The 121,896-nt window shown below is 40.2% G+C and overlaps 1 long non-coding RNA gene across 1 annotated transcript; it reads right to left on the reverse strand.

The window, feature by feature from the left end:
- Nucleotides 1-58,635: 58,635 nt before the first annotated feature.
- On the reverse strand, nucleotides 58,636-105,974 carry LOC144930750 (uncharacterized). Its single transcript, XR_013636079.1, has 4 exons — nucleotides 105,933-105,974; nucleotides 70,524-70,641; nucleotides 64,683-64,742; nucleotides 58,636-61,391 (listed from the first exon to the last, which is right to left on the reverse strand). It is a non-coding gene; the product is annotated as an uncharacterized LOC144930750 (long non-coding RNA).
- Between the last annotated feature and the right edge of the window lie 15,922 nt (nucleotides 105,975-121,896).

Genomic DNA, 121,896 nt, shown 5'->3' on the forward strand with positions numbered 1-121,896 from the left:
CTGGTCCATGACTGGGCCTCTTAGATTCTACTGCTGTACAAATTATTAATAATTATAAAACAGTAATCCAACAGTACCAGAGCAGCTCTCTCAAATCTTGTCTGGGAGCACACAGTCTCCTGTCTATTGACTATGGAGCACTCACTACATCAGGGCTTCTGTAGCCTCCTGCAGTTGTTGAATTCTTCTCGGCATATAATAGATGCTGTATAGCTATATAGTGAAAAATCCGGTCACTCCTCCACTTGTACAAACATCCCTGCAAACCTGGGTTCTGTGGTGAAGAAAGTATTAACATCCCAGCCCATTGAAGGCAACTGAGACATTCCCACTGAAACCTGGTTCCCTTTGCAGTGAAAAGAGTGTCTGTCTGTCTGTCTCTTTCCCTCGCTGTTTCAGACTCTCCTATCCAGCTTCCCAAGAGCTAGGATCACAAAGGTTGAACACTAGCTCTGCTGCTGCACCACTCAAAGCCATGATGCAACTCCCATTGTGAAAGCCCCACACCTGCACACAGAGAGTGTGGGGGCATTCTATCCTCAACACAAGCTATAGGACTCTACGCCCTGAGGTCCGATAGGAAGCGATGGTGAAATTATGGGGGTCTCAGCTAGGTTGCTCCATAGAGAGTGTAAAGACTGAGTGTTTGTGGGTAAAATATTTCACCCCATTTCTGTTTAAATCTTCTTGTTCCCTCAGAAGACTCAGCTACAACAGGATTCCTACAGAGTCTAACAGACCAGCGTGGAGTCTGTATAAAGAGGAGCTGGTTATAGAAGTCTTAGAATTAATAGATGTTTTGTATATTCAGTGTTGTCACTTAAATAAATAAATAAAGTACCTTCAACCATTTCAGATGTGCAACATGAGGCTTAGGTTTCAACCTAAGCGAAATTTCAACCTGGGTTTTAGCTAGGGTTCTAGGCTGTTGCATGCCTTAAAAACCTTCTTACAGAATATAATGAGCTTTTGACCAGTTTAGATAAGAGTAGGGTGTGACTGTTTTTTCTGTTAATGCCAACAGTCACTGTTGGATCTATTGATCACAATGCAGTATGCATCCGATGAAGTGAGCTGTAGCTCACGAAAGCTTATGCTCAAATAAATTGGTTAGTCTTTAAGGTGCCACAAGTCCTCCTTTTCTTTTTGCGAATACAGACTAACACGGCTGTTACTCTGAAACCTGACATTATGCAAGGCACTGCATTTAGCCGTATGGAGTGGAAATCTATCAACTGCATGAAAAAACTTGTACAGATACAGACACATCATCTTCCTTTCCAAATGCATACAGATGGACATCGTACCAAAAGGACTGAAGGTAAAAAATCCATTACAATCTACATACCACACAGACTGTGCTGACAGCTTGTGCCACACGCTCTCAAAGAAACTGCGGAATCACCTGATCAACATCCTCTACAGCAAACAGGGAAAGATTAAGAATGAGCTCTCAGAACTGGCAGTATGCATCGATGAAGTGAGCTGTAGCTCACGAAAGCTTATGCTCAAATAAATTGGTTCGTCTCTAAGGTGCCACAAGTACTCCTTTTCTTTTTGCGAATACAGACTAACACGGCTGTTACTCTGAAACCAATGTTTTGATTGATCACCTTGAGAGGTCTTTGGTAATGTGGAAGCTTAAAAACCTTATCTCAGTGAACACTTCTTTCATTGGTTAATTCTGGTACATATCGTTAAGCATAGGTCACAAGTTTTGTCCTTTTTTTGTTATACCATAAGCATCATCTGGGTTTTCAGTACTATTATAGCACACTTAGTAATCTTTCTGATTATAGGTTGCAAAATCATACATTTTTCAAAGAATAAATGTCCTTCCCTCTCTTAACACCTTGTTATTAAAAATGAAAAAAGTAAAAATCCTATTAACTTTTCATCATTGTTACCGGTTTTGCATTTCAACTGATGAATCAGGGTTTCAAGCCATTTTTCCTTTCTCATTTCATACCCTAGCACATTATTACAGTGTTCGAACTGCCAACACTTCAATGGAAAATTGTAAAATCCAACAAAAAACTCTTCTTTGGATTAAAAAAATATATTTCTTAGGAATTGATCCATTTAAAATTACATTATCTGAAGAAATACTTGATATTCAACAAAGAAAATACCGATTACATTAAAAACTAAGCAAAATCATTGCCTTGAATTGCAACTAACAAGCTCATTGCATCAAATTTCTTTATGAAGTTTCATGATGCTCATCTCCATATTTTGAGAGAACTGGGAGTTATTTCAGGTTTGGCAATTTCACAAATCTTTTTCCGTGTGTGTTTCTTATGATGGGTTACATGTAAGTAAGCATTGTATCCTGTCGACCATATAAAATAATTGGTTCAGTGTTGCCTGGTTTGTTGTTAAGTGCAAGGTTTTGACTTGTGCCTTTTGAGACTTCTTTTAATTGTACGTTATGCATAATTTAACCTTGTAAAGTAGACTTCTGACTTGTTGCTTAATTAGTGTCATAATCTACTTTAAAAGGGCACAACTCAGACTGCTTCCCCTCACTATAGTTACAAAATAATCATCTTCTATACGTTTTATATTTCCTGAGACTTGTTTTCTTCCTCTTGCTTTTTCCTGAATGAGGAAGTGATTATAAGATCACCTCTTAAATTACATTTTTAAGGCCTTCCAGACTGTAGTAAAGGAAGAGACAGAGTCAGCACTCGTTTCATCAAGTATCAGTAAAGGAATTAATAGTACCCTGATTTTATTTTTCTCTTAGCAAGGAGCTGAAATGATTCACATAAATTTAGGAGGAGGCATAAATTCATTCTAGAGAACATGGTTGTAAAATGTTAAAATAAGATTAATTAAAGTCAAATGAAATTGTCTGCAGTCCAGAGCAATAGTTTCTACAATAGAGAGAAATATTCTTGTGATTGGAGTGGTCAACTTTTTGGGTACTTTTCATGGAATCTGGCAGCTTTGAAAGTGAATTATTATTATTTTTATCTTAATTTTCATTTTTTTAAAAATACTGTGATGTGATGTACCTGGTCCTTCATGGCCCCCTGCTGGACACCCTGTAGTCCTACTACATGCTGCCCCAGGAAGGAGCAGTGGAGGTGAGCCCTCCAGGCCTGCCTAGAAAGGCCTCATGGAAGCAGCCAATCCGAGCCCAGCAGACTCAGATAAAAGAAGCTGCAAGGGCTTATCAGGGTAGTTCTTAGTTGGAATCAGAGGGGTGAGGAAGGGTGCTTCTGTCTGACCAAAGGTGCTTGACTGGCTGGATTTACTGGATGTGGGAGAGAGAAGAACTGAAAACTTTAACCCTAAGATAATGGCCAAAGGTAAAGGGACCAGGTAGGAAGAGGCCCAGGGAATGCAGTAGCGACAACTTAAAGGAAGCAGTTATGTGGCTGCTGTTTTATAATGGCCCTGGGTTGGAACCTGGAGTAGTTGGGTGGGCTGGGTTCCCCCACCAGCCACTGGGAAAGTGGCCTAAGCCCTGAGAAGGGGACAAGGCTTTTTAAATGCAACTCTTTGCTTTGGCTTCTAAAGGGTGCTGAGACAGGGCTGAAGGCGCTGTTGAGGGCAGACAGTTTGCTGAACTTTGTTACCCTGGAAGGGGTCCATTTTTTACTGCCACTCTGGAGGAGAGTGGAGCCACTAAGGGCCTGCCAAGCAAGGACAGCAACATACAGCCAGGAGTGGGGGGAAAAGATTGCAGTACCACACCCAGCTGCTAGGAGGCACTAGAGATGAGTGCCTCCCATCACATGCATACCAGGAGTGCTCTTCACATACCCTCTTCGTATCCCTTTCAATATTTAAAACTGCATAATAGTTATACTGGAACTGTTACTGACCACCCATATGTACATCATATAATCCTATCATACCACAACTAGGGCTCAACCGTGCAATATGCTGCACACTGTTACTTCATTGCACTATTCTCAAAGTTAAGCAAATGCTTAAGTGCTTTGCAAGATTAAGGATGGAGTATTCCACCTGCCGTAGGACTGACCCTTGAGCAACCTTTGCTCCCACCTCTCCCTTATTCCATCATCTCCCACATATCTGCCTCTTGCAATGTGTCCAGAATATTTAGACATTCAGATTAGGATGGATTGGGGAAGAGGGTGAATACTCGATGTTGAAATATGGCATCTACGATCAAGGAATAAATGTACTATTTAGTATTAATCTTGTGCTAAATACAGGATACACAACAATAAAGACATATTTTAAAACAGATGTTTACAATCACTTGTGATTGTATTACATTGAACAACATAACCACATTATTTATGGCAAGAATAGTATGAGTGACCGAGAATGGCTAGAACTGAGCCTGAGCACTGTGGGGTTACTCTCACTTCTGGAAGTACTCCCTGAAAGGGTTGTATTTTAGGAAATATTCACAGCTTCTCCCTCCAACAGTGCTTATGAGGTGGCAGCATGCAGCAGAAGCAGAAATTATCAGAAACACAGCTGTTTGAAAAGCTCAGGTTTATCAGAAATACCATTCACCTGCACTGGGTGGGGGAACCTGATGGGGTTAGTGGTGAAAGGGGGACAGTGCCAATAGCAAAAGGGAGAGACGTTTGCCAAGGGACAATAAGTAGCTCCTTCTCCTGGGAATTTCTGGCACCCATTGGCCAGCAGGGGGAGAGGGATGCTGATTGGCCAGCATTCCCCAGCTCCCAGTATTTAGCCCACCACAGGGGTCCTGTGGAGTTTCTTTTAGCTTTGTTTCAGCAGCTCACCTGAACTTGGAATGGAAACCCAACCTGACAGATGCTGCAGGTCTAGCTGGTCACCTGTTTAGGAAGTTAGGAAGGATTTTTTTTCTCTCATGGGCCAATTGGACCAGGAAGGTTTTGGTTTTTTGTTTTGTTTTACTTCCTTGCATGCTTTCAAGCCGCAGTGGGTTAAGTAGGAATGTGCTTAGTACCAAACTGGGGCGGGGGGGTCGGGGGTGTTTGTTGCAACTTGTAGCCAGTGCCATTAATTACAGTGCCATTAATAGAGTAAAAAGAATGGTTCCCAGAGGTAAGACCTGGGATTTGAGTGATGGTGCTTAGGCTCATGTGATAGGATCAGACCTTGTAGCCTTTGCAGGCTGAGGTCAGACCTTGTAGCCCTCGTGGGCTGAGGTCTTCATGCTGCTGCACCTTCTGCCCCCCCTGCGAGGATTGGGGGTGTGGGAGAGTGTGCTAGGCTTCAGAGAGAGCTGAGTCCTGGAGGCTAGGTTGAGGAGTGCTTATCCCATTTTATGGGTTATATGGTAAGGAGCCCTGTAATCTCTGCACTGGAACCGTGTAAATACTTGGTGTGTATGTAGGGGTGATGGGTAGGTGGTGCCCGTCCCCCGTGTTAAAGTTTTAAAAAGTTGCGGCCTGCCATTTAATTCCATGCATGTCTGTCCTCCTTTTGCCCCTGTGTCCACCTCAACAGCTAGCCTACCTGCAGACCTATTCCTTCTCTCCTCCCCCACTCACACCTTATTGGAAAAGGTACAGTTGGCCAATCACTAATGTACAGGGTGACCAGATTCCCGATTTTATAAGGACAGTCCCGATTTTTGGGTCTTTCTTATATAGGCTCCTATTACCCCCTCACCCCTGTCCCGATTTTTCACATTTGCTGTCTGGTCACCCTACTAATGATGCCTTCCTTAAAATGTTGAGTCCATTTGTATCACACCAAGAAAATAATATATACTATAGTATATTTGTAGAAACATTGACTTGGTCTGGAAGTTATGCGTGGGTGTAAACAAACTGCTAAAAGTGAAGGCCTGCTCCTAATTTATGCCCCTGTCTGCTTGAACATTCCACACACAATTCTATGGTTAATTCAGTTTCAGGGGGAAAAAGTTGAAGGCTCCCTTCAATTCTAGCTCTGAATCTTACATCATTCTAATTATTGCTGTTGTATTTGCATAGCTCTTTTCAAATCAAGGTTTTAAATTGCTTTAAAAACATTGTACAAATAAACCAGCATGAAACCACTAAAATGTATGCATCTCTGGAGTGGCATGTGATTGCCATTATATACCTTATGACAGCTTCCATTTATTGTTCAGTTTTCTTGTTTGTAATCTAAGAGAGGGATCTCCTAGACTTCATGTAAATATCCTGAGGTTAAAAATCAAAGCCAAATGTAAATGGGGAAACAAGCTTTAATCACCCTTACAATGTGGCTGTGGACACTGATTGTCGAAAGTGACATTCTGATTGGCTAGCAGTGCCTTTGTGAAGACATCACTTGCATTTATCGGCTCCAGTTGGCACACTTGGGTTTATCACTGGAAAAACCAATTCTGACTTCTGTTGTGTTAAATGAATGGTGTTGTCTGGTAAAAGGGATCTGATTTTTTTCTTTCCCACTTTTTCCATTTTATCTCATACTTTCAAAACAAATGACAAGAGATTAGGGTTGGAGCAAAAAAGTGAGCTTCCAGGGCCTTGTAATCCCCACTCCCAAAATGCAAGTTGTGGCAGTTTTGGGAGCTCCAGCCAATTTAAACTCACTTTCTGTTGTACTTAATAGGTCTATCTTGTGAATTGTTCCACCATGTCAGTCCATTGACTCCTGTGTGGATGTGCAAAGCAGATGGGGGGCATACATTGTGAAATATGCCAACTGAATGTTTGCAATGCAAAGGGAATTAAAGATGTGTGTTTGAACATGAACAGCTACTACTGAGATGCCTTTGAGGGCACTGGGGACAGAAGAGAGATTTAGGGGGCCTGAATCTAAAGGGAGACTTACATTTATTCTTTTTTTAATCTGAAACTGAAGGACAAAGGGTTTTGTAATTCCCCTCTCCCACCTGCTATGTTTTATAATATACTTTTCCAAGGAGCTACTTTCCATAGAGGAAGGATACAATAAATAGATGGATCTTTCTTGAGTAGAATAAGTGCCTCAGTAAGTTTTTAAGCCATACTATATATATTGACCCCATGTTTTCATCAGTATGACCCCTGTGACAGGTTTCAATAAAGTCATGCTTTCTCAGTTACAGTATTGAGACCAAGTTTTCAAAATCCTGATTTAAACCTGCCAACATCATGAGATTGACTTACAAATTATAAGATTTTAAATTTGTAAAAACAAAATTTGCCTTTTAGTTTTTGAGGCTTTAAGGTTCATGTTTTCAAGCATTTCCCCACATGAGAGGGGGAAACCAAGGTTTGTATTGTCCTGGTAGTATTTCCTGGTGAGTTAGACACAAAAGTAGTAAACCTTGAGTAATAAGTGGTGACTGGGTACCAGCAGTTACTTCAAACCTTTTCTGTCACCTTCCTGCTGTGAAATTATTTAGGATAAGAAGGCGGGGGGGGGGGGGGGGAGTTGTGATGAAAGATATCAGTAAAACAACTCCTCCTCTCCCCTAACATCACTGCTACTGTTCATGAAATAACTTCTGCATAAAATCACAGTTTGGTATAATGTACAACTGTCCAGACATATGAAGAGGGCTAATGATTGTGGGGCCAATTTTGCTCTCACTTGTTGCACTTTTTAGCCCTAAGATCCAAGAAAATCCACAAAAAGTTGGTTGGCATAAAGAAGGGAAATGCTGTCTCTGCCCCAGCACTCTAATTCCTCTGATTCCACTCCCAATCTGTTTGTTTAGGCTCTGATATTGTGCCCATTACTATGGTATCTGAGCACATCCACTCTTATAGTGTAAGACCATGTTGTAGGTTAGGCCTAGCTTCATAGAGTAGCTTGCCTTCTATAGGGCAGCAACATATTACCACATATGGATGGCAGATTGGATGGGGAGGAAGGAAAACGGTGATCATGTTGAGCATGTGCCTCTTTTGATAGTAGGTTGAAATATGACTATCTTTTTACTTACACTTCCTCAAGAGGAAAGCTAGGGTTTGCTGAGGTATGTTTTAAGGAAGGGGTTACTGTGCTGAAGGATACACAAAAGCTAAAGATACTAGGAGCTTTGGTCTGAACAGTTGTTCATGACTTTCCAATAGTTTCCAAAGTTATATAATCCAAGGCTGTTAAAATGCTTCTGTCTCAGACTTTTTTATCCCCAAATGGAGCAATTTAACCTTATTTATCTTTGTTAATAGATAGGAGATTTTTACTTCAACTGCAAAAAGTAGCTGAGAGACTCTAATGCATTATCTCATTCTACTATACTAGGACCATTTAGTATATTTTAATGTTGCAAATCTTATAAAAGTTTATGGTAGGGAGCCATGTTCTGTGTGTGTATGTACATGCATATCTAGAAAATACGTTTTACCTGTTTGTTTTTCAATTATCTGGGTTAGCAATCAGTTTATCATTCGATCCTATCTAATCATTTCAGTAGGATGTTTGAAAGCTTTAGTTAAAATAACCCAAGTTAAAGCGTGCTTTTGTCACATCTGTGATACAGAAAGCTCTCACTTAAACATTGCCAATAAAGCTCAGCTGTAAAAGGGATGCTGTCAACTACCAAAGGCCTAATTTCTTTTTACATTAAATTGAAACAATTACATAGTATCTAGAAACCAGTCATTGCTGACACACTCAATTCAAGTCCCCACACACCTACAATAGGAAACCTATAGACATCTCAGTTTCTCCAGGCTGCCTAGAACACTATTGAAAAAAATAGCTTTTCTGTCTAATTACAGAATGTGTGATTATATAAAGCATTATATCTATAGGCCCCATTTACAACAATAGCAATTAAAGCCTACTGCTTTAAGTCCTACTGCTAACTTATTCCTCATCTAGTTCTCTATAAAATAGCTAAGATCTAATAAACCATGGTTTTTATGTGCCTTTGTAACCAGTAGGAATTTGTTTTGTGTTCTGCTAAATCATAAAATCTCAGTTTTGCCATTTGTTGTTTCATATTTGATAACAGTAACATGAGAACTTTTTTTCTCTGATTGTTAGAAGTATGCGTACTCATGTAGTGTTCTAGAAGCCTCAACTACACTTTTGCAGCAATATACCTTTTAATTATTTCTATATAATTTTTCAACAAAAGATCCTACCTGTATGGCATTGATGGAGTCATGCATGGGATTGATGGCTTCACATAAGAATAATTCATTTCAGTTGTGGGCATAATTGTTTTGGATTGATGTCAGTAATCATGGCTTCAGTCATGTTGGAATATTTGCTGATAAACAGTCTTTTCATTTCTTTTGAGCCAAACGTTTTGTGTTATGAAGACAGCAACAGGTTTAAAAATGTAACATAAATGAGGCCTTGCTTAGATAACACTCAGGGTTTAAAGTCAAAAGGAGGTGGAGGACAAACAGGCACAGATTGTCCACTGATTCTTATTGGGAGGTAGAAAAGTTCTTCAGCCTAATTTACCCCTTGAGAAATCCCACCTCCCCCCACCACACACCTCTCATGCTTTCAGAGCAATGCATGTGGCTTTAACTGTGTGATTCAGCAGACAGCAACCAAAATCTCTGAGAGAGCTATATATTTAGCAGTCATTAATCCAGTATAACTACCAATGAAGTAAATGAGACTTCTTTGTTCAGTTAAGGAATATAGGATTTGAACTGGATGAGAATTATAGTAAGGATGCTCACAGGGAAACTGATTCTTGAGAGACATACAAAGCTTTTGTTTTTCTGTGGAATGAAAATAGAGTTACAGATGCACGACGCAACATACACTAATACTTAACTGTGCGTAGACTAGCAGCCTTCAGGCTGAGGAGGCATGAGACTCTGGATAAAGGAGAAAAAAGGGCAGGGATTCCTTGTGTGTCTGTTACTAAGATCGAGAAGGCTATCTTGTTGTGGCTCCCAGTTCTTTGAGGATTGCCTGTGAGATGCTCCCCCCTATACCAGGAGCAAAGGGGCAGAGTAGGTGGAGAAGGGGCAGAGCCATGGAATCCTAACATATACATTAATGTGGGGATGTACATTCTACCACTTACCAGGGTGTAGCAGACACCTGTTTAAGGGGAAAGTCCTGGGAGAAATTATGAATTATGCCTCAGAGAGATGTCTACTACAGAGACTACACTACCTTAGCTACACTGCCATAGCTGTGCCAGCATAACTCCGTAATCTAGTATAGATTCAGCCTAGGCTGAAGGAAGGGTTTTTTCCATATTGGCAGTCTGTCTGGAGTGGCTCACAACAATGAGCGTCAACCTCAGGGCAGACTACTACAAACCAGAGAACAAACCTCAAATTGGTTGTGTGTTCTGTAATTAGATTTCACCAACTGAGTATCAAGTGTGAACTCCTCAAGCACTAGAACAGCCTTGACATAGAGTGAGTCACCCCTATCTATTTTGCCACCCAGGCAAGCCTGCCTTTGCGATAGGTGGTCCCTTATGCCAAAAATCACAATATTTATTTAGGTTACTCTCAAAGGACCAATCATTGACCCCCACACCATTTTTACCTTAGATCGCTCACCAAAGTCAACACATGTAGCCAATCCAGAAGTAAACTATCTAAAGATTTATTAACTAGGAGAAAGAAATCTTTTCAAGGTTAAAGCAGGTAAATGTACATATGCAAATGAGTTGGTCTTAGGTTTCAAACAGTAATAGAAGCTGCTGTAATATACAAGTTCTCTGTCCTTTAGGGCTAGCCCAAGCTAAGCAGCTTGGGGTTCCCTTGGTTAAGCTTAGAAATAGTGCCCTCTCCAAATTCCAAGCAGCATAGTGATACAGTTCCTTCTGGTTAGGGAGTTTTATTCCCTTCCCCCAGAGTTCAAACAGTGAGGGCATGAGGGTTTGTGCATGTCCCCTCTTCATGGGCATGGCAGAGAGCAATCAACAGTCTTTTGTCCACTGATGTTCCAGAACAGTTCATCTGGTTCTGTAGGCCTGCTTTTGTTGGGCAGGAGATGACCCTTCTTGTGATAAACTAATATTTCACACTGGGTAATATTTCTCTCCTGACTGGCTGTTTCCAGTTTCATAGCAAATGCTTTTGTAACTACAAAAGCAAACACATAAATATTACCTTTATGACGTGGGAAAGATCTTTTGAGTAAGATTAATGCATGCAGCAACTCACAAGCATGTCATAAAGTCCAAACACTGAACACATTCTTACAAACTTAACATCTATTTTAATGATGCTAACCTACAGGTGAGTCAGACTGGTTTCTAGCTATGCATTTGTCAGTGTTCAGTGAGGCCTACAGGCATTGGCATGAGATGGGACCTGGTCTGCCAGCATCACAAATGCCTCGCATAATCCCTTCTAAAACAGTGTGCCTCAATAAACCTCCCTATGCTAATATTCAAAGCTGTGCCTAGAGACCCAATGTATTGTATGAACACATAGTATTGCTAATGACATTAAATCCCAGTTTAAAGTCTACCTTTGTATCATAAGCAACTGTAGTATCTGTTGCTAAAAGGAAAATTATTTTCTCTTTTTCTGCATTCCAGAGAAATAAGATGAAAAGTAATTTCCTCTCAGCTGACATTTCTTTTCACTCTTCTGGTCCGTGCCCTTCCCCTCCCCCCTGGTTCTTGGTGAAGTATTTATTTATTACTGCAGGACCCCGAACTCAAAATTTTGCAGATAAATTAATTAGGGGGACCCATTTAATTTTTTTTTATGTAATTATTCACTTGCCGTTTTCATTGTCCAATACTGTAAGTGCTTTGAGGATGGAATTTTTATTTAAGTCACTTAAAGTTTCTCACGCAGAGTAACGACAGAATCACTAACAAGTTATAGACCTGGCTTGTTAAAATTACACACTTTAATTTTAACTTTTTTAAAAGTTTAGATTTGTGAGGAGATTTCTGATCTAATGTTTGAATATTTTGTTTTACTGAATACTTTAGTCATTAACCTTAATACAGTGCAAGGTATGCAGTTGTTTGCCTAAAATATTATAAAGCAGATGAATTGGGCACTGTGTACCTACTAAGTTGGCACTGCAGCTGTGAGTGAGTTGGTGGTGTATGGAAATACTTATAGCTGCATGCAGAATAATGTACAATTGGAAATAATGCTTTATATCCTGGAACAGACAGCAACGTTCACAATATTGAATTCATATAGGTTTATTCTATGATGTTACATTGTATTAATGCTAAAGAGGAAGCAAAGGGAACCAGTAGTAATATTTATCTAAGGACTATTAGGTAAAAATATTCCTAAATGTTAACCAGTCATAGCAATGTCTTTGCTTCCCAAGTGCACATATTAGAATTGGTACCCAAGTTTTTTATAGCAAGTTATACTACATTATACTATAAGTTCCTTCACACCTTAATAATCACTTTGGAATTTAACCACTGCTGAGATAAGGAGGTAAAGGAAAATGGGAACTTTTCTTCTGGCCTCTGACAGTCAAAGTGTATATAACATGAGAGAATCCTTAACTATTTCAACCTTTTCCAGTTCCAGCCCAATCTGAAAAGCAGAAGTTAAAATAAAAGGATATAATGAATTTGGAACTTTGAAAAAATTTGGCTTGTCTAAATATTGGTGAAGGTTGTAGGGAAGTGTGAGATCTAATTTAATTCAGCTCTTGCTTAGACTATACCTATTTTACTTTAGTCCCCCTTTTTATCTCCACCAATCCACAATTCAGATTAATTGGGGAACCGACTTTTCTAAAATTCTGGGCCCAGTTCTGTCACTTTTTTTTAAACTTCTTTTGAACAGCACTTTACTAAAAAGTTGCCCTATTGATTTTATTGAGAATATTGAGTTAAATACTGCTCATTGTGACTAGGGTTGGTAGAGTTATAAGCAAAGAGGATATATGAATAGCTAAAGCTGTAACTGTCAACCAGACAGCTTTGAAAAGCTGACATCCTGTGCTTGGTGACAGCAGAATAAATCAGTTAAACATGCTACTATGCGTGTCATGGATATTCACTTTCTATCCTTGTGACAGTGTCAAGTCTTATGCTCTTGCTCCACACAACCACACATCACTGTCAGAGGCATGTTTTTAATCTTCAAAGCGGCTCTTCGTAAACTGGCATCCAGACTCCTCTGCTCCACCCTCCCCAGCAAGAAGAGACCTGGTGCCTCCTTCAGATATTATTAACCAGAGTAGAAACACAAATCACGTAGTGACAGATGTGTTTTGTGGTGTAAGCATGTTGTTGTCTCCATGGGTATTAGTACAAATAAATTGCCTGGAGCAGGACAGAGCAGCATGCTGCCTGGCAGTACACATACAGAAAGCTCAGAGCACAATGGGTTGGATGTATTTTGCACTAGGGAGGGACATGCTGTAAGACAATTTCAATGTGGTTAAATAACTAAAAACAATTTATCAGCTCAGGAATTGTCACATCTGCTCATGTAAATAATTCAGTGAATAGTTGTGCAATGAAGAGACTAGTGGAAAGTATCCTTTCCTACTTTGCAGTCTGCGTTTTTTTAAAAACATTTTTTATTAAAATACAGGGAACAAAGATAATTTAATACAAGAAATACTGTATTCTACTAATGCTATGTAAGAGTCTGATCCTGGATTCCTTCAGTCGCCTTGTCTTCACTGGGACTAATGACTAAGTAAAGGTTGCTTATGTAAGTTTGTGGGGTTGGTTCCCAAATTTGTAAAACTAGTTTGTACAGGGCATGATAAAGTTCTAACTTTTCAAATAATTATGTTTTAATCTAGCAAAGAGCATCTTCATATTAACAAGTCTTTGTGATCAAAGAAAATATACAGTATATGATGAAGCTAAAAAAATAGACAAAAGTTAGAATTTTCATTGACTTTCATTTGAAATGTAGGCTATATCTACACCTAAAATGCTACAGTGTAGACACTACCTATGCCAACAGGATGGGTTTTCCCATCTAGATAGCTACTGTCTCTTGGGGAGGTGGATTACCTCAGTCAGTGGAAGAATTTGCACTTTCACTAGTATAGCTTGTTCGGACAGGGGTGTGGCCTTATTATGCTAATACAAAGCATAGCTTTGCTGGTATAGCTGGGTCCACAGTAGGAATGCTTTGCTGGGATAGTGTATCAGTATTGCTACACAAGTAAAGCACTCCTTGTGTAGACACAGCCTGAGGGTACGTCTACTAGAAATGATACAATGGCACAGTTGCAGCACTGCAGTATATACACTACAGCAATGGAAAGGGTTCTTCTGTCACTGTAATAAGTCCATCTCTGAGAAGCAGTAGCTAGGTTAACGGAAGAATTATTCTGTGGACCTCACGGTGGCTAGGGCTTAGGTCCACTTAATTACGTCCCACAGGGCATGACATTTTTCATAGTCATGAGCAATTTAGTTAAGCCAAGCTAATTTTGTAATGTAGACCTACCCTGAGTCTCTGAAAATTTTCAGATATTTTTACCCCAAACCACTAAGCAGTTAAATAATTATCAGCCATCTTTTTTGTTGTTTAAATACACTCCCCATTTAGAGTGGTCCTATCCTGCTAGGTTGAAACATATCTAGAACACTAGTTTTATTGCAGTTTAAACAGAAATTATTATAAAAAATATAGGGTGATTTGAACAAATCACTTTGGTTATCTTCTTGTTTTAAGCCCAACAAATACAACAACAGAAACTCTCATTTTGTGAATGAGCTGATGATTATAAAGACTCTTAACATGAATGAGAGGTGCATACAAAATGCCTGAATGTTCAAGCATCAGTAAACAATGCAATTTGATTCACTGAGGGGATCTTGTGATGTTTCTCTTTCACCATTGTTTAAGCTAAGTATATTCAGCATGAAGCTGTCTGAAATAGCAAGTGCTAGACATGCATTATAAGTAAGAAAATTGTAAGTGTCAGGGTTGTCTATAGCACGAGGAGTACTTGTGGCACCTTAGAGACACATTTATTTGGACATAAGCTTTCATGGGCTAAAACCCACTTCATCAGATGTATTTTCCACTGCATGCAGTAGGAAGATACATACACACATACAGAGAACATGGAAAAAATGGGGATTGCCATACCAACCCTAATAAGACTAATCAATTAAGGTGGGCTATTATCAGCAGGAGAAAAAAAACGTTTGTAGTAATAATCAGGATGGCCCATTTCAACCAGTTGACAAGAAGGTGTGAGTAACAGTAGGGGAAAAATTAGCATGGGGAAATAGTTTTTAGTTTGTGTAATGACTCATCCACTCCCAGTCTTTATTCAAGCCTAATTTAATGGTGTCCAGTTTGCAAGTTAACTCCAGTTCTGCAGTTTCTCATTGGAGTCTGTTTTCAAAGTTTTTTTTGTTGAAGAATTGTGACTTTTAGGTCTGTAATTGAGTATCAAGGGAGGTTGAAGTGTTCTTTGACTGGTTTTTGAATGTTATAATTCTTGACGTCTGATTTGTGTCCTTTTATTCTTTTGCATAGAGACTGTCCGGTTTGGCCAATGTACATGGCAGAGTGGCATTGTTGGCACATGATGGCATATATCACATTGATAGATGTGCAGGTGAATGAGCAACCTGATGGTGTGGCTGATGTGATTAGGTCCTATGATAACCCTTGAATAGATATGTGGGCACAGTTGGCAATGGGCTTTGTTGCAAGGATAGGTTCCTGGGTTAGTGGTGGTCTGTGGTTGCTGGTGAATATTTGCTTCAGGTTGCGGGGCTATCTGTAAGCAAGGACTGATCATCTCCCAAGATCTGTGAGTAAGGGATCGTCCTTCGGGATAGGTTGTAGATCCTTGATGATGTGCTGGAGAGGTTTTGGTTGGGGGCTGAAGGTGACAGCTAGTGTTTATGTATCTCTAATCTGTAGATGCAATACACACTTGCTGAATTGCAGTGAAATGAATAGAGCTGAACTGAAATATCCCAATTATTAATGTATTTGTTTAGTATGGTAAGCGTAGTCAGCTCTGTACAATACATAGCATGACGGGAGAATGCTGTGGTTCGCAATCCCTTGATTATAAAATGCACCCTTGGGGACCATTGCAAGTAAGCAGCTGCTAGGGCAATCCTGGAAATCAGGAGTACAAAATTGGACTTAAAGCCTGGACTACACAACCCAAATAACATTTTTTGAGTATGGGATTGTTTTTGGTATGTAACATGATGTTTCAGAGTAGCAGCCAGGTTAGTCTGTATCCGCAAAAAGAAAAGGAGTACTTGTGGCACCTTAGAGACTGATAATAAATTTTATAATTAATAAATGTGTTAGTCTCTAAGGTGCCACAAGTACTCCTTTTTCTTTTAACATGATTATAGTGGCTGGGGTGCTACATTTCTTTCCTGAACCACCTTTCAGAAAAGTATCCTTGCAAGCTGAGCTGTGCTCTCTCTACCTCAGCCCTGCAGTTTGCCATGGAGTGTAAATAGGGGGAATAAATGACTTGTGTGAATTGGGAAATAAATGACTACAGTAGGATGGGAAGGTTTGTGGCCTGCAATGTTCAGGAAGTCACACTAAATGATCACAACAGTCCCTTCTGGCCTTGAAGTGAATGAGTCTAATATGAGGGATCAGGAAAATAAGTGAGTAAGGTGTGAGGGGTCAAGAAAATAAGTGAGAAACTGGTGGTGGGGGAGGGAGAAGAGGAAGAAAAAGAGAACAAAGAATAGAAAAGGAGCGAATGAATGACCTAAGTAGGTAAAATTAATGGGGTTGAGGGAGTATTCAGTAGAGAGGAGGCAGGATAGGGAAAAAACTTTGAGGAGAGAGATGAGTAAAGCTGTTCTTAGTGAAAGAAAACTAACTGTAAAATAAATGCGAGCACTGTTATAGCCATGTTGGTCCCAGGATATTAGAGATAAAAGGAGGGTGAGGTGGTAATAAAATATTTATCAACCTTTGGGCCAATGCAGGCAGATGCACAAGATTCATACTCAAACTTTGCTATGGATTCTCAGTCCAGACATGTTATGTTCCTAGAGGGATTAGCAGGAACATCTCATGAGCAGAGACTTCCAGCCTCATTTGAAATTGTATAATGTGAGCAAATGAAAGCTGGGATGAGAACTCTACATAGATTTTTCTCCTCTGATTCAAGTAGAATTAGAAGTTGGGTCCAGAGATGAAACCAGGTCACTGACCCATTGCACCACTTCAGCAACCTCATCTTTTTATTTTAATTGTGTGATGATGTATTTCCAAAGATGGGTATCTGTAAATACATGATTCTGGGTGCGAAATGACCATGTGTATTTGTACACTTGGCCTATGGTTACACTAGAGCGCTTACAGCGGCACACCTTATCTGCTCTTAGCCAACGGGAGAGAGCTCTCCTGTCGATTTATTTAATGCACTTCCAATGAGTGGTGGCAGCTATGTTGGTAGGAGACGCTCTACCACCAACATCATGCTGTCCACACTGGTGCTTAGGTCTGTGTAACTTATGATGTTCAGGGGGTGGCTTATTCACACCCCTGAGCAACACAAATTATACCAACATAAGTGGTAGCATAGACCTAGCCTTGGTCAGTTGTTCCTTGAAGGAAAGGTGTAGCACACTTATCTTTATTTTCTTGCTCAGTCATCTGATTTAAGTCAGGATTACAAAAAGTTTATACCCCTCTCTCATGCCAGAGGTCTGTATTTACTGTTTCCAGTGATTACTGTCACATCTTTGTTTTTTGGGTTCTTTTTTGAAAATCAAATATTAGCAAACTTTGTTACAAATTAATACAGAAAATTGATAAAACAAAGCAACAGGCACTTCAGGTCATCTATGTTGACCTCCATCCATCCCAGAACTCCCTAACAGATCTACCTTTCATTGGACATCTGTCAATGACTGATTTGTGAACCTCCATGATTTTCAAATCTTATGGCCACTTATTGTTCTGAAAATACCTGACCTCTGTGGTGAATCAGTTTAATAAACGTGAAACACAAGGTAATACAGCAGATTGGTATAGGATGCTGGGAATAATATAACAGTGCATTTCAAAATGAGTTCACTTTGTGCTCTCCACATGGCACACACTTTGCTTAGCTGAACATAATTTGTCGTCCTTTTTGTATCTGCTGCTTGTGATTACATTGCATTGCAAGCTGGCCAGATGTGCATGCAAACACTGTGGGTGTGCACTAGCCTCTGAAAATCTGTCCCTCTGTGGCCAGTTTCTTTAGTGCCACATACACAATAGATCTAGGGCACTCAATGGGTTAAATAGCTGTCCTTCAAATATAACCAGCAGGTAAGATTTATAATCAGACTTCTTGTTTGTATTAAAAATCCCCTTTAGTAAATGTTAGGTTCAAGGGCTGCCAATCTAACACCTTTCTTGTGAACACCACCTTAACAAAAACAAAAATATTCTATTTTGAACACGAGTACATAATAAAGCTCTTGATTAAAAGAGGAACAATCCTAATTTCAGGTCTTCTGTGAAACATGGAATCTTTATCTGAATTCCTTCGACAAAAGAAAATTGAGGGTTTTTGTTTTGCTGCATTTTTTGACTTGGTCTCCACTAATTAAGGAGCAATTTAAGTTACTTACACTTTGAAGTTTCATTCATTACCTGTCCTGTGTTAAGTCAACAAAAGGCTACATCTAAGGCAGCAAGTCTTGGGCCATCACTTTTTCTGGCTGCCTAATTAAATATAATTACTTTATTTTGTGCCAAGGTTCATACTTGTAACATTGCCTTGTAATAAATTGAATGCATGCTGCAGGGGGACTGTTTGACGCCAGAGAGGAGACGTTCCTGCTGTCCCTCCCTGCCATAGCATCTAAGTCAAAAGTACAGAGATGTCATTCTGCTACCTGTTTGTTAGCTGCTCTACGGATGAAACTCACCAGTAGGGCTCTCTTTCTTTAAATAGGCTGGATGTATACTGACCCAATCCTATTCCTAAAAATAGCCTGAATTCTGAATATACTCTAATTAGCCATAGAGTGAAATCTAGAGTTTTAAGACTTGAGGAAAGGGTATAATTTATTTGCGTGACCTTTCCATGGCACACCAACTTTGCATCAGTGTTCCTTTACTTCACAATATTATGATAAAGATCAAAAACATTGTTTCCGCTCATTCTCTCTTGAAGGATTTGAAGAATGACTGTCACTGAACATTAAAACAAAATACCTCTGCCATACCCTGAGATACTGGCCACAACAATACCAAATAGAAAACATCACCCGCATTTTATTTTTAGTGCAAATCAGGAAAAGTTTATTGTGGAAAGACTAAATTACAAGCCCAAAGTGCTTAATGAGCTCTGGAAAAACTCTGACCCACAAAGTAGGTGCGAGCCAGTCTGAATTTTGACTCAGACTTCAGTGATTAATCATATGGTAAATCTGGTCTCACTAGCACTAATAACAGGGCTTGCCTTTGGCTCTTTGTTGGCCAGTGAAACAAGAACATCTTCATGCAGTGTCAGAACCTTCCCCTTTTGTTTTAATGGTGCCAGCAGGTCTACAATGCAAGCAGTTAAAGCTAATGTGAGATCTTAAGTCTCTCTCTCTCTCTCAAATTGCATTCAAGTTTAAATACCACGCACACCCCCCCAAAAAATAAAAACTAACCTTCTGTGTACAGATAACTTGGGCAGTGTTTGGAAGAACATCACAAAAATACAAATTAAAGGACAGATGAGACTGTTTCCGAGGAATGATAACTACTTACAGGTATAAACTGGAAGCAGAAGGTTCTCTCATTCGGTTCATTATAAAATGTTTGAGACAAAAATTGCCCTAGATTTTTGTTTTTTACAGCTTCATGCATTAGCGAAGGATAGTAACAAAGAAATCAAACATGCACACCCTCAGTGGCCTTTCTTTTGTTTTATTAACAACTTTTTACACTGGTTTTAAATTTGATTTCACCTTAGTTGCAGAGTCCAGCCCATAATATTTATAATGCTTATATGCATAAAGCATATGTAGCTCTCAGAAAATAATTAATGTGTCTGGAAAGCTTGCAGTAGCAGTCTGTCACAATAAGTCACTCTAAATCTATATGTATGAGAGAGAGAAAATCCCTTTCTAGGGCTTGAGCCTCATTTACCCTTATGGCCATTTACCCTTATGGCCCTGTTCTACACTGGGAGTGTAAAGGGTCTATAAAGTGAATATAAATTTCTGCATTAAAAGCATTCCAGTGTTGCCTTTGTAAGTAGGTAACATTACCATAATATTACCTAAAGGTTCTTTTATTTAAATTACATTTACACCTACTTCAAGGCCCTTTTACCTTCTTGTAGTGGCAAAGTATATCCAGTCCTATCAGACTTTGCTTGGTTTTAGACTTATGAATCTCACTAATTTTCTTCCCATCAAGAAATAACCCAAATCAGTCCCCATGTAATTGAATAGGAACAGTTAATTGTAACTTTCTAATTAAGTGCTACACAGTGCTCCCTGTAAAATTTTTTACATTGACTGAGGTGACTAAACGTTTTTCAATATTCCTTAAATTAAGGAAAGTTTTGGTAAGACTGTGATAACATTACTTATAAAGGCAAACTGTTTCTAAAGCTGTCCTGAATCTGATGCTTTTTGCATCCTGATACCAGATGTTATACACAAGTAGAGGTCCGTTTCTTCTAGAGTAAAGAGGTCTTGCTAACACGCATTTAGATATCTAGAAAACACTACAGATCAGATATTGCCTTTTTGCACTACTCTGGTAGTCAAGGTGGATTTAAAGCTTCCCTAAAGGAGCTGCTGAGGAGTAGAGCTAGCCCTACACCACCTCCTACTAGCCCCTTCTTCTCTGCACAGGGGCCATACTCGAGAGCAGGACAGAATACAGAGCCACGACAAATCTTGATAAGTTAGAGCAGCCTGGAAGCTGCTGTAAAATGCTTCATGTGCTGAACATCCTCTGGCTCCCCACAAGATCAAAAGGGACTGGAGAGATGGTGTAATGTGATCGTTGCCCTCTCCCACACACAGGACTAGCAGTAGACCTGAGAGTAGTCAAGACCATGCTTGGGTGCTCTCAGTTCTATTACACTCCCAACTCTTCATTCTGTTAGGCTTCAGAGCAGCCTAATCAGTGCCTAGGTGGTGTCTATTCTGCCAGAGAAACACCCTTTAAGAATAAGCTGAACATAATATACTATAAATAAAATTAGACTCTACAGTTTTATTTGAATTGGTACTAATTATGGGCCAGTTTTCTTCTATTTCTGTAAAAGGGACTGTAACCGTGCCTTTGTGCGTCACAACTGAATATACCAAATTCATGATCTGCTGAGAAGTAGGGCAGATAACCTCCAGTTTTGGGGTGTATTCTCCCATGAGATATACCAAACCTGCAACAAAAGTAAACTTCTGTTTCACCACATGGGCTAACAAGAAGTCATAAAAACAGTTTCCTTAGGTATTCCAGTCCTTGTATTACCCCCAAAAATACTAGATTTAAAGATGAGTGGTTCTTTGCAACCAGTCTCATAAAATAAAAGGTTCTTCTGATCCAAAAGAACCAATCACACACCCCCAGATCAATTTATAACTCAGATCTTACCCAAAAATCTCACTGATACCAATCCTTTAGTATCTAAAATCTGAACATTTGTTTATAAAAAGAAAGGTGAGTTAAAATTGGTTAAAGGAATTAAATACATACAATAAATGCAAAGTTCTTGGTTCAGGCTTGTAGCAGTGATGGAATAAACTGCTGGCTTCAGTCAAGTTTCTGGCTGCTTCCAAATAATTGGAAGGACCTCAGTCCCTTGGTTAGAATGCTCCCATTAGCGTAAGTCCATAGTCCAGAAGTTTGAACAGGAAAGAGACAAAATGGAGGTGTTTCCAGGGCCTTTTATAGCTTCTGCCATGTGGAGGGAAACCCATTGTTTCCAACAGTCCTCAGCACAGCTAGTGGAAAATTACAGGTAAAAGATGGGAGTTTAGAGTCTCATGGGCAAGTCACATGTCCATGCCCCATTTCGCCTAGTCATTGCAGGAAACTATTACCTATACTTCAGGTGGAACGTCCAAAGGAAAGTCCATTCAGTTTAGATGGGCGTCTCCCATGTTCCATTGTGAGTTAAGTATCCCTTTGATGGGCCACTCAATTTGAATAGTCCCACCAAGATGTTCTGGCTAACTACCTTGTGGGCGTTACTCTAGGAGCAAACACTTGAAATACAGGTATAGCGCCAATAATCCATAACTTCAAATACAAAAATGATACATGCATACAAATAGCATAACCTAACCTTTTCATAGCCCTCTTACATGTCACGTTTTTGTACAAGATTTGTTGCAAATAGATCAGTGGTTGCAACAATGATCTATACGGTCATATTTTAATCCGATAATGTCAGAGGAACAAATAGAAAAAGTTATACCAATATTTTTAAAAATTAAAATGCTACATGAACAATTGCATGTACTTTACTGTGGCCCAGGTTGACACATCAGTCCAGCAGCTGTACAAAAGAAGCAACTTCAGTGGCTTCAATTACAGTGAAATTCTAGATATCTTCATTAATTAAAATTTCCCAACACTCCCCAAATAAATAGTGTCTTTAACTTATCTTCTTCTCGTGCTCCAGTCACCACCAGTTCTCGTGGTCTTAAAAGGCCTGGTACAGTCCCCCCCAGGCACTAATGGTGCTAGCAATGCTTCGTTGCCATGTTGTTATACTTCGAAGCAGTGCCTGTGCCTGCTTCAAATGGATCTTAAGTGGCCTATGCCACCAGCCTCCTAACTTTTTTTTCCTGAGTCATTCTTTGCTTCCGCCTCTTGATTTCTTGACATACCTGTGGCTATCTCTGCCTTGAAGAGATGCCCTGCTCCTAACACACAGTTATGTTCCTGGCTGCTTACAGTTTGATTGTCTATACACTAATCTTATAGTATTATAGGGGGGTTTTTTCTTAGTTTTTTTATACCAGTCTTGTCACCCTCTTTCCTCAAGGCTTCAGTCCATCCAAATTGCTGTTTCCAAAATCCTCATTCTTATCCATCACTTCAGTTGTTCCATCCTCACTTGCTTTGAGCTTCTTTCTTTGCCTTTCATCTGCTTCTCACACTGGCATGTATGTATTTACTGACCCATATGTTCAGAACATCTTCTCCAAAAATGGTTGCCAAGCTGCCTCTCTTGTTTCATTCAATTATCCACCAACTTCAATGAAACTACAGATTTATGCTAGCTGAAGATCTGGCCTATTTTTTTATTGAGCTCCTAACAGCACATGGTATGATCTTTTCTAAGGAATAATTTTGCAGCAAAGATCTATTTCCTGATGACCATTTGGTTTGGAGGAGTTGGAAGAGTTGGAGGTATTAGAGGTGATAGACCAGAAAGTTTGATATCCATCATGGCTCATTTCAGAACAATTTGACCATAGATTATCAGTTTTCATGTAATTTTCTCATTCTACCCAATATTGCTTTCCTCAAGAGCATTTCAGCAATGGTGCCTTCAGATATACACTTCATCTTCCTTGGTTAATTGTTGTTGTGCAGCATAAATAATTAGTATTTATTTCTAGCATAAAATTCCAAACCATTACCATGCTCGGTAATATCAATAGCTGGCTTGGGACAGTTACTGATTGTTAATATTTTTCTGGAGGTTTTGTATATACGTGGGAATGTTTGGGGGTGGGGTATTCTAGTAAAAGTAGCTGACCTCCCATTCTTTTGCTTCTTGACCTATTTTACGTCTTGCCAGATGCAGACTCCTTAAAGACTTTCATAATCCTCCTCTGTCTCTTCAAATACTTCTTCCTTCTCCCTCTACAACTTTTCCATTTGACCTTCTGCTAATTCCTTCAGAATATTGCGGTAGTCCATGCTTTCTAGCCAATTAAAGATATGTAAATGGCACAGTAGAAGCAACTACCTAACAACCCTCTATATTCCCTGAGATGACTGAGGCCAAAACCCCATTTATCCAGTTTAGCCCATCTTAAATCCCAAATTTCCATAAGATAGCAGCTAAACTTGCCTATCATTGATTTCAGAACTTCAGTGTTTGTTGTTTTTTCTCCTTTTAGTTCAGACAATAGTAGTTGTAGACTATGCTTCCAGATTTAGAAAAACTAATTTTTAGAGTTCAGATATTTATACTTAAGGGTCAAGGTTTATGTTTACTTCATAAAGACCACTTTATATAATCAGCAATCAAAGAATGCAAGATTATCACTTTTGCAAACTTTCCTTTGCCTATGATAATTAAACCAACAAATTAGCTAAAGGCTCCAATGTGGAAGAAGATTGGTAGACTGTGGTCAAGACACATTTATGGATTTTCCCTTCAGCTGCTTTTCTTGAGGAAGCTTTGATAAAGAACATGTGATATCAATTATCATTAGTTTTGTGTGGTTTCTGTGTTTGGAACTCTGACTTTAGAAGGCAGAGTTTCTATGCTAAATCTTTTAATGTATAGCTTATATTTATGCTGCCAGCCCACTCTCATTTTGAATTTGTCATCTAACATTGAAAGACCTAGATTTAGGTCAATTTATACATATAGGCTGCAGGCAGCAGCCTTGTGCTCAGTGATATTTCTTCCTCCAAGTAGGTTTGACAAGCTATCATAACAGCTATAAGAATATATTCTAAACAGTACACTATTAATGTACTATTTTATTATATCATCCTTTTTATTAACTCTGTAAAACTGAAGTGCTTTCTAAAATGGGGAGATGTGATACTGAAAACAAAGATTTTACTTACAAATTAAATCCTCTGCAAAAAGCTCAGGGAACAAGGCAATTCTTCAGCATCAGTCTCCCTTATTTGCTCACTGTCTTCTATAGTACATCGATGTGAGCTGGCCTTTATAGACTATCATAATTCAGACAGACATGATTCATTCTTGAGATCTTTAAGTATGTGGATGAGTCACTGATAAGTGTGTATAAATTGTTATGCTGACCAGATTTAGAGCATCAGCGCCAGAACTGAAAATTTCAGGATGCAGTTGGGAGTAGAGGAGGAAGAGCCTAAAATTTCTTACAACTTTAGAAGCCCATCTGACAATTCTTAGCAAGATTGGACAATTCCTTTCTCTGGGAAAAAAAATGAACTATATAATTTATTTTTACTTTATCAAGGATGGTGTTAGAGGTGATTTCAGCCTGACTTTTCACAGCTTTTATTTATTTCCACTGAGTTATTGATTCTCAGTACCTCTGAAAATGAGGTTCAAGATTTCTGAATTCCTTTGTTCAGAACAATGCAAAACCTCCAGGTGATACAGGAATGTTGGTATATTCAGGACCCTGACTTTTACAGCGTGCGGGTCAAGGCCAGGGCCCTCATTGGAGAGGACTTGATCCAAGTACAGTTGAGAGGGTCGAAGTCAGGAGTAGCAGTCTGTCTACTTTCCTGCTGTAGGATTAGGTTGAAGTTGAGGTCAATGAGCCCCACCAGGGCAGAGCCAAGTGCATCAGTGAAACTAAGGTTTGTGGGACAGAGGCAGGGCCAGGAGTCAGAAGTGTAGCAGGGGACCAGGAACTGAGGCAGGGTGAGAAGTTGGGAGCAGAGGACCAGGAACCAAGAGAGGCTAGATATCAGGAGTAAGTTGTTATGAGATTTCTGCAGCATATTTAAACTCTTGGAGCTCAGGGTGTGCATCAGGGTCTGTTTGTAGGAGAAAGCCAGGGACCCACCCTGTTGCACAGACAGCCTCTAGATGTTTTCCCTAGGCCTTAAATACCATGCTTGGGTCAGTCATGGAATTCAGTAGGCTCTACCAGTCAGAACCTCTGTTGGCAAGACAACTCATGGTGCTTGAGCCCCTAGGCTGCTCTTCTCCACTTTATCAGAGCTGTCAAGTAATGCCGTATGCTCTTTTACAACAAGAGTTGTAAAAACTGTACATGTGCAGATGACACTAAGCTGGGGGGAGAGGTAGATACGCTGGAGGGTAGGGATAGGGTCCAGAATGACCTAGACAAATTGGAGGACTGGGCCAAAATAAATCTGAGATTCAACAAGGACAACTGCAGAGTCCTGCATTTAGGAAGGAAGAATCCCATGCACCACTACAGGCTGGGGACCAACTAGCTAGGCAGCAGTTCTGCAGAAAAGGACCTGGGGATTACAGTGGACAAGAAGCTGGATATGAGTCAGCAGTGTGCCCTCGTTGCCAAGAAGGCCAACGGCATATTGGGCTGTATTAGTAGGAGCATTGCCAGCAGATCGAGGGAAGTGATTCCCCTCCATTCGGCACTGATGAGGCCACACCTGGAGTATTGCATCCAGTTTTGGTCCCTCCCTCCCCACTACAGAAGAGATGTGGACAAATTGGAGAGTCCAGCAGAGGGCAATGAAAATTATAAGGGGGCTGGGACACATGATTTACAAGGAGAGACTGAGGGAACTGGGGTTATTTAGTCTGCAGAAAAGAGTGAGGGGGGGATTTAATAGCAGCCTTTAACTACCTGAAGGGGATTCCAGAGGATGGAGCTTGGGGTAAAGCTACCTGAGATGGCCTGTCCATTCATGAGTTATGACCCTCCAAGATGGCTGTACTGCACAGCCATGCTGCAAACAAGCCTGGCCTAAATTAAACATATGTGCTAGAGGCAAATTATTTTTGGTGGGAGGACCCCAAATGTGGAACTAACTTCCAGACAACATTAAACTGACCCTGAGCATGTTAATGTAAAGGGAGTGTTGCCCCCTTACTAACATTCAGCGGGGGTATTTTAGTTGCTAGCTCCCAGTACTCAAAGGGGAAGGGTCGATGGGGAATCAGGACCCTGAGACTGACAGACCCCAGGAATGATGGGGAGAGGCCAATGCTCCAAGTCAGCCTGCATGACAGGCCAGGGAGGTCCCGTCCGTGTGAGCTGGAATTGCCTGGGTCAGACAGAGTGGGGCTGAGTTAAGGAGAAAGCAGGGTCCCAAGCTGAGCTGGGGAGCAGAGCTGTGCCAGATCCAGAGAGAGCAGACCCTGTCCTGGGAGCAGAGTTGCAACCCCAAATCCAGAGGCACAGCCCAGAGAGAGCAGACTTGCCCTGGGAGGAATCATAGAATATCAGGGTTGGAAGGGAACTCAGGTGGTCATCTAGTTCAATCCGCTGCTCAAAGCAGGACCAATCCCCAACTAAATCATCCCAGCCAGGGCTTTGTCAAGCCTGACCTTAAAAACTTCTAAGGAAGGAGATTCCACCACCTCCCTAGGTTACCTCCCCCACTGCAACTTGAGACCATTTCTCTAGACCACTGAACAGTCTAGATCCATCCTCTTTGGAACCCCCTTTCAGGTAGTTGAAAGCAGCTATCAAATCCCCCCTCATTCTTCTCTTCCGCAGACTAAACAATCCCAGTTCCCTCAGCCTCTCCTCATAAGTCATGTGTTCCAGTCCCCTAATCATTTTTGTTGCCCTCTGCTGGACTTTTTCCACATCCTTCTTGTAGTGTGGGGCCCAAAACTGGACACAGTACTCCAGATGAGGCCTCACCAATGTCGAATAGAGGAGAACGATCACGTCCCTCAATCTGCTGGCAATGCCCCTACGTATACAGCCCAAAATGCCATTTGCCTTATTGGCAACAAGGGCACACTGTTGACTCATATCCAGGTTCTCGTCCACTGTAACCCCTAGGTCTTTTTCTGCAGAACTGCTGTTGAGCCATTTGGTCCCTAGTCTGTAGCGGTGCATGGGATTCTTGGGGTGCCTTCAGGACTCTGCACTTGTCCTTGTTGAACCTCATCAGATTTCTTTTGGCCCAATCCTCTAATTTGCCTAGGGCCCTCTGTATCCTATCCGTACCCTCCAGCGTATCTACCTCTCCTCCCAGTTTAGTGTCATCTGCAAACTTGCTGAGGGTGCAATCCACACCATCCTCCAGCAACCAGATCCACAGGGGCCAGAAAAGCAGCCTATGAAGCAGGTCAGTGCTGTGGCCACCACCAGAGCGAGTGTCCAACCCACAGCATCCCTGCAGCACAGCCAGGGCCTGAGAAGAAGGCCTGGGACTTACAAGGAACAGTTTGTGAACTGCCCTGACATTCCAGAGACACTGTTTGTGATGTTCCCTGCCACAGAGTGGGTTGATGTGTTTCCTTTAACCTTTCCCATTTCCCCTTATTTTTTTTAAATTAATTGTTGATTAAATAACTTGCGTTTGCTTCAAATTGTATGTAATAATCAGTGGGTCAGAGAAGTGCCCAGTGCAGAGAGAGTACCCCTCTCTGTCTGAGGGGTCTCTGTCTGAGGGGTTGGAGCAAATGTGGTTGTATCGCAGAGCTTGGCTGTAGACAAACACCTACAAGATCTCTATCAAGCATTCTTACAACTACAAAACCCACCTGCGGAAGTGAAGAAACAGATTGATAGAGCCAGAAGAGTTCCCAGAAGTCACCTACTACACGACAGGCCTAACAAAGAAAACAACAGAACGCCACTAGCCATCACCTTCAGCCCCCAACTAAAACCCCTCCAACGCATTATTAAGGATCTACAACCTATCCTGAAGGATGACCCAACACTCTCACAAATCTTGGGAGACAGGCTAGTCCTTGCCTACAGACAGCCCCCCAACCTGAAGCAAATACTCACCAGCAACCACATACCACACAACAGAACCACTAACCCAGGAACCTATCCTTGCAACAAAGCCCGTTGCCAACTGTGCCCATGTATCTATTCAGGGGACACCATCACAGGGCCTAATAACATCAGCCACACTATCAGAGGCTCGTTCACCTGCACATCCACCAATGTGATATATGCCATCATGTGCCAGCAATGCCCCTCTGCCATGTACATTGGTCAAACTGGACAGCCTCTACGTAAAAGAGTAAATGGACCCAAATCAGATGTCAAGAATTATAACATTCATAAACCAGTTGGAGAACACTTCAATCTCTCTGGTCATGCGATTACAGACATGAAAGTTGCAATATTACAACAAAAAAACTTCAAATCGAGACTCCAGCGAGAGTCTGCTGAATTGGAATTCATTTGCAAATTGGATATAATTAACTTATTCTTGAATAGAAACTGGGAGTGACTAAGTCATTATGCAAGGTAACCTATTTCCCCTTTTTTCCTGCCCCCCACCCCTTCCTCAGACGTTCTTGTTAAACCCTGGATTTGTGCTGGAAATGGCCCACCTTGATTATCATACACACTGTAAGGAGAGTGGTCACTTTAGATAAGCTATTACCTGCAGGAGAGTGGGGTGGGGGGAGGTATTTTTTCATGCTTTGTGTGTATAAAAAGATCTTCTACACTTTCCACAGTATGCATCCAATGAAGTGAGCTGTAGCTCATGAAAGCTTATGCTCAAATAAATTAGTTAGTCTCTAAGGTGCCACAAGTACTCCTTTTTCTTTTTGCGAATACAGACTAACACGGCTGTTACTCTGAAACCTGTCATATTTGACTAGTGTCATTTAGGACACATTCAGTGTTGCCTTAATTATTGTTTGACCATGATACTATAGTGACAGGCACCTTAGAAAAACCTAAAATAACCTAGATGGGAGCTTCCAACGGTAATTTAAAATTTTTAAGACCTAACATTTGTTAAGTTGACAGTTTCAAGAGAAACTCTCAAGAGATGCAGAGTCTGGGAATGCTATATGTTGTCTGCCTGAACACTCCATAAATAAGGCTTGGCCTGTGGCTTAAAATGAGCAATCTTAGGAAACTTTCTGAAGAACAGGGTCTTCACTCAATGCTCTTGGAAGAACTTGAGGTCTCTGATATGTGAAGGTTTTGTGTCAAAGTTTTATTGGGCACCAGAAAGAAAACAATTCAATCAATCCATTAAAATAATAGTAATAACTAATGCTACTGATTCAGTTTTTAAAGATACTGAAAAAAGCTTACATTTACAGAAATAAAATTTGTTAGGGATATTTAAACAGACTAATACTTCCTTCCCATATAGTAGCAGGTTGATATAAGACTCCTTAGTCTGGCATCACTAGCTAGATTAATTTTTACCTTCACTAAATAGTTCTGTATACTTATTGTCACAAAAGCATTTTCAGGAGGTTTTCTTTGGTGGTTTTTGAGATATATGCTAACTTTGTTAATCCTCAGCAATATGTACCATGATTAAATTTACTTATTCTTTGTCTAGATTTTTTACTATAACTTTATTACATGGAGCACTCTTCAATCCTAATGTAATCCTTCTGCCAGGTGGAGCCAGGAACAACAAGGGCCAGGTTCAGTAATGTATTGGTGAAAAAGGAACCCCTAGACACAAAACCAGCTTGAGTGACCTGGGACAATTACACACCTTCCGCTGGGTGCCTCTAAGAGGCAATACTTCCCCTCTCACAAGCACAGAGTCTTCGTGTAGCAAAATTTTTAATAAAAGGCAGGAAGTAACTCCACATTAATTTGGGAAAATACCACAACTAAGGTTCATAAACCTAAACCATGAGCAAAAGACCCACCCCAAAGTAAGTTGGGCAGTGTCCTTTCCCCTCAAGTTTAAGTCCCTTTAAGGTACCCATCCCTTCTCTGCACCCCACTCACAGTTGCTATTCTTGGCCAGGGCAACCCCAAACTTCAGAGGCTCATCCACAGAGTTCACTTCCCACCCTGGGTGGAAGGAGGGGTACGGAGGCACCTTTACATGCTCCCCTGCTTGGGTACTCGTTAGCCAGCCACTTGCCACGCCTCTCTGCGGGGCTCTGCTCTGGCCCTCTCCACCAGCCACACTGCTGGCCGCTCACCAAGATGTCTTCAGGGCCCACCACTTGACACAGCTCTCAGTGATTTCAGCTCTTAGTGCGGGAGCCTCACTGTTGTTGCACAGTGGGCAGTCTCTTGCAATAGAGACTGTCCCAAAGTATGTCTAATACTTAGACCTAGGCATCAGTGATTTCAGCTCTGCAGCACGTAACAAGACTCTGAATTGAGTCTAAATGAGCTCTTCTATTATACTGTGGAGAGAGGAAAGGTAAGATGGTGTCTAAGACCCTTAAACAGGGCCCACGCCACCAAGAACCAGTTCCCACCTTCTCTCAACTCATTGGGCTTTGGAATCCATGTCCCCTGCCTAGCAAGTGCCATTCAGTTCAGAGTCCCTCCATCAAGGTAGGCCAGGTACAGTTCTGCTGCACTCTGTTCACACAACAAGGATAACAGCCCTTTATTACTCCTGCCCCAATAACAAGGAGACTGGGGATCCAACAGCAGTCACAAGTGATCATTTGGGCAAGCAATTGCATCATGCTGAGCACCTAGGCAGGGTGGGTGTGCCCAGGAAAACGAGATCAGCTCCTGAAGTCCTTATCCACAGCTCTCCACTAGATGTCAGAGAGCTCATTCAGACTTTACTTACATCCTCCCCGAAGCTGAGAATTTGTCAGCCCGACAAATCACACTCCATATTATACCAAATTCATTAGTTCCCCCCAAAGGACCTCGGGAAACCAACCATGGCTTCCTCAAGCCTATGAACTAAGTGTATTGGTTCTTCACTTGCCACTCCAGGTGTATCATAAGTTAACCAGCTTACTGACCTTATAACCCTGTCCCTATTGAGAGGGGGTGATGCAGGGGCAGGGGGGGACAGCTTCTTGGGCAAGTGATAGTGAGGGTTCCTTTGAGGATCCCTCGGCTATGGGCATAGGCCCCTGCATCTCTGACTGTAATAGCGGAAGGTCCAAGGCATCCAGGACCCCTTCCACCTGTAGGTCTCCACTGTCCAAGATGTCATTGCAGGGTGATGTCATTGGCAGCACGGGTGTGCCAGCAATTGGCCTAAATACTTCCACCAGGGGGTTTGGGGCTGAAGAAGTGGTGCTCTCCCTTGTTTCTGCTGATCGAGAATGAAATCTCGTCTCCATTCTAGGATACACCGTGGTAGTGTCTTCCTCCTCAGACTCACTCTCAGATGTGCTGAGTAGGGGTAGGTTTAAAGCTTACAAAACAGGATTCTGTATCAGGTGGATTTATTCAAGTGAAAATCAAATAGGTTACAGAAACTGATTTTGACCTCACCACCTCCACCCCTTCAACTGAAACTGGGCAGAATCTACTGGAATGTACCCTCTGCTCCAGTTTCAGATTCATATAAAACAGCAATTACACAGCCCCAAAAGCTGCTTTTTTTTTTAAATTAATCCCATTCTGAAATTGGATTAGCATAATGGCATTCTATGACCTATAGGTGGAGAGTAAAAGTGAAAATAAGATGCTGTTTTACATGTTGCTGTGTTTGGAAAACTTGCCCCATCAAACATATTTGGAGCACAGAAGCTGCCTACTTGTATGCCTATATATTAGGATGATGCAGTGACAGCCTACATGGTGATCGTATTCTTGTGGTTGGGAAGAGATTAATTGGCATAGCACTGCAACCTCTGCAAGTACCCAAGCAGATTGTGTTGGAACGTATATTTCTAAAACCTTAACACTGAACATAAAAAGTGCTGTATTTGAGTCCTCAAGGAGTGACTGTATCACAAATAGGGTATCATTTAACCAAAACAGTTAAACCGGAAGACAAAGCAACCAGTAGATGGAGTGACCAAATTAAAAATGCAATCAAACTAAATTAAGCTACTTTGTTGTGACGCATTACAGTTAAAATATTTCACAAAGACAAATTCAGTATGAATAATAGAACCGAATATCTTAACTAGGATCACATTTTACTTAACTTTGTGTAGATGAAATAGGCACAATCACATTTCCACACAACAGGGAAAGAAGTCATTTGAATAGCCAGTTCCACTCAAAATACAATTTTATTAAAAACAAGGATTAAGAATTGTGTATTTTTCTTTCAGATGTTAACATGATATGATTGGCATAACTCAGTTTTATTGTATTTCACTGTAGTGTGTGGTACATCACATCATATTGGTACTCTGCTAACTGCATTTGTTCCCCATTCAAATTCAGATCTTCAAAGCCCATGATAGGCATGAGCCTAAATATATGGAGGACCATTTCTCTTTCTGGACCATCCAGAGATTATTATGATGAGAGAGGCTGAGAACAAATGTAATCAGAGCTGGTGACAGAGACACATGGAGATAGGGTACCCATCTGTGGAACTCATTGCTACTATCAGGTTCAACTTTCATCCTTCCCTCAGTAATGGTGACTCTTACCTCTATCCCAACAGAAAAACACACAACCTATGCATCTCTAACCCACTTAAGATAAAGCAGGATGATATTGAAGCTTAAAGACTCCTGTAATGATGCATCAAAATGTTAATTTGCTAGAAGTAGAATACTTATGCTTTGTGCATAGATTTACTTTGTTGTTAAAAAAATTTCTCAGGATATATTTTGAATCCCACGGGTCAAGATCTAGGTGTTGCATATCCTGTAAAATGGCATAGCATTCCAAAGCCTCACCACAGGACACTATGTCACTGCTGAAGGAGATGGAAGAGTATTAAAATCTGTTCTGTTTTTAATATGAAAACTGGCACATTCAAATTCTATTGAAGAATGTTGTTGGGAATTCAACAATAGGTGGTGCTGCTGGGATTGAAAACTGAAGAAAATAATATGAAATTACTCTGATGAAGAATTGCAGAGATGTAATTTAAATATGCTTATGAATCATTCTATAATTATCAAATTATTATTTCTTAATGCTATGGAATGCCAGAAGGCTAACTAGGAAATGAAAATAAATAAATGAAATAAAGCAGCTTTTTACCAAGTGTGCTGGCCCACTCTTAGAGACATAGGGGGAAGTTGCTGCTAGAGTGCAATTTAGGGCAGCTTAGAGGGTTGATCTATGCAGGGCAGGGGCTAAACCACCCCCCAGGATTGTAGAGATGCAAACTGCTTACCTTTTTTAGTCTCCGTAGTTCTCAGGGGTGTATTCCTGCATCAAGTTAATCAGTACAGATTCCCAACTGTTCCGAGTGATGTGAGGCATTGCCTTCCTCACAAGTTGGCTCAAACAGCAAATTAATGGATTCTACTGTAATGTACCTGTACCACCTCCTGCTACTTTAAGCAGCTCCCACAAGCACCAACCCAGAAACAGTAGTGAAGAAAAATGGCAGAGTAACATGTTTGCCTGCCATACTGAGCTGGGAACTGATAAGGACCACAAAGGTCTTCCATACCTGGAGGCAGGGCTGGTGTAACAACTAGGCGGCCGCCTAGGGTGCCAAGATTTGGGGACGCCAAAAAGCAGTGCCCCAAATTTTTTTTTTACACTATTGCTGGAAAATGAATGAATAAAGAAAAGAGAAACGTCCTTGAACTTGCATTTTAACTTGTTCCCTCGTACATTACAGCTATAGCCTACTCCAGCTCTGCGGTGCGGGCACAAGCGTACTGCTTCACTACGGTACAAAGTGGCAATGACGTCATTTTTCTCGTCGCGAGCAGCTGTTACCCATTCTGACAGGCTGTTTATCGTGCTAAGTTTACTAGTTTTCGGAGGTTGTCAACCGAGGCTAACTATTTTTGTTGAGTTGTTTCAGATCTAAGACTCTGGCAGTTGCTGCTGCATCATTTCGCTAATGTTTTGTGTCAATTGTGTGTGTATGTTAAGTATTTGAGTGTATACGTTTATCATGTGCAAATATGTGTTTGTAGGTTGTTCAGATTTGTCATATTGATATTGTCAGTTGTTGTTAGAGAATCCGCCATTCTAATTTTATAAATATTAATAACAATAATTGGATATTCTAAAGGTAGAATAAAATGTAGTAGATTTTGATATGAAAGAAGGAAGTATACATGACTGAAAAGGGTGTATTCCGATTACAATCAACATTGCTTAATTTTAAGGAAAAGTCATCTTGATCTCTAAATCAATGTTTACATCAAACGGTTGATGAAATTCAAATAGTGACTCATAGTAAGTGACATGCATTCTCTATCCTTTACTTTTAATAGTGAACAAGGAAAAAAAACTGATAGGAATAAAATTTCATCTATGTTGCAACAAAGATTTGTTGGGTTATCTACCTTGTCAATAGAACATGGCATTGCTCTCAGCATTGACTTGGAGGAACTTGTTTCTAAATTTGCTAAACAGAAAGCGCGGAAAAATAAATTCTAAATTATAATGTGGTACTCTGTGACAATGTTATGTATGTGATTTATTTTAAGATCCATGCTATGTTGTGCAAAATGAAAACAATAACAATGTCAACACTGTCAGGTTATTCATTTATTTTCATTAAATATGTAGACTAAATAATGAACTTAATAAATTTTCAAGCCAAAGGTGTATTAATTCTAATGAATAATGCCACATTATGCAGTATTCATTTTTGAAAGTTTATAATAAGCGATGCTCCTGGGGGAGAGGTGGTGGAGGGGGGGCGCAAGGTGGAAGTTTTGCCTAGGATGCAAAATATCCTTGCACCAGCCCTGCCTGGAGGCTGTGATAACCAGGCCAAAGAGGAGGAGTAGTTACTGGTGTTGGAGCCTGACACATCAGGGTAACCAATTTCTAGCATGCCTGCATGTGGCTGGGACTGTCAAGATATGTATATGGAGTTTGGACAGTCTGATTGGTTTCCAGCTTCAGGAGCAGATGCAACTCCCCCTGCAGTGCTCTGTAACAGAAGAAGCAAAAAACTCAGGGCCCATTGGTCTGAGAAGGGTAGAATAAGTGGAATCTACCACTCCTGGGGATCAGGGATGCTCCTGAAAGGTATTACGTACCCATCTGTAGAAATAGGAATGACATACGCTTGCTTTCTTCACATGGGTACCGGCAGGATTAATAAGTATGAAACTTGACAGTGCAGTGTTACATTAAGTACTGATGAGTTTCAGAGTAGCAGTCGTGTTAGTCTGTATTCACAAAAAGAAAAGGAGTACTTGTGACACCTTCGAGACTAACACATTTATTTGAGCATAAGCCTTCGTTAGTCTCTAAGGTGCCACAAGTACTCCTTTTCATTAAGTGCTGAGTATTACTATGCATGACTTCAGTTGTTCCTACATGTGAAATCTATATTTAAAAAAACCCAAATCTATTGCTAATGTTGAAAATTAGAAAAATTACACCAAGACAAAAGTGAATGCTTGCCTTGTTACATATATTTGATGAAAAAGCAGAATCTTTGTCCACAAAATATTGATTTAAATGCACAGCTCTAGTAGTTGGAAAAATAGTTAGTATAGCTGGGTGTAAGCACTCCAGCATCAATTCTACATCTGGATCTACTCAAATCTATGTGTTTAGAAGTATTTAGCTTATCACAGATTCGACAGAGATGGCTTCTTTAATTTTGAAATTTAGACAATCATTGTTAGGGTTAGGGTTTTTTTAGGCGTCAAATTTAATATAAAACTCTAGAGCTGATCCTTAGATATTGCATATATTCTCAGTTCTAAATAATAGACAATTGTGTCTTACTTTAGAACACTTTTTTACATTTAGAATGTAATTGTCCCCATCTATAAACAAAAAAATCAAATGTTAAGTTTTTTGTGTAATTGTTTGTTGCTTGGTTTCTTTTAAAATATAAACAGTTCTGAGAGTTCTCCAAGCTTTATGGTTTAAAAAAAAGTATAAATTTCTTCAGAAGTATTCTTAAAGATATTTGTTTCTGCAATAATTATGATAGAAGTCTACATGCTGTGTTCTTACAGATAGGAGGAAGCATACCCTTTGGCCCTATTATCAAGCTTCAGGCTCCTAAAAGCTAAATGTGTCTATTTTAAGTTACCATTCTGAAAATGGCTAGGTGTGGAAACCTAAGGGAGTGCAGAGGAATTATAGTAACTGCCTGAGAAAATATTTGGCAGGGAATTGAATCATATTAAAAAGCAGTAAGGTGTGTCAGAAAATATGTTCATCCCCTACTGTGTTACCATTGAAGGCTTACTTTGTTCATAACTTTTAAATACTTATAAGAAAGTAGCCCTTTTTCAGGTGAACTTTAAGGTTTTATAAACTTTATAACAATAGCACACAGCTAACCAAAGACAGGCAATGTAATGTCTGGGGAAAATAAGAGATTTCTAAGTTTAGAAGACTGACTGAAGTGAACATTATTGGAGGACTACTTCATGGCAGGAGGTAGGTCTGGATCCAGTGTATGTATCAGACTTTTTGTGGTATGGATAGAGAGAACTCATATGGTGAATGTTGGGGTTTTAACAACCATATTTTGGGCCTATAAAATAACCAACTATAAGTTAATTTTAACCCACACACCCAAATTGCTCGTTGGTAGCGCAACTTCAGTCCCCTAAACCCTTTATACAAACACACAGTGCCACCACTAAACAAGTAAAAAGAGGAGGATATTCTTGGGGGTAGCAATGGAAATAAAAACTAGCAACAGATGAATGATTATGCCTTCCAGGATTACAGAGAGAAAATAGTTCACAGAAAGTACTGCCTGACCTCAACTATCTTTTACCTCCTTGCCCTTTTTTCTTTGTTTTTTCCAGTTCTCTGTTTCTCTTCTCTCATATCCTGTTGCAGCCCAGAGTAGAACCAACAGAAATGAAGGGTATTGGCAACTAAAGTCATTGTAATCCTTTTCAAAACGGCTCATGTTTATAGGCAGGAAATATAGAAGATAGTTAATTATCACACCTTACTGAAGTATTAAAATATGTAATTTGCTATCTCGTGATCATCTAGTAGTAAGTAATTCATAACAATACAACAATGATAAATTAATAAGAAAAGAAAGGCAAATGTCTAGAGCAGCATAGAAACAATGCAACAACAAACTATATGAATTTATATCCAGTAGCTCATGTCATACAAATTAAATATCTCTTTTAATCTTTCCATTTAGTGGGAGTACATAACTGGGCTTATCTTTGATGGTATTTCTATTTCAAATTCCTAAATATATAGGTTGAGGTTTTCAAAGCTGTGTAAAGGATTTGGATGCCCAGTTAGAATTTAATGGGAATTGAGCAACCGCATCCCCTTATATGGCTTTGAAATCCTACTGTTAATTTCTAAAGTTTACTGAGACTTGCTCTCTGTTTGGTATGTATCTTGGCTACTGAAAATTAATGTAAGTTGTATGTCCATGTTGTATGGGTAGGTTTGTGTAAAACCTGAATTATGTAACATATTGAGAGGACATGAGAGTCTACATATATCTGAAGAACATTAACTCCAATGAGAGAAATTATTTGCTGTGTTACATGGACTCTTGTATATCCTGAAGTAAAATTTAAAAAAGGAAAATGTAGATCAAGTATCAGGAAACACTTCCTGAGCACGAGAGATTGGAGTGTGGAATAAGTCTCAAAAAGGAAATGCTCGGAACCCTACTAAAGTGACTTCTAACTAGGCAAAGCACTAGAAATTTAAAAACTATTCAGACAAATCTTGCATTTAATGATCTGAAATGTCTTTTCCATTACTTATGTTACCCCCATAAATTTAAAGCTCTCTCCTCCCCCCTCTGGGGCAATTACCTCTATAGGTTAACGGGACCTTTACACAGTGAATGTCCTTAATGTATGTTTAGCAATTAACAGAATATACACACCAAACACCTAATGCTCACCACTCCCAATAAAGCAGACTGAAATCTTCCGACAGCCAGTCAGGATTGGATTTTGTCTGGGGCTCCGGCTGCTGCCTGGTATGGTTGTGCTGGGTACAAGAGTTCTAGCAGCTTTGGTCTTGAGCTGTGTTCCAGAGTTAGGTTCCAACAGGCCTCTCTTTTTTTGATGCTCGTTATATAGTTAAAATGAGAGTCCTTATTTATACCTTAATCAATTATTTTACTTAAAGCATGACTATACAATAAATCTAACCACTCATAATCCCCCAAATAGGCTAAAACAATTTCTCTAGCAACAGAAAAACCTTATAATTTCTACTTATCATCAAAAGCAACTTTAACAAAAATTCACACAGTCAACCAATAAGAAAATTGCAGAAACTTAAGTTTAGCTTGTCCATATTCCTTTCTATTCCAATGAAGCTGTGATTTTACTGAATCTATCCCTGTTAGTAATGCTGCAACTAGTAGGCCGCAGCAGCCCCAAGGCACATGGGTGTCCAGGGAGGCTCAGCGCACTGCCCCTGCACCCACAGGTGCTGCACCACAAGCTGCCATTGGTCATGGTTCCTGGCCAATGCGAGTTGCGGAGCCATCATTAGGGGGAGGGACAGTGTGTGGAGCCTCCCTGGCCACCCTTGTGCCTAGGGGCTGCAGGGACCTGGTGGCCGCTTCCAGGAGCCTCACAGAGCCAGGGCAGGCAGGAAGCCTGCCTTAGCCCCTGCTCCCCATCCTTCTCCTCCCACAAGCCCCCCCCTCCACCCCCCCCGCACCGCTAACTAGACTTTTAATGGCCCGGTCAGCAGTGCCAACCTGAGCTGCCAGAGTCCCTTTTTGACCTGGCGTTCCAGTTGAAAACTGGAAGCCTGGCAACCCTAATCTTTTGTCTACATCTAACACTGTACATAATTTTTAAAAAGCTGTTCTCGCAATTCAGTTCACATGCTGTATAATGACCTTCATCCTTCCAGCTAAATCAGTCTGGAACTCAATGTAAAGGCTACTAACAAAATTTCTTAATTGTCTGGAGGGGTTGCTTTTGAGCAATATCAGGCACTCCCCCAAATTGATTTCATAACATTATTCCAGTTTCTTCTGGCTTAAACAAGTCTAGTGTAATTTCAGCTATGTTTCCTCATGGGCTACCTGGACCAAGGGTGTGAGCATGCATACCAACAATTCCCGTATCCCAGAGCAAGCAGGTATAGAGTAGGTGGGACCTTGGCGCCACACCCTCTACCTTCCAATGCACCAGCCAGCACAGCTGAATCCATACAGGGAAGTGATAATTTGCTACTAATAAAGTCTGGTAGCAATTTACTACCCCTCCCCCCGAGCAAGGAAAAAGAAGCCCATAGTGAGAACTAGGAATCCAATCAGTTTCTGCATGGCACTTGACTGAGCCACACTTTTCAGTGTTAAGAACAAGCTGATTTCTCATAGCAGCCTCCATATTTTGTACACTATTCCCAATTCGTGCTGTTGAAGTACATCTACTTCCAATCCAGGTAGTTCTCTTGTCTTCACTGAGAAGAAGAATTTAGGTTCAGTGTTGAAGTGCTGGGTAAACTGCAAAGCAACACTGGATTGCTCCAAGTATGATACGTTTCTCACTGCTAGCTCTTCTGTGTGATGGGCTGAAACAATGTAACTGGATATGGGACCTCTGGCAATCTTTTTATGTATGTGGCATCTTTAATACAAAATGTATCACAGGAGCTATTGCTGCTGTTGAATTAGGGTTTGAATGAGATTTACATGGAAATAAGTTTCCCTATTTTCTTCTCAATGTTGGCTTTGCTATGCCCATTTCTATTTCTAGCTACAAGTCATTTTGCCAGCAAAAACTGCTGCTCAACTACAGAAACTTCAAGAAATTACAACTAAGCTGCAAGTAACTCTACATGCCTTGTGAAACTGTCCCAACAGGCAACTTTCACTGGTTTCATAAATTCTGTTCTTTGGATGAGTGCGTGCAATTCCCGCTACAGTTAATGAGTAGAATGTGTGTGTTTCTAAATATATATGACCCATTTTTCACATAGTTCTGGTTTTAACATAAAGTTTATGGCCTACTTGGGATAAAAAAGAATACACTAAGTGGTATTTTCATATCTTGGTATATGAAGGCTTGGTGCCACAAATGTCCATGGCACTTTACAAACGTACAGAAATCAACATTCCTCCCCCAGCCTATAATTTTGCACCTACATCAAATTGCTGAATCCAAATTGCATGCATAACTCAGAAGTGAGGCTGAAATCCTTTTTAAAATGTGGATCAGACCGTATAAAACAATGACTTAAGTGAGAATTGTGCTCTAACACCCAGCGCATGAAAATCTGAATGTACCCTACACTTATTACACAATATAATCTATTTGTGGTTTCTTTGGGGTTTGGGAGCTATGTCCAGCCACTTTAAGAATTGAAATATTATCATCTGAGGTTTAGAACTCTTCCCTTTTGAAATGTGATCTATAGCAGACTTGTTTTCTCTTTAAATATGCAACAGCACTCTTGAACTAACTGTTTACACCATTGTGGAAAATAGGCAATTTCTGCTGTTTAACTCTCAGCTTGAATCAATAGTTTTGCATTTCATAGTCTTGGTTTGGGGCTAGTTTTCTTGTGGCTTCACTTTTCAAAGATTTTATTTCTGATCAAAGCAACACACAAACAGCCACACTGAATTTATCCAGTATATCACCAATAAAACTAGTTTCCACATAACTCATTTTGTTTTTCCCCTTAAATCAAATTACAATGGTTAACCTTATTGTGTGGTTTGCATGGTTGCAGGAGGCCTAAAAGCAAACTTCATCACCCAATGAAATCAAGAAACTCCAATCACAAATGTACTGCACTAAAACCAGCTAGAGAATGTTGAGCACGGGAGGCTGGTTGTATTTTAACGGAACACAGCTGGCAGCCTTAGTTTAATGATTCATCTTAACAATTACCATGGAAAATTAAAAGATTTGGTTTGAATATAAAAGGAGCCTTCACAGCATTTGATGTTTCCTTCTAAAGCAATACCAATTAATACAGTGACGTGAAATTTCAACCACAGTGAGAACCACTAAAATACTGGCTCAGGTCAGGGACCGGTAATGTGAACTGAGCAAAATTAAAATCTGTGGTGTTTGTTAGCCCTAATGAGAAGGAAGCACTAGCTTCAGAGTTTTTGATAATGGTGTGTATTCTTCTTCTAGTGATACACTTTCATCCCAAATGTGGGAAACTAATTTAGACTTCAAGAACTTATTTCTGCTGTTAGCTATGCTGGTGTAAATCCAATAAGTCATTTTGCAGATCAGTGCAACGTCACTAATATCAGCAGAGTTACTATGAGTAACAGAGCAGAATTTGGCATAAAATTGTCTTTTTTTTCTCTCTCTGTAAACTCTGATTTTTGTCTACAGAAATGACATATGCAAATACCAATTTGCCCATCCTTTTACAGGCATAAAAACTTCCTCAAATATTGCCCTTAAAAATGTGTATTGATGTGATTTAAGGCAAGTTGAAAACTTGCCCCCCTTTTTTTTAGAAATGGGGTTGTGGGGTTGTGGAACTAATTTGGGCTAAAACAAGTCTCATTGTAAACTGCTTCCAATCTTAGAGATAATCTAGCAAGGAAGTTTTGATGGAGCCACTGAATCTGGCTTTTAGTTGCCATTCTTTAAACAAATGTGGACAGATACTGTGATATCTTACGCAAAAAGTGATAACTAGGTATTCAGTATTTGAAATTGCTTCCAAATTAATGGCTCTAGGTGGTTCTGGAGGGTGAGCAAGTGTGATATCCATTTTAATGTTGATAAATATATCCCTTTTATCAGTCTGTTCTGCAGCATGAAAGAAAACCCATTTCAGTGTAATGATACATCTTCCCATCTTTAACACAAGGCCTCAACTATCTGCTGCTAATTCCCCCAAAGCACTAAGGCATGTTTCTGAGCCAAAATCCCTAGGTTCTATGAGAAGTTATTAATAATCATGGCGGGGGGGGGTCAGAAAAATTGGCTAACATGGACAAAATTACTTGCTTTTTCAAACCTCATTCTTGGAAATGGCTTCATTGGTTTTGCTAACACATTTTTCAAAAGGGAAAAAAAGGGTATAGCTGCCTGAAGCAAAGACCAGGTAAGGAAAATTTCAGTCAGAACCATAAAGATTGGCAAAGTTTCATAAGTAATTATAAACAAGGGGCTATAAAGGGAAGTGTTCGGCGACTTTTACTGGCTGAGCAAATTTGAGGCCCTGCAGTCAACTCAATGTGATTTATCTGTCTGTCCATTTGTAATGTGTCAGCTTTTGAACACCACATCCAATCCACTCCAAAATGTCAGGGAATGTTCTAGGTATCAGTAGACAGAACCCTGTTAATTTTGGTGGAAATTGGAAAACCAGGAAAGCCTGATTTCCCCTAATAAGACCTACAGAGTGGCCATTTGGGACTGCAGGCAGAGGCATCTCTTGCATCCCCTGATGCTGCATACACATCAGAGGCAACAGCTTAATATGCTGTTCTCTCACTGGGTATACAGTTTGGCCTACATAAACACTGAAGTGTATGCATCCAACTCTCTAGGAAAGGAGTTGCTACCAGAGAGAGAGAGAGTGAGTGTGTGTGTGTGAGAGAGAGAGAGATGAGTGCAATAAAACGAACAATTTGGACTTTGCCCAATATCTAGACACTTCAGAACTTTCAAAACTAAAATCACTAAGGAAAAAAATTCCCTTTTTATAGCCTACAGTCTAGCTGAAAGTGATTTATATAATGTGTGCCCACCCAGTCACAGAGCAAATGCAGACTGTGTCTTGAAATAACTACAGTACTGTGCTATTTTCAATAATGTTTAGCTCAAGATGTAGTTAAGGAAGCCCACTAAGCACAGCAGGCAGATATAGAAAGAAATACTCTTTTTGCATTTTGTGTCTGTGTGGCTTTTTTACTCCTTTCTCTATTTGCACGGCTGCCTGCCAAGGAAATAAATCCCCTGTTCTGGAAAGAACTTAAGCAAATGCTTAAGTCCAGCCCCATTCCCAACAACTATTCATCCGATGGATAACTTTAAGCCTGTGAGCACTTCCATTGCCTTAAATAGATATAAGCATGCACTTTAAGGAGAAATCAAGTTACTTTTATTTCGTGTAGCTAGTGGCTAAACTACTTTCTGAACTCACTGACTTCAGTCATAAAGAGAGAATTATTGCGGATCTTTTTTCAAATTGCATAATTTGATGGTTCTTAGTTCATTATGAATACAGGAAATGTCCTTACTTTTTGGATGAATACAAGGAAGTGATTTTTGTCCTGACAGGATGATAATCCAGAAATTTATGGAGGAGATGGTATGATGGGATAACATGATTTTGGTAATTAACTGGTCTTTAAATATTCATGATAAATAGGCCTAACGGCCTGTGATGGGATGTTAGATGGTGTGGGATCTGAGTTACCCAGGAAAGAATTTTCTGTAGTATCTGGCTGGTGAATCTTGCCCATATGCTCAGGGTTCAGCTGATCGCCATATTTGGGGTCGGGAAGGAATTTTCCTCCAGGGCAGATTGGAAGAGGCCCTGGAGGTTTTTTGCCTTCCTCTGTAGCATGGGGCACGGGTCACTTGCTGGAGGATTCTCTGCTCCTTGAAGTCTTTAAACTATGATTTGAGGACTTCAGTAGCACAGATATAGGTGTGAGGGTTTTTTGTAGGAGTGGTGGGTGAAATTCTGTGGCCTGCGTTGTGCAGGAGGTCAGACTAGATGATCATAATGGTCCCTTCTGACCTTAGTATCTATGAATCTATAAATGAGTATCGGAGTATAATTTGATAGTATCTTGACTTTTATTTTAAATGGGGTTTTTTGATCTTCAATTTTTGATTGGGTTCACCCTGGCCTCCCCTAGCTGCAGATAGTGAGTGCTATTGCCTCCCCTTTGGGCAATGGCTCACCTATGTTAGGGTCCAGTTTTACACACCTTACTCATGCAGGTAGTGCATTACTCACGTGAATGATTCCATTGATGTCAATGGAATTTCTTGCATGAATAAATGTTACAGGATCAAGGGGAATGGCTATGTTTTTAGTTTAACTAGCAGTCTGATCAGGTAATTTGTTTGGATACTCAAACTATTTAGCAACGTTTTTACATACAGTATACATCTAGTTGCTCAGATGTTTATTCAGTGGGATTTTGGGGACACCTGTGTGTGACTGGCATTTCAACCTGCTATATCTTTTAAATACGACTCTCACAAATTCAAATACTATCTATTTATGCAAATTAAATTTAAAATCTTACTCACTTCCCTCAGACAAATTTGTTCAGTTTCACTCCTTTCTCCAATTTGCCTGTCATGTATTGCTTTTCTGTTAACCTGACTAAGCTGTGTGACCAAGTTAATACTAAAACTGATCTGTCAATGATGCAAGATGATCAAGAAACCTTATAATGTATCTCTTCTAGTTCAAAATGCCATAAGAATGGTTTCCCCTCTTGGTGTTCCCAAGCTGTAAACATGTGGTTTTCTTCTTGTGGTTTACTTCGCAGATTCAAACCATGTGGTTGTAGTGGGAAATGCCATGAGAAGTACTTTTCTCATAATATTCTATCAAAAAAGTGAGAGAGTAGGATCAGTATTAAGCAAGTGGATCTCAAACAGATTCTCTTTATGATTTGCTTACTTCACTGTTGCATCTGAGGAGAATGGGTCACTTTCAACAATAAATCAATTTTAAGGATTTGGGCCTCAATCCTTCATTGTCCTCCAAGCAAGCATATTGCTGTATCTGTGCACAATTTCATTGAAATCTGTCCAGGATGATGATACAGGATCAGGACTTTAGACTTTTTTTTTTAAGGGAGATTTTTTTTTTCAATATGAAAGATGTATCGTTTTCCTCAAGCGTGTGGTCTCTTCATTAGTCAAATTCTAATGTACACTAAATATATTGTTTATTTCCTGGGTATATATCTGCTGGCTAGAAACTGTGTGTGAATGTTTCATTTGCAACCGGGTACAATTTTCATAAATATCTAAAGTGATTGAAGATGGGAATAAGAATCTTAAAAGACATGTAGGAGCTTAAGTCTCAGAGACTTTTTATGTCACTTGGGTGCTTAGTAGCCTATGCAACTCTTGAAAACTTTACACTGAGCCTCTTACAGCAACAAAAAAGAATGACAACCGTGTGTTCCATCATGCCAGGGACAGACCCATAATCAGAAATAATGGTTCTTTATCAAAACCATTAAATATGAGTTTGCAAACTTTTTTTTGTGCAATGCTACCTTGACAGTTACTCATGCTACATCTTCTGTATATTTATTTTTTCTTTCTTTTCCTATTGTCCCTCAGTAATTCAAGGGAGACTTCCACCCAGGATTTTTTGTCATGGCTTGGTAATCTTGGAATATGTTTACTTCAATATATACATACTATCTATGCACCACTCTGTGGCCCAGATATTTAAAAATATTTAGGCTTTGCTTGATCAGCATTGCAATGCCTAACTGATTTAGGAGAATACATCTCATTTTCAAATTAAGGCACTTAGGAGCCAAAATCCTTTGGGATTTTAGCTCCTAAATGCCTACATCCCTTTTGAAAATGAGTTTGAGGTTCCTAAATCAGTTAGGTGTTGCAATGCTGAGCACAGGCTGTGTCTAACACAAGTGATTTACAATATACCATGGGGGAAGAGTCATCCAGTGTCTTTTGAGTGCTAGGCTTTTAACTCTTTGATCAAGAAAAGCCCACAAATGAATTAGCATAGAGATTGTTTGTTTTCCTTTTCTTACTCCTTGCATTTGTCAGTCTGCCACTTGATCTTTCAGATTGTTTGTTTGCTGCTTCTGAGTTGTAAATTGGTGGATACAAGGCAAAGAAAGTAATGGGCTAGCATTGTCCAGCCTTAAGAGAATGAACACTCTCATAGCACAACTATGCTTCATTAATCCAACTAGGAAATGAGTTTTATTCACACTGATTGCAAAACAAAGGGTTGCTGCTACAACCCTTTGAAGTTTGTGAGCATGGGAACTGTATCTGTCTTCATTGCTAGAGGGGGTAGTGTGTATCAGTTGTTCTGAACCAGGGGTACACATACCTCTTGGTGTACACCCAAGTCTTCCAGGGGGTACATCAACTCATCTAGATATTTGCCTAGTTCTACAACAGGATACATAAAAAGCACTAGTGAATTCAGTACAAACTAAATTTTCATACAGACAACAACTTGTTTATACTGCTCTATATACTATACACCAGGGGTTCTCAAACTGGGTGTCGGGACCCCTCAGGGGGGTCACGAGGTTATGACATTAGGGGTTGTGAGCCGTCAGCCTCCACCCCAAACCCCATTTTGCCTCCAGCATTTATAATGGTGTTAAATATGTAAAGAAGCGTTTTTAATTTAAAAGGGAAGGGGGGGGTCACACACACAGAGGCTTGCTGTGTGAAAGGGGTCACCAGCACCACCGTTTGAGAACCACTGCTATACACTGAAAGTACAATATTTATATTCCAATTGATTTATTTTACAATTACTTTCTCATTTTTACCATATAAGCAATTATTCAGTAATAGTGTGCTCTGACACTTTCGTTTTTTATGTCTGATTTTGTAAGTAAGTAGTTTTTAAGTGAGGGGTAACTTGGGGGTACGCAAGACAAATCAGACTCCTGAAAAGGGGTACCATAGTTTGGAAAGGTTGAGAGCCACTGGTGTATACCATGAGATAATAATACAAACTATTGGTGAGGCAGCATGGGGAAACATAAACAGCCTATATATGCATCCGATGAAGTGAGGTGTAGCTCACGAAAGCTTACGCTCAAATAAATTGGTTAATCTCTAAGGTGCCACAAGTACGCCTTTTCTTTTTGCGAATACAGACTAACACGGCTGCTACTCTGAAGCCTATATATTTGTAACTCATGTGCCTAATCTCTTTAAGAGACCCACTGGCGGGAGGTAGGAGTGAGTTGTGTCTGGTTCATTGTTGCTAGGCTGATTAAGCGCTACACCTCCAGAAGCTTCTGAAATTGGGTGTGGTAGTTTTGGATATGTTTCAATAGGTTCCCTGTTGCTGGGGTCAGCCTCCATAAGGGTAGCTGCTTTACAAAGGGCCATTTGCCCTGTGTGAGTTGGGAGAAGCTGAGCCCAGGAGCAGAAAGCCGGCTGTTGTCCTTAACTCTGAAGCATTTTGCAGCAGGGTTTTCTTTAAATCTATATGCTTAACTGAGTGATTGGTTAATCAGTTAGCTGACTGGCTAGCAGTGATGTCAGCAGAGGAAGAGACTGCATGGATTCCAACTGCAGATTCCTACAAGCAAGTGGAGGGAAGATGTTGTTTTAGACTCAGCAGACTGTCTAGATTTGGTGACCAAAGACTGTAACTGAGACTTAGGTGAACAAAACCTAAGCTTTTGGGAACTGTTTCTGTGGGGACTGAACAGTTCAGATTTTATAAAGTTATTTAATTAAATTCATTTCTTTAGTTCCTTTTGGGACATGTTTTGGGACTTGAATGTGGGAAGGTTGACCCTGTGTAATCCTTGCCGAAAATCAACTCTGGGTCTTTCTATGGGAGTTGGGTTTTTTTTCAGGCACCAGAGAAGGGCAATGAAGTGAACTCCAACCCACCCAAACGTTACATGTAAAGCACAATCTTACCAGCATGACCCTATACTGATTTGCTTGCTTATTAGCAGGAAATCTGTAGAGTTTATGCTCTACTTTGTTCTTTCAAGGTAGTCCAGAAGAGAAACATTTTTCATCCTCACCATCATTCTCGGGTGCTTCTGTTGTATCTCTTGTCTGCCATTTTGTCTTAAATGGAAAGAACAGCTAAAGGGCCACTGTAAAACTGATTCCAATGGTGATCTGTCAATCCGCAACAGAAAGGCTCGACATGCTACAGGGCACACCAAAACACTTACTCATTTGTTGAACACATTGCATTTAAAAAGACTCGGGGCCAGAGAATGCTTCTCTTGAATTTGGCAGGAATTTTACTATTGACTTCAACAAAAGCAGGATTGAGCCCTTAGTTTTATTTAATATGCCAGTTACTTTTTGCATAGTGTATCAGTGGCTCTCCTAGATATACTACACATGTTTAATATAATGCTAATTGAACCCATCACATGACAGATAAAAGCACGGCTTTTTATTGTGCACAGTCTTTTATTGTCAAGTTAGTATTTGTATGTTTAAAAAAAAAGAATCTGCAGCCATAAAATTCAAGAACCTTTACATTGTAAGTGAGTGACCGGCACATTTGTTAATATTTATACTATTGCATGATCATTTCCGGATCATGACATCATCAGCAGGTTTTATGTATTATTTCCCCCTTTGTTCTTCGCAAGTTGAAATGCATTCACATCCCCAGACAGCAAGTTGTATTCTGAATATTTCAAGAGTTATGTGCAAAGTGACTTTCATATTGCCATTTTATATAATTTTGTCCTTTTACACAGAGTTTGGGTACAGTTTTCAGAGTAGCAGCCGTGTTAGTCTGTATCCGCAAAAAGAAAAGGAGTACTTGTGGCACCTTAGAGACTAACCAATTTATTTGAGCATAAGCTTTCGTGAGCTACAGATGCATCCGATGAAGTGAGCTGTAGCTCACGAAAGCTTATGCTCAAATAAATTGGTTAGTCTCTAAGGTGCCACAAGTACTCCTTTTCTTTTTGGGTACAGTGAAAGCTAAAGGATAATTTTGCCCAGGAATCCATCCTTGCCAATATTTTATGCTACAGATTTGTAAATTCCAAATATAATATGTATTCTCTTTTCATATATTTAAATTCTGAAGCTTATTACAAAAGTATAAAATTGGTATTGTTGAAAGCACCAAGTAATATAATTATTTTAATTGGAAACTTTTGTTAAGCTTCTTTTTATATCGTACCCTCAATGTTACTTGCCAGACATGGCCTCCACTTCTTGTTCTTTCTGCTCTATTCTTTATAAAGAGGGTTTTAAAATATATATAGTTAATTATTACTATAACTACTTAAACCAAAAACAAATTAAGGATAAAAATGTACCGTACCTTAGATTCAGTATATTTCTTTTTAGGTTTATAAATTATTATATCATTTATATAGTTCCATAAGTCATCTTGGTGGTATACAGTAGAGTTCAGTGCCAACTAGCTCTCACAGAAGTCAGTTTTATGAACTTCGGTGGGAGCAGCTTAAGTTCAGACTCTGAATGTACTGCCTTCACAGCGTCAGACTGTAGGAGCTGCAAGCCTATGTATGTAATCACAGAACCTTTTTGAGCAACAGATATCCCTGAGGGGCATATACATGTCCCTTGAACTCCACGTTCTACAGACTGAGTGTATAACTGCTTTAACACCAGAAGCCTTATATGGCACTCAGCTCCAAAGTAGAGGGAAGGAGGATGGTTCAATACGGCCAGCTGTAAGGCTGCAGAGCCACGGGACGGTCACCCTAATCTAAGAGGATCCTGTGGCAGCATACTGTCAATATAGCACTTCATATGCCCACCTGTGACCAGCATAGAGGGTGTAGTTGGTGGGGGAAGGGTGTGGCTTGGGCTCCCTACCCCATGGATCCCTGCCTGCCATAATGGGACCATAGGGCCATAGGCAACTGGTCTAAATTAGAGCTTCAGGCTACTGTTACTTACACCAGGGAACTGACCTAATGCACAGAAGGATTCAAACCATATTTGTATCCCCATGTCCTATGATGCACTCTGTTGTCCTTGGCCATAGCCAGGTGTTGTGGCCAACAAATCTAAAAATGCATACATAGAAATGTGCTAAACAGGGAGAATTATTTTGAAATGCTAAAAGTTAAGTTACTGCTTCTAAGAACAGTAATTATACATGTGTTTCTGTTTTAAAGTGAAATACAAGAGTGATTCCAGAAATTCAGATTGCACATATGAAGCCATATTGTGAGGTCCGTTACACTGAGGTATATTCTTAGGGCTAAATTAACAAAGGCATTTAGGCATTGCAATGCCAAGAGGCACCAGTGCTAACTTTTAGGCATTTGGAAAATCACTGGAATTCACAACGTCTGGGGCTAGGTGATCAGACTCCCTATACAATGAATGCTTGTGGCACCTTAGAGACTAACGAATTTATTTGAGCATGAGCTTTCGTGAGCTACAGCTCACTTTACTGAATGTATCCGATGAAGTGAGCTGTAGCTCACAAAAGCTTATGCTCAAATAAATTTGTTAGTCTCTAAGGTGCCACAAGTACTCCTTTTCTTTTTGGGAGTACAGACTAACATGGCTGCTACTCTGAAACCTATACAATGAATGGTGAGAGATAGATGCCTAAGAATGGGATTCACAAAAGCCAGCCAGTCCTAAGGCCCACCCCATTCACAAAGTTTGGTGCCTATATCTGCATGGGATTCTGAGCTCTGAACTCTCTCTTAGAGTCAGGCTTCTAAAGCGCTCCTTGCAAGACACTGAGGGGGAAGGAGGAGGCCCTCCCTCAAAAGTTTTAGCCCAGTGGGTAGGCCACTCTCCTGGGATGTGGGAAACCCTCAGTTCAAATGCCCCCTCTGCTTAATAAGGAGAAGAGATTTGAATAGGGGTCTGTCACATGTCCGGTAAGTGCCCTAACCATTGGGATATGGGCTAGTCTGATGTGGGGATCCCTTGATCACTCTTGTTGAAGCTGTTCCCCTTTGGATAAATAACTAACACATCATTAGAGCAGAATACTGGACCTCCACATCCTGGGTTGGTGTGTTAACCACTGGGCTACAGGGTCATTCTCATGCATGCGTTCTCTCTTTGACTTATAACTTATCATAAGTGAAACAGCTTCAATAAAAGAGGATTGAGGGAGACCCAACTTGGAATATTGCACACCCCAGTGGTTAGGGTACTTTCTTGAGAGATGGTAGAGCCCTGTTCAAATCCCATCTACTTCTCAGAGCCCGCTTAGTGGATTGGGCCTGGCAGGCCAGTTAGGTAGAAGAATGCTTATCTTTCTCTGGTTTGTGAACTGCACTGGGGCTTAAGCATCTGGATGCCTAGAGGCAGAAACATAGGTGCCTAAGGAACTTTACTGTGAAAGCTTAGGTGCCGTGTGAATTTAGATGCCTACAGAGTTAGGCAGCAGCTGAGGGGATGGGAGTTGTGAATACTAGTGATTCCTGATTCTGGGATTTAGGCACCTAAGTGGCGGAAAGTCACTGAAGTCCCTTTGTAAATCTAGGCCTTAATGACTCCATTGGTTACACTGAAGTTATGCCAGATTTATAGGAAACTGAGATCAGAATCTGGCTTGTTGCATTTTAATTACGAAGCATGGTGAACACTTCAAATTAAACACATGCCTCTATAATATAAATGAGTGTTAAAATTTTGTTTGTAATATGCAAATTAAATTAAAGAAATGCATAGATTTCATGACATCTGCAGGGAGCTGTCCGGGCATGTGTTTAATTATTTTATATCCTGCACACTTCACTTCCTTTTTCCTCAAGGCTGTCTCCTCCAGAGAATTGATAATTATAGTTCAGTAAATAATTCTATGGTAGTTACAGCAATTACAGGTATTATAGCTGCCATTAAGTTGCTTTAACATAAGCATGTGTCTGATAAGGGATACATAAATAGTACTTAATGTCAAAATTACATGTCATGTTATGAAGCTAGTATGTTAAATGCATGTATATATTTTGAATGAGCAAAAAAGGAACCTTTAAAGTCCTGTCTCTATAATTCATAAATTTTACAACCAAAGACATTGATAAGCTATCAGTTCATGTGCTAGCGATCTCTTCTTTATCTGTGTTTCACAGTGTCTGACCAATATAAGAATGTGAACTGGCTTAGGTTCAATGGAAGTGACACTGAAAGACAGAAATTCCTCTGGATATTTTTGTTATCACCATGACACACCTTCTCTTAGAGGTTTCAGAGTAGCAGCCGTGTTAGTCTGTATTCGCAAAAAGAATAAATTGGTTAGTCTCTAAGGTGCCACAAGTACTCCTTTTCTCTTAGAGGTGTTTGTCCAAACCTTGCAAGTCTAATTTGTGGTCTTAGGCTCTTATTCAATCCAGTGCTGCTGCTGTATTTCCAGGTGGCAAAGCTGGCACCTAGTACTCTCTTTTCATCTTTCCCCTCTAATGCAGATCTTGACACAATCTCTGTTTTGAAATCTAAAGGCTATCTTACTGCAATGTGCTCTGCTTGGGGCTAGCTTTGAAAAGCACCCAGAAGCTTCAGCTAATACAGAAAGTAATGGGTCACCACATGAATGAACGGCAAAAAGTCCTGTGGCACCTTATAGACTAACAGACGTATTGGAGCATAAGCTTTCATGGGTGAATACCCACTTCGTCGGATGCATGTAGTGAGCTCCTGTTTTCTACACTAGCTACCTGTCTGTTTCCAAATGCAGTTCAAGGTGCTGGCTACAACCTATAAAGTCCTAAGTGGTATGTGATCCAGCTATCAGAAGGTTCTCTCTCTCACATCCATCTCAGTGGTTAGGGTTTGCTAGATCATTCTTCTTCCTGTTAGTTCATGGGATGGAATATTCCAGGATCAGTTCCAGGGTATTTGCTTAGAGCATATTCTCTCTGGCTGGCTGTCCAGATGTTTTTTGCTTCCCAAGCAGAGTAAGATTCATCTGCTTCACTAGATCTTTACTTAGCTGGTGAGACCGCGACTGCAGAGGGCAAGGAAGATGTTATTAGTTTTTGTAAATGTTGTGTTTGATTTAATCACTGTAACATTCCCAGTTCCTGAGACTATGGGTGTCATCTGTAAATCTTTAAATGCATATAAAATGTAAACAATACACATTGTTTTTTAACTTTTTATCTGCTCCATATTTAACATTTGATTTGCAGTTGCATTGAATGCATTACAATTAGCAACTTCTTCCACTAAGAGAGAGCTGAAACAGAAGTGCTTCATGCCAGGACTGAAGTGTGTTCACATACAGCTCTGCCTTAACTTTCACAGCATCTGCTTGCGCTACATGTGGTTAGAACTATTAAAATGAGGTCTAAATTTCAGAAGCACAGAATTCACTCGTATCTTTTTAAATATGTAAAAAAATCAAGAATAAGATCAAATGAACTCTATCCTAGTGTATCACCTCATCATCTCCTGCCCTTGAAAATCCTTCTTTTCTACTGGCTGTTAGTCTTATCTGCAGTTTGAATTAAGCATACCTTTCACAAAAGACTTCCTCCCCCACTCCCCTTCAAGATCTCTCCCCATGATAAGGGGATGTTCATATATGAGATTTGGAGAAAATGGCTATTGGAAAAAGTACTGATTAAGAAAGGAACATCCAATATGTACTGTAACTACTGGTATATGTCTGGTTGTGAAGTTTTATTCCAAGTCCCCCATATTTATTTGTAAGAAGTGATGTCTCAGTTTGGAATGCTAGGTATTTTGTAGTTTTAGTGGTTAACGGATATGTAAACCTTTGGATTTTTATCTGATAGCATCATGAGTTCATCAATACTTCCTTATGCCATATTACATTTATGTTACCTGTTACTTTTTTATCTTTATGAAAGAACTTGGCATGCATACTACATACTAGTTTAAAATGGCATAAAATTCATTCTTCCTAAATTCTTCAAAGGAAATATGAGAAACTGAACAGGGTAGCATAGAAGCAGCCTATGTTGTCAATTGCTCCTCAGATGGTGTGGTCCAGAAAGCAAAACAAGATTATCCCTTAAGATTACATAATTCCCTATGAAAGGCAAACATGTAAGATTAGCAGGCTTCAGTCATGACTGAAAGTATCATTGTACTACCGAGGTGAGGTCATCATTAGCGGTATTCATGGTTTTGTTTGTTCAAATGACTATTGCCAGGGCAATCTGTAAATCACAAAAGCATTTTTTTCTTTTTTATGTAAGAAATAACCAGTATCTCGCATCCTTTCCTGAAACTAGCTGCTCAACAAGCAGACCCTTAGTCACATGAGCAGTCCTTACTTACCCAAATAGTCCAGTATTAATGGAAGGGCTCACATAAGTCAAGGTTTGCAGGATGTATGCTATCTCCGCCATTTTCACTAGAATATTTTTCTAAACCTTGGGTCTGGGTCTGTGACCCAGTTTGTAAGAGCAAAAGCACCTAATAAAGCACCTTTCCCCATAATGTGTGTGAACAAGGAAGCTTGTTTTTTCAGAATAGAATATTTTGATTCTTTGGGATCACAGGACTTGCAAGTGGCAAGTTAAAATGTGTACATATTAACTACCAATTAGAGCTATGTGAATATCTGATTTTTCAGTTCAGTGGCAATTACAAAAATGTTTCAGGATGACTCGCAAATCTAAATTTAATGATTTTTTTTTGGTGAATTGAAAAGTTGAAGAAAAATTGACACATACTGCTTTGTTTTGATTTTAAGCATTTTTTAACATTTAATTTAAAAAAATGAAGGAAACTTTGTACAAAGTCACTTTGAATTGAAATTAAAAATGTCAAAACAAAGCATTTTGACCTTTTTCAAAAAAAAATTGCTTTTTAAAAAAATATGATTAGTTTGGCAAAACTGACATGAATTTGTGAAATGTTTCAGTTGTAGCAAATCTTCATACTTTTGCCATAAATAAGTTTTGGCCAAAAAGTGTCACCTAGCTCTATTACCAATACAATAATGGCAATTTCTGGACTTGACATTTGCATACTGCGCTTGTATTCAGGTTTGGGCTTCCTAACAGGAATTCAAGAAACCTGTTTTTTGGGGGAAAAAAATGTCATCAGCATAAATAAAAGAAAACTTTAAATATCTCCAACAATCCATAAAGACAAAACAATGGTGAGGTCGACAGGTAAGTTTTCTTTTTCTCTTTGTGGTTTTATATATGTTCTTTAGAGGAACAAAATAAGGGCACATGGTTGTCATGGATTACAAAGAACATGGCAACAAGCAGGTGATCACTTAAAAAAAAATGAACCACCACCTATTCCCCCAAGAGGATAAATGTTCATCCACCTCTTGCTCTCCTGATAATGTAAGGAGGGTTTTAGAAGCTGTCGTGTACTTCGTGTTGGCAGCAATACCATTCATACTTCAATTAGCATGGATCACTCACATTTTTTGCTGAACTGCATATGTATTCTGTGTTATTTTCTAAATATTTTTAAAAGACCAGTCCATCTTCCCCTCTAAGTCATTCTTGGTGATCTCAGAGGAACTCAGAGGCCATGTCCCCCAAAAGTCACTTTTCAACACAGTTGTGTTACTGTCATAAGACCAAAACAAAGCCCAAAACCCCAACGATCTCCACTTAGTATTCCCTAAGGATATTCATCTCAAGTTAGCAACAATTCCAGTGTGTCTTTGATTAAAGCATTGCAATTTGTTTCCCATATATCTTAACAGCAGCTTAGTGCAAAGATCAATCCACAGGTTTTGAACTAAACCCCTTGAACCTGGTGACTTTCCCTTTTTCAAAATTATATGATAGCCACAGGTGGAAAATATTCAGTGTGAGAGCTAAGCTAGAAAGCAATGTGTCTGTAATAACATGTTAGAAGAACAGTGTTTCTCAAGGTATTTTACCAATAAGCAAAGTAGTATTTTTTTCAACTGACATTGAACACTTTGGGCATCGATAGGCATGAAAATATTCTTTACAGTTTTTAGTATCAGATATACAATTAGTGTTATTAAAATAATGAATGGAAAACTATTGGCATCTCAGTTCACTGATGATATAATTAAGAATATGGTCCAAATTCTTCATTCAGGAACACAATTGTATTTCTGAAGTCATTTTGTTGGAGTCAGTAGAGTCACTCCAGATTTACACTGGAGAACAGAATTTGGCATATAGTGTAAAGTTAGGGAGGCGAGCCCTAGCCAAAGTCTTTCTTATAATTGTTATTTAAGGGGTGTGTGTGTGTGTGTGTGTGTGTTTGTGTTAATTAAATGAATGCCAAATATTGCATGTTAGAAGACGATGATGGCTCTGGTTCTTTCCTGTATTAGGGCCACATTGTGCTCTCCTCTGGTACAAAGCAGCATAGCCAGCCATAGAAATATTACCCTTACCTGAGTGAATTCCCCTGCTTCTCCTTTTCCTGTGTACCCCAAAACTTACAAATGCCACAGTCGGGACTTAAATTATTTGCAGTCATATAACACATCACACATTTAGATCTGAATAAAACTGGTATATCTCCAATGATTTCAACAGAATTGTCCCCATTTGATCCATCTCTGAATTTAGCTCCTCATGCCTAAGGTATTAACATGTTTATACTGTGCTATAATTAGTTTAGGTTGCAAAGAAACCAATGCTTTGTCAAAAATGAGAACTGCCTTCCAGGAAATGATCTGAGCAACTGATTACACTGAGACTCCACAACTTAAAAGACGATGAGGTGATTAGTGGTGAACCCTGCAGAATGTTTTAATTCTATTTTGTGGCCTTTGCCTTTATGAACTTTCAGAGTTATCTTGAGGAACTTACTTGTCTTGCTGCTAGAATACTTATCATTTATTGATTGTGTCCCCTAGATTAAAGGAGTTTCTACTAAGCAGAAGAATGCATTCTTGCCCAGTTCCATATGGAATCACTTCTGCAGATTGTCCCATTTTCTGCATCTCTCCTCTGACTTTGGCAGGCGTAGGTTATTTGAGTTGCACCCACGGTGAATATCTTATCCACAGATAAGTACTTGGAACCAGGAAATAATGTTATGGATTATAGATCTCCACCAGGGTAGCCTTTAATAAGCTAATTTGTTGTCCTCAAACTGCTATTAAAAGTTAGTCTTTTTCTTTTTTTGATGACCAGAATTTTTTTTGGACCAGTTGCTTCAGTTAATAAAAGGGGAGAACTGATTAAATATTTAGACAATGGAGAGATCATAAATAAATATATTAACAATAGATTTTAAGCTCTATTACACTAATAAAGTTTTGCATGAATCTGTGTAGCACACCTTACTACATGTGAAGATATAAAAATACTATTAAAAGTTGAACCAGAAATAAGATCAAACAGTCGTGATATCATTTTAAATTCAAGCCTGTCACGTTCACTGTCTTTTTCCCCTATATTAGTCTCCAAGTGCCATGGAATATCAAATTCCCTTCCCATCTCTTTTGGACAGGAAAACATGTTATAATGTGTGTGGGCTAGAACAAATCCCTGTCATACTAGGGAAATTTTGGACTTGGATCCAAATTGTGTACTCTAGACTCATCTTATTACTATCAGCTTCAGTTGAAAAGCTTTGATCCTTGGCTGTGGCTGAGCAGCCCACAGAAAGTGTTTTGAATCACCTTTGATCTATTTCAAAATTATATGGTAAAAATGAGAAAGTAACCAATTTTTCAGTAGTAGTGTGCTGTGACACTCTTGTATTTTCGTGTCTGATTTTGTAAGCAAGTAGTTTTTAAGTGAGGTGAAACTTGGGGGTATGCAAGACAAATCAGACTCCTGAAAGGGCTACAGTAGCTTAAGGGGCCATTATAGCAGCCAGTGATTGCTGTGGTGGAAGAGAGACCTGGCCATGTCCTGTTTCCCCTTAACCCTGATCCCCTAAGTCTCTATTACGTTTAATGAATAGGAGCGTCATCCATTGAAATGTAGAAAATGAAAAATATGTACTCTGTCTTGCTGGGAGGAGTCCAGCTTGCTGCTGGTTGAAGACATAATGGGGAACTTATCCTGACTCTGTAATTCCACCCTGTTTTAACTACCTAGTGTAAACTCAGTAAGGAAAAGTATTTGCTTCTTAATAAAAGTAATTTTCAAAGACTGTGGCCACAGACCTGGGCTCGGGATGAGCTGCACTTGGTGATTGTTACATAAGGGGGGAATATGGCTGTATGCCAGATTTGTCACTTTATATATAACTGCAATTTACACCCATTTTAAGGTCCCTTTATGAGAGAGGTATAAAGGAGTTTTAGGGGTTGTGTACATTGCAGCTGGGAGGTGTGATTCCCAGCACAGGTAAATAGACACTTGCTAGCTCACTCTCTTAAGCTAGCCTGCTAAAAATAGCAGTGTGGACATTGTGGCATGTCCCCCACCCCGCTGGGTTGGAACTTGGTTGACTAGCCCAAGCCACCACATGTACCACAAGGTCCAGGCTGCTGCTGAGACTATCCACACTGGGCATCATGCCTCCCAGGGTAGATAAACCCTCTACACAGAGCTGCAGCGTGAACGAGAGGCGTGTGAATTGTAGAGTGCTCTAACATGTTGCACTGTAACTGAGCGGTGTGAACCCTCTGCTGGTGTGAACCAAAAAGTCTGCTGGTGTGAACCAAAAAGGAACACCCTGCTGGTGTGAACCAAAAAGTCTCTAGTGCACACAGCACACACTAGGTATCTTTTAGTTCATGCCAATGTGGGACAGGCAGAGCAGAACACATTAGAGTATGCTACTAGTTTGTAGATAAACCCTTGTGTAAATGAGAACCAGGGCCTTAGTCTTTATCTAAGCAGCTATTGTATTGGGGTTCTTTCCTTTTTCAGGATGTCCAGGTCGTCATAGAGATGTGTCAGGAAAGGAGACCATATTTTCTTAGTCTTTTGTTTAGTTATTGTCACATATCCAGAAGATCAGTGCTATGCCCCCAACATTGGAAGTCTCTTGCAGGCACCATTCAATGTGCCAGACCCCTCAGTCATGTCACTCTTCCTTCAGGGAAGGCACATGGCCACGCCGCCTCCTGTGACGGCACTCTGGGTTCAGCCCCGCTGCTTCACACTGTGATCTCTGTTCAGTGAATCAAGTTGAAAGAGACTTCTGGTAGAGACTTCTACGCTGGCATTTACTCGTCAACTGGAACAGAGCATCGGAAGTCCTTAAGGTAGCGTAGTGAACCATAAGTTAAAGCACAGTCCATTCTGATCATTCCAGAACAATCACCAGAGCAATCTGTAGTGAACTCCATTTCAGGTTTCAGAGTAACAGCCGTGTTAGTCTGTATTCACAAAAAGAAAAGGAGTACTTGTGGCACCTTAAAGACTAACCAATTTATTTGAGCATGAGCTTTTGTGAGCTACAGCTCACTTCATCGGATGCATACTGTGGAAACTGCAGCAGACTTTATATACACACAGAGAATATGAAACAATACCTCCTCCCACCCCACTGTCCTGCTGGTAATAGCTTATCTTCCTTAGTCAGTTCCCAGATGAAATCCTAGACTCCTTCCAAAAGCCAACCATTTATTCCCCCACCTCACACCTCTTAACTATTCTCAAGCTGTGGTCTCTGCTCAGCTTCCCTGCTGAGAGGCAGGGACATCCATGAGTCATTGGAGCTTACATTGTCTCTCTGGCCCCCTTGTTGGGCTGGGGTGGTTTCAACTACTTCCTTATGGTCTTTTTATTCCACTCAATAAGGATAGGTGACCTGCTCACCCATGTGTCTTAGTCTTTCCTGAGAGCAAAGTTAATCTTTCTCTCCACTGGGTAGCAATGTAACATATAGGGGAAACTGAGGCACACATAGGTCTCATAAAATACTACAGAAAAGTCTAATTTCACAGTTATTTAACCACTAAACAAAATGTGTACAGGTATAATGATGCACGGTAGCTTGCGGATGTTATTTGAGTTCTGTGTTCACTAGTACCATGCATCTCTGGATGTCATGTATCAAAAACAGATGTTCTTTGTATCAGTAAGGCTTGTAGCAATGTCTATTTAAAGTTAAACTGAGATCAACTGAAGCCAGAAAGGCATGCTTTGATTTAAAGAAATCAAAGCACATCACAGCTGTAGTAATTAATAATCCAAGCCTAGAGAAAACATGAACAGTAGAAGTCTTTTCAGAAAAGATTTTTAAATACTGTATCAGGGCACACAGAATCTATTGGTATTAAGAGCCCAAGGTCTGCCAGAGTGAGCAAACAGAATATATCAATGAAGAATGGGGATTTCGTGTATAATGAGTCTTATTTATGACAGCTATTGGAAAGCAATTCTTCACTTGAAGTATTGTGGGCATCAGATGCAAAAGCTCTGGCTAATGATATGAGACTAGGTCTTGAGATGTAATTATGTTACTTGCATCATGTATCAAGCAGAAGTATTAATGAACTTAGGCTCAAATAATTACAACTAGTAGAGGAAAGAACATTGGTTTAAAAGTCTGACTTAAAATTATACTGAAAAAGGAAAGACATTGCCTGATAGTTTTTCCGTTGAAGTTAATGGGAGCTTTATCTTTGCCTTCAGTTGAAGTAGATCTTACTCCCTTTCAGAGCTGCATCAGATCAGGGCACAGTTTTGACATAGATAAGACTAATAGTATGAGTAGAGTATTAATAATACACTAATAGTACATTAGTAGAGCACATTATCTTAACGCTATTGTTCCAAAGATGTAGTACCAGATTGCCAGTGGGGCTCGATTTTCATAGTTGTATCTTCTTGTGAAGATGATGAAAGTCTGTGTACCCTTATGAGATTCTGGTGACTAGTGAGGCACTGGTGAACAAAGTCAACAAGGAAATGGAAAACTGCCAAAAATATTCACCTTTAGATACCTGATTGCATGGGAAAGTCTTACTAAACTTTTCACCTCCTTCTATTTGGAAGTCTACACAGCAATATTGTAAAACATCAAATTTCCAATGAAAAGACAATGTGGCTTAAAAAAAATCATCCTGAAAGTGTGTCTTTTGTGGTAAACCTAAAATATTTAGTTTTACCTAAAACCTAAAAAGTATTTAGTTCTGTAAAATATTTCTGTGGGGATAATTATTAAACATTTTCATAGTTATATATGTACTGGGGAGGTAGAAGAATTACAGAGACACAATTGACATAAGAGTAACAGGAGAGTTGGATTCTAGGTTACAAAAGTCATTATCCACTTAAGGCAAAATGCTTGTCGCTGCTGTAGGAATACAAGAAAAAGAGAAGAGGGTGCCAGTAGCATCTTCTTTGAGCAGCAGGCAGGATTCCAAACCTAATACTCAGGAGCACTAGGGAAGGGTCAGTTACTGGCTACAGTTCCAATAATCAAGCCCTAGCCCTCTTGTATGTTGCAGTTTGCAGCAAGTGTTAAAAGAAAGAGGTGACATTCTGTTCCTACGCAGAGTAGCAGTGACGTCCACTCCAGCTGTCTTGAGCCATTTTGCCCTGTGACACAGATGAGAAAATAGATCTTGTAGCTCAGACAAGAAGAAAGTGAAATGCTTCCACATCATTTCAGTTTGAAAATGGAAATATGTAAATTACTTTTCCTAGTGAACATATGGTGTGCACATGCTCGTTCTTTAATTGTCAAATTTCAGCGAGAATTTAGTCAGTTTAGCCAAATTCACATATGATCCCTTGCAATTTTGTAATTTTTATTGTTTTATGACCCTTGTTTTATCTCTCTCCTGCACTGTTTTTTCTTTTTACCCTTGTTTTGTTAATTTATTACCCTCATCTCTGAATTTAAGCCCTCGCCCTGCAGTGAGCTCCAAGAGGGCAGGCCCTTGTGCCTAGATGGTAATCTCTTCTGCTAAGGGACCACTTCCATATTTATATCTATAAAACACCTTGACACTTTTAACCACTTAAAAATAACAAATGATAACGGCCAAATCATCCCTGCCTGCATGAAAAGCTGCAAGAGGGACCTTTCTAATATGGAACTCTCCGTGAGTTTGAGTATTTGGCTTCTGTGGTAAAGGCCCGGGGCTCAATCTCAAACCTGGTGGATCTGCTGCCTTCAGCTTTGAACCCCAGCAGCACTGCACTGCTTCATTCCTTGGCAGTGCCAGTCCCACTAGATCAGAGGAGGTAGTTTTGAAACAGTTACGTTCACTGCTTCATGCCCATTTTATATTCCATGGTATATTTTCATTTCTTTGTGTGCCTCTCTCAGTTCCCCCTGCCCCAGCCTAACAAACCGGGAATAGGGAAGTGTTTGTGTGGTTCAGTTATGAGGTCCCAGGTGCGCATTGTAGAGTGCTGGCACACAGCTGTGACATAGTCATAACCATAATATCAAAAGCTGTGTTACCATCACATAGCTGTGACAATATTGAACTAGCTAATAAAATTTGCAGTACCTACACATCTGTAAACAGTCTGCACATTGAATGGCAAAGTTGAGTTCACTTATACCTGGCTGACTGAACTCCTCTAGTTGGTCCATAGAGCTTTGTCAGAATTGCAGAGTACCTGCTGCTCCTATTGAATTCAATGAGAGCTGCAAGTTCTCAGCACTCTCAAAATCAGGCCATAAGTGGCTGGAAATGCAAATGCTGGCAAGCAGTTATTGTTTACATAATTATAGAGCATTCTCAATAATGCAGTGGGAGCTGCTTGTCAAAAATATAATAAGCCAAATTCATTTTCAGCAGGAAAAATTACCTGTAGTTTACTGCCAAAATAGCCCAGTTTTTCAGCTAGCAGTTAGCCATTTGCTTTCTGTGCAGAGAAGCAATGGTATGTTAGCTCACATGCAACTATTCTTGCCTGTGCTGTGATCCTGTCAGAGTCCATAAGGTAAGTGGGGTCCTACTAGTCTTGAGACCTCAAGAAATCTAGTTGTTCCTGGAAGTGAAGTTGGTGGCTTAGTAGGTGGTACTTTGCTCTTTGAGTCAGTATTCAACCAATATTCCAGTAGTGCTTGAACTGGGCAGAACCAGGAGTTCTGCCATAGCTCCATTTCTTGCTGTTGCCTAAAAATAGTTCAACTTTTCCCTCCTATATTGTTACTTTTTCTGAGGCATGCAATCCCTTTTTCCTTCTCTACTGTTCTGCTGCATGGCATGGAGTGTGTGTGTGTGTGAGTGTTTGTGTGTGTGAGAGAGAGAGAGAGAGAATGAATGTGCTGCTGGAGGTGACATCTTTTGGATGAGACATTAAACCAGAGACTTGAACACTTGTTCTCATAAAAAGTACCATCAGGTCTTTCATAAGTGTAGAGGCTCCTGTCCATATTCTTTCTCAAATAATTACATCATCGTATGTCTGCTTAAATCCCTGACACTTCAGTTAAACATGGTACCACAAAATCTCATGCCTTTGTAGTGTCTGCAGCCAAAACATCAGTCAGATGAATGCTTAAAAGTGAAACTGACTGCATCGATTTTCATTGTCCATGGTGAGAGAAATACACCAAGTAAGGCCCTGATCTTCATGGAATCTGCTAGTGAGGACCCTACTGAGATCACTAATGCAGAGGATTGTGCTAGCACATCCCAGTACAGACCTGGGGCCAAATAGCATGATCCTGTTGACTGCAGTGGTGCGGATCAGGCCCAAAATGAGCAGAATAAAGCGTGAAAATTAAAATGAATGTATGAATACTTTCATTGTTTAATAATCTACGGTGTCAGTAAATGTGTTGTAGGCAAGGGATTTGCTTGTTTAAACTGTAATAAGTTGACACGTCCAAGGAATAAAGTAGAAAATAAAATATTCCATAGACACTTAAGTTTCAATATAAAATTTCAATACTTGTCTTCAGTATCTAGTATTTAATAGTCTTTGAATTTCGTTTTAATTAGGCTTAGGAAGGCACATTTGAAACATTTATATGGTATTTATTACTATCCAGAATGCAGCCTCAATTGAAGTAGCAATAACTACTAGTCTACACAACTTGTATGAATAGTTTCAGCCATACAGGAGCCATTGCTATGATGTTATGTCTCTTGTCACTAGCATGTGCCATTATAAGTCTCAACTGCTGCATATGGTCTGTCTGCTTCCCAACAATAGCAGAAGCACCCTAGGGAATGGGGAAGCAGACAGCAGTTTTTTCTCTTCTTTTCAACAAACACTTAGAGGTCTGTTACTTATTATCTTTTGAAGAAAGGGCACAGGTTTCCACAAGCAACTTGAGCTTGTATCAGCACTGAGATCGCAGCAGATGATGTAGCCACGTCAGTTCAGAAAGACAAATTGGTTAGAAGACGAAAACTAAGTTAATGCTCTGATATTTGGCTGAATTAGTTTCTGCCTCCATCAACAGAATCATTTCTAGTGTCAATATTTGGTTCACTAGACAATGTTTGGGATGTACAACGTGAAGAATAGTTTTAGTAACTTGAAAAAGAAAGGGGGAAGGCTTCCCCAGCTTTCACAGTCCCACCTATTACCAAAACATGATAAAACTATATGTAAAAACTAAATCCATCCAAATAAAACCTTGAGATTCATAAATGTCTCAAGGACATAAGAGCAAACTAGAGCTTGTTGGAAAATTTTCTGATGGAATAGTTTTTTCCATCTGAAAATGCTGATTTGACAGAATCTAAACATTCTGCAAGAATGCATTGATTCTGTCAAAACTTTCAAAGTCCAATTGGAAGGTTTCCTGCAAGCCTTCCAGGCTCCCCCCATACCCTGTTTTCTTGCAGCCTGCCTGGTGGGCTGCCAGGCTGGTTAGTTGGCTCCTCAGGCGGTCCAGTTCCACTGCCAACTTACTGGGCAGCATGGTGGCACGGGGAGTCTGTGAAGCTGGAAGAATATTTCATTCTGGTATTTCTGAAAGAAAATATGACAATTTTCAGCCTTGCAAAAAAACCCCAGTTTTTTCCTTTTCCTTTTTTTTTATCTCGCTCTAGAGTCTTGACATTACACCACGATTTAGACATGGTTAGGTTTTTCTTATGGCTTCATGAAAACTTGCCACACATCTCGTTGACAAGAGACCAAATTTGTTGGTAACCCAAAACTATTGCGAAAGGAGTCACTTTATGGAAAGTCACTTTATTAAAAACAGTCTTGACAAATCTAAAAACTAAAATATGCCAGTTATTCAAAAGCTCATTAAAGCTACAATAATGCATGTCCAAACTGAAGGAATGGTTACCGAAGAAAAGCAGGTTCTGATTCAGTCCTTTGATTTTTCTGAAACAACTCACCATATATACAGATACAATTTTGCAAAGATGTTATATAGAATAATTTCACAGTATGTTTTAAATTCTTTCCGAATCATTATAGACCACTGACTCAGAAATCATAAGGATTTTCTCCAACATTAACATTTTTTAAAAAATTTACAATTAAAAAAAAATACTTTATATGTTAGACAATAGGATGTAAACACAAGTCTCAATATGCACTGGAAAAGCCTGGCATCATCCCAGATGCTGTGCTGTTGTGTCTGTGTCACAAATCACACTTCTTCTTATCCTTTTAAAATTGCTACCTGTGTTTGGTTCCCGTGGCTCTCATTAAAGTCAGTGGATCTCTAAGGCGGGACTCATGAGGCTGGAACACTCTGCCGTTTTTGTAAATGTACCCTAGGAAGTCTAACTCCAGTTATGCAAAACAGAATATACGTCCATCTAGTTAGGAGTAAGTCTTCAGAAATCTGGGAGATCATACACTATTCAGCGTGAGATGATTGTGCACCATGGCAGTTGGTGGGAGCTTTACCACTGATTTCAAAGAGCAGGGGATCAAAAAATTGATCCTCAGCTGTGTCAGTGATCAGCTGAAGGAATGTGCAGTGGGGGTCGCGGGGGAGGAGGAAAACCGGCATTGGGAGACTGAACTCGGGCTCCGGCCACACTACGGCGCTTACAGGGGCTGCACTGCTGTAGTGCTGCTCGTGCAGACACTCTAAGCCGACGGGAAAGAACTCTCCCATGACGCCAGCCCGCGCAAGCGGCGGTAGCTATGTCAGCGGGAGAAGCTCTCCCACCGACAGAGCACAGTCCACACTGGCACGTAGGTTGGTATAACTTACGTCGCTTAGGGGGTGGCTTATTCATACCCCTCAGCAACCGAAGCTGCAGTGTGTACATAGCCCGCGTAAAAGGAATGTAAGAATCCTAGCAGCAAAGCTGGCCGAATGATGGCCCACGCTCTGTTAAATGTGGCCCATATACCAGAGGGGGAATAAGTGCAATATAATACTCCAATGGCTATTTCACTGCTGCAATAACATACAAAAAAATGTAGTCACATAAATTCATTTCCTTCCTCTTTTCTTGCACGTATACATCAATGACAAGACAATTTTGAATGGGTATGTCTCACCAATAGAGAAAATAAATATCCTCAGCTGAACATTTTGTATCACTGCCTCCAGTAGTGAAATATATATGTCAGTGATCTGAATTTGAAAGGTATGTGTCAGCAGCCAGAGCAAGGACATAAATATGTACAGTTAACTTTTGTCACTTATCACAGTACTGACCTACTCTTGTGATATTTCAAAGAATCCATGCCAGAGAACATGCACAGAACAATGTATGCATTAGAGAATCTGTACTAAATAGTTTACAAATTGGAATCTGCAGAAGACTGTTCATATGTTGGGTAATGTGCAGAGAACAAGTTACATCAGTGTCTCCGACAGTGAAACATTTATGACAGCTAATTGATGACCATTCTAAAATGTCAGTATGTGCAATGGACAATTAATTCTGCATCATTGACAAAACAACAAATAAGCTATTTGTCAGCCACTAGGATGATGCATTGAAAGTCTACTACTGATTTAATGACCAGTGCACTATGTGTGTGTTATACAGCAGTAAACATTAACTGAAATTATCCGTTTAGACTGAACTTCATTCTTCAAAATCCTTAAAAAATAAACACATTAACATTAATGTGTCCTGGTTTCATACAGCTGTAAAATGTTACAGTTAAAAATAGACTGGCAACAGTTTGATTGTTTATAAATATTAACTCTTATTTCTACCTAAAAAAATAAATAAATCTCCAAATGGAAATTTTACTCTTGAAAAAATTAAACAGAGTCAAATTCAGACTCATTGTAGTTGGACCCCAAATCTAGTGAAGCCAATGGTGTTTGACCTACTTATACTAAGTCTGAATTTGAAGCACTGGGCCCAGTTGTGCCTACTCTATTCAGCAGCATCTCCAATTGGTCTCAGTGGGAACTGCACCTGTGTTATGGGGGTAGGAATTGGCTTTAAGATTGTATTCTCCATCTTGTATCACATACAATATTATTTCACAGTAACAGAGGCTAAAAACATCTAAAGCACATGGGGGGGGGATTCAATTGAGGTTCTGATGCTGTTCCCTCTACCATGGTATCTGAGCACCTTCTTGAGTCAGAAAATTAAACAAGGAAATTTAATATCTGATGTTTAATGTTTGACTTATGGTCGGGAGGGGGAATGGAGAGGAAATAGAGGTTTCCTTCCCATCCCCTCCACCAGACTAGGAGGAAAAAATAATGTTCACAGAACACCTTTGTAGTTTGTGTGTCAAACAAGAGTTTGTGTTCTTTACATCCAGTTAGTCATACACAGAAAAGGCAACCTTATCACCTTGGATATGCATTGTGTGATGTCCGTTTGCTAAAGAAGAGCACAGCAAACATAAGGGTTGTAATACAAAATACTTAAGCATGGACACCAAAATAACAATCTATAAAACATTTTCGAAGAAAAAAAATTCATTGGTTATTATGGGGAGAGTACACTTACCTAACTGGGTGTGTGAATTAGGGATAGGTACCTCCATTAGTCTGACACAGGATGCTCATCCTAGCATGTTGAGCTGATACTCTGTCCTACCCAACCCCATTTCAGCTACTTTGTTCTCTGGGTTGGAGAAAGGGTGAGTGCTTGCCATGCCCTCAAGAGTGCAGAGAGCCAGGGCCCTATGTTGTGTATGACATTGAGCGTCTGTGCTGTGAGGAAAGAGATTACTTCTGTAAGAACAGTACGTATTTTGCCCCATAAGTATGAGTAATCCCACAAAATCTGAGGTTGAAATGCCAACCTTAACTCCCCTATTATGTTGTAATGTTATCTAATATCCCTTATTCTTTGAAGACACTGCCAGTACTTACAAACATTAAGGGTGGAAAACAGATGGTGTTTCATCCTGAACTCTGCATGTGTGTGTATGTTTGTCATGCTACTGATAGGATTGTAATATAGACCTTTAGGGCTAGATCCACAAAAAGACTTAGGCTGTGTCTACACTGCCAATTTCAGCGCGAAAACTTTAGTCATTCAGGGGTGTGAAAAAACACACCCCTGAGCAACAGAACTTTTAGCACTGAAATGCGCCAATATAGACAGGGCTTTAGTCCTGGGAGCCGCGCTCCTGGCGATAAAGCTACCACCCCTTGTTCGGGGCGGTTATTTTTTACCGCTGGACTAGCTCTCCCCTGGCAATAAACCATGACTACACTGCCCATGCCACTGCCCACCCCACATGGGCAGTGTAGACATACCCCACTGACTAGTGGGGGTTACTCACCTAAGGGTATGTCTCCTTCAGTCTCTCCTGTGGAAGCTGTCCCACTGTGTATAAATTAATTAAATATTCATTGGAGCCTGACTCTCCCACCTCTGATGTGAGTGCCCTCACCACGGGGCAACAGAGTCACTTTCACACTGTCTCTGACTCAATGAATTATTAATTATTTATACAAAGTGAAACAGTTGCAGCAGGCGAGCATGAGTGAGATATAGCCCAGTGGTTAGGGCACTCTCCTGGAAGGGGGAGATATAAATTCAAATACCTGCTCTACAGCAGGCAGGGGGAATTGAACTGGGGTTTCACACAATCCCAGATGAGTGCGCTAACCACTGGGCTAAAAGTTATGGGTGGGGGACCACCACCTCATGCAGTGGAAGCACTTCTTAGAGGAAAAAACCCCTGCCTAAAATGACTAATTCCAGGAGGGAATTCACAGCAGAGAGTCCCAAACACAGATAGGTGCCTCCCTCTGGCCTGAATTTAGGCACTTAAGCCCCACCCTTCAAAGGGAGTTAGGTCACACTCCTCTCCTTGTTATTTCCTATTGGCTAACTTAGGCACCTCCCCATTCAGTGTGCTGGCTTTTGTGGATCACAGCCTTAGGCACCTAACTCTTCCCATGCATTGTACAGGGAAACTGGGTGCTTAACTTGAAGCTGTGGATTCTGCTTGGAAGGCAGAAGGACCCTAAAAGTTAAGCATTGTAACACCTAAGTCCCTTTGTGATCTAGCCCTTCGTGATTTTAATATATCTACCAGCCTTAGGTAGTGTGGGGAGGGGTTTATATGTTATAGGTTTCCCTAGGCATATCCATAAATTTTGCAAGATTTTTAGGAAACTTAGCTAATGAAAGAAATTTCACTGCAGACAATAAGTCCATTATATCAACTAGTGTGATGGTTAAAGCTGCTTGGACAAAGGAAATGAAATTATGAAAGAAAAAATCCTTTTCCTTGAGCACATCTGTTTGTAGTCATATTATTTTATAGTATATGTCAGTGGTATTGCAAAATTACATATTCTTCCAAGTGTTACAAGCTAAAAACAAACAAAAACCCCACACTGAATTGTCACATACAATTCCTTTCTTACTTAATTTCTATCTGGAGTTCTAGCTGCAGTGTACAGTACAAAATATGTGTTTAATTATGTATGCGCTCTTAAGCTGTATGGAATTTTTCCTTTACCAAACACATAAGGATCTATTGTGCTACTTAAGCAAGGGTTATTTTATCATTATTTACAATAATATCCCCATCTATTGCTAAAGAAATGGACTAGAGTAACAAGCTATTTACACATATTGTATGATCTGCATTGAACATGCCAGGAAATGGTATGTATCATATCCTTCCCATAGCTTATTATTACAAGATTTTGGAACAGTTCCCACTCCCTTCTGATGCATATTAAGAAATAGCCAACAAAAATCCACTGATGTCTGAGTGTTGGGGAAATGGGATATTGTCCTTCCACACTCTTCATTTTAAAAAAGTACACTCAAATTCCTTTCTAATGGTTTTCAGCCTTCCAAACACTTTGCCTCCAGTATTTACAAAGCTTTTTATTAAATCATCGCCAAAGGAAGAAAACAACATTTTAAAAAATCTGTTGTTTTTTAAACAATTAGGCTTTAAAGTGCTGTTTTCCCACTTAAAATGGTCATTTTTCCCATCACCACCCACTCCATTCTAATGAAGCTGTCATGGTTTTCAAGTCTAAGACAGTTAAATCACTAAATTATAAAATGTAAGTTAACCTTACATCTAAGGGGTATTAGCTTTATGTTGCATCTAAAATTCAAGCTGGATGCATGTCTCTTTTTCACCTTGGGGATTTTATTCCATGTGTTGCATTTATTTTTTCCTTGCACTTGTCCCATCATTCTCTAAGCATCAGTGCTGCTTTAATGGTCAAAGATAAATGAGATTTACTTAGATTGTTTTATTTAGTTTGTTTTATGTTGTATCCAGAAAGCTTATTTTCTTGTAAACCACTGATAATTTCTCTTTCAACTCTCTTTCCTTACATTACTACATTACGCACACCGTAATACTTACCCTCCTCTGTGAAACATATCGTGATTTGTCTCCTCCTCCATCAGATGGTGAAGCACAGCAGTTTCAGGAAGACACTGAAGGACCAATTCCTTCCTTCGTCTACAATAAATCCTTTGCTCTGTAATAAAAATACCACATTGCACAACTGAATTCTTGAACTATCATTCAGTCTTAGGGCTGTGGCTCGTTCAAGACCAATACAAGGGTTTATATTAGTATAAAATCAATGTTGAGGTTATGGCACATTCTACAAAATCGTACATTTGTAGGTAAGGATGAGAACTTCTCTCTAACTTGATACCATTGTCTACACTATAATATTGCAGGTCATATACTGTTTGTGACATCACTCACTAATGTGAAATCATTGCACTATATATAAGCACAAGTGGAAAAGATAAACTTTAGCTTTTTGTTTTTGTTTTTTTTTGGCTTGCATTGCAATCGTAAAGTTGCTTGCCATAATTTAAAAAGAGAACTAACCCTTAGAAATGTATGAGATTGGTGAATTACCTTGGGCATTATTGTGCAGCATATAAATGCACGTTTAAGAACCTTTCAGTGATTGGATTATGAATGGTTGCACTTAAGGATCTTTAAAAATTCACATACTACAATGGAGTGTCTGCTTTATTAGGGTCTATTTACATATCTTGTACTCTGGGATTTTTATATGGAGATTAACTCAAATGTTTTAAGTAAATTCAAAGTTAATAGACTTTAAAACTGCATACTATTTGCAGTAACTTTTCCCTAAAAATCACTTGCTAAACATTAAACTGTTTGCCACATCCGCTAATAGCAGCATGCTCAATAATACATTTCAGTTAATCACTTTCACCATAAAATTCTGTGAAAGTTGTCCTCCTAACGCTGATTACTTGACTTCTAGATAAATTAAATGTATTAAAAATGTAGGGTGGGATTTTAAAAAAACTCAGCATCTGCTAACTCTGCTCCTACAGATGCCAGTGATAAAATTCTCATTGATTTCCATGGGAGCAGATTAGTTAAACCAACACTGAGTTTTTGAAAAATCCATTTACAATTAAGAGAATTCCTGAATGGGAGCCTCTGGCACAAACACAAGAGGCATAAGGGTTGCACAGCACAAGGAAATGGAGATTCATTGTTAAAGGCAGGAGCAAGAGACATGCAGTGAAGCTGCATGAAACTGTCATAACGCAACCCAAAACTGGGTCAAAATCACCTAGTTTCAGCCTTTGCAAATTGTTCAAGTGAACCTGAATGAGAATTGCATTGATGTAGGCCAAATTTCAAGCAAGCTTCTTACTACCCACAGATGGGAGAGATTTATGGTTTAAGCTTAAACTCAACATTCTTTGAACCTGAAACTCAAAGGGGGCACTAACCCACTTGGACCAAAACAACACAAGTTCTCTGAACTCCTGGGAACTGAAACCACAGTTACATACAGCTCTTGCTGGCAGTGTTCCAAACAGAGGGAATGGCATATCAAAAGGATGAAACTTTCAGTGGCAATACACAATCCTAAAGAGACCCAGTCTCTGGCTGGAGGTAAGGTTGTAGGCTGGGTTACATCAGGCTTTTGAAAAGGCAATAAAAGACATTTAAGAAATGAAGTCCCAAGTGTGCTGACTGCTTACTGCAAGGTGAGAGGGATAATGGGAAGGAAGAGATCCTTCAGACTCCCAGCTCACTGACTGAACACTGCCTTTAAATCAATCATCCACCAAAATGCTTCCAACCGGATGTTCCTTGATACTGCTGCTTAATGAGACTGATGTGTATTTTTAATGTGACTCATCTTCTTGCTCTGGCAGTTGTACAGATACAAAGGGGAAGGCTGGGGGACTACAAAAGAATTAAATCAATACTGTGAAGTGCTAAAGCAGGCTTCATACTGAAAATTGCTCTCTGCCACATGGACCAAGACATTGTAAATAAACACTTCCAGGAAACTATCTTCTTAAATCACACCAACACAGTGTGTCCAACTGTGAATTTGGGATTTGTGGTAGAAAACAATAAATATGAAGGGCTGTATTATCTTTCTCTGATGAATATATTGTGTAAGACGTACAGGTAATATATGCATGCCTGCCAGAGTAATTATTAACTTACTCTACCCCTGTGTACAACACACTGGACAGATCCTCCAAGGACTAATGTAAAAGGGCACATTTATTAAAAGTGGAATGCATTATCTGCACAGCAATGAAAAACAGTTGTTCCTACCTTCCTGATAGGTCTATTGAGAACTGCGCTGATGGAATGAAGATGGAAATGAACTGAGCTAGGCTTTCCAAAGGCTTTCCAAATTAGTTGCAAGGAGCGGCAGAATCATCTCTTCCCCTCCCCCCGTCACCCCCCCGCCACACACACACACTTTAATGAGATACCAAAATTGTACTGAAACAATAAGGTTCTCAGGGAAACCCTAGAAATTTCAGGAATAGAACTTTATATGCCATCTTATTGGCTTTATTCTCTGAACTTCTGAACAGATACAACTGCTGCTGTACCCAGAATATGTAATAAAGGCTTTTCAGGAAAATGAAGTAACATGTAGAAAAGCATTTGTAAACCAGGGACAATATTATACGCTGCATGTTGGACAGAGCCTCTTTGCTGCTGGATCTCCCTGTAGGAAATCTGTCTGGCTATCCAGAATTCCTCTTGTGGGGTATCTAGACCAGTGCTAGTTCCCCGAGCCTTGAAGCGGATGCTGCATGTTCTCCTGATCTGAGTCCATGTCCCCTAATAAAGTTGTGACCTACAGGAATGCTGGTAAGAGATGAAACTGAATTGAAACATAACTTTTAAATAATTTAATCTACCCCCTTAAATCTCTGTGCAGACTACAGTAAGGATTGGCCCACTATTGTACAATTGCAATATGGATTTTTGTTTGTTTCCTTTCTCTGAGGCTGCTATCAGAGGAATATAATCAGAATGGAAGGATTGAAGGTCTGGTCTAATGTGACACCTCATATTCAAGACTAAAATAACTTTTTCAGACTTCTCAATAGTTTATTTTTCTTTCACATGTACGAAAAGTACAATATTAACTGCAAATGACTCCAACCCTTTCATTTAAGGTGCCGGTTCAAGTTTGTCCTCCTTGTTTTCAGCAACATCTGTGCATTTGCTTCTGCCTGTTCTGTGCTGAAACTGTTGTTTCAGTTGCTCCTCTTCACTTTCTGTGCTTACTCTCACAGTGGTTTTCTCTGTCCTCCACAATCCAGCAGGACAGTGGGGTGGGAGGAGGTATTGTTTCATGATTTCTGTGTGTATATAAAGTCTGCTGCAGTTTCCACGGTAAACATCTGATGAAGTGAGCTGTAGCTCACGAAAGCTCATGCTCAAATAAATTGGTTAGTCTCTAAGGTGCCACAAGTACTCCTTTTCTTTTTGCGAATCTTGTCACTGGTAGTGCAAACTGCTCAGCTGGTGTCCCTGTAAGATGGAACTATTTCCATGTATCTCTGTCTCTCTGGCCTTCCATCTGAAATGTACTTATTTTGCCTGTCATGCCACAGACACTTTGGAAAAGGAGCCCTGGTTCTTTGCAATCCTCTCTCACTTGAGACCTAACAAATTTGCTCCACCAAACATCTCTTACAGGATATATAGCCAGAAAGAGTAACATGTAAGGTATCTACAGAAAGCTTGTAACTTGTCAAGATTCATAACCACTGCAAGATGTACATATATGTAATATTTAAGGAATAATGTATTTGAATTGAAAGTAAGCTTTATGAACCTGCAGTAAAATCAGTCACTGTGGGGGTTATGTATCTCCTTGATGATCCATTCAAGGAAGAGAGAGTTGTTACCCTCTCTCAGCTGGTGAGGTAAGGCAAAGTTCTGGTGTCTACCCTTCCCACATGCCATAAAAATCAATGGAAAACTATCAAAGACCATTGCAAAGTAGCAATACCCCTTGGAAGTAAAAGAAACACTAAAGCTGACAGGAGATCACCTTGGCTATGAATAAAGACTGTTTCAGTAACAGAGTATAGGGAAAGGTACTCTGGATTCACTTACTGAGGAACCCCCTTAATGAGTGGGGGGGGGAGACCCTTTCTTGTCCTTGAGAAACCTGTCAGCTCTGAAACAGACTGAACTTCAGAGAGTGTGGGGGCAACCTAATATAGGAAAGGTAACTACTGATAAGTGTAGACCCAAGTTCACGGTTTATGGTTTTGTTCTGTGCTGTAACCATTTGCTTCCATCACTTTCTCCCATCTTTAGTTAAACCTTTATTCTTTCCTAAAAAAAACCCTACTTTTGTTTTATCAGAAGTGCTCACAAGTGCTGTCAGATTTACAGGAGGGGTGGTTTCAGGTAAAACTAGTAAAATGGATTACACTGCACTTTGGGTGCAGAGGATCTGGAATTTCTGTGAGCTGTCAGGGGCTGGATCTCACAGAGGAACAATTCAGAGGGACTCATGGATTGGGGTGCATCTATTGTTACCCTGCAAGGCAAAGTTAGGGCAGGCACAGACCGGAGGAGAGTGCGTAAGTGGCTGTAAGGCTGGTGGTGGTACGGAGATGACACCCAGCTAACCCAAGAAAGACAATCTCTCGCTGGTTGCAGCAGGTAACAAGATGACTTTCAGTGCTGGGTGCCCTGGGAACTGTCATACCTATATCTCATAATTACTCGCCTCCTGCTACTAACAGGTTGTTTAAAACAGGTTGTTTTTTAGCAAGGAGAAGTTGTTTAGTACTGTTTTGTTGTTTAATCATTCAATTGTATAATTTACAGCAGTTCTGGAAAGCATAGGGAAGGTAATGTTAAAAATAAGGGTATGTTTTAATGGATGTAAATTAAGTACTTAGGTAATACAGTATATGTCTTTCTTCGATCCAAATAAATACGCTTGCATGCTAATCATTTGTTTTTATGGCTCTCAGCACAAAGGGGTCTAACCTGGTTACAGGTTTATGTGCTGCTCTAATATAAATGTTAAATATTTGAAATATTACACAGGTACTGGCTGACTCAGATGTCAGTGGCATTACATGTTTCTGAAAGATTAAAAAAAAGTTTGAGACTGATACCTTCCCTGAAGGCAAAGGGCAGTATGTACAGTCAAAGGACTTATTTGTATTTTCATCGTTAGCTTTGTGGGGCAGGGGATGTCTTTGTTCTTTCTTTGTACAATGCCTACCACAATGGGAGTCCATGACTGTGCCTCCAAGGCACCGTGGTAATACTATTAATAATATCTTTGCATTTTTATTGATCTGTTTTGCGTTTTGGACTATAGACTTTCTCTCCCATTATCAGGAACACTATCCATTGGAGAGAAATCAAGGTCTGAGGTTTATCAGATGGGACGTGGGATAAGCTTCTTAGCGGTAGGTTCTGAGTGTCCCAGCAATAGAATCCTTTGAGGGGTGGACTGAGCCCCCTCTCTCCCGCACTGGATAAAAGTGGTATTTAAGGGTTCAGGAGATTTCAGTTTATGGGGTCTTTCCTCCCCCTTCCTCATCAATATGTAGTCTACAGGTGAAAGGGCCATACACCTGAGGTGAAATTCTGGCCCCATTGAAGTAAATGACAAAATTCCGATTCATTTTAGTGGGATCATGACTTCCTCCCCAAGTTGTTTCCTCCTGTCTTAGCAGCAGACACTGTGTCCCTCTGGCTTCTGTCCCAGTGGGAGATGTCAGCCAGCTCTGCTTCCAAGCTGCAGACATAAAGGCTAGCTGGCTCCTCTCTCAGCAGCAGACATGAGGACCGGCTCCAAGCCCCAGAGCCCCTTAAGGTCACAGACTCCATCCTTGTGTTATGAGATTTGCTGGGGAATTTTTTTGAAGGTTCATAAATGTAATTCCAGTCTTGTATACAGCTACATATTCTATTGCAGTAACAACCACGTGGAGAAACTGAAGAAAAAGTTATACAAATTGAGCTGCTTTTCTTCCTGAGGCATCTGACTCTGTACTGAAATGTTTTCCAGTACCCTGTACTGACTATTATATTTTCATCACTTTAGTTGAAATATATTTAACCATTTTTAGAGGAGAAGCTTTCTTAAAACAAGCTGCCTCCCACTCCCACGCACTCCAGGGAGTTTATTTCCTTGATTATTTTTATTGTTGTTTTTTCCCTGCCATTTACAAATGTGGATTTTTCTTTTCCTTTGTGTACCCACTGCCACTCCTAGCCTATTCAGATAGCATCTTTTCTTCTCTCATACACTCCATGCCAATCCTCAATACCGAATGCCTTGCAATCCACTTCAGCGAAGAACAACCATTCATTCATCCATCCTCCTGCCCGTTGTAGCTTATTTTGTTCCTCAGTCTTTTCTTTCCCATTCTTTAGTTGTCTAACGTGCTTACCAATATTTTGTAGCCTCACAGCGTTTACAGCTGCACTGGTGCTGGCCGGTGCTTCTTAGCTGCCTGACTAAATCTGCTGCCTGTTGTTCCCATATTATGACTTATCTGTTTCCATTATTGCTAATTTGTGGGTATGCACAGTTAGCTGGAAACCATTCTTGAGCATTAATTTATTTTCTTGAGCAGTATTAGAACTTCCATAGCACTAGCTGAACAAATTCCCTCACTGATTTCCCCTTCCCAATTCGTTTCATGCTCTGCTTTCTAATTTCTAGTTTGACTCAATCTTCATTTCTTTCCTGATCATTATAGCTCCTCACAGCTAGCATTTTATATTCCTGACTTTAAAAGTTTCTTTCCTTTCCTTTCCTTTGCTTTCCTTTCCTTTCCTGAGCTCACTAAATCTCCTTGTGTCCATTTTCTTTTCCATTTATTCAACTGCTTGCCCCACTGAGAGCTTAGTTGTCCTAATAAGGTTCGTGTTTTCTCATTTTTTTCAGACTTTGAAATTTTTAAGTGATGCTCCTGTTCCTGACTTTATTTGATTATTGAATGAAATAATTGCTATTGTCAAGACCATATTCTGCTCCACACTGCTTGATCTGAATTCCTCTGATATTTCAGTTCCAAAAGGTAAATGAGAATAGCGAGGAAATAATCCCAGCCCAGACTCTAAGGGATTTATTCAGGGAAAACATATCTGAATTATTCCCACCAGATAATGTACCAATAGAATATCGTGGTTTCCTATACAAAGGTTAGCATGCATTTGCAACATCTGTGATGGCACACAGCTCAGTGGAATTAGGAGCACTCTGTTGAGCCATCACTTAAAAATCAATTCATGGTGGTCTCGGGCTATGTTTTTGTTCTGGCACATTAAACAGAATGAAGACATATGTCTGAATTTAAGACATCCTTTTGGTTCCCTATACATATGAGCCAGCCGAGAAATTTGAACTATTTCAAAGCACTAAAAAAGAAATTGTAGGCACATCCTTTGTTTAGGCATATATTTTTAATTATCCTGCCTTTTAATACTCTTCTCCATTTGAGTATAATCAGACAAAATAGATCCTGCTGGGCATTGTCATGCTTAATATAAGTAAGACTGAACATCTGCAAATTTGGCGACACTGTGGCGCATATGATGCACCCGTGGCTGAGCTACATTCTTATAGAATTATAACACCACATGCAGCTGTAATAATGTAATTCTCTGTTTACATTAGTTCTACCACTTATGCTAAACTTGCCTGGGCTGAGGGCTAAGCATTTACCTTGTCTGTAGTGAAGAAAACTAAGAGAAAACAGGAGGGACAGAAAATATCCAGCCAATATTATATTTTGTTTTACTGTACATCCAGACATTTCAAGCATATACTGTAGGGGGTGATTTTGATCACACTTACTCCATTTCAAATCAGGAGTAGCACTGTTGAAGTCAGTGGCATTATCCGAGTGTGAAACAAGAGCGAGTGAGATTAAATATTAGGCTCATAATCTCTTTCCCTTCTGTTCTTTTGGTACTACAGACGCCCCAAACAATGTCAGCCTCCAATCCTGGAATGATTTGTGCATGTGCTTAACCTTACGCCCTGTGAGTAGCTCCATTGACTTCCATGGAACAAGTCACCGTGCGTAAAGTTAAACATGCGCCTCATCCTTTGCAAGATTGGAGCAAACTGGATTCTCCCTTATCCCACATAAACCTGACCAGGACATATATCAAAGGCAAGGACTAAAAGTGTGATCTGAAATGTGTGTGTAATGGGGAAAGGTCTTTTTCTTCTGGCCTACCGTTTCCCCCTTTAATTCCAGTCACTATCAACCAAGCAATCTCTCACTGGGTCAAATCTTGCATCATCAGCCAAGCCTCAGAGGTTTGTCAGAGGTACAGAATAAGTAAAGAGCTAAATGTAGCTCTATTAGGCAAATAAACTGCCATGTGGCTTTTAAAATTCATTCTCTTTTACCTCCAGAAACTTGGTTCATATCAGGTTGTTTTAAATCCAAGTGATTTTGGCATCTGAATAATTTTTATGTCCAAATTCCATAGTTTTCTCGTGCAGCATGGAAGCTGGCTCCTTTATCTTGACAGCAAATCACTTGACAAAAGACAAGTTGTGTATTACACAGTCTACTTAAGATACAGGAAACATGCATTTACCTCTGACTCAGCAAGTGTGCAATAAATGAAGAAAAAGATTTTGACATTATGAAACCCTAATGTTCTTGTTCACACATGGTGATATAGGAAAAATGGAACTGCCATATTAGATACACATGAGCAATATCAACTATAAAAATCCCTAAAGTTAGCCCCAAGTCATTGTGGTTTGTAAAAAAGTTAAACTGTTGGCTTTGATAAAAGTTCCTTTAACTTTATTTTCCATTTATAAATAAGAAATGACTAGGACGGGTACATTTTTTCTAGTGTTAAACAGCTATTTTCTATGCTGTTTGGGGACTATGGTTTTTGTTTGGATAAGCATCCCAAAATGTATACCTTAATCCAAAGCTTATCTAAACTAGCCAGTTTGCAAAATGTAAGTAGAAATTTCATGACGATAGTTGTGATTGTGTGATTACATTAATCCTTTGTTCTCAAACCTGCTCTGGAGGGGGTTGATTTTAGGTGTCGAGTGGTGGGTTTTTTTTGTTTTTGTTTTGTATTGGGGAACAGAAAATCAATTTGTTTGACCCATACTGTAAGTGACTTGATGCCCCACTTTCCCAGGACAGTTCTGAGTTTCAGTGGTCCATTACAGAAATTTGGAGCCTGAAAATGACACCTGAATGACCCATTTTACTCTCCGAATCTCCCCTCACGCCTCCTCTGCAGCAAGAGGGCCTAGGCTGTGGTCTCGGGGAAACCTTTCTCCCCAGCCTACTGGGGACAGTGGCAAGAGTGAGCAGCCAGCCGCAGCGATACCACGGGAACTCAAGCAGCTATGCCAGCACTAGTGCAACACCAATACAAAGCCTGGATGTGTAAGGCTCAGCGAGCAGAGAGAGCAGCATTAGCCGCCCTAGGAGGCAAGTGGAGGGAATAAGTGTGAGGAATGGATTCCCCGCTGGGGTGGAGAACGCTATTAGGCTCCCCACAAGAGGAGGAGGTGAAAATGACCCACACTGACTGAAGACGGGGGAGAGGAGAGGCTCCAGGGCCCCACTGGAGAACCTGCCCCCCAACTAGGAAAGAGGTGTTGAATCTGATTTGTTGTCATGCATGCATTATTCCAAGACAAATTTAAGCGGATCCTAATATAACTCTTTACTTGACATAGAAATAAAATTCCTTGCCACCTAGTAGTCCCATCTTCTTAAAGTTGAAGCAATACATTTTGAGTACTTATTAATCTTAACAGATGGTTAATATCTATTCCATTTGATGCTGGTATGAGCTGGGTGAAACCTTGTGATGGGTTTAGTTAAAATCTCATTGAGATTGACAGCTATGAATTCACACTTCAGTTAACACAACTGGAAGGTTAAGCCCCCCCCACCTAAGACAAAAGGAGTATGTGAACTTTTGCTGAGTCTCGTTTTTGGATATGGAGGGTGGGGGGCGCGGACAATGGAATAGACAAAGTGGAGGAAATGGTGAGAGAGAGCATGAAGGAGCAGCTGAAAGTATGGTGGCTAACCTTGGAAAAAGTGTTTGGGTGAGGGGTGCCAGCTGAAAAGAGTTCTTGGTGCTATAAGCAAAAGAATCTGTTTCCTGCTATTTATTTGATTCCATCTGTGTTCAGGGATATATTACTTTATACGTTCTTTGTCAATAAACAAAACTGCATCAAAGAAATACCTGACTGTGCCAATTTCTCCTTCTAACTGGAACAACCAACTAGACTCTACATTTTTGGCTAGCTTCTCAATTCAAAGGCAGTATCATGCTTAGGAGTATTTGACAGCTACAGTACAATTATCTTGATTGCCCAAAACTTAAAAAGAAGAATGTTGTTGGGATTTGTATGCCTCTGTGCCAAGAAATATCCAAATACAGGGAAGGGTCTTTGATGTTATGCTTGGTATAGTTACTGAGATTATTTCAAACATTGTAGGAGTTCATAATTCATTGTATTCATTACCTAGATTTATGGTGGGGTGAAAAAATTAGAACAGTGGAATTGTTTACTTTTGTATTTGTTAGGAATAGATGTGAAGTTTTATACTTGTATCATAATATAAATATAGGAAAATATTAACAATTTATCTTTTCCATGCAGCAATTCAAGGGCTAGATCCAAATCTGTAATGAGCAGAATTTGAGGCTGCTCTAAATTACACCTGGCTGCAACAACCCCACAAAGGACTGTTCTGCAGGCAGGAATTGCCAGAGGAACTTTATCCTGCCCACTTTGCAAGCCTCTCCCATTGTACCCCTTATGCTAGGGATGACATAGCGATTATATAGACACAGCCCCGTACCACCTGGAAATTCCATATCCTAGGAGAATCCCCCCAAACTGGGTTAAGATGGCATTCTTCCACTGCCTTTATGCTGAATAAATGTGAGGCATATAGGGGCTGCTCCAGCTATAGGCAAACTAGGCAGCTGCCTTGGGCGGCAGAAGCAGCCAATCTAAACTTTAGTGACACCGTGACCCTGCACACCAGGTCACAACACCACTCACTCAAATTTGGCCCACTTGCCCCACAGCATGCCGGAGGGGGTGGCATGGCCAAACCAGTTAGTCATGCTGTGACCTGGTGCTTGGCTTCCCGACTTCTACCAAACCACAGAACTATCACAAGGCTCAATTGTTCCACCCCAGAAGGATGCATTCCCGGCTGACAACCTCTGTCCTAGGAGTTAGTTGGGGGGCAGCACACTGAAGTTTTGCCTAGGAGGGCAGACTGTCTAGAGTGGTCTCTGGCCTCATGTGGGATGGACGGGGTGGGAGGGCAGTATCAAGGCTTACAAATGTTGCTCTGTTGCATGATATTTTAATATAATCTTTTTATGTTAGGATGCAATAAATGAATGCCCTTCATGTACAGTATTGCCCAGGTGGGTATGGAGAAACAGTAGCCTTTCTCTAAGGATGTGATTAATTTTCTATTATAAAGCCATTGTTGGTCTCACTCTAATATCCATAAGAAATCAAGTATGGGCTTCACGTCGTCTGTGTCCAAGTTAGTATTTTCCTATCAGATTTGAAGTAAATTGGACTGGGGTTTATAAATTATGTGATACTAAATACAGATGTGAAAACCCGATCTATATTGTGCCATTGACTTCATTGTATCAGGATTTCACCCCTGGTCTTCATCAGAGTCCAACACCTTCTAGCATTTTCCCTCTCTCTGTGTAGGTGCGGAGATGGCTGGAGATATAAAATTGCTTACAGGGCTCATCTAGTTGAAATCTAGTGCTCAGAACTAACGTCAAGTTGATTAAATTCTAATTTTAAAAGTTAATGTTTTAAATATTAATGTAAAATGTCCCATCGGCTTTAATGGGCCTAAAATAGGCCATGAAATGACTAACAAAGACCCAGGCTTTTGCTTAGAATAAAAAGTATGTCTACCCCCCTTTTCCTTGCAGAGACTAACCTCAAGACCTCTTTATATAACTGATTTATTAGGTTGGTTGTTGATGAAGATAGAGGTTTGTTTGTTTTTGTTTTTTACAAAAACTGAAGCAAATCAGGCAAACTGCTTGTCTGTAAAATAAGTCAGGTAAAAAAAGAAGTGTACATCACAAAATATTTTTCTGATGTTTTATGCCAAATCGTAGCTTGAGAATAGGAAGTCGGGAACAATTAAAGTTATTTGATTCAGCTAGTACAGATGTGCTTCACAGAACAAAATTTCTGCAATGTTACTCACATTTTAAGTTACTTAATACTGAATTAGGAACTTCAGATTCATGCACTGAGCTATGACCTCTTTTGTAAGACATCCAGGGGCTCTGATGAACCAAGGGGCTCTGATGAACCAAGTTCAGTAAGATGCTAATGGGCAGGGTCGGATTAACCTTTTGTGGGCCCGGCACCAAACATATCTGTGGGTCCCCATGAAGTCAATGGAGCATGGCGTGAGGAGGTCAGTTCCCAGAGTGAGCGGCCAGCCAGGGGCAATGGGGCATGGCATGGCATGGCATGGCAGGGGTGGCCCCACTCCATCCAGCCCAGTGCAAGAGCACTATTTACAAACCGGCTGTTGCCAGATGCAGTGGTCTGCCTGGCCCTCTGCTGTCAGCATGTTCCTTCCCCTCAGGGACGGACCCATCCCACGCCACACAGCCCCCCCTACCCAACACGAACACCACCCCCACCCCCGACTCCCTATGGCCAGAGCCCCTCCCCCCACCCCGGACCGCTATGCCCAGCGCCCCCCACCAGACCCCCTCCACAAATGCACAGCATCCTGCACAGTCCCACCACAACTGCCCTGCAGCCCACACAGAACCCCCACTCTCTAGTGCCCCAACACACACATCTTCCCTGCCCTCTCACAGCCCAGCACCCCCCAGAACCCCCAGAGACCCATTCCCCCACGCCTAATGGGTTTTACAAAGTTTGTTCAACCATTGGCTCACCTAGAGTGCTCCACTTGCTATCACACACAAGAAGGCAGATAGGTGCAGGGCTCTCCTCTTGTGGACCTCACAAGGCAATGGACATGATGAGCCTCATAAGGCACTGCGGGACTTTCCCAGCACTGGTTGGGCTGATGAGCCTACCAAGGTACTCCATGCACCAGTGCATTTACCCAGGCACTTGAGGTACCAATGTGGCTCTGGTTACTTATGGGGCTGATAGGGCACCCATTGCATGAGGCACTAATTCATCTTTAGGCAACTGGAGTACTTATCTGAGGTGGGATACAGGAATTTAACTTTGAACTTTTAAAAACCACCTAAGTTCACAACATAAAAACATAGCATTTACATGAAAAGAACAAAATCTAGTGTGGTGATCAAGCATTGCAATCAGTAGCAGAGACTTGTACATATATAATAAACTAAAGCTCTATGTTGTCCCTTTTTTGATACTCCACCCATGAAGAAGGAGGGATTGAAGGCTGAAGACCCAACATTTTCAAATTTTCAAGTTCCTTGTTAGTGTAACAAACTTTGAAAGTCTTGGATTTTTAATAAGTGCATTTTTGTAAGGGTTAAAACTCCTAAATTACTGATATGTATTCTCAACCTGCACCTCAGTTTAATAGTTTGGTACATGCTATATATTGCATTGAGATCACATAGAAAATTATAACTCCAGTTAGGCTTTAAATGCCCAGAGTACAATAGTGCTGTACAGAGTGAATGGTCTTGTTATAGGGTAGCTTTAAATAATATGCAGAACTTTCCCTTTGCATAAATGTTCTGCATCTGTGTGATAACTTTCTGGTAGGAAAACTACATGGTACAAAAGCAGATGCTACAGATTCAAGGGAAGCTGATACTATGGACTAAGTTCTGTCCTGTTCTTGGCTTCTGCATAAGACAGGAAGAAAAGCACAGAGAATATCTTACTACCCGTGACTAGCAGGCCAGGATTTCTCTGCATCACTTAACAGGCTGATAAGAATGAGAGATGGCTAAGGTATTGATCCAATCATTACATCCCCCTGGGGACATGGGTCTTTTAATCTGTTCTGACTTCATTTACACTAGTGTGAATCTAGAATAACTCTACTGAAGTCATTGGAGCCAAACCAACATAAAACTGGTGTGAGCTCAGAATCATACTCATTATTTCCAGTTGGCCTTAGTGTTCACTGATAGCAACAAGCACTAGTAGGGAGCATCATGCACCATTCTTGTTTACATGATTAGCATTTTCTCTTCTCTGAGTCACTGCCACAGTCAGGAAAGGATTTTGCCACGTATTTCAGGGGAAAGCTAAGGGAGGAAGGGGCGTTATGAAAAATATATACCGGTATCCTGTGCTGTACAGAATGAAATACTTTCATGTCACTACAAAAAACTGGTTTTATTTATTAAACTGCCACCGGACGCCTCGTTGTTTTTGTGGATACAGAGGCTACCTTTCTGATACTTGGTTTTATTTTACAGATCTTGATCTGTTGTGCTTTAGTGTTTGAATTTCTGCTCAATCCACTATTTGGGTTTAAGATCCTTTTCTCTTTAACAAGATTTCTGTTCCAATAGAACAATAATTCAACATTTTTGTTATGAATTACAATTACGGGTCTATAACTTTAAATTGTAATATCAAAAGTAACAGTAAGGAGCTCAATTTTATGTGGTATACACATGGTTTACTTGTATCCAGAATACATAACCAGGCCTTTTTTATGGTGAAATCAATGGGTAATCAATGTGAAAAGGGGCACTCATGTAGAACTTGTTAAAGACCCAATCCTGCTTCTGCTAATATCAATGGGAACAAGATTAAACCTTAAGTGTATATTTCTCTTGACACAGTTACACATTAAAATGAAGCACAGTTCTGTAGAAGGTGACTAACTTATTCACCAATATAATGCAGAAAACAATGTGATATAGATCATATCTAAAACCCACCTTTTTTTAAAAAAAAGAAGTGGCTCAACCCTAAAACCCTTACATGCACTTGTGGCCACTTAATCAGATGCATAGTCTGATTTAAAGTCAATGGAGCAAATGCTCACCTGAGCACATGCTCATGAACATATGAGTTCTATAATCAGGCTGTAATAATGTGATTTAAACAGCAATCTCAGAACAGATGTATGCACAGGAAAGTGCAAAATGTTACAAAAGGAAAGTTGGAAAACAGGTGCTGTCAGTAGAAAAGGTGAGCTGGGGATGGAGGCTTGGCATCTTGAGACTTATTACATTACCTTTAAAGCATTTGCACTTCACCAGAAACAATAAATCATCTAGGAATTTTATGATTTTCCAACTCAGTCAGATATGACTACTCCTACCAGAACTAATGTTGTTTCAAATTGTAGTGTCAACTCTAAATTCTACCACCTTTAGCACCTTTATGGTTTATCTTAAAAAAGGGGAAAAAAAACTATTCACTTTTAATTCACAAGAAATTAAACAATTATGAATGCACTGAGGAATAGCCTTTCCTAGGTCCCAAACCTGCAACTATTCATAGGCTTAATTTTTATGGGATATCAATGGGAATGTTCCTTGATTAAAATTAAGCATGTGTGCAAAGTATTTGTAGGATTAGGGCCTTAGATTTTAAGAGTATTGCCAACCCCAAGTGTTCAAAAGTTGAGTCAGGCCCCCGATATCATGAGATTCGTTTAAAATCAGGATTTTCTAAAAAAAAAAATATATAATTATTCAATTTGGGTTCTCATTATTTGCCATCTGGCTTTTGAGTGGATTTCAAAGGGAACCTGAAAGAACTGGAATCTTCAGATATTAATCAAGAACAAATTAGGGAAAAAACAGAACTGCTTTTCAGGCAACAGCTAGGTGCCACTACAACCTCACTTCATCCGATGAAGTGAGCTGTAGCTCACGAAAGCTTATGCTCAAAAAAACTGGTTAGTCTCTAAGGTGCCACAAGTACTCCTTTTCTTTTTGCGAATATAGACTAACATGGCTGTTACTCTGAAACCTACAACCTCACTGTCTGTCTATCACCTAACTGTGTTAATGCTTGTCATTCAGATCGAGCACACAAGAACTGGAGAAAATGCACAATCTCTGTCACATTGCATTGCCCAAGTAGTGTATATTGGCAATTTCTGGGTTGAAAGGGTTTAGGTACAGTAAAAACTATTTTTTTTAAAGCCCACTAAAAAGTAAGGGTGAGTGCAAAAATATACAAAAATGGAAATGGATACTAAATATATACACTAAATAGGCTTGGAAAGATGAAATAGATCAAAGGTTCCAGATAGTAAGTGCTGAAAAGCACTCCTGTGCAGAGGGCCAGAACATGGCCTGTGCGTCAGTTAAATCCCACTTAAGCTCTCAAACGAGGGATTCCAGCAAACAGAACCTGCTCTTGCCTGTTTTTCCTGTTATGGTACATAATGAAAGATTCATAAATATTTCAGCCCTTTGACCGCAGTAAAGGAAAGCCAACACTGCTTCTCAATCCTATGATGGCAAAGGCGAGGATTTGGAAAGCATGCAAATTAGAGGAATATTGAATATGTGATGCAGAGTTAGTCTGCATCACCAGAAATTATTTTTCCTCTCTCTTAGTTCTTGCACTCTCTGTGAGGACAAATGAGAAGTGCACCCAGACAGCTCACAGATCCACTGGCCCATCCCATTCCTAGTTTTGTGTCAGATTATTCTCCATAAAAGCAAAAAATAAAAATGAAATATTTCAGCTCTGTCCAGTCTCACTTACTAAATAAGGGAGCATCATGGGACTTCCAGATCTTGGAGTGTAGTGATTTATGAGTTGTTTAAACAACAACCACCATCACTGTCATTCTCCCCACTCCAGATCTGCTTTGGATAACAAATAATTATTGTGTAATTCTTTCTCCAGACTATTCATTGCCTCCCAGACTCTGCATAACAAAACAATTATATTTGTCAAGTGCCCAATATATTATTTTCAAAAGCTGACTCTTGCTTAGAGTCCTACCAGGATATGCTCAAATTCTCAACGAATGTTGTAAATTCCATTACGTCCTGATTCTCTAACATTTTTGTGGTGGCAGAGAATAGCTTCTGTGAAGGGGGCTGCTCCCTGCAGGCCCACAACTAGTGGTTAGTGAATGGCCATAAATTAAAGGCAGCAAAAGCTCAAGAACCACAAGTACTTCACTTTTTATTTATTTATTTATTTGGGTCTCTTACATCACTGGTTTTTTTTTCTGCCAGGAGTGGAAGAGAACTAGGCATTTGATTTATGACTTCCAAATTACAATGGGCCAGCTCCTTGAATTTATTGTCAGGGAAGTCCCCTGTTCGGGGGTGGGGTGGGGGGGGAGAGGGGGGAATCCCAGCAGGCATTGACCCTGGGATGCTCCTGAAGGTGAGGTTCTACTGCAGTTTCTTCTCAGGAGTTGCAACAGACTGCATAAAACCAGTACCAAGGGCAGGAAGTGAGTGCTGCTCACCCCTTTCCAAGGGAAAGAAGAAAACTCAGTACCGTTTTCTTTCTGGAGTTTTCTTTGACATATATTTTGAGGGGTGGTGATTGCCCGCTGAAGAAGTGGGGTCTGACATCCTAGCTGCATGAATTTGCCTCTGCACTACCTCTGTGGCTCCCAACTTTCCCTGAGTCCTGTCAGGCTCTGGTAGAGCAACACTGACAGGGCTTCCCTGCAGGCATTGACCTCTGCCCCTGCCACGCTGCCGAAACGTGAGGTTCCATTGCAAAGGGAAGTTCTTCTCAGGAGTTACACGCTCAGGCCATATGAGCTTCTGAGAACATTCCACATGGGTTGGAATGAAAACAATGTATAACTCCTGAACCGTATACCCACCCCTTCCTCTGTGCTTATCCCAAACCACACGTAACTTACCATTAGGAAATCAAATGCTGGGCCAGAATTTTAAAAGGCTTGCTTTTATTTGCAAATGTTTCCAGTGACTTTACAAGAGTATTAATTATTCATACCTACTTGCACTTTATTTCTCACATTGGAAAGATTGTCAGGTCACCTCTTTCTCTAATGACGAAGCTCTTTAAAGTTATGTAATAAGGAGAACACTCAGGCTCCAAGAAGTATTATTCAGAGGTAGAAATTAGAGACATTGGCATCATCAGTGCCTATTGAAATCATTTGACACTATGATAGTGGGAGGGGGGAAATAAAGGCACTCCGTGGATGGCACTCTCTGTGCTTACCTCTTAAATCAGGATAAGATACTATAACAAATAGAAGTGGGTGAAGTATGAATTTTAATTTATTTTTTTAAACAGCTCAATTTAAAAGTTTGAGAAACCATTAATTGCTCTTCTACAGACTAAGTAAATATCAAGGATTAACTGGAAATGCAAGGTATTGTACAAAAAAATCCTAATTCAGGGACTGGGGGGGTCTCTTAAAAGTACAATTATCATTTCTGTGTTTTAAAATTCACAATATTGAAAGCTAATGAGAAGTTTTCAGATATTCTGGATTTAATCAGTGAGAAACCAGTTCAAATCCCTTCGATGTCCAATGTGTATTCTGATCTAGTCTTTGTATTTGTTCCCTTCTTTGAAAACTAAAAGCCTTTCCAAAATGTCTCTGTCATACGTTCGAGTAATAAATTAGCCAGGCCATGCATCAGCCTTACTTTGTCTACAACCTATATTAATCTACATCAAAATATTGTACTCGGCAAGCCTCAATGCATGTTAGTTAAAGAATAAAGTGCTCAGTTGGGGATAGATTGGACCACTTTTACTTACGCAGAGTACCTTAGCTCCTGGACTAGAGCCTTACTCATATTGACTAATACCTCCACAAGAGTGAGGATGGCAGAACCTATCCCTTCATTAGCACTCCACTGCCTAATCTAGCCTAGACATTTTATTATGTAAGATTTTAGACTTCAGCAAATGTGCACTGTTTTCAAAGTGAATTTAATATACGTTACCACTACACGACAATATAAAGTTTATATGAGGGAGGGGGAGACAGATTAGAGGGAAAGTTTGCCTGTGGAAGCCCAAACTATAACAGTAGATATTTTTTTCCCTGTAAAACAATCCTCGATCCTTTATCTCCTACCCAACGCTGTGTTTGTATAAACAGCAGGTAACAAAGCGTCAAACTTTTTGTAGTTTTAAATCCACACATTTCTTTCTATTGCCTTCTAAAATATTGTTCCTTTTAAAATGTCCAAGATGAAAGTTACAAATCATTAAAAAAAAACAACAACCCCACACAACTGAATTAAATCCAGTTAAAAAATAGTGGATGTGAAAGCTTTGTGTTTGCTAAGTGGACTAGCCTTTCATCTTCCAGCTGCAGTCTTGCTACTCATTGTTTGTTGCTACCAGAGCAGTAAATGTTGTTTGTCCTCAGTGGAAAACCTAGGGCTGTGAATCTTTGAAGTGTTTTCTGTTACTTATTGTCACCTACTGTTCCTGTCAGCAAACTGAGATAAACCTGATTGACTCAAGGTGTCTGGTCTAATTCCTTTATTGACACATAGTCTTGTCTTCAAACACTTGTGTAAATGAATAAGTGTCGAGATAGTAATGTGTCAGTAATAGCCTGCCAGATAAGTGCCATTGTTTATGTACTGATCTTTGCTTCCTAAGTTCCTAACAACCCCAAAATCTTACAAATTAGCACCTCACTGAGATCAAAGATTTTTTCTTTCTGCAATTACTTACTTGTACGGCTGAGCAAATGAGACTCCTTTAAACTGTGTCTTCCCAGCTCAAATCTTACTGTTGCATAGAACAAATGGTGAAATTATGTCCACTATTTAGGAAGAAGTGATACCAAAGGATAACTTTTTTTTCTGTAATTAGCTATGCAAGTTGGGTTCAAAACAAAAGGGACCTCTCAAATGTCAGTTTTCCTCCCTTCCTTCTATTTTAAGCAAGGCAGAAAGAAAAGTTCTGTAATTGCTCTTAATAATGAACCTCTGTGATCCTTGAAAATAACAGTGGTATTGCTATATATGGAGACAGACTTCCAAACCCTTCAATTTCCTATAGTATTCCTAGCTCAACAGATTTAGTCGATAAACACTCTTATCTAAGGTTTCAGAGTAGCAGCCGTGTTAGTCTGTATTCACAAAAAGAAAAGGAGGACTTGTGGCATCTTAGAGACCTTAGTCTCTAAGGTGCCACAAGTACTCCTTTTCTTTTTACTATTATCTAACTTCAGCTTGTCCTGCCCAAAATTCTTTATTCTTGCACACATCCCCTCTTTTTTTTTTCCCCTGTGTGTTCCAAAAGCCCTACGAGACCATAAACTATCAGAATTCCTAAATATTTGGTGGGGAGGGAAAAAGTTTTGTCCTAAGGATGGATCTAACATATTATCATGCAATACTGTTCAATTTGCTCCTTGCCCACATGAGCTTATGATGAAAGAGGTAAATAACTGCTCGAGCCTTAAGACTACAAATATATTAGTCAATTACAATTTTAAAAGATCATAGTCACTAAAGTGCATTATTAGCACGAATGAGGGAATTTGCTTAGTATTCCCATAGGGACATTCTGAAATGCTAATGACTGATTGTGTGCAAGACAACGTGCCAAAACCGAAATAGGAACAGTTAAAGTAACTATTACCATTCCCCCGTAAAACGTGACTTGTCTGGAATGGTATACACATACGTAAAAGCATCTTTCAACTTGTCAGTATCTCTTTGCTTGATCCATATATTTTACACATTAGAGGATATTTATGATCTTTCTTCTATCTTTTGGGTTCAGTTGTGTGCAAAACAAATTTAGTCAACCCTTCAATAAAATTGAAGGAAAAATCAATTCACTATATTGGAAGTGTGTGTGATATGCAAAGGATATGTGCTAGAACTGAAATATCCAATTCACCCACTGAATTCACTACCTGAATACCATTGGGCCCTGTGGTGCAATCCAAACTACTAGGACTTGAAAAAAATCTCAAATTTGGTATTTTATTGCCTGAAGAAAAGAGCTGAAAAATACATCATCTTGAGCTGCAACATTCACACCTCTGTCATAGTAGCACATACACACACACACCCACACACCAGGGCAATGAGAAGAATGTCTTTATTTTGTGGAGGAGAAGGAATTAAAAACAGTGATGATAACCTATTCCTTTATTATTCAAAATTTCTTTATATCTGTTTTCGGTAATACTGTAATAGTGCTAATAATTTTTCAGTATATTAGTTTGTAGGAGTTACAATGGAGCATGGATAAGCCAGCAAGTTAAAGAAGTATGGGCTGGATGAATGGATTATAAGGTGGATAGAAAGCTGGCTAGATTGTCGGGCTCAACGGGTAGTGATCCATGGCTCCATGTCTAGTTGGCAGCTGGTATCAAGTGGAGTGCCCCAAGGGTCAGTCCTGGGGCCAGTTTTGTTCAATGTCTTCATTAATGATCTGGAGGATGGCATGGATTGCACCCTCAGCAAGTTTGCAGATGACACTAAACTGGGAAGAGAGGTAGATACGCTGGAGGGTAGGGATAGGATCAGAGAGACCTAGACAAATTCGAGGTTTGGGCCAAAAGAAATCTGATGAGGTTCAACAAGGACAAGTGCAGAGTCCAGCACTTAGGACAGAAGAATCCCATGCACCGCTACAGACTAGGGACCGACTGGCTAGGCAGCAGTTCTGCAGAAAAGGGTCTAGGGGTTACAGTGGACGAGACGCTGGATATGAGTCAACAGTGTGCCCTTGTTGCCAAGAAGGCCAATGGCATTTTGGGATGTATAAGCAGGGGCATTGCCAGCAGATCAAGGGAACGTAATCCTTCCCCTCTATTCGACATTGGTGAGGCCTCACCTGGAGTACTGTGTCCAGTTTTGGGCCCCACACTAAAAGAAGGATGTGAAAAAATTGGAAAGCGTCCAGTGGAGGGCAACAAAAACGATTAGGTGACTGGAACATATGACTTATGAGGAGAGGCTGAGGGAACTGGGATTGTTTAGTCTGCAGAAGAGAAGAATGAGGGGGGATTTGATAGCTGTTTTCGACTACCTGAAAGGGGGTTCCAAAGAGGATGGATATAGACTGTTCTCAGTGCCAACAGATGACAGAATGAGGAGTAATGGTCTCAAGTTGCAGTGGGGGAGGTTTAGGTTGGATATTAGGAAAAACCTTTTCACTAGGAGGGTGGCGAAGCACTGGAATGCGTTACCTAGGGAGGTGGTGGAATCTCCTTCCTTTGACGTTTTTAAGATCAGGCTTGACAAAGCCCTGGCTGGGATGATTTAGTTGGGGATTGGTCCTGCTTTGAGCAGGGGGTTGGACTAGATGACCTCCTGAGGTCCCTTCCAACCTGATATTCTATGATTCTATAAGTATGCAGAATGTGTTATGTGACTATATACTGTTGTAGCTATGTTGGTCCCAGGATGTTAGAAAACAAGGTGGGTGAGTTAATATCTTTGATTGGACCAACTTCTGTTGGTGAGAGAGACAGGCTTTCATGCTTACACAGAGTTCTTCTTCAGGTCACTTATGTGACTATAAGCATTGCTAATATACAAAGCATTATGGCCAAACTGAAGTTAGCATAATTTCCTTGGGAGCTGTTCTTGAAAGTGCTGTGAACATTTGCATTCTAAATAATTCCTTTCATATCCTACTATAGCTAAGGAAACTGGCATACAGCATAGATGTAGTGTATAAAGAGCACATGTACAGTTCTATTGGCACAAGTGTTTCAATGTCAGTGCCTTCTTATTAGTTGGTCAGCTAGAAACCCACATCCACGTTTCTTTAGAAAAATCACTCCGCTATTTCACGGACAAAGAGAGAAAGTGACAGAGGCTTTATCCACGAGCACTAATGATAATCTCTTCCACCCTAGGTATTCCCATTTTTTCACTCCTTCCCCACTCTGGCTTTTAATCACGTCTTGCCTTCAAAGTATGCAATATAAGCTATAGCACAAGCTCTGACGTATCTTTCTGTCTATGTACCTACCTGGTTCCATTACCTAGAAAACTGTCCTGATAGCTAAAGATGAAATTGGAAAGATTTGTCATCACCAAATACACATGGCTTTCCATAAGCACTGGATTATTTTTGTGTGATTTTTTTTCCCCCAATGTATTTACTTTCCTCTTTCAGAAGATCATACAATATATTTTTTCTCAGCCTATTTTCCTGTTCAGATTTTAGGATTCATCAGCAGGAAGTAACAGGGTCAGTAGAGTAAGATCTTGCAAATCCCAAGTAAGAGAAAGATCTTGCAAATCTCATCACTTTAGTAGAAAATCCCATAAGACTCACAAGATCTTGTTCTGGCATCTACGGCGTCTTGCTGGATTTTGAGTGGCCAGCATAGTAGTGTGGCTCTGTAGGACTCTGTTAACAGGTATAGCAAACACAGCAACACTTTTTCTGAGACTAAACATAATTTTTTTTCTAAAACCTGCTTTTATTTATTGTGTGCTTAAGATGTCTCTATGATAACTTTGCTCTCATTGCAAATTGTGCAGTAGCCATGAAACAGAATTATTGCCAAATGTGGCTACAATATCTCAAATATATCCTGCATTCTTCTTTCACTATGAATATGTAAACTGCAGTCAATGTGGTTTGTGTTGTTGTAAAATGATTAAAATGAAATCTGTGTCCAATGTGCCTAACTTCCAAAGCAACACCACCAAATATTTCTTCTTTTTTTCATTTTAAGGTTATGAAATTACTTCAGGGAATCACTGTAGCAAATTGTGAATGATGATGCATGAAATGAAAACCTCCTGCCCAGTGGAAAGAGACTATTGTAAAGATTGTGTTGTACTCCTTTCTGCATGTTATATAAATAAACATACTTAAAAGATTAAGCTCAGGTCTAGTAGACAGCTATACATCTCAGGACCAAAAGGCAAAGAAAATATTTTTGGGGATTTGCACTATTTTCCCTCATGTTCCTTTTTAGGTGCAAATAAATAGGTGGCCTATGGGGAAAAGAGTAATTTACCTCATCTCTCTCCCCCCCCTTTCTATTATTGTTAAAAATAACACTTAGATCTTGATAAATGTCTTAAACTATGTTTTCATTTCTTTTAAATAAGAAGATCTTTTCCCCTTGATCCATAGAAGCAGTATTGCCTGCCTCACTTTCTCATACCCATTGAAATGGTGCTTACCATATAAGGAAATCAGATTTAGCTGGAGAGGATCTGAAACAAGGGGATGCCTTTAACTAAGGGCTTGTCTACATGGTAATGCACACTACCAGGCTGGGATGTCTGTAGCACACTAACGGATTATGCATTGATTGAGTCAAGTAGGTCAGACTATTGTGCACTAAAGGTTAAAGCACACTACTAGGGAATATTTAGTGTGCACCATCAGGGCCTACATAAATTAACTATTCTACAGCATGTTAGTGAGCTTTAGACATCACACCCCACATAGCATGAATACATTACCCCACCAAGCACTAAGTTAATTGCCATCAAGATTAATACAGATAACTGCAGGCAAGTCATGGTTATTATTTTTGAACATGCACCTGATGCTTATGCCAATCTCTAACTATTAGTGATTAGCATGAGACATTCAGTGGGAGGAGATTATCCCATGTCTACCGTTTCTGGCCTTTTGCAACTTCCTCTAAAGCATTTGGTACTGGTTGCGGTAGGACACAGAATATTGGACTAGATGAACCCTGGGTCTGATCCCTTATGGCAATTCCTGTGTTTGTATGTACCCTATTTTTCTACCGGGAATATAAGAACAGAGGCCCTGATCTCCAAAAATATTTAGGTGCCTAATTCCCACTGATTTCAATGGGAGTTAGGCATTTAAATACCTTTGAAGATCTAAGCTATAGTCTCCCACCATGATTTCCTCTGAGAACTTTTCTCAACGTGATACGCTCCTAAAATTAATTATGGACATCTTTTTACTCAGATACATATCCTTTCACCCCAACAATGAAAACCTTAGCACTGATGAACTAGCTAGTATATCATCTGTCCATTTCTGATATACAAATCACCATGCTATCTAGAAATTATATAGCTAGTTAAGGAAAACAACATTTACCATTAATTGATATTTATACAGTACCATGAGTGTGCATGGTACTAAAAAAAAAAAAAGTAAAGACAGTTTCTGTGAGAGCATCATATTGCTCCACCCATCCTTTGTTTGCCCCACTTTCTTAAATGGGAATATTTGTCTGTCTCATAAATATATTTGTGGGTAACATTCTGCAGTCACCTTTATTAAGAGAAGGCTCTTGCAAAGAGACAGGTCACATATTAAACTCTACATGACAAGGTTCAGGCACACTAATCTTTGTTGTCAGGCAGTTTCACAATGGAGTGTCTTCCATTGAATACACACTGTCCCCAGCTGCTGAGAGCTCATCACTGAGCCATAGATTTCTCAGTAAATGCAATTTTTATGGTGGCCTCTGGAAGAGCTGGGATCTAATTAAAGATTAGAACCAGGCCTATGGCGTTCTAGGGCACTGTGCTTTTGTCAATTTGTCTTATCGAAGTGGAGGGCTGCTGCATGTTGAACGCACTGGAGCTTCCATGTGGCATTAACCTCAGAGACCCAGTGTAAATGGGCTGAAAATTTTTATATAGTACCAAACAGTAAGACTGCATTTGTGGAGCTTCACCGGTTAAGGTTTCATAAATAGACAAAAGTTAGCCAACTTTTCTATACTACATACATTAGCCCCACTTTTAAAGTGAAATCCATGAGAATGCACTTTTGTATGAAAAACTGAAAATCGGTTCAGGGCAAATTCTGCGTCATTGGATGCAAGACAAAAGAGTGATTTCTCCTTTGAACTTAGTCCCTAAGAAACAATTGATTGAAAATGGTTTAAATGATTAAGTAAAATGATTAAGTATTCATATTTTGTCGCTGTTGCATTCTGCAGTGTCTAGCATGTATAGATGATCTCAGAACAATCCATTATCTGATTTCAGGCCACAGTAATCAGCAAGTAGAACACCAGATGTGAGATTTTTCTATTTAATGTCCTGCTTCTTTTGAAGTGTGAGATTAATGACCATCTCAGATTGTTGACTTTACAGAGGCTTTCGTCAGAGCTAATGTCATTGTGAGATACTTTGATACCAGGAGGACGATACTCATGTCTGATAAAATCTACCAATACACAAAGATAGATTGAACATACTTCTGTGTTATTAATCTGTACAAACAATAAGAAAATGTTTACTCAGCAGGTTATAGTTTTACTTTAGCTTACAGCTTGTTGGAGTAACTGAATTAACCTAGCTGTAGCTCACGAAAGCTTATGCTCAGATAAATTGGTTAGTCTCTAAGGTGCCACAAGTCCTCCTTTTCTTTCTACTTAACACAGTTACAGATATCTCAGAAGAACACTGCAAGGGCAAATACGAAATGTTTTGTGTATTGAACTGTTAGCAAAAAAATCAGCTATGAAATTTGTTTTCTCTCATATATGCAAACAATGGTTCAAAGGTAGAATAGGCTCTTTTTCTAAAGTGAATTTAATGCCCCTGAAAGTTGCTCCATTAGAAAATAAAGTGTTCTGTTTATCCATCGAACAGGCACGACATGTATTAGTACTTCTGTAGTGTTTTTCATCTTCAAAGCACTTTACAAACAGTAACTCATTAACACTCAAGTGAGAAAGGTAAGCAACTGGCACATGAACACTGACAGGTGAGCTTATCCACACTGCCCTGACAGTGAGCTGTAGCTCACAAAAGCTTATGCTTTAATAAATTTGTTAGTCTCTAAGGTGACACAAGTACTCCTTTTCTTTTTACGGCTACAGACTAACACGGCTGCTACTCTGAAACCTGCCCTGACAATGTTCCTTAACCATGATCTGGAGAGGGGTAAAGGTGGTATTTTTATGTTTTATTCCAAATGGGTTAATAAGCAGGTGTGGGGAAAAGGAACAGAAAACAAAAACCAAAGTTTGAGAGTTGTTGAAACTGCCAGTCTTAGTGATTGGACTTTTCTGTTATCCTAATATAACTTTAATTGCATGTATTGCATTTCTCCTTATGAGACTGGTAACCTGGATTTTAAATGGGGAGGAAAACAAACTTTTAACTGATCAAGTAATAGTTCGACACCTTGCATATGAACTACTAGTAAGAGAGAGCTCTGGCCACTGTGGAGTCCTTACCCCCCAGCCTCTATGCCAAGATTGCTCACAAAGGGCCTTAATCTAGCAAAACACTTGACAACATGCTTAACTTTACGGTCATGATTATTCCCTGTGACTTTGATGGGACTATTTACCTGCTGAAAACTAAGAACACTCTTAAGCACTTTGTTGGATGGGCCCCTTCATCTGCTACCAGGGTCCCTAAGCACCACTGAATATGTCAAGGATATTCCCAGGGGTGTGGAGAATAAAGTCACCACTCTGTCCCCAGTGTGCCTGGTGCCGCTGCCAAATCTCTGACATCCGTGGGATGACTTAAAACTTTTCCCTCATATTTATATTTTCTTCATAGTGAGGGCCTTCACTCATATGGGCTTATTAAGTCCTTTGTGGAGCTATAATTGTATGCGCTGGACTTTCATCAACATAAGGGTTTTATTTTGTTTGTTTGGTACAGAGTATTTACATTTGTTCAGTTAACTGCTTCATGCTTTTATATCAAAACTGATGTCTGTATAAATGTGCATGGGGCATATACACAGACACATCGGTAATGATATAAGTGTGTGTGTGTCACACACACCCACACACACACACAGATAACTTAATAGTTTTGTAAATTAGATTCCAGTGGTTTAGCAAGCCACCTTGTGGTTCATAATGTGGATGGATTTGGGGGACGGGGGGTTGGTCTTGAAAATATATTCAACATTATTTTCTTACTGGCTTAAGGAGATACTTTCCTCATTTTTAGAAATCTCTATTATGCTTTCAAAGCACAGGCAAAAATGACAATTTTAAGAATACTTTTTTGCTGGAAATTCCCATGGAAAAATGGTACAAGAAGAGCAACCTCTGTACTTCAGTCTTACCATTATACTCTGTCTACTCTGGCTCTACAAGTAGTTTGAATAACAGATGAGATTCCAGTGACTATGGAGCCAGTCTTATCAGAAATTATGGCCAGATCCTGGACTGTGCTTGCTGCAGCTTGGGGCACGAAGGTGAAATGAGGGGCAAAACCACCTTTGCACACCCAGATATAGGGGTGACCAGCACTGATCTAGTCCCTAAGAATGACTCAGCTTTACATTGGTAGCCAAGTAATCATTGTTCCTGTAAGAGCTGAAGTATGGAATCCATAGCACTATGGACTTCATCCTACTCCTTCTGACCTAGTAGCAAAACTCCCAGGTGAAATCCTGGACACACTGAAGTCAGTGCCAAAATTACCTTTGATTTTCAATCTGTCCAGGATTTCACCCCCAGGAGCTGAACCCACATACTGAATTTCACCTGAATACTGTGGTTTACAGCAGAATGTACAGACTGTCTTTCCCTCTTCAATATTGCTTTTAGAAGATATCAGAACATTTTCTGGTCTAATACAATTCCAGTGGAATAAAGCCAAAGCATAATATGAAAAAATTAGGAGTTCTGTGACAACCTGAGGTTAGACTAGCCAATTTTTCTAGTAACATAATTTAAAAAAACATAACATAATTTATAACATAACATAATTTAAAAAAATATTAGTATCAGTATTTGGTACATGATATTAAAAAAAAATATCTAACCCACCCCTCCAGTGAGGTTGCATAGAGGTAAATGAGAACAATTTGGCCAATTATTTAATTTTATTTCATAAATAAGAAAGTTTTTTACAGATGTATCTGTGGCTCAAAAAATACTTTCATTCCTCATTCCAAGGGGATTAGTATTATCCCCAAAATTCTTAAAAGGAACTTACAATAAGAAGATGGGAAAGGGGAACAGATAAAAGATAAGAGGGCACAGAGAGTTGTTGGGAAGGCAGGTTTCTAAATGGATAAAAGTAATACACCATGTAAAAGGCATATGATTACTTATCTCTGTACCACAGTCTTCAGCTTTATAAAAACTGGAGGTCATAGGTGCCGACGCTGTGGGTACCCCGGAGCTGGAGCACCCACGGGGCAAAAAATGGGGTGTGCTCAGCACCCAATGGTAGCCCTGCAGATCAGTGCCTCTCCTTCCAGCCCCATCACCTCCCGTCAGTGGCCCTGCTGATCAGCTCCTCCCCTTCCCTCCCAGCACCTCCCACCCACCGTGATCAGCTGTTCAGCAGCCTGCAGAAGGCACTGGGAGGAGGAGGAGGAGCGGGGGTGGGAAGAGGTGGGGCAAAGCTGGGGGAGAAGAGGCAAGGCTGGGGTGGGGGTTTGGGGGAAGGGTGAAGTGGGAGCAGGGATCAAGCTGAGGAAGTTGGTGCCTATGGAGCTGATCCTCATTTATACTAAGGCCATTCTATCACTCTGACAGGTGAAGTGGCCTTCAAGTGGGTATAAATTGCATTTCAAATACCATGTCAAAAAAGCATCATATTGACAATGTACAGCATTAAAACCATTCCAACTTTGCCTTTGTAATTGGATAACAATACTTCAATATTACCCACACTTTTCTTTTTACATTTATATCCACTTCAAGGTCCCATTACATTGCCAGATCAGCCTAAAGGGAACTTAATGTGGTGTATCCAGCCCTGTATGTGCACCATTGTGGTGTACTAAGAAGAAAAGTGTATATAATATAAGTGCTACATTTTGACATGTCATTTTCACTTCTTTAAATTATAGCTTCATAGTTATCAATCACCTGCTAAGGGGCACTCTCTTTCACACTCCTGCATCTTCCTGTCTGTTGGTCATGTCAGAAGGTCACAACACAGGAGCATGGAGATTTATGAGGGTTTATGTAGCACACGAAAACTCTGAATAAGTTTGAACAGTCCAGCTGGGACATTTCATTCCATGGACAGTATGAGGGAGAGGATGCAAGCATGTGATTCAGTTGCCTTTATAGCAATTGCTGAACTGAAAAACACTGTAGGCTACATAATTGTGATCTCTGTGATGGATGATAAATTAAACTTCTGTGTGGGGCAGTAACTTAGGGATATTTGTTTAAAGAAACCCTAGGAAAAAATCAGCCTATTCATATGCTAGGTAAATTTCATGTGCCAGATAACTAACTGCCTTTCATTTAAAGGGAGAGTGTGTGAGCTAATGCCTTTATAGAAAAATGTGCCTAATGGATATACTTCTGAGATGACAGCCTGAGAAACTATATACTTCATGACATGCCATTAGGCTTTCACTTTGAGTATTGCCTTTGCAGTTACTTGTGTCCTTATCCTATTCCACCTGTAATCATTGGGAGTTTAGCCACTAGTTCAGTGGAAATGGTGTTGGGCTCACAGCCCTATAGATTCAACTCTGCTATCTTTACTCATATGGATAGCCCTCACTCAAATGAGATATCCCATTTAAATCAATTAATGTGACTTACAAGTGTGCGAAAGGGTTATTGGAGTAGGCCTTATGATTTTAGACCTCATCTTCCCAGTTTACTGGGGCTGCAGGAGGTCTCATTGAAATAATGCAGTGACTTGCAAAATCAGGGCCTCTAAGACAAGTCAAATAAAGGTAAATAAAAACATTGCAGCTTTTATTTTCATACAGTTTGAATGTAAATTCACTGTTTAAAGGCAGGCTTAGATTCAATTAGAAAATATACTGTAATATTTCCTATTAAAAATTTGGATGGAATGCCAAGTTAAAAAGTGCCAAATACTTCAGTTTGCTACTGCTCTGTATTTATATATCTGTTGATCTTCTATGGTTTACAGAGACTAAACTATCTAAACTACTACATGCCACAAGGGGCCACAACAGTGGTTCCCTTAACCCACCCACCAATATTGTTAATCTATCCAGCTATACTCTTAGGACAGATTCTTCTGTTGGGCTATCTCAGGGCCTCTCCTTCTGCCCCTCCACTCCCACGAACATGATACAGTTCTGTGGTGACCTAGAATCCTATTTTCGACGTCTCCAACTCAAGGAATATTTCCAACACACCTCTGAACAACATACTAACCCACAGAGACCTTGCTACCAAGACTACAAACAGAGGATTCTGGGTGGACTCCTCCTGAAGGTCGAAACAACAGACTGGTGCTTCCACCGACGTGCACGGGCTGAAATTGTGAAAAAGCAGCATCACTTGCCCCATAACCTCAGCCGTGCAGAACACAATGCCATCCACAGTCTCAGAAACAACTCTGACATCATAATCAAAAAGGCTGACAAAGGAGGTGCTGTCGTCATCATGAATAGGTCAGAATATGAACAAGAGGCTGCTAGGCAGCTCTTCAACACCTCTTTCTACAAGCCATTACCCTCTGATCCCACTGAGGGTTACCAAAAGAAACTACAGCATTTGCTCAAGAAACTCCCTGAAAAAGCACAAGAACAAATCCGCACACACACACACCCCTGGGACCCCGACCAGGGGTATTCTATCTGCTACCCAAGATCCATAAACCTGGAAATCCTGGATGCCCCATTATCTCAGGCATTGGCACCCTGACAGCAGGATTGTCTGGCTATGTAGACTCCCTCCTCAGGCCCTACACTACCAGCACTCCCAGCTACCTTCGAGACACCACTGACTTCCTGAGGAAACTACAATCCATTGGTGATCTTCCTGAAAACACCATCCGAGCCACTATGGATGTAGAAGCCCTCTACACCAACATTCCACACAAAGATGGACTACACGCCATCAGGAACAGTATCCCCGATAATGTCACGGCAAACCTGGTGGTGGGACTTTGTGACTTTGTCCTCACCCATAACTATTTCAGATTTGGGGACAGTGTATACCTTCAAATCAGCAGCACTGCTATGGGTACCCGCATGTCCCCACAGTATGCCAACATTTTTATGGCTGATTTAGAACAACGCTTCCTCAGCTCTCATCCCCTAATGCCCCTACTCTACTTGCGCTACACTGATGACATCTTCATCATCTGGACCCATGGAAAAGAAGCCCTTGAGGAATTCCACCATGTTTTCAACAATTTCCATCCCATCATCAACCTCAGCCTGGTCCAGTCCACACAAGAGATCCACTTCCTGGACACTACAATGCTAATAAACGATGGTCACATAAACACCACCCTATACCGGAAACCTACTGACCGCTATTCCTACCTACATACCTCCAGCTTTCACCCTGACCACACCACACGATCCATTGTCTACAGCCAAGCTCTACGATATAACCACTTTTGCTCCAACCCCTCAGACAGAGACAAACACCTACAAAATCTCTATCAAGTATTCTTACAACTACAATACCCACCTGTGGAAGTGAAGAAACAGATTGACGGAGCCAGAAGAGTACCCAGAAGTCACCTACTACAGGATAGGCCCAACAAAGAAAATAACAGAACGCCACTAGCCATCACCTTCAGCCCCCAACTAAAACCCCTCCAACGCATCGTCAAGGATCTACAACCTATCCTGAAGGACGACCCATCACTCTCACAGATCTTGGGAGACTGGCCAGTCCTTGCTTACAGACAGCCCCACAACCTGAAGCAAATACTCACCAGCAACCACACACCATACAACAGAACCACTAACCCAGGAAGCTATCCTTGCAACAAAGCCCGTTGCCAACTGTGTCCACATATCTGTTCAGGGGACACCATCATAAGGCCTAATCACATCAGCCATACTATCAGAGGCTCGTTCACCGCTACATCTACCAATGTGATATATGCCATCATGTGCCAGTAATGCCCCTCTGCCATGTACATTGGTCAAACTGGACAGTCTCTATGTAAAAGAATCAATGGACACAAATTAGACGTCAAGGAATTATAACATTCAAAAACCAGTCGGAGAACACTTCAATCTCTTTGGTCACTCGATTACAGACCTAAAAGTTGCAATTCTTCAACAAAAAAACTTCAAAAACAGACTCCAACAAGAGACTGCTCAATTGGAATTAATTTGCAAACTGGATACAATTAACGTAGGCTTCAATGAAGACTGGGAGTGGATGGGTCATTTACACAAAGTAAAACTATTTCCCCATGTTTGTTCCTCCCCTCCCCCACCCCCCACTGTTCCTCAGACATTCTTGTCAACTGCTGGAAATGGCCCACCTTGATTTATCACTACAAAAGGTCCCCCGCCTCCCTGCTGGTAATAGCTCACCTTACCTGATCGCTCTCGTTACAGTGTATATGGTAACACCCATTGTTTCATGTTCTCTTGTGTATATGAATCTCCCTACTGTATTTTCCACTGAATGCATCTGATGAAGAGAGCTGTAGCTCACAAAAGCTTATGCTCAAATAAATTTGTTAGTCTGTAAGGTGCCACAAGTCCTCCTGTTCTTTTTGCAGAGACTGCCTTAGTATCACACTACGCAGGCATGTTCATGCTAAGTGTCTGATAACCAGGCTGGGCTATTTAAAGAAGAGCATGCCTATACTTTTCTAACTGTCACTTTTTCTTAAGTAGTAAAGAGCGAAGAATTTTGGAGAAAGGCTTTCTCCCTGGAATGTGGTCTGTTGAAGGGGATTAAATGGTTTCTCTAGGTTTCAATTAAAAGATTTTAGGCTTTTTTATTTTGTTTGTATTTGCATATTCTTATGATGTATAGTTTGTAAAGTTCCATTCTTAGATAATGATTTTTCTCAAGATTGTTTGAAGCACAAAATCTTCTACTGCAGGAAGTGTCAAAAAGACTTTTTTGGTGCACAGTTAAAATTATTTGTATTATACAAAGAATAAGTGTGCAGTAAATTCCATAAACCTATATTCAAATGATACATTGTTCAGCATCCAATACAGTGGAACCCTGACCGTGTCAGCTTCCAGACACTACCACAATGCAAATGTTAAATAATAATAATAATTAATAATTTGGTACTGTGAACAAGGAAATAGCTGGAGCCAGGCTGTCCCCTGATGAAGCAAAGTAAATTCAGAAGAATATGAACTTTTATATTAGTGCCTTATATGAAGTCCTTAGTAATGGATGAATGACTGACTATCATTTTAAGAGGTCGACTTTTCCTAACAATCGGATGGTGCCTCAGTTGTTAAAGTGGCTGATGTGTAAGGTGCCCGTGGCTACTCACCTCATTTCCCTTCTTCCTCTCCTGCGCCCTAGAAGATGACTTTGGAGAAACAGTGCTCAAACCTATTTTCTCCCTGAGGTGGGGCAATTTCCACCTAGCTCACTAACAAGCAACCAGGGGCAATATTAAAGGGCTAATGCAACATATAAAACAAAATCCTGGTGAAAACCCTGAAATAGAATTGTCAGCCAGGAGAGGAGCTATTAAACTGAAAACTCTCCCTGCAGGGCAGTTGCACTGGTATCTTTTCAATGTTTCATGGAATGAAACATTCCCATTGACTTCAGTGGCATTGGATCAAGTCCTTATTGAACAGTGACCACATGAAGGGGGAGTGTGGAATTGGGAGTTTTTTTCACAGTCAGAAACATCACATGCAGAACCAGATAGCAGACAGAAAAGGAATTGGCTGCCCATCTACGTAAGAGATTCACAGACAATTACAAAAGCTGGCCACAAATCTACTTGACAGGAGGATTTTATTCTTTTTAGCATGGACCCATGGGATTTTCAGGGCTTCAGACAGCTTGCAGAATGCAGAAACAGACATTCTTTTTTCTGAATTGAGTAACCTAGTAAATTAGAACATCTGAGCTGTTATGGGACTGAGAGTTCAATAAAGGCTTTAAAAAAACACCATTCCTTGGGGAATGAGGGAAAAACAAGCCCTATGGTCTTGAAATTCAAAGTGTCGTCCTATATTAAAACAGGAAGTATGATAACAGTAGCCATTCTTGCACTAGTTCATAGCAGTGTTTGGATACAGTTAAAGGAAAAGTTTGCAAGAGCCTTCCACGGCAAATCAAAATGTTCCAAAGAAATGAAAAGCTTTGAAGGGACCACCTACCATAAACACTATTCCCAAAGACTGCACCATCCAAAGAGTAAATGATAAACAGATGAATTCTAAACTGATATTTTTACAGCACAGTGCTGTAACTTTAACTTTCTTCATGTGTTGAAGAAATATGCTTTCTAAAATATCTTTGGAGCTGTTTAGGACTAACAATCAGTACATTTGTTTATATAAAACCCAATGCAATTTTGATCCAATGATCAGATACTTAGTGGTCATTAATTTGCTGCTAACCCAATCTTCTGTTTACCACATTATAACTGGTTTTATTTTTACTGACCACTGGTTTTTGCTTATATTAACATTGCCAGAGTACACACACGATTTTTCACAACTTTTGAAGATCTGTACAACATAGACTGAAAAATGAGCTTTCGAGTCATATTAAAAAAATTAGTAGAGAAATAAAAACATCAATAATATAAGTTTCAGTATAACTGAAATTCAGGCTCAAAGTTCATACTATGCTTTAAGGAAAGGAAGCATATTGAGAAACATTTCATCAGTCTTGTATAAACCATTTCTACCTCCTTTCCCTGCATCTTTCTTCCCCCAGGAGCCCCACTCACCATTGCTGGCTTCTGGTATGAAGGCCTCATAGGTAGCAAGCACACTGTGGTTTCTGGGATTTGTAGTTCTGTTGAGCATGAGATATCAGAGGTCAGGGAGCTTCATCTTAAAGAGCAGTGACTGGGCGTAGTCATAGGAAAAGCAATAGTATTTAAGAGAGAGAGTTGTTGTGATGTTGCACTCTCTATGATTTTATGAAAATATGCTAATGAGTGAATATAATGTAACTGGAATATGCTTCATTCAAAAGGTCTCTTGTAAAGTATCATTACATTAAAGTATCATTACAAGAGTGAGTTTGTGTGTGTATGGGGGTGGGGGGGGATGTGAGAAAACCTGGATTTGTGCTGGAAATGGCCCACCTTAATTATGCACATTGTAGGGAGAATGGTCACTTTGGATGAGCTATTACCAGCAGGATAGTGAGTTTGTGTGTGTGGTTTTTGGGAGGGGGGTGAGGGGGTGAGAGAACCTGGATTTGTGCAGGAAATGGCCCAACTTTATTATCATGCACATTGTGTAAAGAGTTGTCACTTTGGATGGGCTATCACCAGCAGGAGAGTGAATCTGTGTGTGGGGGGGTGGAGGGTGAGAAAACCTGGATTTGTGCTGGAAATGGCCCACCTGATGATCACTTTAGATAAGCTATTACCAGCTGGACAGTGGGGTGGGAGGAGGTATTTTTTCATATTCTCTGTGTATATATAAAGTCTGCTACAGTTTCCACGGCATGCATCCGATGAAGTGAGCTGTAGCTCACGAAAGCTCATGCTCAAATAAATTGGTTAGTCTCTAAGGTGCCACAAGTACTCCTTTTCTTATTACAAAGCTTATAATCTACTGAATGTGGTCATCCTATTTGTATAAATATATAACTCTTGTAGCTGAAACTAGAAATACAAAATATAACTCTGAGGTCCTATTGTAGTTATGCAAAGTATGGGCCATTAATAGTGGTTTGGAATCTTGATGGCTCCAATTAACTGGGACAACTGTCTGTAGATGGCTCTGTTTTACTTGTAAGTCTTCCTGTTTACATGTATGCTGGCAAGTGGGTAATGAAGTCTTATAGTGACATGTCATCATGTCACCTGAACTGGAATCCATCTTTATTTATCCTGGTGCTTCCCCATTTTTAGAAGGAGGGTTGGGAACCCAGAGAGGGACAAAGGATTCTCCTGCCTTATGCAAAAGCTATATAAGTGAGTGGAGCAGAAGAGGGGGCAATCATGAGAAATCCCCTTGCTACCACCTGAGCTGGAAAAAGGGCTGTACCAGAGGAAAGGATTGTGCCCAGACTAGGAAGGTGTCCAGTCTGTGAAAGAAATTTATTGAAACATCTCTAAGGGTGAGGTTTTATCTGTATTCAGTTTTCTTACTGTATTAGGCATAGACTTGCGTGTTCTATTTTATTTTGCGTGGTAAGTCACTTTCTTCTATCTGTTACTATTTGGAACTACTTAAATCCTACTTTCTGTATTTAATATAATCACTTTTTACTTATTAATTAACCCAGAGTATGTATTAATACCTGGGGAGGGGGGCAAACAGCCGTGCATATCTCTCATCAGTGTTACAGAGGGCGAACAATTTATGAGTTTACCCTGCATAAGCTTTATACAGGGTAAAACAGATTTATTTGGGGTTTGGACCCCATTGGGAGTTGAGCATCTGAGTGTTAAAGAAAGGAACACTTCTTAAGCTGTTATCAATTAAGCCTATAGAGCTGTTAGGGGATGTGGTTCAGACCTGGGTCTGGGTTTGCAGCAGGCTAGTGGGTCTGGCTCAAACCAGGCAGGGCACTGAAGTCCCAAGCTGCCAGGGCAGGAAAGCAGGGGCAGTAGTAGTCTTGGCATATCAGTTGGCAGCCCCAAGCGGGTTTCTGTGATCCAACCCGTCACAGTTGTAATTTAGGCTTACCAGAAACAAACATGGGCAAAACACCCAGTTACAGATTTAAATAAGAAACACAAGGAAGCTGTGCAAGCTGGAGCTTGTCTGCTCTTAGGCCAAACTCCGGCTTTACATGCACATGAAGTACACATTTATTATGGAACTCGCATACTACAGTGATATGTAGTATCTGAGTTTGTGTTCCATATACACAATACTTAGGGATTTTATTACATTAGGTGTGTGCACAGAGGGACCCACTATTCACCGTTTAATGCGATAACTATAAAAATAATGACAGGTTTCAGAGTAGCAGCCATATTAGTCTGTATCCGCAAAAAGAAAAGGAGTACTTGTGGCACCTTAGAGACTAACCAATTTATTTGAGCATAAGCTTTTGTGAGCTACAGCTCACTTCACTGGATGCATCGGAAGGTTGAGGACGTGGATCACTGCATAAGGTGATCCTGGTTTGGGATCCAATTAGATCTAAATCCTGGAAAACAGCCTTCTAGATTTTGGAGGTGCAAGTGCAGCCTACTTTGCATGCATCCGATGAAGTGAGCTGTAGCTCACGAAAACTTATGCTCAAATAAATTTGTTAGTCTCTAAGGTGCCACAAGTACTCCTTTTCTTTTTATAAAAATAATGTTTATTAGAGGGTTGATTAAACAAACCCAGTTAACTTAGTCCTCATTTGTAAATTTAGAGCTGCCTACCACATATTATGTTCAGCACTAGTGGGGGAAGGCAAAACTAGTGGCTCCCCCTTCTCTCTGTGTGAGCATGAAGTGGGGAGAAGGTCAGTGTTCCTGAAAAGGCCCCTGTTGAGGATGAAGCCTGAGGTGGCAGCCCACTGAAAAAGCAGTGGGGAGAGGAGTCAGCAGTTGTGCTCCCCCTCCTTAACAAAAAAGGGGCCGGGGAGGAAGGTGAGACCTGTATTCGCAGAATACAGAAACTGTTTGTGGGGGACCTGGGGAATAAGGAGAAGGGTACGTGTATTGAACTCTTGGCAAAGTAGGCTGCGTTTGCACCTCCAAAACCTAGAAGGCTGTTTTCCAGGATTTAGATCTAATTGGATCCCAAACCATGATCACCTTATACAGTGATCCACATCCTCAACCTTCTCTCCTCTGCTGCTCCCCCCACCACATAAAAAGGTTAGTTGGTAGCTGCAATTCAAGAGCAGGCCTAATTCTAACTCCCATCTATCGCATCTATCTGTACAAGGTCAAATTTAATGAGGAATCTGGAGAGCTGCTTTGAAAATGCCAGCAATAAAACTTTGCACACTAATCATTTCAATATCCCATTAAAATATCAAAGTAATATACAGAGAAATGTTATAGCTAAACTGGAAAACAAATACAATTTGAATGAATTTTACAAGCTCTCAGATCTTTGCATGAATGCTAGAGCCAGCTAAAAAAACAAGATATGGATCATGTCACAGCCCAAAAAAAGACACCCCAAGACCATTTTGAGAAATAACAGGCTTAGCAAGAAAACTACTTGTAATGCACAAGAGACTGATGTGCCGAAGGGCTGAAATGAAGGAAAGTTGGGGCGGAATTCCCTGCCTTTGCTGGAGTTCACGCCCTTTCTGGATACTGCTAAATCATCCCTTGGGATCATAAATATGCTTCTGAAGAGTAAACATTTGCCTTTGATTGCACAGAGTGCCACATTATTTGGAAAAAAAAAAAGGCTCAGAGAAGCGTCCCCCAAGACACACCCAACCAGGATCAAATTACACAAGGTCAGTATCGTCACTGGCAAAAAGCATTTTTTGTTTAAATGGGAATATAAATTAGTAGAAACTGCAGTCTCTCACTTCTTCAACCTGCAGAACACATAGTTCTGGAACTGGACTTATTCTAGGTAGCCTTGGTTTAGCACAAGCTAAGGCAAAAAATTTGGTGTGAGCCTTTATTAAAACAATGGCAGCACATCACTAGAAATTTAAATAAAATCATCCCATCAAGCTAGAATCATGCTGTACTATAGCTAGAAGATGTTTGCCTGTCACTTTGCCATAGGGTGTTATTGATCCTTCCTGCATGTAGGTGGGCTTTGTTCAGGGCACTAAGAACCAGATCTTCAAAGGTATTTAGGTGGCCAATTTCAGTGGAAGTTAGGAACCTTAATACCTTTGATGAGCTGGACTTAAAACCCAGTGTATGGGCAGGCTACAGGACTATAATGCAGATCCTCTGCAGCTCTTACTTAGCCCATTCGCTGAGACAGGGCTACTGTCATTCCAGACTCCATAGCGTGAGTGAGTGAGTGTGAGTGTATGTGTGGGGGGGGGGAGGAGGGGGTTGGACCACAAGATTCCAGTGTCTCTCTTTTGGGCCACCTGCAACCTCTGTGAGCCTCTTCTGGGCTTCCATAGATTTCCAGAGCAAAGCTTCCTCTGATCTGACATACAGTCCCACAATTGCTCTTAAATGCTGCAGAGGGCTTTGTACTGGATCTCTCTACTTTGGTTGAAGCTCAGATACAGAATCAATAATATCTGCACACATACCTATCTTATAACAACTCTTCATCCAAATACACCTGTACCTACTTGTATATCAAAATGCCACAGCTACTTGTGGAGTAACCCTGAATAACAATACTGTCCCCCCAAATCTCTGTATTTGTCTCTATTAGTCTTGCGTCAACATTCATACAAAAAGTGCCCATAGGTCTTACTTATGAATATCCAAACCACACCTAAAACCTGCATGCCTACCTGTGTATTTTACATGTGTATATACTTATACTTGCCTATAAAAATCCCTGTACAAACCAAAGATGATAAAAGCTTTTCAAAATATATATTAATTCTTTTCCAGCAATACATTTATAACGCGATTAGTTTTACCAGTTTTCTAAAGCTGGCATCTGAGAACACATTTCACATAGCCAAGTTAGGAAAAAGAACAAGTTCAGCCATATCATGTGGGATTGCATCTATACCATTAACTATATTTGGAATTGGTTACTTGTTTAAATAATCAAATTAAGTTATGACACAATTAGTGCTAACTTGATCTGTTCTTCACCAATCAACTAGAGTTCATAAAACCATTCATGGCAGCTCTAAATTGACTGATGAGGACCAGATTAACTGGGTTTGTATAACTTGACCATTTAAACAAGCTACCCTTTAGTAAACATTATTATAGTTATCACATTAAACAGTGAACCTCTATGCACACACCTATTGTAATAAAAACCATAAATAAAAAAGTATTATGTGTATGGAATACACTGCTAAACTGTTCTTTAATTTATGAAAGGTCTTAGATCCAGCTACAGATTAAAAAATAAACCTGTAAACCTTATAACATGGCAAGGAAATAACTTTTTTTTTTTCTGCTGTGAGACCACACCTGTGCAGTTACCTAATCCCAAAGGCCTATATCAGAGGTTCCCAACTTTTCTTACTGTGTACCCCCTTCCAGATCTACCAGCTGCTTGCATACCCTACCTTTCTCATCACTGATATTCTGTGTGGTGTTCTTAACACTACCTGTCATTAGCCATCTATCCAAATTTCACTATTATGTACAGATATAGTTATGGTGTGATGTATACAACTGGAAAGCAAACCTGACTAAGGTCTGAGCTCAGCTAGACTGGACATTTGCTGGGCACCTGAACTTGTGTTATACAGTGATTGGAGGCGAGGGCTCTGTACATCAGTGTATCTACGGATTCTCACTGATACATCTTGAAGTAAATTAACTACTGTATTTTATATAACAAATTCCCACAGAGTTTTAAAGGTCTGAGTCACTTATTATGAAAATTCAATACAAATAAAATAAAATAAAATAAATAAAAAAACCCACAATTTCTCCCACGTACCCACCCCAAAGATGTCTCGTGCGTCCCCCAGGTATGCATGCTACAGTTTGGGAACCCCTGGCCTATACCATGGTGAATTCTGAGGATTTGAGCAAATGATAGTATTGCTTTAACTGATATCTGACATACAATCTAATATTGTATATCTATATACTTTGTGAGGCTACAAATACAAGACAGGTGCACTTCATTATACTAAGAAAATGGGTTGTACACAATGTGTCTCTGTCTTGTAAGTTTACAGGTCATCATAACCCTTTATATCATGTTAGTGTTTAAAATAAATACAGTATGATGCTTTTATTATTTTTAGTAACCTAGAAGCCTCTAGAGAACCCACTCAGGAATCAGGGCCCCTTTGTGCTAGGCACTGTAAACACATATCATGAAAAGACAGCTCTTTGGGGGCAGGGACTAACAATCTCAGGTTTGATCCTACAACACAGAGCACCCAGGCAGCCTGCTGAAGTCAGCAGGGCTCCATGTGGGAGTAGCATGCTGCCTAAACACTGCAGGATCAGCACCTGTGAATGCTGACTGTTCTGAGATGGTTTTCAGGTCTTGCTGCTGACTTGCAGAACTCACTTGCTAGACTAAGTCCATTACTGTTCCTACTATAAATCATACAGAAAGTTCTGAAAGTCATTGTAGGCTGTAACTCTGGTATTGAAGCATCAATCTTATGTGTAGCCCTTGACCTGCTTTTATACAGAACCAGTTGGTATTCTGCAAAGAAATCCCCAACTTTAATTGTTAGGGTTGTCTGAGTCCTTTTGAAAAAAAAAGGCATGTAGTGCATGAACCTGCCCAGTGAAGTAGTCTTCATGACGGTTTTCTTTCTTTCCCAGCAGATGTTACGTGGCGTGGTACCAATTTTGTGCTGTATCACATCATAGGCATAATATATATATTTTAAGGGTGTTGCATAGTATATTTTCCCCCTTTGATCCCTGCAGATTAGCTACTTTGATCTCAGAACAGGATATGCAAGGTTAACTAATCAATGCTTTCTCTTTTGTTGTTTTTTTAGAGTGTTGTTCTTCAGATACACCCATAGTTCTACTCCTCTTTTGTGTTTATATTAAATGCATCCCTTTTAAGAATTTTTTGTTTTTCTATTAATTAAGAATATCTGTGGGTGTCACTTTTACATAGTGTATACACTTGGTTATGGAGGGTGGGGGGAATGGACTTTAATTCAAGCCCTGTCCACACAAGGGCTTTTACAATGTTGGCTACCACTGTGTTCACATACAAATGTCAAGAACTGTTTTGCCAGAACCTTATTTGTTTTGAAGGTGAGAAAAGAAAACAATACTGACACTTTTCTGTTTTTACACCATATCACTGAATCCCTTCCTACTGCTAGACAACTGAACCGTCTCATGAATTAACTATACTTCAGAGAGCTTGAGAAAAGTGCCAGTTTTTGAAACTGAAGTCCACTATTGCAGAATAGGAACAAGCAAATAATAAGCAAAAGCAATGGCAATACACCTTTATCTTGCTCAGTATGATATTCAGTCAACATAGACAGTCACATCTCAGTCCTATACAGGAACATGGTACCTCCCATGCTGGGTCAGAACAATGGGCCAGCTCCTAACAGTGATCACTGACAGTGGCCTATGCCTGATACTTTAAAAAGAAGGCATTAAAACTTTCATAAGCAATGATTATCAACAAGATGCCCATTTGTAAACCTTTCTTCCAGGCCCTACACAGCTATAATTGCTGTTTATCTGACCTTAGAAATAAGAGGTAAAAAAGCACAATCATCTACACTGCTCTCACTGACCCAAAGCAAGTTTTTATGGTTCACATACTGTTATATTGCATACATACAATATAGTTTCTTCCCGTTATGTAGCTTTTTTTTGGAGATTCCAAAACAACATCACCGCTGGAGGATAAAAGTGCAACCTGTATATTCAGGAAATTATTCTGTGCTATCTTCCTTCATTAGCTTCTAGTTTTCTGTGCCAAATGTAAATAGTCAATTTCTTTTATTATGGGAATTTATGCTGCTTTAAATGGTCAGATAAATATATATTTTGCCTATTCCATTCCTTTTTTTCCTTTCTCTTTGAAAACCAGCTGCTTTTTGAGAAGTTTAAATATCCCTTCAAGCCAGCAGGATGCAGAAGAGGCTAAGAGGAAAGAATGACATGGTTAAGTACTTATTTTTGTAACTAAAAGAAAATGATCTTTTTTCTAATCATCTTAATTTTAGAACTGTCAGCTATAGGTGACAGCCTGACTTGTTTAGTTCAGCGTTTTCTTTTTTTACCAGAAGAGACTGATAATCCTCATGAAGGGGTTCATTAAACACAAGACAGATTTTTTATTTTTTTTTAATTTTACAAACTGAGCTTCATGTTCAAACAGCAGATGTAACATCCCAGGCTTTCATCCTTGGAGACAGTCTAGGAGACAGATGGAAAAGTTGTAAGTAGGCTTGTAAAATGCTTAGAAGGAGGCAAAATTGCTTTGAAGATTTCAATGCTTCATAATGGCTAGCGTAGCAGGTATAGCAAGTTAGTGGCATACAATCATTTACTTCAGAGAAAAATGACTTTGCCAAAGAAACCTCAGTCGTGACCCATGAATCTGAAGAAGATGAAGCATTTGGTTTTGATAAAACCTCCAAAAATTCAGATTTCCCCCCCCCCCAAACTTACCCAAATGCATAGAATTCTTCTGCCTCTACCCACATCCCATTGTCTCTCTTCCTTGCTTCCCATGCTCAGTCTGATCCTTTTCAGTTCACACAAGTGCATTTCTAAATTCTTCTAGCTTCCATAAATCTTACCTTACACTGCATCCGCCTCTCGAGCTGATCTTCCCACTCACCCGACCCTTCAGCCACTCCCTTTCTCTTCTTCTCATCCTTTGACCTCCCAGCTCCTACTGCACTTGTGGCAGGACCTCAGCAAGCCTGGCAGTTTATGCTAGGCTGGCTATTTTGTCAAGAATTCTTGCTTCCCTGGTCCAGAAGTATACACAGGCATATGTAGAATATAAAATAATGATTCCCCCCGCCCCCAATTATGCCATGAAATAAAAAAGCTACTTAACTGTACTTCTATAGGTCAGTTCCGTAATTCAGCAAATTTCCTGGTATCTGTGACATCACAGAATAATGCATTCTGGGCATCACAGCACTAGCTATTGAGCTAGCTATTGTGACATTCAGGAACTTAAATAAAAAATAATGCTAACTGTAGAGTACACGCTCCCTGTTGGAACTGAATTAGGCCAAGATCTTCACAGGTATTTAGGCATCAAACTACCATGGATTTCAATGGGAGTAAGGTGCCTAAATACCTTTGAGGATTGGGTTCTATTAGAATCTTTCAATTAGTCTTTGTTGATGTCCATTGGAGGCCCAGTTGACCAGGAAGCTAATAGATGTGCTGAGCCAAAAACTATTTGCCAAGTGGAACAGTTAACCGGTGGGAATCAGTTAGAATTTCCAGTTGGGGAATTTGGCAAATGTCAACTTCTAAGGCTTTGTCTACAGTAGCACTTTTATCAGTAAAACTTTTGTAGGTCAGGGGTGTGAAAAAGCACACCCCGACCGTGAAAAGTCCCAGTATGGACAGTGCTGTGGTGGTGGGAGACACTCTCCCGTCAACTTAGCTACCACCACTTGTTAGGGGTGGTTTAATTACCCCAGCCGGAGAGCTCTTTCCCGCCAGCAGAGTGCGGCTACAAGGGAGACCTGACAGCGGCACAGCTGCCATGATACAGCTGTGCCACCGTAAGGTGTGTCATGTAGACTGTGTGTGTGTGTGTGTGTGGGTGTGTGTGTGCGTGCGCGCAGAGGACAGAAGCTTTGGTGGTCAGTCCTGATTATTTTCATCTTGTTTTGTGCTGGTGATCCTCAACGTTCAGTGGTCAGTTGAGCTAAGTCCCTCAACATTTGTGTGTGTCTCTAAATCATCTCATTTCCTCCCTCCCTTCGTCACTTCCCAACCTTCTTCCGAGCTAACCAGATCCTTCTCTCTGTCCCTATCCTTCACTTCCCCTGTTCCCAACATCACATGAGACACAACTTTTTCTTTTTGATTTTCATAAAGTTATCTGCCTTTAGCAATATTGCAGTATTTAACCAGGAGCTCTCATGAGTGTTGCCCTCTGCTTTGATCTGTCTACTCCAGGGGTGGGCAAACTTTTTGGCCTAAGGGCCAAATCGGGGAACAGAAATTGTATGGCAGGCCATGAATGCTCACAAAATTGGGGTTGGGGTGTAGGAGGGGATGCAGGCTCTGGAGGCACAGCCAGGCAGTTCTGCACATTGCCTGTTCACAGGCACCGTCCCTGCAGCTCCCACTGGAGCGTGTAGGAGCAGGAGCGGGGCCATGCTGCGGCTTCCAGGAGCCGCGTGGTGCGGCCCCTGACCCAGCGCCCTGGCCAGAGTGGGGCTGAGCCGCATGGTGCGGCTCACGGGCTGGCTTAAAATGGCTCACAGACTGGTTGCGGCCCGCTAGCTGTAGTTTTCCCTCCCCGGTCTACTCTGTTCAAATTTCATGGTTTAGGGCTATCCTGGGTCAGATTGACCTGATATTTCTCCTTGAAAGAACAGGGATTTAGAAACAGCAGCCAGTTCAGATTATCATACCTTCAGAGGGGGAATTCAACAAAAGTAGGATGCCTGTGAAGGATTGGGGAGATGAATAATGTGGATTCAATATAGCTTAACCCAAGACACAAGAATGGCCATACTGGGTCAGACCAAAGGCCCATCTAACCCAGTATCCTGGCTTCCGACAGTAGCCAATGCTAGGGGCCTGTAATCATCAAGTGATCCATCCCCTGTCGCCCATTCCCAGTTCCTGGCAAAAAGAGGCTAGGGACACCATCCCTGCCCATCCTGGCTACTAGCCATTGATGGGCCTATTGTCCATTAATTTATCTAGTTCTTTTTTGAACCCTGTTATAGTCTTGGCCTTTAGAGTTCCACAGGTTGACTGTGTGTTGTGTGAAGAAATATTTCCTTTTGTTTGTTTTAAACCTGCTTCCTTTAATTTCATTTGGTGACGCCTAGTTCTTGTGTTATAAGAAGTAAATAACACTTCCTTATTTACTTTCTCCACACCAGTCATGATTTTATAGACCTCAATCATATCCCCCTTAGTCGACTCTTTTCCAAGCTGAAAAGTCCCAGTCTTTTTAATCTCTCCTCATACAGAAGCTATTCCATACCCGTGATCATTTTTGTAGCCCTTTTCTGAACCTTTTCCAATTCCAATGTAAATTTTTTTGAGATGGGGCGACCACATCTGCATGCAGTATTCAAGATGTGGGCGTATCATGTATTTATATAGCAGCAATATGATATTTTCTGTCTTATTAGTTATCGTTTTCTTAATGATTCCCAACATTCTGCTCGCTTTTTTGACTGCCGCTGCAGTTGAGTGGATGTTTTCAGAGACCTATCCATAATGACTCCAAGATCTCGCTCTTGAATGAAACGAATAGGCAGCAGGTTTAAAACAAAAGGAAGTACTTCTTCACACGACACACAGTCAACCTGCGGAACTCTTTGCCAGAGGATGTTGTGAAGACCAAGACTATAACAGAGTTCAAAAAAGAACTAGATAAATTCATGGAGGATAGGTCCATCAATGGCTATTAGCCAGGATAGTCAGGGATGGTATCCCTAGCTTCTGTTTGCCAGAAGCTGGGAATGAGCAACAGGGAATGAATCACTTGATGATTACCTGTTCTGTTCATTCCCTCTGGGGCACCTGGCATTGGCCACTGTCAGAAGACAGGATACTGGGCTAGATGAACTTTTGGTCTGACTCAGTATGGTCGTTCTTATGTTGAGTGGTAACAGCTAATTTAGACACCATGATTTTATATGTATAGTTGGGATTATGTTTTCCAATGTGCATCACTTTGCATTTATCAACATTGAATTTCATCTGCCATTTTGTTGCCCAGTTTTGTGTGATCCCTTTGTAGCTCTTTGCAGTTTTCTTTAGCCTTAACTATCTTGAGTAGTTAAGTATTGGACAGTGTATTGTTTCTTGCCCAAGTTCATATTTCTCTGACTTTTGCTGAGCAAAAGTGACGCAAACAATTCTTGAGGCTTTTTGTTTCTAATGTGGAAAAAACGAGGGCCCCTTTGTTGAGAATTTAGCCTAAAAATGATTTCCTATCATAACTGCTCAGCTGTGTGAGAGTTAATGAACTCTCTAGCTGGATTTCTAAAGACAATGAGACTGTTAATACCTCAACTAACATTATTATCTGTGACCAAAATACAAAGATAGTGACTACTAAGAACAGAGAAAATAAAAGTTAAGTTTCTGCATTGCATTTGAAGGGTCCAAGAGACCATACTGGATACTCTGACACACTGTCACAGTAGTAGCCCGAAGGTCACCTTACATTTTGGGAGCCCTGCTGAAGTAGTTTGGGAACCATTTACTTGATGTCCCCAAGGAGCTGTTGATGGAGCCTAGTTCAAATGTGTTCATCTCTAGAGTTTATGAAAGGATACCAAGTACTTAATTGGCTTGCTCAGATGTGTTAATCTCTACTGTCTCATTTAAATGTATTCTCAAATATTCTGTGTGTGCTTTGGGGAACCAGTAATCTCCTATCAAGGGACTGATACTGCAAGTCTTATGAGGTGCTGAACATCTTTAATTTGTACAGAGTCATGGGTGCTTATAAACTCACAGGAGATGCTCAGCACAATGCTTTATCAGGGAGAGTTATGTTGTTATTCCAAGTTCCATAAACTTCCCAAACCAACTTTTACCCTATGTTGTTTTCATCATGCTATGTTTAACTCCAGATCAGTTTTTAGTAAACTGGACCAGAAAATTATTCAAGTAGGTTAGAATTTTGCTGACAGCTGGCAAACCTTGGGCAGCTATTTCCTGTTCCTGTTGTTTAGTTACTTTTCCATTTGTCATAGCTAATCTGGTAGGTTTTCAACAGCTGGCATCTCATGTTCTATTTAAGTTAGGAGATCCATAAGAGAGAATAATGCTACCCTTCTCTGAATTGTGGCCATCAGACCTTTTGCTAATTGAAATCATGAAAGGAGGGATGGTTTTGTGATTAAGGATTCAACTGGGACTTAGGAGCTCTGGGTTTAATTCCTGTCTCTGCCACGGTCCTCTTATGTGACCTTGGGCAAGTCATTTAAACTTTGTATCAGTTCCCCATGTATAAAATGCAGATAATTAGCACCTTTTCTTGGTCCTGTCTATTTAGATTATAAACTTCTTGAGGCAGGAATGGCATTATACTATGAATTTGTGCAAAACTAGCACAATGGGGCTCTGACACTGGGTGACACCTCTCAATTCTACTGTAATATAATAATATCACTGAGACATTATTTAAGAAGATTAGAACGGCCATACTAGGTAAGCCCAAAGGTCCATCTAGCCCAGTATCCTGTCTTCCAACAATATATTGTAATGTAATACCCATATTTATAAACTAGCTCAAAGATAGTGACAACTAAGAACAGAGAAAATGAAAGTTAGGTTTCTGTAACGTTTCGAGTCCTCGTACTCATTAGAGAAAACAGGTAAAAATTGTTTGTTCTTGCTGTTTTTGAAAAGCTAGCCTAATTTCTATGCCAGTGAGTTGAACGGTATGGTCTACATGCCCTTGCCCTGTCAGTTGAACAACACAGATAAATCATACTTTACGAAGACAGAACTTTCACTGGAGATTAAATTCATAGTAACAGCTTGAATTACTTAAATGTCTACTTTTGTCATGCAGAGCTGTCACCTGGTGTTATCTGTACTATGTACAAATATCCAAGGACCATTGTCTCACAATTGTGACTTGTACCTTACAATAGCTTAGTCATTACTTAATGTGTGAATTATTAGCAGTTGAGACACTTGCCTTCACCTTTTGTTAACCACTATGACTCATTGCATACTTTTTACTTTTAGTATAAGAATATGGGCCCAAGAAACAAAGATCACATCATTGTTTTTCTACTGTGTATGACATGATTGGTTGTCCATACAGCTTTAGAAATGAGTCAGATAATTATAGGATTAATATATATTGAATAATGAAACATTCAGAATACAATGGCTTTTGTGGGACTTCTTATTTGAGTAAGCACTCCTTACATAAGTAAGGCTTGGCTCTAAGATCTTGCCCTTACGTGGTTTCAAGCAGAGGGCTTGAACTGAATTTCATCCAACCTAGACCAAGTCTTGTTCTATTGTGTTTTTTCCCTTAACATGAGGGAATAAACATTTTCATGTCATTGCACCCAGTGCCACCTTTATCTTTGTGAAAGTGCTCAGATTTTCAGGACCACACTTTTTGAAGTATGTTGGACACTTAAGCAGTGCAGTTTACAGGCAAGTGATTTAATTGTATGCAGAGGCTGGTTGAAAATAAAGCCAGAACTCTATGTGGGTAAAGTCTGGGTGTGTACACTGATTTCAGTCTCACACACAAGGGGCTTCTTTGTGCTATCCAGCTTTAAAGTCCACTGCTTCCCTACACCTCAGAAATGCCACAGATCAGAATGGTTCTTTATCATTTTTGCTTCCACTGCAAGGATTACTGGAATGGGATTCAGGCAATATAACCTAGACACTGGTGGAAGAAAACCATATTCTGTTAAAGGCAATTTTACAACCACATTTAGGTTATGTGATGGGGTGTCCACCCCACAAGACTTGAAGGGGTTAAGAATGCCGGGAGGAGGGGAGGGATAATAACTACCCGGGCTGCACCTGGAGAAGGAGCCAGGGATTATTTAGATGAGGCTCAGCTGGATGGGAACAGGAGGGGCCTGTAGAAAGCCCAGAAGCTGAGAGCAGCTAGGGGCTGCAGAGAAGTGGTCTGCAGTCATTCCTTTGGATAAGGGAGGTTGTCTGGGACTATAGAGGGAAGTAGCCTACAGTCACTCCTTGGGAGGAAGAAGTTGGGATGTCAAACCAGGGTTGGGGGAGAGCTGGAAAGGTAGGAAAGGCTCAGGGGAAAAGCAGAAAGGTATGGGATAGACCTGGGCTGCTGATGAGAGGGCCCCTGAGCTGGAATCCAAAGTAGAGGGTGGGTCCAGGTTCCCACACCAGCCACAGAGGAAGTGGCACAGCAGTGAAGAGTGGACTGCCTGGGACAGATTACTCCGGAAGCGGAAAACATGCATAGTGACCTGGCTGGAGGGCCAAGTTGTGAAGAAGAAGCACCTGAAGTTGCAGAGATACTTTGGGAGACTGCCAGAGGATGGCGCAGCATCTGGAAGTTGCTAATCCCCCGAGCAGCCAGAAGGAAGCACCCGAGTGGTGAGTGGACCCTGTGACAACTGGGTAATGAGAAGGAGTTATATCGGCTAGCTGGGCCATTCTCCTCCCTCAATTTTTCCTGAATTCTTAAAATTTCCTCTGGACAAGACTCCTCATTGGTAAACAATGTGGCAAAGTCACAGCACAAGGGAGCCTGTCAAAATACAGTAAATAGGATTTTTGGTTATTTTAATAGGATTGTTGTGGGCATGGGGAGGCTGGTATGGAGATCAGTCCCAGGAAAGGTCTTACATGGACTATTCCTTATTCCACGCAAATGATGAAACCATTCTGGAGGCCAGCTGCCAAATGTTGTAGGGCTGAATGTTCTGTGCTTGGCACATGAGCTGCCCTGCAATACCTCCAGGTGTCCAGAAAATTCAGACTGGCATGCTTTTCTTTTTTAAACAAATAGTACCTGTGATTACAGATATAGAACAGATGCTTCAGTTACAATGGCCACGGCACAGTTCCGTTACTTTCTACTCCTAGCACAGAGTGAGAGTCCACTGGGGAGTGCTCTGCCATCCTGACAAAGTCCAATCACAGCAAAATGAAAGCTAAAATAAACCTTTGCATGTGCTAGAAGCACCACTGTCCACTGCCCCTTCTTATTCGTCCCCTCCAATGGTTGTATCTAGCTAATTCTGCCAAGAAGCAATGTGGCAATGGTCAGTGGGGCTTGAAAGACAGCTACTGCTACACAATAAACAAATTTGGTTTTGACTTAAATGTCCTTTTCTCTCTTGTGATACATGACCTAACTTGTATGGCCATAAGCCCCATTTTGTTGGCAACACTAAGTCTGATGCTGTAGCAAATAAGAGAAGGCTTCTATGGCCTACAATTCCCCTTACACAGTGACAGTTATTGCAGCAACCCTCATCCCAGCCCTCATGCTCCACCCAAGTCC

The sequence above is a fragment of the Lepidochelys kempii genome, chromosome 7 (genome assembly GCF_965140285.1).
Source record: "Lepidochelys kempii isolate rLepKem1 chromosome 7, rLepKem1.hap1, whole genome shotgun sequence".
Taxonomy (NCBI): Eukaryota; Metazoa; Chordata; order Testudines; family Cheloniidae; genus Lepidochelys; species Lepidochelys kempii.